Source organism: Ictidomys tridecemlineatus, chromosome 6 (assembly GCF_052094955.1).
Source record: "Ictidomys tridecemlineatus isolate mIctTri1 chromosome 6, mIctTri1.hap1, whole genome shotgun sequence".
NCBI lineage: Eukaryota > Metazoa > Chordata > Mammalia > Rodentia > Sciuridae > Ictidomys > Ictidomys tridecemlineatus.
The window spans coordinates 74909976-75054154 of NC_135482.1; the positions used below are offsets into that span (position 1 = coordinate 74909976).

A 144179-nucleotide genomic window follows, 5' to 3' on the forward strand; every position below is an offset into this window, starting at 1 on the left:
CTGATAAACACTGTTTACAGACCTAGACTAACAAAAGAAACCCCAGCCTCTACAAATACAAGGTGACCAGCTAATAATTTAACTGGTCTCTATTATGATGAAATTAGAAGAAAAATTATACAGATACCCAGGTTAGTGATTGACACCAATTACAGATATTTAAACATATGCAATTGTATTATTTCATGAAGAATAAAGATTAGGACTGGGTAAGTGGTAAAGAGGGAAAAATGAGTGAGTACTGGGAGTACTGAGTGAAGGAGAAAGGTGCTAACCCTCAGTTTAAGAGAATTAAGTAGACATAGTATATTATAAAACACAAATTTATTTAGAAACAAAATATTTGAACAAAATTTTTGAAAAGAAAAACATCTTTTATTCTTATAAATAGGTTTACTCAAAAGCAGTTTTAAATGACATGAACTCACAATATAATTTTATAAGTCAAGTACACATCTCAAGTTTTAGAATATAGTACTAAAAGGTAAAACAACTAAAAATGTATCTAGAACAGATATTTTCTTTTTGAGAGAGAGAGAGAGAGAGAGAGAGAGAGAGAGAGAGAGAGAGAGAGAGAGAGGGGGAGAGAGAAGAGAGAGAGAGAGAGAGAGAGAGAGAGAGAGAGAATTTTTTAATTTATTTATTTTTTTAGTTTTCAGCAGACACAACATCTTTGTTTGTATGTGGTGCTGAGGATCGAACCCGGCCGCACGCATGCCAGGCAAGCTCACTACCGCTTGAGCCACATCCCCAGCCCCCAAAACAGATATTCACATATTGTTTAAGCTAAAAGATGAAGTTCTTCCAGAAAGAATTTTTAAAAACCCAAAGCTTGTCATGTTTAACTAAGAACTTGCTTCCAAATTAAGAGTTTTCTGAGAAACTAAATACTAATTGTTAAATAACTGTGCTCCTCCTTGATTTGTAAGAAAGGTTTTATTTCAATGTAAATTCATGACTGAATACTTCAGCCCTTATTTTTTTCCTTTTTGCCCTTAAATTCATATGTATACACTCATACTAATTTGAGGCATTATGACAAAAACAAAAATGGAAGATACCATGGTAGATGGAAGACTGTCAGCCTCTGGAAAACCTCCAAATTAGTGTTAGCCTCATTTTCTGGTATAGAAAAGTAGGTTCTCCATGAAAACTTGAAAGATGCCACAATTTAAAGGTAAATGCCTTTGTGCCCTTCTCTCCCAAATTGAGTAGTTATTAACATTGATTCTGGTCAGGCTGTCTGGTCATGAATCCTGGCTTAGTCAATTATTCTATACTGTTGGGCAAACAACCTTTCTATGCTGTTTCCTCATGTATTAACAACCATTCTATCCCACAGGATTATTATGAATATTAAATGAGATAAAATCGGTTTTGAAGCACTAAAACCAATGGCCAATACAATATTATATATATCAGTTTTCAAATTTGTCGTATCACCACTTGTTTATGGGGAAAGGTCCTTAGATGAAAATGCTTTATGAAGTAAACAATGTCATATGGAAAGTCAGATTATGTAAAAGAATCTAATATATGAGTAAAAAATCAAAAAGTGCAACATTTTTATTTATTTTTTTTTACATTTACCTTGGCTTCATACAACTCAGGAAACACTTTCAATAACAGTATAATAAATAGGCATGGATAATATGTATCTTTGTGGTTCAAAACAATACAAAACTATAAAAAGCTTAACTCAGAATAACAAAAGTTTAATTACAAGAACACTTGAATATACAGCACAATATCACCACCTAGTGAACACTGAACTAAACATTTTTATTATACATAGCACTTGCCCTATTTTTCACTAGGGGGATACACCTTTTTAAGTAGAAATACACTATTTCCATTGATACAAGAGGAATTAAAACATATGTAAAATAAATACTACAAGCTCACCGAAATATTCTAACTATAATATCTTTTAGAAGATTGGGCATCTAAAATTTGTTTCTAAAACAGGGTTAACAGTTAAAAGTAGTTTTGTTCAGAAATTTAAAATACCAAAGACAGCATGCAAATCACCAGAAATATCTGACTATGACTTACCAATTAATGCAAAAATATTAGTTGAAATAGACTTATGAATTTAAAAGTACAAGGTTGTAAGACATCTTTAAATATATATTTTACTCTACCTACATGCTATCTGATTTTCCTAAATCTGATAAATAGAAATTTTACCACCAGTCAATGGGAAACATTTTTTGGGGGGGCGTCCAGTCCCTTGCAGAGACTAAGCAATTAGAAAATTTGTTTTTCATTAACTGAAATGTAACTGTTGGCCCTACATTTACACTTTACATAACAGAATAATTTCAATTCACTCAAATAATTATTCTTCAAATATTGTAAGAGCTTAAGTTACAGAATCTGTTATTCCAAGTTAATCATCCCATTCTTTCATTTATCTTACAACAAAACTATTAATCCTCATTATTTGTTCATACTTCTTTAAAACAGTTTCTAATATTTTTAAGAATGATTACAATCCAACACAAAAAAATAATGTGCCATGAATGGCCTGGCTTGTGCACAGTAAAGATTATCTCCACTCTCCATATCCTACTTCTCTTTTATATATGTATATATTTGGTTGTTGATGGACTTTTATTTTATTCATTTGTTTATGTGTAGTGCTGAGAATCGAACACAGCGACATACACATGCAAGGCAAGCACTCAGCCTACTTAATGAAAAACATTCACAAAATAGCAGTTAAAACCTCAGTTTGTGAATCAGATCAATCTATGTTCATTTAGAGACAGAGTGGTCTTGTGGCAAGTCACCAGATATACTTGACCTTTAGCTTCTTCAACAATCCAGCAAAATTCAGTATCTACTGCATAGACATATGAGTAGGATCAAATGGGACAATATTGGTAAATCAGCCAATATGACACCTGAAATATTACAGGTACTCAATACATGGCAATTTCTTTCCCTTTTTCCTCATCTTTTATGTGCCATATGCACACATACATTGCTCAATGAACTGATCACACTCCAGTATGCAGAAACAGTATAATGTTTTTAATATTGTTCTTGTTGGAGAAAGACATTTCTTTTGGCTTGCTGGTGATGAATTGTGCTATGAATGAAATGAAACTCTGAATGAAATTATTAAATTCATCAAAAGCTCATCTTTGAAAAAGCATAATATGAAGACATTATTGGATTACTTCACTGTGACAAAATTTCTTACCCTAGAAATAATAATCAAATCTTAAAAGAATTTTGTGTTGAATTTATAAATGTGTTGAAAAACTTATTCACAATCTATTCATTTTATTATAATTTTTCAACTTGTTTTACTATATTGGAAATGTGTCACCAACATTTAAATATATAAAGCACTCTAAATAAAAGATAAGTTATTCCTAGAAAAGTAAAGTAGAACCTGAAAAACATAAAATATTTTAACTGGTTGAAATTTCTTTTCCCTTTAAAGTCTTATAAACCACCAAAATTATAATAGTTTAATGACTGAATTGCTTGTGTTTTAAACAGCAATAACCTTGATATTATATCCTGATATAAAGACAACATATAACATATTTACAAGTAGATACATGTTTAAGCACTAAACAACACAGCAAACAAAACTTAGCACTAGATCAAAAAAATTAGGTAGATAATGGGTCTGGAATGCTCTTGTCATGAAATGCAATTTATTTCCTCAAATTAATTGTGATTATACATTATAGTTTTTCTGTTATTTGCTTCATTCTATACTACAATGTTCAGTGTACATTAACTAATATTTATCATATGACATTTATGATTTTTATGAATGGCAGGGGATAAATCCTTTTCGAAATTAGGCCCATACCAGACACAACTTAGTTAGGACAATTATCCTCATTTGAAATGAGGGCCAACCATCTTGCCTTATTGATTACAGAGTCATAAGCAAATACTAATTCCCCAAACTCCTATGTTAAATGTTCTTCCTATAAGTCCATGGCTCCTAATTTATATTTAAATTTCCATTTAAAAAGTTTTTTTCATCTTTACATTACAGTCTGATTTTACTATTTAATGTGATTCTAATTGTTTCAAGATAATAAATGCTGTCTACCTAATATATAGTAATTTCTTTCTTTTTCTTTGTTTTTGGTACTGGGATTAAACCCAGACACACTTTACCACTGAGCAACAGCCCCAGCCAATTCTTATTTTTTATTTTGAGATGGTCTCACTAAGTGGCTGAGGCTGGCTTTGAACTTGAGATACTCCTGTCTCAGTCTCTCCAGTTATTGGATTATGAGCATGAACCACCATGAATTTTTTGATCTGAATACATAATTTATTGAAAACTGGTTATAACTGTCCACTATTTAAGAGTATAAATAAAAAATTTGAATCCCTTTTCTCTTTAATTATGAAGAAAATAATGTCAAACTGCGCAGCAATTTAGTTCAAACTGGAAATAATATATTATTTAATTATTAGAAATAAATTACATTAAATTATTTACATTGTGGAATTTTATGACAGACTAAGCATATTCCAGAAATGAATCTAAGGAAACATGGCCCAGAGAGCAAAAATAATTTCTCTTGCTAGGAAGATATGCTATTTTAAAGTAAGGAACACTGTATTTCCAAATAATTTAAACACACAGATACAATTATAAAAAATTTCTGGGTATCCATTAAGAGAAAACACATGTGGTAGTAAACACACGGTACACAGAAACCTAACTAATACTATCTAAAGATAATATTCCATACTAGAATTTCACATAAGGTAGAACTTGATCAAAATTATTCTGAAGTTGAAAACTATGGACTAGAACTTTTCATGATACTCTTTAAAATAATCCTACTCACAGACTAGTAAGAATGATTGTAAGGTTATCTAGTAAGGAAGTATGTTTTTTTCATAATCACTTTTTAATTACGAAATTCAAAAAAATTCTAATTTTTTAAATCCATTACAAAAGTAATATTTGATAATCCTTTAAAAAGTTCAAAACACAAACATAATTTAGAATGTTTGTAAAAGCAAGGAACATTTTAGGAATGACTGGACTTCTCAATCTTTTCAAGTGGAAAGATTTCACAGGGATGAGTTTGGTGTAGTATTGAACAACTAAAGGCAAAATGATCTGTTAAATTGAGCTTGTGTATCTTTCACCTATTTATTTAATCTATTTCACTCTGTGGAAAATTCAACAGTAAATAACCATCTTCTAAGGGTCTAAGAAAATTTAAACCCAAACATTTGTCTTTAACTAAAAAATACTGATAGACATCCTGTTTTAAAATAATTAGAAAAAAATAAGCAGCTCCTTTTAATTCACAGTATTCTTTTCTAAAATACCAAGTACTGTATTTTATGTTATAGAAAATGAGGAAGATTAATGTGTTTCCTTCTTAATGTATAATATCTCCAAATTTAACACAGAAGTGACTCAACACTTAAAAATTAATTGGAATGGTGATCTCTCTAAACAGTCTTCTTCAATTAAATGGGGTGAAATGGTCTCCAGACCAGATCTGAGTGGAAAGTTTGTCCTCTCAGAAATGTTCCTAAACAAAAGCCTTGCATTATGAGACAACAAAGCTGTATTTCCTAAATTACACTCTTTTTTTTCCTCAAGTTTGGTTTCCTGGATTTAGTTCTCTATTATAATAAATTCATGAAAGCATAATTTGTTTGATTATGCTTTCTTATCTGACTGAAAATATTCTGGCTGGGTGTGGTGCATACACCTGTAATCCCAGTTACTTGAAAGGCTGAGAGAGGAGGACTACAAGTTCAAGGGTAGCCTGTGCAAAATTAGCAGGACTCTTAAAATTAAAAGGGCTGGAGACATAGCTCAGAGATATATTGCTTGCCTAGCATCCCTAAACTCAATATTCAGCATACCAAAAAAAAAAAAAAAAATCTGGGTAAAATATATTTTCATACAATCACTGTTATAATTGAGTCATTCTATTTTCTAAGTACTGTATAGAGGTACAATAAAAGAATGCTCTGTATTTTTTCCTCAAGACTTTTGTTGTTATTTTTACCTGTACTCATTTTCATATTTGCAAGTTGAGATGTTTTCTAAATATTCTAATTATTTTAAACAGGAAAAAGCTTTATTCAACACTGAGGAGAAAGTAATTTGTCCACATTTACGGCTATTTTTTAAAAAATTTAGAAATGTAAAATTAGGTTAAGAGATGACGTCTATATACAGTTTTAGCTTTCCATGTCAAAATTAACATGCCCAAATACTTATCTGTAGTAAAATGACAACCCAAGGAATGAATGAAAAATAGTAAATAGAGAATGCAAACATTAACACACACACACAAAATATTACCAGCAGGTGTTCCCTAATTTATAAAATAGTTGCATCAAATGATTTCATAACTTTCTATTTTTTTTGGGGGGGGGGAGATAAGGGAATCAAATACCAATTTGATTTACATTTATATGACCTCAGAAGTCACTTTTTTTTTAACCTCTCAGGAAAAATTTTATTTATAAGATTTGAGCACATATATTATCTCCTAAAAATCTTGTGAGATATTATCTTCTTGTCAGGAGAGAGGCATGGAATGGATATTTCCTCAGACATTTTGATTTCAGATACAGGTCTTTCTAAATGTGGAAAAAAAAAAAGTAAACCACTAAGTTTGGGGTCATTTGTTACAGCAGTCCTAGGAAACTAATACAACAATGTATTTCAGAAAAAAATCTCTTTAAAAGGTATTATAATCAACTTAATTTATCTTTGGCCTTTATACATTTCATATTAGAAATTAGTGAAAAAGCTTCATCATTTCTAGATTTTATATAAAAAATAATACACTGATTCCTAGATTACCATGACCTTCTCTTTTCAATTACTATCCATAAATCTATTTTAATTTATGATTAAAATTATAATTACTGAAATAGTAAACAACTTTTCAATCAGGAATATTGACTGATCATTTGTAAATATTTTTCAAATAATTTCTGAAAAGAATTATAAATTAGTTCCACTGCTGTGAAGCATACCCAGTTTCTTAAGCTTGTATGTACAAAAAGTTTCCAAGCTTTTGAGTGCTGGCAGTATCAAAGAGATAATTGTAAACAATTTTATCTTTCTGTTATTGGCTTCTGAAGCAGATCTTAAGCTTTTCAGTTGTTTATACTTAACTTCCTTGTATTTGTTGCATACAATTAAAGTATGTAATAAAAAAAAAACTGATGTGATCTGAGGATTACCATTATGCCTAAAACAAATTCTATAATTTCCACCTATCAATTATTCATTGTGGAGACAGTCTAAATATTACATCTACTTTTAAAGGTCAAAATATCTCTGATTTTACCACATAAACCTTTGAATGTCCTGACTATTTGGCCACTGAAAAGTCTTACTCAGAAAAATATAAAAAGTTAGGAAATTAACAATTACATAGCAACCCAGTTCACAAACAAGTCTGGATGTGGGTGGTAGAGGTATGTTAAGCCTATAAATAACATACGGTAAAATAAAGTAACGAAATTCTAGCAGTTTTTGAGGAACTGTAGAAGTGAACAAGCATATGAAAAACATTAAATTCCAGAAAACTGATTTTGATTTCAATGAGTCAGCTATACTCCAACCAGCAAATACATAGACTGGAACTAACAAATATTTCATAATTTCATATCTTTGAAAAACTCTTTTCCACACATAGAAAGTATAATGTCTATTGTCTGCTAGCAAGTATTTATGAACATAAGTGAATTTCCAAACTAAAAATATGGAGGCTAAGGTAATCAAACAAAACTGAAATCTACGTTTCCAAACTAAGTAAAGAAAAGCCTTAATTTTAGTAGGAGATAGTAGATGAGGAAAAGAAAAAAAGAGGGTGAAAGAGAAAAAATAGAACAGTTGAGGAAAATGAAAACAGGCTTCATGACTACTCCGATCACCAATAACAATTCCACCATTAACTACCACAAAAGCACAAAATGCAAACCCCAGAAGGATATAGGGCCAAGTTAGAAGGAAAAGCATACTCAAGTTCTTAAAGGACATGGAATACACCAAAAGAAACTGAAGAATTTTCCTGAATTCTGAAAATGGTCCTTTGATAGGGGGAAGCCGCTCTTCCTTCTTCTTTTGTAGCTCAGTTTTCCAGGCTTCAGTTAATTTCTGTGCAATGACATGTCCTGCGCAGAAGACAGCCCAGATGATATTTGTTTGACGAAACATGAAGCCACAAAACCCAAGCAAGGCGGAAGTTTTATGATTTCCATAAAGACACATTAAATAGGCAAAAAGAGTAAAAAACATGGATCCTGCTTCTGTATAATAAAGGAAGTTAAAAAAATACAGTATTGGAAACACTGCTAGTGTTAACGTTGATAAGATTCTCTGGATACTTGAGGCAGCCTTTGGGGGGAAAAACATGAAAAATTATTTTCACAACAAAGCAATTATGCTATTTCTGAATTAACAAAGATATTTATTAAAAAAAAAACAACAATAACAAAGCCCCACGCCAATTTTATTTAGGAGTTAATATTAATCTAATTTTGGGCTTTGCAAAGTTATACTATATAAGTTTATAAGAATACCTGGTACTTTTTAGTTATAATTATTAGCTTGGAAGCCACTAAAACATGTTATGTGCCAAAGCTCCTATGGCTTAAAATTATTTGAATGACTTGAATAATTCAACAAATAGTTGAGGAGTTTTTGGCACAAGACACCAAACTAAACTCTGTGGAGCATAGAGATGAAGAGGACACCATGCAGGTAGCTCTAACCTCCTGAGCTTAATTCTTAGTACCTTCCATAAGCATTCAACTTGCCATCATCACCAATTCCCTTGAAGGACAGCCTTTTAAAACCTTACATGAGACAAATGTAAAAGGGCATATAGCATCTATATTATCTGACCAATGATCTTACTTTTTCATGAAGGATTTTTGTGAAAATAGTAGGCCTAGTCTAAAATTAAACATCTTCTTTGGGCCCTTCTGACAGGACTTCAAAATTTAAGTATTTTTATCTCCTTAAATTGTATCCTTCACTTAATCTAACTCACCAAATCAGACCATGCCATTCCTTTGATTAAATTTAAGGTCTCTCATTCCTCACAAGAATGGGAATAGAACCACCATAAGACCCAGCTAATCCACCACTCAGCATTTATACAAAAGTACTAAAATCAGCATACTATAGTGATACAGGCACATCATTGTTTATAGCAGGGCAATTCACAACCACCAAGTTATGGAACAAACCCAGGTGTTGATGAATTAAAAAAAAAAAAAACATGTTGTACATATACACAGAGGAGTTTTATTCAGCCATAAAGAATGAAATTGTGGTATCTGCAAGTAAATGGATGGAACTGGAGAATATCATGTTAAGTGAAATAAGCCAGATTCAGAAAATCAAGGATCAAATGTTTCTTCTCATGTGCAGAAACTAGAACAAACTAATGGAAAAGGGAGGTGTCTCATGAGGTTAGAGGGAGATCAGTGGAGTAGAATGAGGTAGAAGAGGAGGATGAGGGATAGGAAAGAGGAGGAAATGAGAAATGCATCTGACAACATTATACTATGTACACATATAAATATACTATAGTGAATTCCAACTTTATGTTTATCTATAAAACACCATTAAGAAAAAAACTTAATAAACAGAAGGAAGACCAGTAGAGTATAGGAAAAGGAGCAGGGGAAGGATGGGAAAGAGGAGGCAGTGGGGATTAAAATGGAGCAAATTAAATTCCATGCATATTTTGATTATGTCAAAATGAACCCAACCATTATTCATAACTATAATGCACTAATAAAAGCATTTGAAAAATAGATAAATAAATAAAATTAAGGTCTCTTCATCACCTCCTATATAAAGTTCAAAATCCTCTCCATGGCATATAAGGACTTTCTTGACTTCAGTCCTACCTGCATCTCCAGCTTTATATCCTTATGGTTGATAATTCTATAGTTTCAAACAGTAATTCTCTGCATTTCATTGTTCAATGCCTTTATACCTTTACTTATGCTATGTCTGCCAGAATTATTCCCCTCTTCAGCAGTATCTGTTCATCATGATTTAGCTCTGGTGCTACCTTCTCTGTGCAGCCATATCCAAGGCCACACAGTCCTCCCAGTAAGGCTGTAATAAGCGTTCCTCGGCTCCTTCTCTGTGTCCTCATTCTCATGCCTACCTCCCTCTCATAACTGATACTACTGAAATTATCTCTTTCAATTACTGAATCTTTATATCAGGCACTAGTCGAAGAACCACCTATTTATTAATCCTCTACTCTTCATAACACTTCTCTGGGGTAGATTTATTAGTACTTATTTAACAGTTGAAGGCACAGAGTCATGAAAGGTAATCTTCCCAAAGTAATGCAAGTAGTAGTAGGAGGGATAGAATTCAAACCCAAGAAACCAACTTCTAGGACTTGCAGTCTTAAATTGCCTCATAACTCCTAAAGCAAAGTCTATTTTCCCTATAGAAGATATAAACTCTGCAAGGAAAGACTGCCTTACTTAAATATCTTCTAAAATGGGGGTACAAGATTTCCATTAACTGTCACAAACATACATAAATCCCAGTGTTAAGAACATATTTCTCCAAATTTCATGTGCACTTGACTGCACAGAAACTTGTAATAAATTATGTTAAAACATACCTTGTTTCTGGGTTGCAGCTTTCGGAAAAGCAAATATAGTAAATAGAAGTTGCCAACACTGAAGAGAAGATTAACAAATCTGAGCATTCCAATGGAGCAGACAATATGTTCAGACCATCCAAAAATCCAACTGGCAGGTTTGACCACTCCAACAGACACCAGGTATAAGCCAGGTAATGTAGTAATCATAGGATCCCACTTAAAAATGAAAAGCCAACAATGAAGCAAAATCAAGAACTAATACTGAAAGGACAGCACACATATGTTAAGATCCAGTTTTAATGATCATGACATTTGAGAAGTTATTTTGACATGGTTAAAAAAAATCTTAGTAGATTAGATGTCTACTTTGAGAAAATATTTGTTTTTTGCCTCTGTACCTGTTTGTAATAAATTAAAATTTGTTTCTAATTTCCAAAAACTGCTCTCTAGAACACCTGTATTTTGGTGCCTAAATTGCAAAGGCTGTTATTTCACAGCTTGTAAAATTTAGTTTGAACTCTGATGGGTTTAGAGAGAAAGAAGGGTTTAGAGAGATTGGTCCACAGGCTCTATGATAGCTAACATGTATCAGTTCCAAAAACTGTGCTAAATCCTATTTAATCTTGTTGCATACCCTATATTAGATACTATTATTGATGCATTTTGCAGATGAGTACCCTGAAATCCAGAAAATTTTCTAAGGTTAATAACAGCATCAAGATTGAAAATCAGATTTTTTTTTTCCCAAGATGCTTTAACCAGAACGCATTATGTGTCACCAGAAGAGGAGGAGTATGCTTTGGTATTTATATTTATACATTTGTGTAGTCAAACATACATTTTAAAATGATATAACCCGACTGGGTGCAGTTTATCCAGCTAACAAAAGGTCTCTAAAATGCACAGAAAGAAAATTAATGTAAACTATCCCTTTATTTTTGTGGCTGAAGATCCCCCATCCTTCCTCCGAAATACTGAGTGAGGTGTTTCACTGACGCTAACGTGAAGTTTTCTGACAGGTTCAAGGCACACCCCAACGCCTCTCTAATCTTGGAACTGGGGAAGACACACTGGGATAGTCAGTTGCTAAGAGGAGAAGCACTAGCTAGGCTCCCCATTAGTTACTCTCCCAGACCATTGCTTCTTGAGAGACAGATAAGAAGCTCTGACACAGGAACAAAAGATTACCCAGCTCCTTTTACGTTTGGAGGCTGGGAAGGTGCAAGGGAGAGAGCCAAGGATAAAGGATGGGAAGGAGAAGTCAGCGATGGGAACGCCGGGCCCTCCCTGGCCTGTCCTAGGGTAGAGACAGGTTGCGGACCCCACCTGCGAGAGGGAGAAATGGCCCTCACAGTAGCGCTGCGCCTGCGGCAAGTGGAAGATCTCGTCCATGTAGGGCTCTCGCAGCGCCCGGCTGAAGGCAGAGAAGAGTAGGCATGACACTAAAAAGGTACAGCTCAAGGCAGCTGAGAAATAGTAACCCTCTAGCTGCGCCATTCCTGCCCCCATTGCCAGTGCCCGAGGACCCACTCAGAGCCTGGAAAGCCAAGCTTGAAACTCCGGCTCGAAACGGGCGCGCAAGGCGGGACTGGCCGGACAGGACTGAGCACAGCCGGAAGGCAAAGGATGCTGGGAGAGCGCGGGCCGGAAGGATCCGGTCACTGTTTCCGGAGTGACGAATTTATGTAACGGACCTGACTGTTGCCCTGTCAATCATACTGCCTGAGGCGCCAGGAGTGGTGAGAGCCTCCGGGGAGGGCGGTTCTAAAGATCCGTTGCACTGGAATTGGCGCTGTTTGATGGTTTGAAAAGAAATCAGATCCTTAACCTGCTGGGTTTTTTGTTGTTGTTGTTGGTTCCCATTTCTCACCAGAAGGTGGCGTCATTTCCCCACGTTTCCAATTTCCAAACTTAAAAATTTGCATTTCCTTTTCCAGTTATTTCTGTTCTCTTTTCAGGGATCATTATTACTAAACCCTTCAATTCTAAGACATTTCTCTTGCATCAACTTTTGAGACCGCAAGGGGGGCGTTTATTGTGGGTTCAAAGACTGATTTTTTTTTTAAAGAAAGAGTGAGAAAGAGAGAGAATTTTTTTTTCATATATATTTATTTTTTAGTTTTCGGGGGACACAACATCTTTGTTGGTATGTGGTGCTGAGGATCAACCCGGGACACAGCATGCCAGGCCAGCGCGCTACCGCTTGAGCCACATCCCCAGGCCAAGACTGATATTTTATAACTGGTAGGACATGAAATCCCTGACTGCCAATAAATTCACCAGTTAGAGGATATTTTAGGTTAAAAGAGAACACTTTCAAAAGGTAGACTTTCCGAGGATTTACTTAAATTTATATTAAGGCTGAATTCTGATGGCCGGATTTCAGTATGCTGTGAAAGTTGGGAGGAATTAATTATTTTAGAATTTGGGATGTTTTAGATAAGGAAGGATTGTCTATGCATGTAAATTTGGTTGTTATGTATTAGATTTTCCTACTAAATCATAATCATGAGCATTTAACAGGTGGTACTATGCACCACTGATTTTGTAGTCTCAAAATTTTATTCACATATTAGTTACATAAAGTTACACACTTTTGTATGTTATGTAGACTACACAATTCCTGTAGTCTGGGGTTGGGTATTGAGGGCAGGAGAAAGAGAAGTTATAAAGAACACTAAAGATAAATTATGTTCTGCAAGTTTGCCATGAGCATTGTTGGCTATGTTTTGCAGGAAAAAAAAAATGATCTTTTCATTAACGTCAGTCAAGCTGCCTTTGGCAAAAATACAGCAGAAAATAGTCATGATTCGTTAGGATTGTAAACCGCAGGGTTCTCAATTCAGTTCTTTCTCTGAGTCTCTCTCAACTTAAAGGAAGTTTCTCAAATGAAACTCATGGGCTCCCTCTGCATTCGCTACTATTTCTCAATAATAAGAGGAAATCATTGGAATAAAATCATGTTAGGTAGATTTCTTCACCTCATCCTAATTTGAGATGATGCTTAGCTGTTTTCCCATTATCTCTCATTTTATTATTGAATCCATACTGTACTTATCTATTTGAGATCATTTCCAGATTATCTTAAGACTTCGAGAAGTTAATATCTACAAGCAATTGGCCACTGACTCAGTAAACTGATCAATCTTAATAGTACATCCTCTGCAGCTTACTAACCCTCTCTAGAAGTAGTTGACATTTTTTGAGAGGGTAGAATAAGACTAGACACTTATGTTATATATTTATCTTCATAATAATGACTACCAGAACTTATGTTGAACATATAACTTGTTTACAAACTCTACATGCCCCTTTAAGTTAATTGGGAAGTTTCAAGGAAATATGATATGTTTGAATTGCTAAAGATCCGTATTTAAAATCTATTTAACTTAATCTTACAGAAGCAGCTAAAGATAAAAATTTGAAATTATGTAGAAAACTAATGTCAGCATGGGGTAGAATTTAAAACATCACACCAAGAATAACTCTATAGTCTGTTATCACTTTTACACTTTGGAATTACTGCATATTTGATAAGCTTTAAATGCTTTCCAAGCTTCCCCCAAATCAAGGTCTCCCCCTAATATAGCTATTTCTGGGGACTTTTTTCTTTCTTTGTAAAGGTGATTGAACCCAGGGCACTTAACCTCTGAGCCACATCCCTAGCCCTTTCTTTTATTGATTTTTTAAAAAATAAATGACAGCGGAATGCTTTACAATTGTATATAAAGTATGTCAACACCAATTCATGTCTTCATACATGTACTTTGGAAAATAATGTCTATCACATTCCACCATCCTTGCTAACCCCTGCCTCCTTCTTTTCCCTCCCACCCCTCTGTACTATCTAGGGTTCATCTATTTCTCCCATGCTCCCCCTCCCTACCCCACAATGAATCAGCCTCCTTATATCACAGGAAACATTCGGCATTTGATTTTTTTGGGATTGGCTAACTTCACTTAGCATTATCTTCTCCAACGCCATCTATCTACCTGCAAATACTATGATTTTATTCTCTTTTATTGCTGAGTAAAATTCCATTGTGTATATATGCCACATTATTTTAATTCATTCATCCATTGAAGGGCATCTAGGTTGGCTCCACAGTTTAGCTATTGTGAATTGTGCTGCTGTAAACAATAAAGTGCTAATCCAAGTAACATCCTGCCTCCAATTAAACCTTTTTCCTCTTGCTATGGAATCAAAATGTTGGCCACTTCATAGTCACAGTGATGGTTTACTCAATTCTATGTGACAATTAGTTCTAGATACAGCAGGGTACTGCTGTCTCCTGGTTCAAAATCCTAAAAAATAACCTTCAAAATGCAATTCTAGACTTGCATTCAATCTTAACATCATAACATACATACTAGGGGGGGAAAACCATAAAATTTTAAATTAATTAAAATGGAAGTAACACGAAATTTTGGTTCAAAAATATTTGAACAAGAGTAATGGCTTAGCAAGTACTTTACTGAAAATATCTTTAAGATATGATTTAATGGGCTGAGGATATAGCTCAATTGGTAGAGTGCTTGCCTCACATACACAAAGCCCTGGTTCAATCCCCAGCACCACATGCACACACACAAAAAGAAATTATTTAAGGGGCAAATCTTCCTGGTGTTCCAGACACTCCAGTTTTAGCCCTGAAAGTCTCAGCTCATGGAAATCCTTTAGTCTCAGAGAAACAGGGATGGTTAGTCACTTAGAAAGTTATACCACATAACCCAAAGCAAAACTTTGTAAAAACCCTTTGTAACAGTAACTCTTATAGTGTGGTCCCTGCATCAGCAGAATTAGTATTATCTGGGTACCTGTTAGAATTGTAAATTATTAAGCCAGTGCCTTAGAACTAATGATACAGAAACTCTGGAGTTAGAGCCACAGAATCTGTGTTGTAGCATTCATTTAAACATCAGTTATGATTCTCTTAGATTTCCAGGTGAACTTGATGCATGCTAAAGTTTGAGAACACACAGACCTTCAAATTGTCCTTACTTTTCTGAAAACCTGTGCTGATTTGTCCCCCTCTTTAGTATCCTTTCTGAGTTCTTTTTCATCTTTTTTTCCCCCTCACATGGAGGAATTTGGCTTCTCCAATTCTTCCTCTCTAGCCTTTACTAAGAAACACAAACTGCATTGCCAAGCCACAAATAGACCATTTTATCCTTAGCAGGTACAGAGGAGTAATTTAAGTACTGTTTAATATTTTTCTACCATATATATTCAGACAGATCTATTAAAAAAATCTCTATATAAAGAGTAACTGTTTTATAAAGACAAGTAGCTGAACCACAGGAGTCTCACAGCAATTCTGCCACTTATGAGAAAAGCATCCCAGGGATAATCTTCATGCCATCATTTGCCCTTAAAGTATGTAAAATTTAAGAATATCTTAAATGAGTTATTGAATGAATTGAGCTATTGTAATGATGAAATTGCAGTACCATTAAATCAACTAAAGTAAAAAGTGAGAAGGGAAGACACTGATTTAATTTATAAATAATTTCAGATTTTAATAGACATAGTAATATTATTTTACTAATTTTAAAATTTCAGAGTTATATTGAAATCTATGATACAATTGTTATTACTGAAAATCAATACTTATCCAACCAAATCTATGTGAAATACCAAGAAGGATTATTCTCCTTCTGATTTCAAGGCAGAGTAAAACATGTGGATATCCTTAGGTTAAAAATTTGATCCCCTACACCAGTTAAGTTTGACATACATTCAAAATATTACTCATTAAATATTTGTACGATATAAATTTAGTGAGAAGTGGGTCACATTAGATTGGGTAGAGGGAAGTGATGGGAGGGGAAGGGAGGGTTAGGGGGAATGGAAGGACAGCAGAATAAAATAGACATTATTATTGCTGTGGGTATATACGTGACTGCATGACCAATGTGATTCTGCAACCTGTACACTCAGAAAAATGAGAAATTATATCCCATCTGATTCAAATGTGTGATATGTCAAGATCATTGTTCTGTCATGTGTAACTAATTAAAACAAATAAAAATAAATAAATTTAGTGAGAACAGAGATCATCTGACTTTTCACTAATAAGATTTAAATTGAGCAACCCACATGTAGATTTCATTTCCACAAGGCAAAGCTGAGACATTGTAGGGGGATTATCTGATCTGTTGTTCCAGTTCTTTCTGACAACTTTCCCTTCTGCTCTCATTTTATTTTGGATTGCTTTTCCAAGTGAGAGAACAAATTAAAGATCATACATTTATTTAACATAATGAAATGAGATACTACACTGTTTATTACTATCTAAAATGTTAGTTTTTGTACCTGCCAAGTTTCAATGACTGATAATACATCTATGAAAAATATTTGAAAAAAGTCTATGCTATTATAGTGTATTTCCACTAGAGGGTACTGACAACTTCAGCAGAATTGTTACCAATTTATTATGTTTCCTGTACTAATTCCAGTTTTGTTTTAACCATGTTTATTGATCACTTCTCAAATATCTAATAACACTGCCTCTCAAGATGCTGTGTTATTGATTTTTAAAGTTCATTATTATCGATACCAAAAATTCATTACTATTATTTTTTTTGTCTGCTGAAGAGATTACAACAGTCACATCCTCATGGAAGAAATACTGGGAGCAGATGTGACACTGGAGAGTCTGACAGAGATTCAAGTGTGCAGGTAGTGATCCATTGGTGCTAGGGAACAAGCCAAACACATTGCATATTTCCCTGGGGCTCTTCAATCACAGGAAGTGAAAGCCTTAGTGTGGAGGGTGGGAAGATGTTCCACCCCAGATTCAGGCAAAGATCCTGAGGGGGGAAGAGAAATATAAGCCTTGTGTCCTTGAGGAAGTGACAGAAATACCTTGAGGCCCAGGATCCTACACTAATCCAAAACAAAGTTCTGGTTACTAGGGGGCAGGTGGGGGATACTGCTGGCTCTTGAGCTGCCACAGCTGGAAGGCAGGAGAAACTTGAACAGCATGAAAACTACTGCCTATGGCCCACAGGGCCTGCTGACCACTGGAAGTGGACCGGCAGCACTAAATCCACCCCTCCCATTTCCCATCATGAGCCCAGCACTGAGTGACAAGCAATCCACCGCTACTAAGGGGAAAAGTGTGGGAGAGTCCCCTGTGAGGCACAGACCTGGAAAGACTGCTGACAGTTGAGGATGGAGTCGAGACACTGAGAGAAAAAACTTTGGCATTGATGGCCCAATACATAGCACAAAGTAGAAGCAGACGTATGTAGAATTTGAGGCTGAACATGCACCTTCGTGTGTGTGTGTGTGTGTGTGTGTGTGTGTGTGTGTTTTGATTCTATAACACAAGTATAGACTCTGTGGAGTAAATATCCAGGAGCATAATGGCTGTCTCATAAATATGTGCATATTCTGTTGCAAATACTGACGCCAGGTTTTCCAAAGTGGTTGCCTAAATTTACACTTTGTCAAGTAATTATGAAAGTTTTTCTTTTGCATATCTATTTATTCTTGTAAACACTAGGCATCATTATTTATTTTAACCAATCTGATGCACATGTAATGGCAGCTCATTGTAATTTTGATACGCAGTTCACTGATGGCTGAGGAAAATCAAGATGTTTGCATGTTTAGTGGTCATTTGAATACATATTTTCTTTTAGGATACCTTTACTCAGGTCATTTGCCCAATTTTTAAATCAAGTTAGTGTACAAAAAGATGCTTTTTTCACTATAGGTTTTTAAAAATAATTATGAAAAGCACTAAAACTTATGTATTCAGATTTATCAGTCCTTTCCTTTTTGGTAAGTTCCACTGGTGAAATTTCCATATACTCTAAGGTCAGTAAAATGTTTTAATTTTTTCCGTATTTTTAAAATTGGTGCAGTATAGTTGCACATAATGGTGAGATTTTTGTTTCATATGCATACATGCACACTTTATAACAACATGATTTGACCAATATCATTCCTCAGCACTCCCCCACTTTCACTTTTCTATAGTATTATATAGATTTGCTATGCTTGTCTTTCCTTTTTAGATTTTAAATTCACCTGCAAAGGGGTCTATTGTATTACATAAGTTATAGGCCTAGTTAAAAAACTTTTTTATAAGAATTATAATTGTTTTAGCAACATTTATTAAAGATAATTTCATTGCAATTGCTCCACAGTATCATTTATTTCAAAACAAGAAAGCAGAGGTCAATATTTGAGTAGGTCTGTTTGTATCCCCTCTGTTATATTCCATTGTTGTATTTGTATGTCATTGCTACAATGCACTTTTTTTACTATGTTAAAAATAAATCTTAAAATGCCTAGAGCATATATTTTCATTATGTTCGTCTTTAAAGTATCTTATTCTATTGTATATTCATTTTTATTTTATTAGTTCTCGTTAAAATGCCAGTTTCTAAATTAGTCTTGTATTGAATATACAGAACTATTTGGGAAAATAATTGAATTGTTACCAGATAAAGTATTAAATTTCCATTTTTATTTCTGCCACCAGTTATTTATCATTTCTTTATCCTTAGTTCAGTATATCAGTCAAAATCTTACATTTAAATGATTAATATAAGTGTTTAAAATTCTGATAGACCTTCCCTGGGAGGCTATGGGAAGAATATGGTATCTGCATGAGTGGGGCATGTAACTGCCCTAAGAACTCATACCCCAAGGCATGAAGTCATTTGAAATTAACATTAAAAGAAATCAAGAAATAGCAATGTAGGCATGTTATTTCAATTTGAAGAGGTAAATGTCAGAAGAAAATGCTTACAGAATTGAAGGTGGTTAAATTTGAGAAAATGGAATGAAAAATTGGTAAGGACTGTGCTGTTTAATTACAAATATGACAAGCTTATTGAACTTATTTTTGGAAAAATACAAGTATTTAATCAAATTGTGTTTTGTGAACTGGTACCTGTCCAGAATACTGTATTATTTATTTATGACCAGATAGTACTAAAATTAAGAATAAGCTTTTAACATTTTTATAGTAGAATAACAGAGCAATTTTATTTATGTGGAATATGATACTAAAAAAGATGAATTTTTATTTTACATGCCTGTTTCTTGTTTGATTTCTAATAATGCATTTTACTGTGGCAATTTGGAATTAAAACATTTATTATTTACCGTACGTAGCCTGAGAAACACATAATAACCTTGTGATAATTAAATTTTAACTCAATATAATTTTTAAAAATCAACTTTGTCCTATGTCCAGAAGATGCTACAGTACATTTTTAACCTGGTAATGTAAGCATAATGTTTCATCTGATCAACATCATTTAATGTAACTGTCAACAAACTCTATGCCTGAACTTTGCCCTTTTAAAGTATTTGAAAATTCAGTGCTCTGTGAGTGTCCAAAAGCTTATTTATCAAACTAGCCTAAACTAAAACAGCTTTTTGGTGAGTGCCAACATTTTTTATGTTCCTCATGAATATGGATACTCTGCATTGGCAGGGAGAGGCTGGTGAGCATTCTATCTTCCCACCTCTGTAAACTCATTATCACATGGCTCTTTGCGGTGAAAGCAAATCCTGATTAAATTTCTTAAATAATGGACATTATTAGCTCTGCTGAGGCAGAAACAGTAAAAAATCTGTTTGTAGGGTGGAATTCCTTCTCTCTGCCCTCTGACAGATGGCCAAGAACCGTGTAGGTCTTATTGCTAAGTAGCCATAATGATTTTCTTACAGTATAATCAGCAAACTTGGCAGTCAACTCTTGAGGCAGTATTTTGATTTGGAAGTAGAGAGAAACTGAGTCAATCCTTTTGGACCTTTAATGTCATGGGTTCTGTTACTTCACTCCTATCTACTCAATTTAGACAGCAGTAATACTAGCAATCAAAAAACTATCTCATAAAACTTATACTAATTATCATAACTTAAAATGTCTGTGTAGGTAAGGGTTCTTTTTAAAATAATTTTGAGGTAAATTGAGGCAAATATTTTTTTTTCATTTTCAATGTGTACAATTATATGCATGATCCTTTATGGACAGGAGTAAAAGTCTCCCAAACAGAATTTCTCCATGTACTCAGTAGCCAAATTCAAATTGATGAATTAAATTAAGAAACTTAATGTTCCAATTGGTTGATTAAAATATTTTATTCAACTTACATATTCACAATCCTCTTACTTCTTAGTCTCATATAAAATTGAATGGCTATATTTAAAATATTACATTTTCCTTAAAGTAGTTATTATTTCAAATGCATTTGAATCAATTGCTTTCTTGTTTTTTCCTTCCTTCTCAAAGTTTCTTTTCTTTATTAAATTATTTATTCTACTTTGTTATATACATGATGGTAAAATGCTATTCATTCCATATTACACATATAGAGCACAATGTTTCAAGTCATTTGTTGTACACCAAGTATTTTCACACCATTTGTGTCTTCATACATGTACTTAGGGTAATGTTTTTTAATGAACTTACATTCAATGCCATTGGCTTAGGCAAGAAACTCTGGGAATGTGACAATTTTTATGGGAAGATGTTAGTTTTCCATTTGAGTTGTTCATAATGTCTTTAATGCATTATATTCTATTTTTAAGAGAAACTTACTACTGTCAACACTGAGAATCATCTGTGTGTCACATCAGGAATGTTAAAAAGCTGCACAATTAGTTCAGGTTCTTTTTTTCTCTGCTATTCGAATGTCAATTCTTGAGTCTATATCTATTGTTAACCTGGGTTCTGGGATGGGAATTCACAGATAAAGCCGACCTTACCTGAAGTTGTTACTCTGTAAGGACACCTAATATAACCCATTTATTTGTCATGTTCTGTGGTTTGAATATTGTTTGTTCCCACCAAAATTCATGTTGGGGCTTGGTTCCCAATCCAACTATTAACAGGTTCTTTAAGAGGGATTAATGCTTTTCCTGAGGAAGTAATTTCTTGCTCTTATGGGGCTGGATTGGTCACTGTAAGAATGAATTCTCATAAATCAAGCCTGACATCTCCTATTTTCTCTTGCACATGCATGTTCTTCCACTTATGCCTACTTCCTCTTCCCACTTTAGAAGTCATGAATTATATCATCACAAAACTTTTATCAGAAACTGAGCACATGATGATGCCATGCTCTTGGACCTGTGGAATTGTGAGTTAAATAAATCTCTTACCTTTATAATGTACCAGTCTCAGGTATTTTGCTATAACAACAGAAACAGACTGAAGCATCATATAAACACTTAAGAACAGATAACATGTTCTATTCCTAACATATCATCAAGCAAATAGTAACTCTCCATAATTATGGAATGAATGTATAAATGTATAAATGAATAAATAAAAGAGAACTGAGAGGTGTCATGGGATTTAATAGCACTTCAGAAAGGAGAAAAGACTCATTAGGGGATATTTGAAGCAATGGGAATAGATTCTGTACTATGAAACTAGGAATATCTTTAAGCCATTAGTTAAACTTGGTACAATGCCTTTTGCTCAGAATATTTAACTAATTTAGTCTAGAAAACAGTTTGTTGAAGTTGAGTAATGAAATTTCTGTTTGACATGCTGCCAATAAATAATTGATAAATCTCTGTTGATATTAACATCATTTTAAATAATATTTCATTAAAAATCCCATATTATTAAAATAAGGAAATAGAGTATAACTTAGGGATACCCTATCAAAGACTGCATTTCTTTGATTAGCAAATGAGTAATTAAAAGACTCTATGTTATTAAACCATAATCACAGCACCACAATTTACTTGGTGTATTCATTTTGAAGAATAAATTTTAGCTTTAATTATTTATGACAATTTTAAGTATTCTCATGAATTTATTGCCTTGTTTGGAATGTATAATTAAATCTTTGATTTAGAATATCTCAATATTATTAATGTGTAGGAATAAATCAGAATTCGAGTTTGTGCAAGTGGGAGTATTAATGGCATAGTTCAAATAGCTGTTTCCTATTTTAGCAACTTAGAGCACCATGCATATATGAATGAAGCATTTGCATGCAGGAGATAATTTTAAAATAATTTAAAAATAATTTTTACTTATTTTATTTGTGTCTTAGAAAAATTTCCTGAATTTTATACTTGTTTTAAGACTGACTAACTAATTACTGTAACCATTAAAAGACCTTATAACTGTGTTTAAGTTATTTCTAAAAATATTTTTCTCTTATTGACTACCCTGCTCAAACGGAAAAGTCTAAACCATCACAATATTGGCTTACTAAATCAATGACTTACGCAAATAAAACAGTACAGACTTTAACCGTTTACATTAATGCTACAGAGAGTCAATTTCTGGCATTTGTTAAAAATGAGAAGCTTCTGGTAAATATTTGAGAATCCCTAGTATGTAATTACTTACTAACATAGATGATGGATATAGTAACTGTAGACAATAAAACCATTTTCTTAGCCAGGCCCAGTGGCACATACCTATAACCCCAGAGATGCCAGCTGAGGCAGGAGGATCACAAGTTCAAGGCAGCAGTCAGTCTAGGTCCTAAGCAACTTAGGAAGACCCTGTTTTAAAATAAAATATTTTTTAAAAGTGTTGGAGGTGTAGCTCAGTGGTAGAGGCACCCCTGGGTTCAATCCCTAGTACTTGGTAAAAAAAAAAAAATTGTCTTACAAATCTTTGAGAAAACTGATGTACCTGAAGAAAAAACTAGTAAACCAGTTTTATTTATTTTCCATGTTCAACAAAGCTTCACAGAGATGGTCAGGCTTTAAAAAGAAAAAGAATAATATAAGTTAGTTTGATATAAAAAAGGGGAATGAGTAAGAGAGGGGTGAGAACTTCATTAAGAGAGTCAGCACATGAAAAAGTAAGCAGGTATGAAATTATGAAAGGTTCAAAGAAGTTCATTTAAATTATATCTTCAGAAGAAGGTGATAAAGAAGAGAAACAGACTTTGTGAAGTCATAGGCTGTTTAAATCCCCAAAGCTGTCAGTCATCTGTTTAAAGAGATCACTGCTCAAGGACATTAGTATTACTCCAGGCTCTAAGATAAGTGAAATGCATGCCAGCTCTTTATGAGTCATGGTTCTCGAAAATATTTATATATTCCCTGTTTTATTGGCTATAGTCATGCTCCCTTCACAACGCTTTCAAGGTACTTGAAAGAGTGGGCTGGCCAGAAATGATGTGGTTAGATGACACAGAGCTATTTCTTATCTAATGTTTAGAAATACTTGCACTCCAAATAAGGAAAACTGGATATTTCAATAGGTGAGGACCAAGGTTACTTCTAAATCAACGCTTTACTCTGTTTTTGAAAGTAAATCTGTGCTAATGGAAAGCATCGTTTTCTAGCATGAATTAAATTATTGTAGTCTATATTTCCTGCTGGAGAGAGTAGGTTCCTGGCAAAATGATGTTACATTTGCATTTTGATAGCATACAGTTTTCGACTGTTCCCTTCTGATTCAGAGAAGTACAAATATATTATATTAGGGTATTCTCGAGAGTAATATAAGTATTGCATTGTATTTCACCAGGCACATTTATTGGACTTCCAATAAAAGCTGTAACTTCTGTAAATCAAACAGACAACTAATGAAAACCATTATTTTCCATAAAGTAGGATACATGCATCTATTTCATCATCGATAAGCTTATTTCATTTCTCCAGCATGGACATCAATAATCTCTCAGAGTTTCATCTATTAAAGAAAGATTTTAAAATGCCAACATGTGAAGCTTATATGATAAGATAAAGGTGAAATGTTTAGACTATTATCAATATAGGAATACACAATTTTTAACCATAAGTTTACAATACAAACATCAAAAAGATAATTTTTCAAATTGCATAACAAGTTCCCTGTGTAAAAACAAGTATCACAACAAAAAGAATTCAGTTTCCTGTACATAGTAAATGCTCTATTTTAATGAAAGGGATTTGATATTTAAAATTTTGATTTATATATAGCCTTGTAGAAATAAATTTATTCTGGATAGTGAATTTAGTAAATATATAAAGACATTAGTCTCAGTAATAAGCAGGTGTTTGCACCTACATTCCAAAATATTTGTTGTTGTGACAGTGTCTGTTCAGTAAGAATAATAAAATAATCTTAACCTAATAATTGCTAGTCACTATTCATAGCATACCAATAATTAAAATTTGATTTGTTTCCAAATTTATTTTGTTGTCTCTTTTAGCAATATTATGATGCATAAGGTCACAAGTTAGAAGAGCAGAGATTGGAGAGGTTAACTCAGTTACTCAAGAGGGCAGAACATTCATTTCAAGTTTACTATTATTTGTTACAAGCACAGTGCAGGAGTAACAGGCTATTTGAAAAGGATTTGTTTTAATACATTAATTTACGTTTAGTAATTTTATATTATATGTTTTATTTCTGATTCCTAGCATGTTTATTCCATCACAGAAATTTTTAGTTTTAAAACACACACACACACACACACACACACACACACACACACACACTAGAGTGTTCAGTGTTCTTTTTAAATTGACAGTTTGTTTTTTCAACAAGTGTTTATTCAGCACTAAACATCAGGAAAAACGAAATTCAAACATAGACATAACTCCTTTCTTTATTTCCCTCCTCTCTTTCATCACTGGATATGGGATGCACAGGATTGAGTGCACCTAGGCAAGTGCTCTACCATTGAGTGACACGTACCTCCATCCCACAATATTTCTTAGATAGCAGTTCTTCAAATCCTGAGGATTCCCAGATGTCTTCTAAGAATTCAAAATTATCTAAGACACTTCAAAATTTTTGTGTTTTAACTATGATAATGAACTAAATATAAGTATATTCTAAACCAATGTCTTTCAATAGAACTTTCCGCAATAATGAAATTGTCCTATCTTACACCATCCAGTAATGTAGATACAGCCACATGTGGATATTAAGTTTTTAAATGGGACTAATATAATTCTCATTTTATTTTATTTTCTGTTGATATTTTAACTTAAATATGCCTATGTAACTAGGGGCTACTCTACTGGGAAGCACTGTGGTGTATATTCTCAGAGTTGCATACTGCCAAGCATTTGTGTTTGACTTTGTTTTTATGACAAGGCTTCCAATGTGTGAAACCTAAATGATTGCTCTCCATCTCACTTTTGAAGGTTTCCTGGAAGTTTGAATACTGAAAAGGTAAAGGGAGATTTGGGGCGTAACACACTGCAGTAAATAAGGTCTAACTGGGAAGCATCATTGGCACAGTAGCAACTATGCATTCAGTTTGTAAGCAGTGATTATTTCCATTAATTTGCTATTTAAATTTGCTTTGTATATTTGTATAAGAGCTACAAGCAAAGGGAATTTAACCAGTTTTACATTGTTCCTATTTTTTAAATAATACAATTTAAGCATTTTATTAATGCTTAAGAGACATTATGTTTATCTCAAAAGGCATCATTGGTCATTCAAATTTGAGAAATATTAATTTAGCAAATAATATGCCACCTTTACATTAGGTATTATCCAACTAGCTTTGCTGCTTATTTGATTCTACAGCTATCCAACAAGGTAGATATAATTATGATCCCCATTTTATAGATTTGGAGGTAGGTTTTTGCTGTGACAACTTGTCTAATATCCTCCAGTTAGTACATTAGGTAGATTCGGGGTATAATCCAGGTTTTTTTCACTCCAGAATGGCATAGTGAGCATAACAGGACCAATAAGGGTGTCCACCTCTGAATCTCTGGGATCTGTAAATTTGTTGCCACGCATGGCAAAAGGTATTAGCAGATGTGATTAGGTTAAGGCTCTTGAGATGAGATCATTAACCTGAATTATTTAGTAGGTCCAACATCATCACACGGGTCTGTATACAATAAAGCGGAGGTGGTTCAGAATGAGAGAAAGAAGTCTGATGACAGAAGCAAAGGTCAGAGTGATTTGAGAAAGGGGCCACAAGCCAAGGAATGCAGGAGGCCGCTGGAGACTGGCAAGGTCAGAGAAATAGCTTCCAGACAGAAGATAATCCTGCTGATATTTGATAGCATCCCTGAACGTAGTGTAGGGTGTACTTTCATGCTCCTTTCCAGGGAGAAGACATTAGAAAAGGCATAGGGAGAGATATTCTACTTTACCTCAAACCCCTTCCTTTCAATTTAAGTTGCAATAAAGGGGCATTCAATTCAACAGCCCCTGACAATCTCAGAGAGAATTTCTAATAAATACATTCCTCTCCCTCTTCTTAAGTTTCCACTGACGTTTATTGGCTAATTAATTATAGATTGGATATACCTTTTAAAGTATTTATCTTATGCATAATCTGGCTTAATATCTACTTAGAATTTTATAGGAAAACAAACACACAAAAAGAAGTGAACAATAAAATGAACACAAAGAATATCTGAGAAAAGACCTGGAGAACCTAGGATATCAAAAAGAGAAATGCTTGGGTGGAAAAATGAAAGAAGCTAAAGGAAGGGGTGGATTGCTGTATTTTAAAAATGGCACTTTATACAACAAAATAGCTAGTTCATATTTTCTTGGTTACAGGTGTCGCGGCTTCCTCTTTCTACTTCATAAGCTTAGCTCTACAAATGATGTCATCACCCTGCTCACCGCATCATAGTGCTATTTCCTGTTGTTTTATTATTTCTTTGGATCAGAGAGAAAAAGATTGGCTACCTTCTCACAGCTTCCAAGTTTCAATTTTTTTCTAAGCCATGACATTTTATTATTTTCAATTTATCTGAATATATTTTCAAATATACTAATCAGAGAAATAACATCATTTATATTTACTAACAACTACATTTTGAGTTTTTGGTCTTTATATAAGACTTGTGAGGGCTGGTAAAGCATTTATAGATTACCATTTTATAGTTGAAAACTTGGAGGAGCTTAAAAGATGAGTAAGCCTGCAGTTACGTAGACAGTAATGTGATAAATCTGACTCAACCAAGTTCTTGGCATTTCCTTCACCAGTGCTGCTTTTATGATCCTTGGAGACAGTGTGTTTTCTTGCTTTACTATGAAGAGTTACCCTTTGTAAGTGATAGCTAGTGACTGTGGTGAATGATTTCCTTGGGTAATCAAAAGTGGTGTTAACAAGACCATGTTAAAGCAGAACTTCTAAATTTTCAAGAAAACAATTGACCAAAGTTATAACAGTGCATAAAAGGAAGGTTCTGGGGTGAGCTGGGTGGAATTGACACCAAACGAAAGCCAGTAGACAAGGAAGTCACTGCAAGCAAGATAGTGGGCCCCATGGCTTACCCTGGTTCAAACACTACTGACCTAAGGAAACTAAAAACCAGTTTTTGTTCCCGAGAAAGGTACATGTTACAGCTTGATTCTCTTAATTTGGCATTGATCAGTTGAGAAACAGTATGCCTAAAACCAGTTTCCTGAAATAGAATGTTCCAGATACCTTAGAAGGCATCTTATTTATTTGATTCACTTTGATTCCCAAAAGTAATACACATAGAGTCTTATTTCTTTGTATTACTTAAACATAAAAATCAGTTACATGAAATGAAGCGTATGTTGCTTTGTTCTCTGATGTAAACAGATAATATAAGAAAGCTTTTAGCTTTTAGCATATAGGAAGCTCTCAATAAGTTTTTTTTTAATAAATGAGTCAATAAAAGCTGTACCTGAGCAACCTTTAGCATTCATAGATTTAGCCATGCATTTGTTTAATACCGGAATGTAGCACCTACTTTTAGTACAAATGGAATGGGCTTTAGAAATATTCTAGTCTAACTCCCTTTTTTTAAAAATGGAAATTGAATCTAGAGAAAAGACATTTTTTAACCATGATTACATTAAAGCCAAGAATCCATCTCCCAATTTATGTTTTGACTTTTCCCCCCTTCTTTTTGCACCTATCATATAATTGGGCAACATCTATAATTTGGTCAAGGATTTCTAGGAAAAAGGAAGAAATTGATTCTTGTATAAATGTTTAAAACCCAAGATAATCTCAGGCTGTTCCCTTTTTTCTAAAGCTTTGGCTCAACCAATATTAATGCCCTTTCTGCTTCAATATTTACCATTAGTATCTGATAGATACACACACACACACACACACACACACACACAACACAAACACACACACACACAGATACACCCCACAGGCTTATCTTGCCATCTTTATAATGGAGTAGAACAATATAGATGGTCTTGATTTCTGATATACACTTGGGAATTACAGAATATAAAGTGCACATTTGAAAGCTGCACTTGTTCAGGGCAAGCCCTGTTGCTAGAGATTGAAGTCACTTCTGTCTCAGAGTTAGTCAGGTGACTGGAGCTGTAGGTTGTCATATTTCTATATTTTACTCACTATGCTTGTATGATATAATTTGTTGTTGTTGTTTTGTTATTGTTGTTGTTTGCTTGCTTGCTTGCTTTTTGTTTTTAAACAGGGAATGAATTCAGGAGTTCTTAACTCCTGAGCCACATCCCCAGCCCTTTTTATTTTTTGTTTTGTGACAGGGTCTTGCTAAGTTATTTAGGGCCTTGCTAAGTTGCTGAGGCTGCCTTTGACCTGATTAATTTGTACAAACCTAGTGTACTGAGTAGAAGAAGTTATTACCTCCCCAGAAGAATATTAAGGAGTGTTTTTGTTATGTCTCTCAATATTTATTCAGGCTGATTTCCAAGTTCCATTTAATTATATCCTTTTGGAGGTAGTAAAGCATAATGATTAAAAATGTGGGTTTGGCACATAGACCAACCTAGATGTGACTTATCTCTTCAGTACATCTTTGGCATACATGAGTAAAAGGGGGTAATAATATAAACTACCAGAGGTGATTGGACTGTTAAATGAAATAGTATGTACCCAGAACTTATTGCAAAGCCTATTTATATACTCTCCTATCTTTTGGAATTATTATTGTAAATTTTTCTATTTTGTATGTGAGGAAAATTGAAAATCAGAGAGCCATTTTATGCACATGACTGGAGATTCTAGAACTAAGAAATAGTTTCCTGATTTCCCTACATTATCGACCTGTGGTATCTTTTAATTGTTCCATACATCCTCTGCTTAAAAGTGGTGTAAGCAAGCTTCTTTCCTCTCAGCTTTTCTTCTCTTCTGTATGCCTGCCTTTTTCAGGAAAGGGAAAACCTTGCTTTGGATGGCTCTTTAACACCATAACACCACCCTTGTCTTCATGCTCTGCCAACGCTCAGTCAATAACTATGAGTGGGACATTACTCTAGATACCCACAATTCAGGGATTACTGTATGGGGAAGTTCTTGCCATACTGTGATAAATAGAACTGAAAATTCACACATCATTGAATGAAAGGGGGGAAATATTGTTCATAATTTATATATTCATGGATTTATAAATTTTGCCTCTTTAAGAGGGCACATTCTATACAGTGGGATATATCTTTATGGCACTATTTATTCAAGATAAAACCACAATCAATGTTATGACCTTCTTGTTACATGAGAAAATATTGAACACAAGAGAATTGTGCTCATTGCTTCTTAAGGAAAGATAATATTACAGCTACAAATCCCTGAGAATGTGAGGTGCTTCATAAGATAGGTCTTTCATAAGATAGATCCACAAGTAATCCTGCATTGTTTGTTTGCTCAACAAATACTTGTGGCACATCAGGATGAACTAGAATTGGATTCTAATCCTTACTGTGCCAACTATGAGTTTTAGCAAATCACTAAATTTTTATATTTGTATAATTATATTTGTATAATTAGACTGCTGAATTAAATAACTCCTAGAGATTTTTGCTATTGAAAGGTGCTTGGAATTTGAGGTACAGTTCAGTGGTAGAGCACCTGCCTAGCATGCATGAGACCCTGAGCTCCATCTCCAGCATCTCAAAAACAAACAATACCAAAAAAAAAAAACCATGCTCAGTCAACAGTGAACTAGATGCTACTTAAGTTTCTGCTAGTTCCTTCAATTCAATTAGAATTTCACAAGCATTTCTTGAGTACTACATTAGCTAAAAAATAACAAAAATTAAAAGAAATAAGCTACCCAGGACAAAATATGGATAAATTCAGTCCACACAGAGGGGAACTGGTCACATACCAAGGGAAGAGATACAATATTACCTGAAACACTCAGGGAACAACAGATGGTTCCCTGTTGTTGGAGCATAATAAGAAGGTTGAGCATGTATGGTAGGATCTGAGGACTGACAGATAAGCCAAATCCAGAGAGATTTAGTTCTCACAGAGCCTAAGACCTTACTAAATATCTGTTGAATGGCCGAAGGGACAGGAGATGAATCTAGAAGACACTCTGAACCAAGGTTAGTTTATTGCTTTTCCCCAGGGCTCTGTAACTGCAGGTGGTCTTTGATTTTTTTCCAGGAAACATTCTGGAAACTCTTAAGAAAGATATTGGGCATGTCTGCATATGCTTTTCAAACAAACAGCAGGAACTAGAATGCACTCATCTCTACAGTGATCTTTGTTATACTGGGGCACAAACATTGCAGCTAATCTGTTTTCACTAAAAATGAAGAGTGCAGTGTGCCATATGAAGAGGGGACTCAGCCTCAGGCCAGTCTGAGTTCAAATAAAATGCCATCCAAGTACAATGTGTTTCATTGGGATCAGAGTGTCTTAGCCCTGGGGCAAAAATAGCCAAACCATCTGCTGTAAGAGGCAGGAACCAGCAAGTCGGGCAAGTGGCAGCATCTGATGCTGAGACTCTGGTCAGTAGATAAAAGGCATTTCTGAAGCAAAACAAGATCTTACGCTTGTGATTTAGCCTCAGTAGATAAAGGAGAGTTGTGTTTAGTTTTATATATACAATATCCTAAATAGATATTATGCTCCAGACAGAAGCAGAAAAGTAAAATGATTCATATATGTTTTAGTCAAAGTCTATCTTAGGTTATATTGTGAAATAAGACAACATGGTTATTTTTTAAAATTTTAGGTACATTATGAAATACAGGCAAAGCGCATACCTGGGCACATAGTAAATGTTCACAAAGTGATAATTATGATGACTATCAAGATGTTACCCAGGGGATTTTCAAAGAGACAATAATTATGGGAATTTCAAACACATTGCTCCATCTGCAGTACAAGTAGAAGAGACTAGAACCTTGCTGCTCAAATTGTACCAGTCAGAAGCTTGAGAGAAATACAGAATCTCAGCCTCACTCCAGATCAACACAAGGTTTATCCTATGCATATAAAAATTTGTGAAGTATTTCTTCAGAGTTTAGGCATTAAGAGTACTTGACTCAAAGTAGGCCAGGTGCTTATTTTCTATCCTGAAAGGTTTTTAGGTCCTTGGATGCTATAGAAACCTATTACTAGTTCCATGGCTGAGGACACAGCTGCAAATACCTTTCTAGTTAGGAATAAAGGAAAAAAAAAAGAGAGAGAGAGACAGGAACTAGCACTCAGGCAGCCTCTATTCTGAGTAATGATTGCAGTTTGTAACAATCTGGAGACTTAATGTTTTATCAAAGAATCCTTCAAGAGATCCTGATGCTGTATTTGATTAGTATCCATTTATCCCAGAGGGCAACAGACCATTTACCTAGGACCTATGAACTGCAGCTCCTTCGGGCAGGGTGGCCAAGGCACAAAAGTGTGAAATAGCATGTTGTGTTGATGACTGTCACGTAACTCAATAAGATTGGTGAAGAGCAGAGAATCAAGGCTGAAAAAAATAGGAGGAACTGGACCATAAAAGGGCGAATAAGCTGTGTAGGGTGCTTGGAATTTGTGGGGATGACCCTGGGGTCAGAGGATCATGTGATTTAAAAAAATATTTTTATGTCCCATGGAGGATTGTAGGAAGGTGAGAGAAAATGGATCAGTTAGCAAAATAGTCTAAAATTCAAGGTGAAAGTGGTTAATTACTCCCAAATTCTGGTGAAGATACTAAGATGGATAGTAAAATGTGTTTTGAGATGCAACAGAGAGTAGAGTTGAAAAGGTCAGTGACAAATGTGAATGTGGTAGTATGAGAAAAAGAAGAGTCACGGTGACTCCTGGGTTCTAGTACTGTTGAAAAGGAAGTTGCCATTTACTAAAATAAGGCCTAGGAAGGAAGGAACAAGTTTGGAAGAAACATAATTTCAGCTCTTATGTATTTGCACAGGATGCTTGGCATACAATCTTATGGGACAATCTAGAGCACAATTGAACATCTGGACCCAGGTGCAATATAAAGATGGAACCCCTGGTGGGTATGACCTATAAAGAGATGAACCAAATAAATCTTAAGTCTTTTCTCCAAGTTATTGGAGTGCTTTTCTACTCAGGCATCATTTCATTACTCCCACCTCTTTCTGTTTGCCAAGAAGAATGTTCGTAGTGCTATCTCTTGATCTTTAGAAATTATGAATGTAATGCATTCCACTATTGTCATGTATGAAATAAACAGATAAATAAATAATAGAAATATAGTAAACAAAAAAGAAATTATTTTAGAAGTTATTTATTTTAATAACTCAATTGTTTCTTAGGTATTTGTCTTTGGAAAAATGATTTCAATTTTTGAGGTCCCAGGGTCTTTGTCAACATAGGATATTATGAGGACCAAACACAGATATGTGGGAGATGGTATGTAGCATAGGTAAAATAACAGGTGCTCCATAAAAGCCTGTTTTCTCTTCCTGTATTTTTGGGCTTTACTATTAATGAAGGTGAGTTAAATACCCTGGCAAGAAATAATTCCTGATCTGCTGCTTGAGTGATTTCAGAAAAATATTGAGTTAATTTCCTGCCCCAAACACAGTATAACCTACATCTCAAAGATCTACTTCAAGGAGGAAGTATTTGGGTAGAATCATCACATACTAGAGAACAACATTTCATTTTTACATCATCAGGGTCAGTGGCTTTTGTGGATTTCAGTTGTGTCACTAACCAACTATGTGATCTCCAGCAATCTCCCTGGCTCCAGTTATTATTCTAAAATAACTACAAATCCAAATATAATAGCTTTCAACTTCAGTGTCCTTTAGAATTAACTGAAGGGCTTCTTAAAATGCAGATTCCAGGACTCCACACTCAGCATTTCTGATTCAGTAGTTCTAAGTTGGGTCCTGAGAATTTTTATTGCTTAAAAATTTCCCTAGTAATGCTAAAACTGCTGAACTAGGAGCTAGATTTTGAGATCTACCAATCTTTTGTATAGGATTTGGAACAGGTAATAGAAAATGCAAAAGAATTCATCAGGAAATGACTCTGATCACCATTCAAGACTCAAACCAATTAAGTTCCACTGGAAAAGCATCCTGAACTAATAAGCTCTTTCAGATATCCTATACACTAATTAGCTGTAGTGATTGCAAACATTCCATGGATATGGTGAAGCACAATAGCTTCTTGAACTCAGTCTGTAAAACTTTTCATCAGATGAATATTTTTTGAAGTCAATCATTTTACTGTTAAACAGCAGGAACTGAATATGCTTTTATTGTATTATTATTTCTGTATCATTTCCAAGGTTATTTTTCCTGCTTGCCTACTTTACTTGTATTGTATCTTTATACCAATCCAGGTACTATTTATTTTCTTCAGAAATATCCTTTTTTTAATGGAGGACATGAGACAAATGAAAAAAATGGAAAATGAACAATATCACTGTCTATCAGCTATTTGTATTTTCTTTTACAATATCCCCCATAATACCAACTCACAATCCAATCTATTAAAGGTTGCTTGAACAACATTGCAGAAATACCCACGCAGACAAGTCAGTTTTGCTTGTACTATCACAACATGTACATTACCTTATTGCTACATTGCAAGTCAGTGAGGCTCTTTATTCCTACCAAGTCTCCTTCTTGCTCTCAGTCCTTTATGATGTCTATAGTAGGTACAAACACAATCCTTGCAGTTGCAAATAGCAACCAACTCCAATTTCCAGATCCTCCCTTCCAAACAGAAACAACCAAGTGGAACAGAACTCCATGAAGGCACCTTGATTTTTTGGATCAACTGTTCTTCTAACCCTCAAAATATATTTTTCATGTTTCCTTATTCCAATATACAAACATATTCTTTCTTCTTCAGAACTATCTTCATTTACCAGCTATATGAGGTGATCAGTGAATTAACTGGTGATTTTGAACTCTAAAGCTAAATTGTCTTCCCTGGAACAATGTCAGAAACCTCAAGAGAAGGAATCATATCTATGGAAAGAATGCAGCTCTGGAATTTAAAAATGTGAGTTCTAGTCTGAGTTGTTACTAACTAGATGACATCTGTAAAAATCATTTAATCCTCTTAGTTCCATATTTAATGTTGTGAAATAGCTTGGTGAACTATTATTCGTCAATATTTTTGATAATGATAGAAACATTTCATTGATACATATGATAAAATTCTGAAAGTGCCATTCATGAATTATTTAATTTAATACTCTTAAACTAATAAAGTAATAACTCTTACCATATTTTAAAACTCAGAGACTATTTAGTTTTTTAAATGAAATGTAGTTAACACATATCAGAGCTGGGTTTCTAATCAAACTGAATCACTCTAAGGCTTTTGTATCTCACTCCTCTTCTATTCTTAACATGACTAAGAGCCACCTCCTTTGGCCACCCATCGTTGTATAATAGTGCTCAATAAAATGTCACCTGAAAATAAAATGATGTGTATAGTGAAATGTTAATTATGTGAGCAATAGGCAGAGGTATTCAGGAAATTCATCAGTTTTTCTTCCCCAGCCCCTGTGAGTCATTGCTATTTATGTTTGATAAGATGCCCCCAGGGAGAAATCTAACTTTGTTATAAAAATACCACCAACTATGAGAAACTATGAAAATAAGGTCTTTCCTGTCAAATAGAGTGTCTGCATGAGAGCACAGGACCTGAGCATTGTTAGTAGTGAGAAGCCCACCTGCCTCGCTTTTTTCCTTAAACATGTAACTATGCATACCCACTGTTACTCACTGAAAACCAATTATATTTGTAACATAAGAGTTTTATTAGGGAACAAATCTCTAACTCAATAACTGATCAAAAGAACTCAATGTCATTCATAAATTTCAATTAAGGATATTATTTTTCCTTGTACATATCTTAAGCTTCATAGTACAAGGACCTCTAAGAAATTAGAAATTGGAACATTCTCACCAATGACATCCGTGCTTCTTTAGGCAGTAGTTTAAGGGAAAAAAAACCAGTTGTATCTTTGTACATAACTTTTCTGGCAAAAGATTTGCACCCATGGATAAGGAGAATGGAGAATTCAAAAAAGAAAGAAGTCCCATGCAAAGTAGAGATAGAAAGTGAGTAAGAGTAGAATAAGACACCCCAGAGTGGATGGTGGTGATTCATTTCCAAAAATAGCAGCAGAAAGATGAATAATGGCTGACTGGCCTATAGTATAAAATCTTCAAGATCATAATTTGGACCTAAAACTAAAAATTTTAGAAGATTTTATTACTTGAGATTAATGGCTCAGTTAGTAGTAAAATATACAATAATGCCCTTTGATTAAAAAAAAAAAGCCAAACTAATTCACTAGTGCCAGAAGATAGTTTATCCATTGGAAATGGACCAATAAGACTGAGGAACACTCAATATTTTACTTCTAAAGGATGTACCAATTAAAAACCACCAGCTGTTCTTCAAATGATATATCCTGCTAATTTAAATGACCTTTGTTTTTGTTTCCCAAACAAAGTTTAATTCTTCCTTGGTCTTCAATGAGCTCCTTATTGTCTACCCACCCTGAAACAAGCTTAGGGATTGCTGGAGTGGGTATATGACTCTTTTTATCTTGGATTATTGAAGTTTGCCAAATTTTATCCCCAGGAAAAAAATGGTTTATTCCTTATAAGTTGAAAAATTCTATAGGCAAAATTCAATGTAATTGGAAATTTTGAGTTTTTTTTTCTCTTGTTACCTCATGCTTATCAGTATATTACCTTAGTAAAAATTTTCTAGGGGAACCAGCTGTAGGAAGTCAGAATACTCAACCCTTTTTCATTCCATTTTGGAATTGCCATTGTTGGGACTTATGCTTCTTCTTCTTCTTTTTTTTTTTAATAGAAAGTTATTTTCATATGTTTGCCACTAATAGTTACTTCCATGAGTAGCTAATGAACATTAAAGTGGGATGGGGATTATTTCCTGATTTTGTTTTTTTAGGGCTCTTGTCTCTGCTGCCAAAATCGTTAGTGACTGTTAGTAAATCAACAGCTCCTGAGGGTCAAATATCAAACACGAACTTCTTATATATTGCAAAACTTAGATTCAAGAGAAAAAGAAAAAAAAATAAAGATATGCACAGTTGGCCTTCTTCATTCCTTTGGGGAACATTTAGGTGATTTGGGAAGCCTTTATTTCAACCACAGAGACAGTTATTGATTTTTGATGATCATCTTGTAAGGTCAAGAATCTCATGTTAGTCACCCTAAAGATCATTTATTCAATAAACGGTCACTCATTTATGAAATATGTATATGCTGAGTACAACTGTATACCATTTATTATTTTTTTCTGGGGTTATACCATCAATCAAAATAGTCAGGGTCCAAATTATACAGAAATAAAGACAAGTAAGAAAACTATCAAAAAGTTCTAAATGCTGTGCAGAGAATTGTAATTAGATAGTAGAGTGGTTTGGAGGCTACTTGAGATAAGGATGAAAGACTTCCTGGAGAAGGCAGCATTTAAGGTAAAGTTTTTATTATGTGAAGACTCTGAAAAATGAAGATTAGATAGAAATGTTTCTGATTTGAGAGAACAGCTAGTATACCCATTCTTTTGGACTAGAAACTGATACCCTAAGGCACCCTATGGGGAATAGACAAAAGAAAGAACAGTATGTAAGTTTGGAACATACAATGGACAGGAAAATCCTATGAGATTGGCAGAGACTAGATCATTGTTTTTAAATGAGATTGGATATTATTCTAAGATACCAGGGAACTTTAAATTTGGAAGTGATGTAACTCTTTAACAGTGAGCAGAACTACCCTAGTTCCTGGGTCAATAATAGCTTTGATGGGGAGGGAGGATTAGAGTATTTCATGTGATGAAGGATGGTGGCTTAAATAAAATTGATTAAAAAAAAGTACTAAAATGAATTTATTTGGGATACATTTTGGTAAAAGAACTGGGAAAATTGCTGGTAAAATGAATATAAGTGTGTTAAAAATGGGAGAATTTGGAGATATTCCCTGAGATTCTTATATTAATAAAAATTATAGAATAGGTAGATTTGTTTTCTGACTGCCAACAGGGTCAGGTTTCAGAAGAAGGTTAAGTCAGTAGTTTTGCCTTGTCCTGTACTTTTTATAGATGAAATTTGGTTTTGAGAAAATACTCAGTGTGGCTGAGATTTGAATTATTATTATTATTCTATATTTTCTCTTGCTTTCTCTATAAATTGATAAATTCTTTGAGATTGTTCACAGTCCAAGAAGAGAGCTCACAAACATAAATAAAAATATGAACAAGTGGAAGAAATCAAATCCATCAGTGCATCAAAATTATGAAGCAATTCATTTGTTTAATCTTACTATGTATGTATTACTTGTCAGTAAGTACTGTGTACCATGTAAATAATACATAGTACTTACTATATACTATGTATTATTTATGCTGTTAGTATGATTGGAGTGGAACCTAACTGCTGATTAGAAGACTGTGTGTGTGTGTGTGTTTGTGTGTGTGTGTGTTTGGAGATAGGATTGGGTGTCACATTGAGTGGGGTAGTGAGCTGAATAGTGCTCCTCCAAATATATATGTTAAGTCCTAACTCCCCAATTACATCAGAATGTGACAATATTTGAAGACAGGACCTTTTAGGCAGTAAAGTACAATGAAGTTTATATAAGTTAAGTCCTAATTCACTATGACTGATATCCTTATAATAAGAGGAAACTAAACACAGATACATACAGAAAAATGATTATGCAAACTCACAGAGAAGATGGCCATCACCATCTACAAGCCAAGGAAAGAGGCTGTTTGGAGAGGTCAACCAAGGTAACTCCTTTATCTCTAGGATCTAGAATGGTGACAAAATATAGTTCCATTTAAGCCACCCAGTCTTGTGGTACCTTCTTATGGCAACCCTAACAAAGTATTACAAATAGATATAAAATCTCTTCACACATATGAGAAAGGAATAAGGGAAGCTCAACCAGGGAGTAAGTCACTAGTTGGCAGCTTGGGATTCTTCTCTCTCTCTCTCTGGCTCCCAAGAATGTTATCCCTTTTAAGATACCTAACCATGCCAGGCATGACGGCACAAACCTGTAATCACAGCAACTTGGGGTTGGGGGTGGTGTTGCTGAGGCAAGAGGATCACAAGTTCAAGGTCAGCTTCAACAACTTAGCAAAAACCCTGCTCAAAAATAAAAAAGTGAATAGGACTAGAAATATAGTTCAGTGATAGAGTGTCTATTGGTTTAATTCCCAGTACTAAAAAAAAAATAAAATAAACAAAATAAAGTAAAATAAAGGATGCTCAACCATGCCTCACAGTACCTCCTGAATATCTGCCATATTTATGTGGTGCTTTATACTTCTTGCCTTCTACCCATCATGGTGCTTCATGGGGAGTCATACATGAGACCAATTGGTACATTATTCTTATACTCCTCAGACTTCATTCTCAGCCTAACACAATAAAATAAATTTTTGTGTCTTTGTTTTACACAAAAATGTTTAAAATTATCTGAATGGGTTTTCATCAGATTTAGGTGTTAAATTTCAAATTGTCTGAGTTAAATGTAACTAAATAGTGAATGCAACCTGAGGAGTATGCAGACAGACATCTTTCGATACCGTGAGAGAGATAAGTATGAATGTCAGGTGACACACCACATGTATTAAGTATCCAGGCATACATACACACACAAACAGTGATTTAAAACATTAGAAAAAATATGAGGAAAAAAATCATTTGACACACATTCTGAATGATAAACATTGACTTTTCTATCAATCTGCCTTTTATATATGCAAAGGAATCTGCTAAAAGTGAATGAATTTCCTGAGAAATGGATGAGCAGATTGTTATACTGTATCTTGCTTATCAATACTTTATGTAGTATCATAAACATTATATTTTATTTACATTTTTGCAAATATTATAAAAGTCCTCATTTTCTGTATTCTTTAATAACCTGATCTATCTGTGCCATAATTTCTTCCTCAGAAATATGTGACCCTCTATATCTTGGAGGATAAGTGGACAGCATGTTGTTTTATACTGAGATTGTGACCACAGCAAAAGATTATGTACAGGGCTGGGGATGTGGCTCAAGCGGTAGTGCACTCCCCTGGCATGCGTGCGGCCCGGGTTCGATCCTCAGCACCACATACCAACAAAGATGTTGTTGTGTCTGCCGAGAACTAAAAAAAAATAAATAAATATTAAAAAAATTCTCTCTCTCTCTCTCTCTCTCTCTCTCTCTCTCTCTCTCTCTCTCTCTCTCACCCCTCTCTCACTCTCTCTTTAAAAAAAAAAGATTATGTACAAATGGAGAGTTGGACGAATAAGGCATAAAACGCAAAATCAGTGTGGAAACAGCATATTAGGGTTCTAAACAGTATTATATCCATGAATTTTTCTACTTCCAAATTTATAACTTATTTTGATAAGTTATATTTTCATAAGCTATTTAATACCTCTCAGAAGATCTCAAAATACTCTGACATTTTCCATAACTGATAATAAGATGTGAGAAATTTAAAATCTTGTGGTTTCTACATTTTTTCCCTTTTAGATTCTAGTGTTTAGAAAGGGTTAGCCCAAGAAATTGTTAATTAAAATTTGAAGTAGACAAGCCAGTGTAATCAGCTCTCTTGGAAATAGTGGGTTAATTTGAATCTCAGTAGGCTTCAGAAGGTGGTAGAAGTGATTTCCCTGAAATAGAGACTGGGACTAATTATAACTTGGTCAATTTTGAATTTGAAAATAGACATGGCAAACTTTGGTTTCTATTCAATTTAACTTGGCCTTTCCAGATATAAGCAAGAAGCACTACTTTGAAAAAGTATTTTAAAGAAAAAATTCTAATAAAGGCATTTTCTAAAATAAAAAAATGTAAAAATCAATGAAGCTACATTGAAATAGCAATTACAAAATAGCTCTTGAGCCTTTTTGTACTTCAAAATCAAACTGCAATTTTAATCTTTTTCACAAGGACATATCTGTTGCTAGGATCTTATTCTTTTTCTTTTTACAAAAGTTTCATAGGGTATAATTTACATGTAACAAACTAACAAACTATACATACATGAATTGTATAATTTGAAAAATTGTGACATATATCATATGACCCATGAAATTATCACCACAATCAAGATAATGAACATACCCATCAACCTTCAAATATTTCCTGTTGCTCCTTTATAATGATTTTCTCTCTTCTTCCTCACCCTTCCCTTATGTCTCCAGGCAACCATTACTCTGCTCTGTGTCACTATAGACTGTTTTTCATTTCCTTAAATTTCACAAAAATGGACCATGCAATATGTACTATTTTTGTATGGTGTCTTTTACTCAGTGTTATTATTTGGGGATTGATCCATTTTGTTACGTATCAATACTTCCTTTCTTTTTAATTGCTGAGTTGTAGTCTGTTGTCAATGTACCACAGTTTATTTATTGACTTATTTATGAAAATTGTGTTTTATGGATATTTTAATAAAGCTACCATGGACATTTGTGTTTTAAATTTTTGTGTAGGTATGTTTTAATTGTGGAGAAAGAAGTGGTAAACATCTAGGAATAGAATATTTGGATCATATTGTCAATGTATAATTAAGATTTTAAGAACCTGCCAATTGTTTTCTAAAGTAATTTATTTCACATTATGATCATCAGTGTAAGAAATTTTTGTCCCTCCACATTCTCAACATTACTAGGTCTGGATAGATTTTTTTTTTTTTTTTTTTTTTTTTTTTGGTACCAGGGATTGAAAACAGGGGCACTCAATCACTGAGCCATGTCCCCAGCCCTCTTTTGTATTTTATTCAGAGACAGGATCTCACTGAGTTGTTTAGTGTCTTGCTGTTGCTGAGGCTGGCTTTGAACTTGTGATCCTCCTGCCTCCAGAGTCACTAAGATTATAGGTGTATGCCACTGTGCCTGGCTAGGATGGCCTTTTTTAATTTTAGCCATTCTTACAGTATTAATTGGTATATCGTTGTGGTTCCACTGTGAATTTACCTAATGAGCAATGCTGAGTATCTTCTTATTTGCTTATATATCTTTTACATATTCTTTTTGATAAATGTCTTTGCAAATCTTTGCATATTTCTTATGGGTTTATTGATTTCTGATAAATGAGTGTCAGAGTTCTTTATATATTATGGATACAATTCTTTATCAGATATATTCTTTTTAAGCATTTTTCTCCTATGTTAATGTCTTTTGAAAAGTAGATTTTAATTTCGATTAAATTGAATCAATAGGTTATTTATTGGTTGTGCTTTCTCTATCATATTTAAGAAACCATTGCCTAACACAAATGAGTAAATATTTCTCCATGTTTTATTTTAGAAGTTTGTCAATTTTATTTTTTATACTTGGATGCATGACTTACTTTTAGTAAGTTCCTAATGAGATGTAAAATATGAAGTTTGTTTTTTAAGTTATGAACATTTCTTTGCTTCATTTTTTTTTGTTGACAAGACTATCCTTTCCTCAAATAGTGTCCCTTTGTTGAAAGTCATGTATGTGTGTTGGGTTTTGGAAATCTCTAGTCTGTGCCATTATTGTATTTACCTATCTTTATGCCACCCTTTCTTGATTACTGTAAATTGAAGTGTTAAGTAGTGTTAGTACTCCAACTTTGTTCTTTTACAAGAAGAAATTTAAAATCTTGTGGTTTCTACATTTTTTCCCTCTTAGATTCTAGAACCAAAAAATTATATGTTTTTGAGTTTAGCTTCTTTTTTCTTCCTATATTCTCAACTTTGGTGACATCTGACGGGTGTCCCTCCTATGTCATTCCAGGCTCTTATGGTAGTGTACTGGGGCAATCATAGGCTGACCTCATTTGCTTTCCATCTCTCAAGAGTCACTGTCATTTATTGCTAGTATCCAGTGCCTTGATGCAGTTGTTTCATATATTATGTCCATTTTTGTTGTTGTTGTTTTAGCACCTGGATTCATCCAATTCCAGTTATTGCATCTTTTAGACAGAAATAGAAACCCCAAAGAAGTCCCTTGGGCCTCTTTAAGTTGTAGGGCCTCCCTTCAACTCTATTACTTAAAAAAATCTCACCTCTGAGAGATTTTAGTTTCTTTCCTCATTAGTCTTTCTCAGGTCTCTTCTCGAGGCAACAGTAGACCCTAAAGACCCTCTCTGCCTCTAGAATTAGAGAGATCTGAGCTCTAAAGTTTACCTGCCTGCTAGAAGTTGTTACATTTTGAGCTGGGACACAGACTGAGGATTGAAACCAGGAGCTCTCTGCCTCTGAGCTACATCCTCACCCCTTTTTATTTTGTTTTGAGACAGCATCTCACTATGTTGTTGAGGCTGGCCTTGAAATTGTGACCTTTATGTCTTGGCTGTTAATGCAGCTGGGATTGCAAGCATGTGCTGCCATGCCTTGCCTAAAGCTGCTGCTTCACTTACTAGCATTGGTTTAACGTTGTTAAGTTCTAGGTTTATGCATTTTATTTTTTTAAAAAAATATGTTTTAATTGACACATGACTATACAAATTTATGGAATGCAGTGTGAAAATTTTGAAATGTGTATATAATGTATAGTGATCCATTCAGGACCATTAGAATTTCTATCATCTCCTTACACATTTGTCATTTCTTTTTGGTGGGAAACTTTGAACACCTAACTTCTAGTTCTTTATAAAATATATAGTATGTTGTTGTAAACTAGCCACTCACTGTACTGTGCCGAACAACACTAGAACTTATTTCTTCTATTTCACTATATTTTAGTACCCATTATCCAATCTCCTTTTATTCCCCTTTCCATCTCCATTATTTGTCCTTCTGAAATGGCTCCTAATGTCTTTTGACATTTTGGAAGGAACCCACCTATACAACTCTCTTCAGTTACTGCATGGGGCTACTTTTACAGGGGGCTTTGAAGGCTGCTGTAAGCACTGGAGTTCAAGCAAAGCATCCCTCTCCTGAAGGCTTGTACAGTGAGAGCAGGGGATGGCACCAGCTGCTGCTCTTTTCTGGAAGGTCATTTCCACTCCCCATTTCTACCTCTTATGGATGGTGAATTGGCATCAGTAAGCAGGACTACTTAAATCTGAGTGCCTGCAGGCTTTGACAGCAAAGACTGAAATTAACTTGAACTTTTGGAAATATGCTGGAAGGCCCAGTGGGAAGCTACATGGGAGGGTTGTTTGTGATTCTTGCTTCCAGTCTAATATATTTCTCATGTGGGCATTCCCAATAAAACTCTTTTCCAAAGTTTTCATGGGTGTCCTCTGGGATTGTGTTTCTTTTGTTGTATGTGTATTGTCTGTCTCCTGAAAAGTCCCTTGATTTACACCTTGGAGTTACGAAAAACATCCCAGTACTGACATATTATTCCCTTTGAAAAGCTATTTGGAATTCATTCTTGACTTTTGTTAAAGTAATAAATAGTGACCCATCGCAACCTGAAAGGCATGCAGGTTACCTCCAGCTTATAGACCAGAAAAATATGGATGATGTTCTATGGATGATGCAATTTTCCATAGATGTTTTTGCTTAGAAGTCATAGTAAATAAAGTTCATGTGAGTTGTTAATATATTCTGCTGAATCTGGATATATGCTTTGGGTAAGTGGACAATAAACTGTAAAAAGAAGCTAAAATCAGTAGCTTAAGCTAAGAATGTTTTTAATACTGTTTTACTTAGTTTTTTTTTTCTGCTACTGTGACCAAAAGACCTGACAAGAGCAATATAGAGGAAAAAAAAAGTTTATTTGAGGGTTCATATTTTCAGAGGTCTAAGTCCTTAGTTAGCATACCCCATTCCTTGGGGCTCTAGGTGACGTAGAAGGATGTGGTGAGGAAAGTAGCTCAAGACATCAGATTAGGAAACAGAGAGAGAGACTCCACTCATGACACACAAAATATATACCCCAAAGACATGCCTCCTATAACTCATCTCCTCCAGCCACTCCTGCCAGCCACCCAATTAATTCCTGTCAGGGGATTAATTTGCTACTTGTGTTAAGGCTCTCATAACCCAATCATTCATCTCTAAACTTTTTTACATTGTTTCTCACATGAGCTTTTGGGGATACCTTATATTGAAACCCTTTGAATTATCAAGCTAAAAACAGCTAAGGAAGCAAAAGTATACGCTGGGAAATCATAAGTTAGCCTTTGTCCTGTGTCTATTGCTATTTGTGTCTGTGTGAATGTAGGTAAATAATTGAGTATTTCTGATATTTAAGTTCCTTATCTGTTAAGTAAGAACACTGAATTAAAATAATTATAAATCTTATTTTTTTGTTCTAACTTTCTATTGGTGTAACAAGTACCAGAGATACATCAAATTAAAAAGAAGAAAGGTTTGTTTTGACTTACAGGTGTGGAGGTTTCGGTTCACTGTCAGTTAGCTCCAATGCTGTGGGCCTGTGGCTGGGAGCAGGTGGCAGAGCAGAACCCAATTCATGGCAGCTGGGAAGCAAGAAAAGAGAAAGAGGGGTCAAGGTCCTAATATCCCTTTCAAGGTCATGCCCCCAATGACCTAACTTCCTTCTACACCTCTTTCTTAAAGGTTTCACCAGTTCTCACTAGCACCACAGGTTGTTAATCAAGCCATTAGCCTATGGGACTTTGGGAGGACACTTCTCCATGCCACTGAACCTCAAGAAAAAATACTTTGTAAAATTTTTTTCTAATATAGCCAGGGACACAGTGCAATATTATTGCTGAAATTATAACTCTATGATTTGCAGGAGAAGCAGGTATTTTAGAGAAAGATGAATTGCTTATCTTTTCTCTAATTATCCCATGTCAATATCCTACCTCCCTACCTATCTGTGGAATTTGAGTTGCCTGTCAAAATAAATAAAATATTTCTTAAGAATGAGGGATAGAGAACATAATGGAATGGAGAATTTGTTCAAGGTTTGAATTCAAGGCCTCTAAAAATGAGATTTTGCTTTTTTAAAAAATTATCTATTTATTTATTTTTATTCTGAACAACAGAATGAACACAGCAGCAAAGGAGAACGCTATTTCAGGAATATTCTCTGTTTCTCTAAAATCAGTTTAATTTATGTAATAACAAGCATACAGTTAAAGAAGCCTGTACCTCACAACATTTGGTATGAAGTTAAAGGGATTTTAAACATCCTTAGGATTTACTTAATGGTTAACTCTGAAATTATTGTTATCTTGGATATTATGGTTAAGATGAGAGTTACAAATTTAAACTCTATTCCTTTCATGTTCAACTTTTGCATTTTATCAATTTTCTGTTCTTATACAAATGTCAGTATGTATGGTATAGTTGGGAGGAAGTGTCGTAAAGGTAGATCCATTGAGTAATAATGAGGTCCATCTGAATCACTGTATATTGTGACCTTAAATTCAAAATGCAAGAAGCAATTTGATCGCTGTTCTTTAAACACTTTTTGTTAAAAAAAAATTCCAATTTTGATTCAGCATAGATTCAGTAGGTTATTGTGACATTGTTTGTAGTGACATTTAAAAAATGAAATACATGTTCTTAAGGTTGAACTAATGGCTTTAGTTTTGACAGAAAGGAATCAATAGTGCTTGCACTGGGGTTGGCAAAGATTATATTCCTCTACCAAAGACCAGAGAAACCTTTTTAGAAGGCCCAGCTCCTGTAGTTACAGTTCACTGCATTCACTCCAACCATACTTTTGGACTTTTCAGATCAGCAGTTGTAATGAATCCTATGATGTTACTTGTCTCAGGATATTTCACTATTCTTTAATGGGTTCCTATAAATCTTATCACACCTTTATAAATATTTTAATAAAGTCTTCTCAATAATCATTTTGTTCAGGCCTTCCATTTTCCTTCATGACTCTGATCAATTGTATAAATGGTGCTTTCCTTTATTATTGTCTTGTTTTTCCTGATTGAATAGAATTAAAGAAATAAATCAACTTGCTAAAGAATATATCTAACTTTGAACACTGAGGCAACATAAATAAAACTTGGAGTGATGTACAGTCTGTATTTGTTTTTGCCAAATCAATAGATTAATGAAATAATAGTAATAGAGCAGTAATATTCCTGATTTCATAAGCACTCAATCTTACTCGTGGGAATGTGAGTCTGGTGTGGACTCTGTCTAAGAGTTCTTATGTCTATGGCCTGTAAGAAACCAATATTTTGCATTTCAATGAGCCTCTTATGTAGCATTTAATTTTCTGCCATTTGTAAAGAGTGTCTAATAAATTTAGACTAAGAATTTTATTTATTAAAAATGATGATTATTAAAGATAAAAATCTAATAAATATTTTATTTATTTATATATGTATGCTATGTATTTATTTATTTGGGCTAGAGATTGAACCCAGGGAAACTTTACTACTGAGCTATATCCCCAGTCCTTTTTATTTTTTATTTTGAGATAGGGTTTTGCTAAGTGGCCAATACTGGCCTTGAACTTGCGATTCTCCAGTCTTAGTTTCCCTAGTCACTTGGATTATAGGTGTGCATCACCATGGCTAATTAACACAATATTTTAAAATTAATAACATTAATACTGCTTCAGGATTCTTTCGAATATTTTTCTAAAACTTCTAAAATTATAACTCACATTATGTAGTGTGGTGAGCCGTTTCTGCTGCTTATGCAGATTATGGTCGCCATTACAAGATGGCGCTGGCTCCGCTGTGGTTTGTGACAAACAACTCCTTATTTGGGAGAGTTGGCGCGTGGCTTTTCAGCACCCTATGAGAAAGTTCCACGTGGCAGCTTCGCATTGGGCCTTGAGATGCTTTATTAAGGCTGGGAGGGGCATCCGAGGATGAGTAGAAGAAATATCAAGGGCCTGAATAAACTGCTGAAAGAAGATTCCCGAGTTCCGTCTTCCTTGCGGGCAAGGGGTCGCGACAATGTAGTGTAGAAATTCCAGCAGGAATTTGATGACCCTGTTGGAATGTTATGGGTGTTTGTGCTTAACAGGAATTATACAAGTGTTTTTCAATGAAGATTGCTTCTTATGCTAAGATGCTACTTTATTACTGTGTCATCTTCAAAATGCCTTTATGTTGGAGAAAATGTGAAAAGAATTGTTAATCCACTCTGATGGCATTAACTGTATTTTATTATTTCAAACCATGCTGTTTTGTTTAAATATAATTTTTAAATATGCCATGACAATATTTTTCCTCTGATGAGTGAACGAATAAATTGAGCAAGAGGCAAATTTTTGGCAATATAGCCATGTAGTATCCCTATATTTAAAATTTGTTAGATTTTTTCCCAAATAGACATTTTAGAGCAATATTTTAATTGACACCTAAAAATTGTACATATTTATAGTACCATGTGATGTTTTGATATATGAATACATTATGGAAAGTTCAAATGAGGGTAGACACAAGTTTCTTCAAATGTTCATCATTTCTTTGTAGTGAAAACATTAATCATTATGCAGTATGATTAATTTAATAATTGATTGATTTTTTAAAAGATGGGTCTCACTGTGTTGCCCAGGCTGTGGCAGGAGGATCATTTGCCACAGCCTCTCTAGTAGCTGGGGCTACAGGTGTGCACCATTGCACTTAGATGTGGTAAAAACCTTCAAAATTTTTTCTTCTATATTTTTAAAACATGTATTGTTATCTGTAGTCATTTCTCTGTACAATAAAATACCAGAAAGGGGCTGGGGATGTGGCTCAAGTGGTAGCACGCTCACCTAGCATGTGTGGGGCACTGGATTAGATTCTCAGCACCACATAAAAATAAAATGAAGATAAAAAAAGAAAAGAAAAACACCAGAAATTATTACTCCTATCTAACTGTAATTTAGTGCCTATTGACTAACCTTTCCTTTCCTCCCTTGTCCCTCTCTTCGTCCTCTTCTCCCCAATTTTAGCTAATTACTTTTCTATTCTCAACGTCTTCATGGAGGAGAATCAACTTTTTTCAATTCCACAAAAGTGAATTTCACCATATTTGTTTTCTGTGCCTCATTTGTTTTTACTCAATTTAATGTCCTCCACTTTTACCCATGTTGTTGCAAATTACACAATTTTATCCTTTTGATGGTGGAATAATGTTCTATTGTGTATATAAATGATATTTTCTTTATCCATTCATCAGCTGATGAAAGCTTAGGTTGTTTCCATTTGTTGGCAACTGTAAACAGTGCTACAGTGAACATGGGAATGAAGGTGTGTCTTTAATACACTGATTTCATTTCCCTTGAATATATACCCACTAATAGGATGATGAGATCATAAGAAAGTTCTATTTTTAATTTTTTGACTTAGTTCCATAACAGCTGAATTAATTGGAATTCTCCAAAACAGTTTAAAGGTCCCCTTTTCTCTAATCCTCTCAGGCCTTTCTTTTCTGTCTTTTTGATCATAGCAATTCTACCTGGAGTGAGGTGATATCTTATTGTGGTTTTGAGTGTATTTCCCTAATGACATTGAAAATTTCACCTATCTGTTGGCAATTTGTATGTCTTCTTTTGAAAAAATATCCATTGTTTATTTTAAATGGAATTATTTGTTTTTTTCTTATAAATTGTTTTGAATTTTTTAATATATTCTAGATAGCCTTCTGATTTGTTCATTTTGTTTAAGATTGCTTTGGCTATTCAGGGATTTTTGTGGCTACTCAAAAATTTTAGGATTTTAGTCTGTAAAGAATGTCATTGATATAGATATCATTGAATCTGTAAATCACTTTGGGTGGTATATACATTTTAACAATATTGACTCATCCAATCCAAGAATACAGAATGTCTTTTGACTTTTGCATGTGTTATTTTCCATTTCTTTCACCAATGTTTTATAGTTTTTATTATAGAGATCTGTCTCCTCTTTGGTTAAATTTATTCATTGGTATTTATATATAATATATATATATTTGCAGCTGTTGGTTTTTTCATGTTCATTTTGTATCCTGTAACTGTTAAAATTGATTTATTAGTTCTAATTGCTTTTTGGAGGAGACTTTGGATTTCTCTTATATAAAATCATGTCATCTGCAAACAGTGAGAATTTTCATGTCCATTCTTCCTTTTTGTTTCCTGACTAGTGTGACTAGGATTTCCAGTACTTTGGTGAATAAAAGTGGTAAGTGGACATCCTAATCATGTTCCAGATCTTAGAATGCTTTCAGCTTTTCATTCAGTATTATGTTAGCTCGGGGTTGTTATATATGACCTTTATTACCTTTAAGTCCATTTCTTCTACAACTAATTTTCTGAGGGTTTTTTATCATGAAGGTATTGTTGAATTTTATCAAATGCTTTTTCTACATTTAATGAGATGATTTTAGGAGTTTTTAACCTTCACTGTTGAGAAGTTGTATCATATTTATTCATTTGTACATGTTAAACCACCGTTGCATCTCTGAGATGAATTGAACTTGATCATGGTAGATAAACTTTTAATAAGATGTTGTATTTATTTTACTAATGTTTTGTTGAGGCTTTTTGCATCTATGTTCATCAGGGATATTAGCCTGTAGCTTTCTTCTTTGTTGTGTTCTTATCTGGTTTGATATCAGTGTAAAGCTGACAGCACAGAATGACTTTAAAAGGATTTACTACTTTTTATTTTTTAGAATAATTTGAGAAGAATTGCTATTAGATCTTCCTTAAATCTTTGGTATAATTAGGAAAGCCACCTGGTCCTGAGCTTTTCTTTGTTGGGAGGCTTTTTATTATTAGTTTGAGTTTGTTACTCATTATTGGTCTGTTATGTCATGTATTTCTTCATAATTCAATCTCAATAAAGTGTATGTTTCCAGGCATTTGTCCATTTCTTCCAGGTTATCAAATTTGTTGGCGTATAATTGTTCTATATAATAGTCTCTAGTAACCCTTCATATTCCTGTAGCGTCAGTTGTAATGTCTCCTTTCTGTCTCTGATTTTATTTTGTTTAGTATTTTCTGTTTTCTTAGTCTAGCTAAGCATTTGTTTGTTTTGTTTACATTTTAAAAAACCAATTGTTCCATTAGTCTTTTTTCGTAGTCATTTTTGCTTTTCGCCCCCATTTATTTCTCTTTTGATATTTATTATTTCTTTTCTCTTACTAATTTGGGTTTAGTTGTTCTTGTTTTTCTAGTTCCCAAATGTGGGAACTTTTTTGAGATTTTTGTATATTTTTATTTAGGTATTGGCTCCCATTTTAGTACTGCATGTTCTGTTTCCCATAAGCTTTGATATATTTTATTTCCATTGTCATTCATCTCAAAAACAATTTTAAATTTCCTTCTTTGTTTCTTCATTGATACAGATGTTTATGCTTATGTTGTTTAATGTCCACATATCTGTATAGTTTCCAGGTTTTTTTGTTATTGATTTCAAGTTTTATTTTATTATGGTTAAAAAGATACTTGATATGATTTAATTTTTTTTTTCAAATTTGGTGACACTTTTCTTTTGGCTCACTGTATTAATCAGCTTTCTGTTACCATGACAAAATACCTAAGATTCCTTAGAAAGGGTTTATTTTGTGCCTGGTTTGGGATGTTCTCCTTTATGATCAAGTGGCAACATTGCTTTGGGCCTCTGGTGGTGATGGGTGGCAGTGGGAGGGACTGCACTTACATCATCTGCCAGGAAACAAAAAGAGAAATAGAGGAAAGAATCAATGTGCCACTGTCCACTTTAAGGTCATGACCATAATGACTTAAGGACCTCTTAGGAGGCCCTACTTCCCAATAGTGCCACTCTGGGTTCCAAGATTTTAGCATATGGATTTTTAGGGGACATTCTTCTAAACCATAGCACCTACCCTATAATCTGTACTAAAGAATATTCAACATGTTGTTGATAATATTTATTCTGCAGCTATTGGATGAAATATTCTGTAGCTGTTTGTTATGTCCATTTAGTCTAAATGTAGTTCTTTGTTGATTTTCTCTCTGATCTCTTCCTTTCTAAAAGTGGGTGTTAAAGTCCCCTACTATTCTTGTATTGGGGTCCATCTCCCCCTTTTGGTCTAACAATATTTATTTTATAAGTTAAGATGTTTTGGTATTGGATGCATATTTACAGTTGTTATTTTCTCCTTGGGAATTAACTCTTTTCTCATTATATAATGGATTTTATTTTTTCTTTTTATTGTTTTTATTTAAAGTCAATTTTATTTGATGTAAGTGTAACCAATTCTACTTTATTTTGGATTTCATTTGCATGGAATATCTTATTTTGTACATTAATTTTTGGACCATAGGTGTGTTTCTAGGGAAAGTGAGTTTTTATAAGCAGCATACAGTTGTTGTTCTTTAAATCCATTCAGTCACACTCTATCTTTTATTTGAATAATTTCATTCATTGACATATAAGTTCATCATTAGCAGGGAAGTGCCAAATTTTACTTATTTTGTAGTTCTTTCTTCTCTTAGTTTTTCCTTTGTGATTGTTGTGTGTTTTCATTCCTTGCTTATTATTTTTGACATGTCTATTATGAGGTTTTGCTTTATGCCTACCATAAGGTTTACAAAAAGTAGATTTTAATTATGACAAACTATTTTGAAATTATTCTAACTTAATATTATTTATCATAAAAAAATAAAAAGAGAAAAATACCAAGAACAATAAGCCTACACTTGTATTCCATTCCTGCTCACATTTTGAAATTTTGATGTACAATTCTACTGCTTTCTATATTGCCTCTCTCTTAACAAATTAATAGTTATTATTTGTTTGTTTGATTTTTATTGTTCTAAAGATATGAATGGTTTATGTACCATATTTATAATATAAGAATATTATAATTCTGTAGTTATTCTTACCAGTGACTTTTATACCTTCTGATATTTTCTACTTATTCAATAGTATCTGTTTTATTCATTTTGAAAAAAATCCCTTTAGAATATCTTATAAATTTGATGGTGGTGATAAGTTCTCTCTGATTTCATTTTCTGGGACTCTCTCTTTCTCTTTTATTTCTAAAGGATAGCTTTGCTGGGTACAGTACTCTTGGGTGGTTTTTTTTTTTTTTTTTTTTTTTTTTTTTAAACTTCAGCACTGTGACTATCTCATCCCATTCCTTCTTGGCCTATGAGATTTTTGAATGGGAAGTGGGATGTCTAGTGAATTAGAACACTACTGTGTGTTATTAGTTTCTTTTCTCTTAATGTTATCAGAATCCCCAATTTGTCTTTACCTTTGAGAATCTGATTATACTGTGTCTTTGAGGAGACTTGGTTGAATTTAATCTGACTATTGACATTACTTTCCCATGCTTGGATATTTATATTCTGCCTTGGGATTGGGAAATTCACCCTTTTGGGTATTCACAAGTCCTTTTTGAACCTGAATAGCCTGAATATATTTGCTTTTTTAGTGTAAATTAATTGTGACAATTTTGATGTTAATTATACTTGTGTGTTAAGAAGAGAGAATAATCTCGGGGTCAGAAGAATATTTATGGCTAGCAGGAAGATAGTGCCTTAAAAATATTTAGTTGCTAATAATGTAGAAAATGAAGTTGCAATTGTCATTATCATATCACTCATCATCATAACCCTCCATGTCATATAAGAATATAAAATAAAAAATTATGAATTTGGGGGAACTTAAAATCTTTATGCAGAGATATATCTCAGGGATGCCTAGAAAAAATGTGCTTTCATGTGGCTTTGATAATACAACTTGGTTCAGGTTTAAAGATACCCTAACATTCATCAATAATATGTTAGATAAAAGGATTATTTGCTAAGATTATATCTATAAACTGCTGTAAGAGACTTTGGAAAGACCAAAGTGCATTCATGTGCATGTATGTATTTGAGCATGTGCATGAATGTGCAATGCATGTAAGTTTGTGTGTGTGTGTGTGTGTGTGTGGCCTGTCACCCATTTTCCTAGCCTTTCAGAAAGGCCACTCTTGATACAGATTATATACCTCATCAACAATTTAGTAGAATTTTTGATATTTAATGTTTTTGCTTTTTTTACTTTTGATAATAAAAATGAGAGAAAAAAATATAAGGCTGAACAAATCTTCAAACCTGCCAGGTATAGAATACTAAATTGTAATCAACACACGTTAGTAAATAAGTTGATGGGGAGAATGTGTGGAAGAGGCTAGTCAATTGAAATGGGTATGTGGGAGGCAAAGTAAATCCTAGAGTTGAGAAGAAAAGAGGAGTGAAGCATGGCAATTACTTAAAGTGAATACAAATTTTAAGGCAAAGAACCATTAGCCAGTAGATGACCCCTAGGTTGCTGGTTGTGTTCTGTTCTTAAATTAGTACGCGTAAAGACAAAAGGCTTGTTTTAAGCTTAATTTTTTATGTATTTATAAAAAAAACTTTAAAATATATTTGTATCTATTCAATAACCAAATAAAACTTCTGGTTGTTAAATTGAAGGATGGTTATATGCATATTAATTGAATACTGAAGATTTCCTATTTTGGAAGCATTTTGGAGTGCTGATCAATAGGCTACTGTTTGTTAGGCAGCACTATTCACTTAACAGGTGACTCATCTTACTATTTTCAATTTTTGAATAAACCCTGATCATTAGGAAACTAAGGTAACATATGATTAGTTCTATGTGTAGACTCTGGTGTTAGAATGACCAGAATTGGAATTCCATTTCTTTACCTCATTTTCTTAAAAAAAAATTTAGTTGCTAATATTATAGAAAATGAAGTTGCAATTCCTTAAAAATATTTAGTTGCTAATATTGTAGAAAATGAAGCTAAGATCTTCATCTCTCTATTCCAGTGTTCTTATTTATATAGCAAAGATAATAATAGTACCTAGCTCTGAGCTCCTATGAGGATAAAGTAAGATAGTTTATGTGAAAGAACTAGTATGTGGTATGCACATAATAAGTATTAAATATACATTAGTTATAAGTATTGGTGCCTTTATTAGTAGTAGTACTAGTAGTAGTTGTGGTACTACTAGTAGTAAGAGAATAAAGGGAAATAATGTCATCTAATGCCAGAGTGTGACTATCAGGGAGTCTAATCTTCTTAATTGTAGCCCCCCTTATTAACATCTGGGCTGAAATGTTTCCATGTACTTTTGTTCATTGATGTTGGTATAAAATTCATATTTCTTAATAAAGTAGCTTAGGTTTATTTTCAACAAGGCATCAACAATTCCCCCCCTCATCATATGATTTAACTACTTTGGTCTACTTGATTATTCTTAGACATTAACTTTTCATCTAAATATCTTTGGTCATTTTCCCCCTTTGCTGGAGTGTCCTGTCCTGTCCTTTTACATATCTGACAACTTGTCATTTATACTTTAAGACAAAACCATCTTAATCAGAGATTGTTTGGATGCAGAGATCACCTTAAGCTAGATTTTATGAAAACTGTGAATTTGATGAGAGGACATACAAGGTTATCAAACAAAACCTAAGGGCAAGAAGTAGAGTCAGGCCTCAGAAGGGCTTGAGTCAGACTGAAAAATAGCCTGGAATCACAACTGTTTCTCTCTCTCTCTCTCTCTCTCTCTCTCTCTCAAGCAAAATTTCCCTTTCTGGGTTTTGTTTTTCCATGCAAATGGTAAAAAATAGCTACCACAGGCTACATATTCTTTCTGTTTAATTAATGACAGAATAGACTAGAATTTCTATTTCTAAAATATAACTGTTATATTTCCATTTTATGGAAATATAACAGTTATTTTATCAAGCTTATTCCCCTGTAAAATCCACATGGCCAAGAGAAGCAGAGCTCTTTACTCAGGGATGTCTTCAGGGCCACCCCATGAATGGAGGAAAGGATGTTGGGATGGCATGAGGGTATGCAGGGCTGGACATCTATATTTTTCTTCTGTAAAGAATATTTGAATTTCTTCTAGGTAGCACTCATGACTCTTGTGATCCTGTGGAGCTTCTCATATCACAACATTATTAATTATACAGCACACACATAAACACCCTCATTAGAGCGTGAACACCTTGAGGATAACACCTTGAAGGCTAATTTATCTTTATATTTCTAGCATTCAATAGTGATATAGCCCTCAAAGAACTCCTCTAATAGAAGAAGGTCAAGAATAATGAAATATTTTATAAGAGAAACCAGCATTAGAGAAGTTTAAGAGAATTAGAAATCATTTTTATATGAGTAACAGAAGGTTTTATGAAGGAGGTAGCATTTTACTTGCACTTTGAAGGAAATATATGTTTTGCCACATACGAGAGTTGAGACAAAGGCATTTCTAGCTCTGAGAAAAATATGAGTGAAATTGTGAATGTAGGAAAATAGTAAAATGGATGCATGAACTTATAAAATGTAATTTAATAAAAATTTCTGCTTGTATCGAATCCATAGTAAGTATGAATAAAAGGTGAGGTGATGAATACAATTTATATACATTTTAACAGACTCACTTTAAATTTTTAAATTTTAAGAGTTTAGTATTTTGTTTATTGTTATACCTTATTTTCAAAGATGATATTCAAATAAACTACCTATAAACTAAAATCAAATGGTTGCTTGTGGAATAAAAGTGAATGAGAATGAAAGGAAATAATAAATATGTACTTAGCAGGCTAATTTGTATTATTTTCCTAAGACCTGATACATTTTGTAGCAGCCCCTTTATTGGAAATGCTTACTAATAAATGAAATTTAATGAATCATTATATTAAACATTTGCATTTTAAATTTATGAGTGTAGAAATAAATGAAGAACAAATGAGGACAAGCAAAAGATATTGATTCCAAACTTACCATAATAAGAGAGTTAGCCATAACTCTGTGTTTGGCAGGGATTGAAAGCATACAGAGAAGTAGGAATGTTTCATAGGGAATAAAGAGGAAGCTTCAGGTATGGGCAAGATGAAGAAGGGGTAGCTAGAATGAGCACATCTTATGTGATTGGTCTGGGAAACATATCTAGACAACTCTGAGTTGTTCCTATATTCAGAATGACTCTCAAATCAGAGAAAATATCAATTATTATTCATCTTCCACATTTGGATTAATTATTATAAGGTTATTGTTCTGGATAGTGGTTTGATTTTGATCTGATTTCTTATATAATAGGTTGGCTTCCTGGGCTGGTCCCAGCAGATTGTATGTCAGCTATCTGTTTTTATGTATGATTTGGCTATTGTCCATTTGTATATTCATTCCCTCATTTACAAGGATACTAAATGCCTGAAAGAATAAAGGGGACTTTAAATATCTCTACATTTAAGAGACTACACTCAGCTCTTATTTATTATAAACATGGAGCAAATTAAATATACAAATGGTTATACATGAAAAAGAAAATAGAATCTTACATTCTGTCCCAAACTCGAAAAACTTAGTAATAACAAAATGTATTTTGTCTGTCCCTTTAGGACATCCAACTGGAGAATATTGGTAGAAATCTAATTCTGTAATAACAAAACGTATTTGTCTCCTATCTTCATACTCTTGTATAGTATTTGTGGTTATTATCCAGGTGTTTCCAAGTTAGATTAATTATTTAGAGTTTTTTGCTTGGTGTGATTATTTGCTATCCCCTCCCTTCCAAATTAAGGGCAATATTTTTTACTGTCAAGTTTTTCTTGCCTGATTCTTACTTTCCACAGAAAACTCTGTAATTCCTATGTAAATTGATTTATAAAAATCTTAGTTTAGTTGTTCATTTCCAGGCAAGTGTATATTCCATTTTTTCTACAGTGGGATTCATGCTATATACAAATTGAAAAGGTCAGTGTGGAGACATGAATTATTCTGCCTTTGTCCTGAGCCAGTGTATACATTTGATGGCTTTGATGATTCTTTTACTTGAAGTATTTTGAGTTTGATTCTGGAATCCCAAAACCTGTTGGTTGTCTTCTTATGTATCTGTTTCATTTCTACATCATGAACAGATTGCAATTTTTTGTCTTATACTTTGCCATCTGTGGCTTCCAAGTTTTATTTTCAGAAGTCCTTCTTTATAAATTAATACTAAGTGACCTCTTATTCAATCATGTGTCTTCAATGGCTATTTTTGCCAGTTATCAAACATTTATTCTTATAGGTACACACCTCTGCCTTCAACTACTTATTAGATATATTTTTTAAAGTTGGAGTTATCTAGATAATTATCTTTTTTTTGGTTTTTATCTTTAGGGGAAGAAAGCAAGTATAGAAAATAAAATAGTCAATAGCAAGTCAGTGTGAATGAAATGTATTATTCTGTGAGGAGACAGAAATATAAAACTGGTTTTAGATAGATACCTTTGGTAACTTCTAAATTCAAGAAAGGAGCTAATCTCCCATTTCTTTTTTCACTCTCCCACCAATCTTACCCACTGCACATACACACATATACTTCTCACCTTTGGAATAGAATAGAAGATTATGGCATTTTTATTCCATGGAAGATAGTTGCACTCAAAGAGAGGGGAAATAGATGAATTTTCATTTAAATTTTGATTTCATTCAGCCCTACTTTTTGAATTTAACTTAATGGATGTCAAAACTTCTCTAACTGGAAAACTGGTAATTTGTCTTTAACAGACATGGAAGAAGAGGACATTTGAGGAAGGAGAAGTGAGGGGACAGAATAACATTACCCTGATATTTATCCTTTTTTTGGGGAAACATAAAACTACATAATCAGATTTCTACCAATATTCTCCAGTTGGATGTCCTAAAGGGACAGACAAAATACCAGCCTTGCACCATACTGTATAGACTCAGTCTGTGTCTCCTCCTAGGCTCATGACTCAGTGAATGCAATCAGCTTCAAGTTACTTAACTGAGAATGGAGAAAAGACAGACATATGCAATTCTTATTTTCCCTCCATATTTTCTGACAAGTATTAAAATGACATGAATTATTCTGCCTCTGTCCTGGATCAATGTATATCCTTGAAAATAGTATTAAAAATAGAGAATAGTGTATATTCTCTTTGCAACAGTATATCTTTTCTACAAGTAATACTCTATTATTCATGCTGCTAGTAGAACATTGTGCCTCTTATCAATCATTTGAAGATGGTTAGTCAGGGATTTGCATTGTGAAATCTAATATCTATACCTCTTAATCCTATAGTGTTGTTCCTAAATGTCGATTTTTTTAGTATTCTATTTTCCACTTGGCCATTATTAATCTTTTCATATCAAATGGTTTATAATACATAGTATTGCTCAAAAGTGTGTTCAGAACACATACATTTCTTTGAATCTTGTGACTGATGGTATACTGGTCTATATAAGAGAAGATTTGTAAGCTTCAGTTATACTTTAGCAGGTTCTTAGTTGAAGACAGAATATGAAAATAATAATTCTAAAAGTTAATATGACCTCTTTACACATATAAATATCATGTTCTCTAAGAAGTTAAATTCTTGGAATTGAAAAGAACAAAGCAAAATGTTTCACAGAAATGCACTAGAATTTATCACTCATTTTGCTTGTTATCTGGGATGAAAATTCATTCCAAAGTTTAACCATTGTAAGCATATGATCTAAATTTTTTTTAACTCAGGTCACATACAAAGATGGTTTATACTTTTCCATGAAAATAATTTCATTAAAACTCTTCAACTATTAAAAATTAAGAATATAGTAGCTACAATAAGTTCAACCCTTTTATCGGAGAACTACTAATAACTCTCAATTTAAAAATAGTTTAAAAGTACAAATGGGCATGGAATAACTTTTTATGTGCTGAATAATGACTTTTTCTTTTCACTATTTTGTTCTGAATATAAGGAACATGGAGAATCAAATGATCTTTGTGGTGATAATACTTAACATTTTTCATACATTTACTCTGTGTCAGGCATTATTTTTTGTAGTTCATTCATTAATTCACTTAATCCTATGAGTAATATATATATATATATATATATATATATATATATATATATATATATATATATATACAGGACTTCAGTTCTCTTCCTGAAATCTTTGGGGCCAAATATATTCTTAAAATTGGAGATTTTCAGGGTTCTGAAAGATAATAAAGTACATATTTTACACATGCATGGCATTCCCAGAAGAGTCTTGGGCAGAATTTAATAATCATCTAGCAATGCTTGTATAAAAACTTATAAATGTTCACATTAGACAAGAAAAGATGATTATGAATAATTCACATCAGGTCAGAAGAGTTTCTGTCACCAGATGAGTTTGATCCAAACTTAAAAAAGAATTTTTAGTTCTGAAAAACTTTGGATTTATAACTGTTTTCAAGGAATATCATTCTGGGATATCCATCTATAGAAGAACAAAGCTACATCCCTCTCTCTCACCCTACGCAAAAGTCAACTCAAAGAGGATCAAAGACCTAGGAAATAGACCAGAAACTTCAACTGCTAGAAGAAAATACAGGGTCAATACTCTAACATATTGGCACACGCATCACCTTCCTTAACAAGACTCCTAAATCTCAAGGAATAAAACCAAGAATCGATTAAGTGGGATGGCCTCAGATTTAAAAAGCTCTATATATCAAAGGAAAGAAGAGCACGAATACAGGCCTACATAATGGGAGAAAATCTTTGCCAGCTACTCCTCTGATACAGGATTAATATCCAGAATATATAGAGAACTCAAAAGAGTTAACACCCTCTCCCCCCACCAAAAATAAACCAAATAACCCAATCAATAAATGCATAAAATATCAAATATTTCTCAAAGGAATAAATATAAATGGCCAACCAATATATGAAAAAATGTTCAACATCACTAGTAATCAGAGAAATGCAAATTAAAACTATCACTCCAATTAGAATCACAATAATCAAAAATAGAAATAAGAATAAATTCTTGCAAGCATACATTTTTGGTGGGACTGCAAATTAGTACAACCACTTTGGAAAGCAGTCTAGAGAGTCATCAAAACACTAGAAATTGAATCATCATAGGACCCCGCTCTTCCACTTCTTGGCATTTATTCAAAAGAACTACAGTCAGCATACTATATCACTATAGTGATATAGGCACATCAATGTTTACAGCAGGGCAATGTACAATATCCCAGTTATGGAACTAGCCCAGATGCCTCTAAATAGATGAACAGATCAAGAAAATGTGGTCTATATGCACATGAGTTTAACTCAGCCATAAGGAAGAATAAAATCATGGCATTTGCTGTAAGTGGAAGGAACTAGAGAACATCATGCTGAGTGAAATAAGCTAGACTCAGTGAGTCCAGGGTCAAATGTTTTCTTTTAAAAGCAGAAGCTAGAGAAAAATTAGGGTGAAAGGGTGGGGTATTCCCATGAAAATAGAAGGGAGAGCAGTGGAGTGATGGAAGGAGGTGGTGGGGGTTGGAGAAGGAATGGGAAAAGGAAGGAACTGTAGAATGAAATTGATCTAATTATGTTGTGGACATATATGAATATATCACAGTGAATTCCACCTTTATGTATATTAATAGAACAGTAACAAAAAAATAAATAAATAGAAGGAAGACCAATATAGTAGAGAAAGGGGAATAAGGGGAAAGGAGGAGGGAAGGGAAAGAGGAAGTAATGGGGACTAAAATAGAGCAGCTTAAACTCCATGTATGTATGATTTTATTAAAATGAATCCCACTGTTTTGTATAATTACAATGAGCTAATAAAACCATAGAAACACAGGTAAAAGAAAAGCCCAAGATTTAATCACTTCACTGTGATTTCTACCTACCATTAAAAGAATTAATGCCAGTATGTCTTAAATTCTAAAACATTGAGGAAGAGGGAACATTTCCAGCCTCATCTTTTAAAGCCATCAAAGACCAAATCAAGAAGAAAACACCAGAGAAAAGAAAGTTACACAACAATTATCATTGATGAACATAGATGCAAAAATCTTCAACAAAATACTACCAAATAATAAGAAGCACATTAAAAGAAGCATATGTTGTGAACAAGTGGGATTTATCCCTAAGACACAACAAATGGTTCAACATACACAAGTCAAAAAATGTAATAAATCACCCTAATATAGGGAAAGATTATTTCAATAGACACAGAAAAAGAATTTGACAAAATTCAACAACTGTTCTTGACAAAATCTGTCAAAAATTAGTTATAGAAGAAAATGTGCTTCAACATAATAAAGGTCATATATTAGAAGCCTACAGGTAAAATCATACTTGACAGTGAAAATTTGAAATCTTTTCCTCTAAGATCAAGACAAGGACACCCACTCTTTATTCTTTTGTTCAAGATAGTACTTGTAGTCCTATCCAGAGAAAAAAATAAAAGTGTAAAGACTCATCAAAAAACTGTTAGAACTAATAAATAAATTCAGCAAGTTTGCAGGATATAAAATCCACATAAAAATCAATTGCATTTCTATGTACAATTTGAAAAAGAAATAAAGAAAAGAATATCATTTATAATTGCATCAAAGAAATGGATAGAAATACATGGGAAAGTGAGAGATAAACACTAAAAATCATGAAATGTTTATAAAATAAATTAGAGAAATGGAAAAATATCCTGTTCTTTAAGTAGAGAATTAATATTATTAAAATGTCCATAACCAAAGCGATATACAGATTTGATGCAATCCCCACCCAAAGTCAATGGTATCTTTTTAAAGAAATAGAAAAACAATCCTAAGATTCATATGGAAAAACAAAATACCTTGAATAGCAAAAGTAATCTGGAGCAAGAAGAAGAAAGCTGAAGGTATTAGCTAATTTCAAAATCTATAAAACTATAGCAATCAAAATAGCATGTGCTGACAAAAGAACAGATGTATAGACTAATAGGACATAACAGAGAATCCAGCAATAAATCAATGCACTTATAGTAAATTAACCTTAGTAAGATAGCAATAACACAAGATGCAAAAAATGACAAATTCCTTAATAAATGGTGTTCGGAAAACTGGATATCCACATGTGGAAGAATAAAATTGAATCCTTACTACATCGTATAAAAATCAACTCAAATTGATTAAATAATTAAACATTAGACCCCAAATTGTACCACTTTCAATAGGATAATTATTTCTTGAACTAAGTGTTGGAAATGGTGCTTTGAATATGATCCCTAAGGCACAGCCAAGTATTAAAAATGAACAAAAGGATTACATCAAACTAAAAAATCTTTTGCACAGAAAAGGAAAAAAATAGAGTGAATATATAACCAATGGAAATGGAGGAATATTTTAAAACCATACATCTAATGAGGGGTTAATACCCAAAATAAATAAGAAACTCAAATTTGACTCTAGATAAAAACAAATAGTCAATTTAAAAAGTAGGTGAAAGATACACATAGATAGTTCTCAAAAGAACATATAAAAATGGCCAAAAGTATATGAAAAATGTTCAATATCACCAATCATTGAGGAGATGCAAATTAAAACCACAATGAAATACTACCTCATGCCTGTTACGATGGACATTATATGAAAAAGAAGAGAGAAGTATTGGTGACAATGGGAAGAAAAGGAAACCTTGGTATACTGCTGATAAATTGATACAGTCATTATAGAAATCAGTATGAAGTTTCTTCAAAAAATTTTAACAAATAAAACTACCATAGTGCCTAGCAATTCTACTTTTATATTTTCATCCAATGATATGAAATGTGTATGTCAAAGAGATATTCTCCCTCTTGTCACCAGCTGGGTGGGTTCTTGTGTTCTCCATCAGAGGAATCAGATAAAGCAGAATTGGGACAGAAGCAAGGCTCTTTATTCTTATTCTTATGCTAGACCACAAGGGGGTCAGCACATGGAGACAGGAGGACCCAGTCTATTCATCTATTCATGAGACTTATTACCATCTTAAGTCTCCACTAAGGGGTGTGTTTCTGTTGATGATCTCGGTGCTGTGGATTAGACCTTAGACCACCCCCCCCACCCCCCGCACTTCACACACACCAGGTAGGGGCTCTGCCACTGAGCTGTATCCCAGCCCTCAGTGCTCTTTCCTATGGTAATAAAGGTTACGTCAGGGGCTAATCTACTCATGTGTTTGCCCCTTACCACCTGGAATTTTCTCCTTATCATCTGAGAAAGTCTCTAATATTATTTGCAGAATAGGACAATGAATTCCTTGTCCTGTCCCATAGGATTTGAATTTATTGACCTTGTCTTGTCTAACTGGTTTCTTGGTATTTCTGCTGACCACATAGTCTCAGAAGGCTGAGCCCACTTAACTTCCATCTCCTGTTGTGTTATCTTAATTGCATGGCCTTGAAGATTGCTCCATTTGTTAACTCCTAGTTTTCCCATCTGTCTGTTAACCTCATCAGACTGACAGCTAGCATGACTGACTTATCCCTACTCCCTGTCCAGAGAGATTTTACTCCCTTAATCTTAATCCTGTTTTTCACTTTCATGTTCGTTACAGTATTATTCAAAAAATCCAAGATATAGAACCAACCTAAGTGTCCATTAAGGAATAAATGAATAAAGTAAAAAGTTGTATATATACACATTGGAACATGGTTTCACCTGGAAAAAAAAAAAAGAGAATTTTGTTAGTTGAAGTGACCTGGGACATTATACTAAGTAAAATAAGTTGGACACAGAAAGACAACTTTGTATACTGATTATTCTGACATGAAGGCATTGGAGAAACAGCAAATATAGGAAGGGCTTTCTGACTTAACCCTTTTTCTACCTAAACTAGGCCATAAAATTTCCTAGAGAACGATTTCCCTGCTGTGCCAGGAAGAGAACACCCTATGAACTGAGAGTTCATGCTAAAATGCATCTGAAAAATAAACTTACTAAATCAGCCTTTACCTTCTTCTGGTTTTTCCACCCCACCACATGTCTCCTCATGACTTCTCCAGTTCTTGTCCCTAACCCAAATGCCTTTGTCTTATCATTTCTTCACAGTTTTTTTTTTGTTGTTGTTCCATTGTCAAAAGTGTATAAAAGCTTTCTGATTTGTCTATTTCTTTGGATTGGGAAGGTTCCTCATGTACATGTAAAAATAAAATGTGTGTGATTTTCTCTTCTCAATCTGTCTTATGTTAACTTAATTCTTAAACACACTGAAGATACCAAGATGGTAGAGGAGAATTTATTTTCCTCTACTTGAAAATTGAATAGAATAGATCCCAATGTTTTCACCATAAATACACACACACAAATAACTCTGTGGGGGTGACAGATATGTAATTAGCTTGATTGTGGTAATCATTTTATAATGTGTACATATATCCAAATATCATGTTGTACACTACAAATGTATACAACTTTATTCATCAATTATAACTCAACAAAGCTGGAAAAATTAAGATGATAAAGCTAATAGATTTAAAAGGACTAACACTCACATATATTTATCTTGTGAATTGTTAGAAAATATAATTTTTCTCATTAAGCACATCAACTGTAAACCCCGAATCCTGTATTTTATACTTACTACAGTCATATTTAACAGAATTCAACCTGCTAAGGTAATTTAGAAACCAAAATTTTTATCTATTACTTATTCTTGACATTGTGGCATTTATGTCTTGGCTTATTATTGTCTTATTAGCTATTCCATCTTTGATTATGCTTTTATAAACTTGTACCTTCCTCCCAGCACACTCTATCACGTTATTCTATTTACTTTTTCCTCAAAAAAATATCACTTGACATTCTATATGCAGTTTGTTTCCTTGTTTGTTGTCTGCCTGACTCAGATAGTTTGCATGCTTTATGATAATAGAAGCTTTGTTTGGCTGGTTGCTATTCATCCCAATATTAATATACTTATATATACTGAATGAATGTTTTTAATTAAATTTATTGAATGTTAAGGTGCACTTACTATCTTTACCAGGACATGGATAAAACTCTCATACAACAGGATGATCAAAGATAGAAACTCATACCAAGTTACTAAGCATCTCATTAACGTTTGATAATCAACTGCGGTCTTTGGTTTGGTATCATTTTAAGTCACAGATATCTATAAAATTCCCAATTAATTAGTATTTTGATAAAGTGATGATATGTTTCCCTCTGATATTTTCCTAATTTTGAATAAGGTAATACTATAAAGAGTATTTTAATATGCCTTAATTTGAGTAAGCAGTAATACTCCCTGAAGGTGAATTCATTTTTCTTATACTAATAAAACATTTATTTGATAATCGATTGTAGAAATCTACTAAGGATTGGCACTGAGACTGTCATTTGCAGTTCATTGATTTTGAGAAATAGAATATTTGCCAATTGCCAATCGGCAGTGTTCCTAGTTTACTTGATTTCTTTAAATGTAAATGTTCCTGAATGGTATGTCAGTGCTCTTTCCCTCTCCACCATAAAACCAACCAGGACTGGGACACACAAACACATTGAAGCAGCCTGGCCCATCCCACTACCTTCTTTCCTGTAACACACTGCTATGGCTCTTTTCCATTGTTTGCTATGCCCTTTCAGATCCTAGGCATATTCTGTTTGTACATTTCTTCTTCATTTGTTTTTTTATAGGATAATAGCTAAAATTTAAAGAAATTTTACATGTGTCACCTGCTTTGTATGCTGCTTCATATTTAGTCCTCAGAATGGTCCTCAGCAGTTGGTATTCTTGTTATCCTCATCCACAGAATGAGGGAATTTTAATTCATATAGATCATAGTCGGCCAGGGAATTGGCTACCCAAGAAAGCTAATAATAGAATCAGTGGTCAGTTGAATGGCCCTTAATTAGCTGATTTGGGTTCTGATCACTGGACCAGAAAAAAAAAAAGCTTCATTATTTCTCTGTATTCTAGTTTGCAAGCAAATAATTTCACAAGATAAACTGCAACAGGTATATGGAGACAGTGAAAAGAATATACTGTGGTGGGAGAAAGATTCATTTGCTGTTAACTAGCTTAATGTTTACTCAATAAAAATACAACACACCCTCTTTTAGCAGAACTGGAAGACTTTCGGGAAAAAATGAAGCCACATTATTCATTACTGCCTTCTTTTCAAAAATAAACCAAAGCCTTTCCTGTGAGGAAATATGAATTTAAGCTTAAAGGAGTGAGTGTAAAAAAGTCACTACTTAAATGCAAAGTCACATTTGCTGGCATGATGAGGCAAGCTGATTAAATGTGTTTCCATTTCTAAGTCCTTGGAGCAGTTTAGCTTTTTTATCCTCATAGTTTAAAGCTTTTAAGGTATGTGCCATTTTTCTTTTCTAATCTTTCAGCATCTATTGTAGAGACTGAACATTTATGGACAAACATCAAAAGAATTTAGAAACAATTTTTCCCCATTTCCCACAGTGTGTGCTTAGGGGAATTTATAGATTTGCCTATACAAGAAAGTCTGTTAACACGTTTTCTCTAAAGCTAAAACTTGCATCACAAACTGCTGATGCCAGGGGAAATACATCAGATTCCTAATGAAGGCAAAAGACAGACTCAGACAAATTCCTACTAAGAAGTGATATAAGTTCATATTTTGAGGTCAACCAAAAGTTTTCTCCCCATAAGAATCCTACTAATTCTGGTTTATTGGTGCCTGAGTCATTCATTAATAATTCAGTTTCTTATTGTTAAGGATTGTTGTGCCTCAGAACCCAATGCTGTAAGAAAAGGGGTGTTTTAGTCAGCTTTTTTGCTGCTGTGACTAAATGACCCAAACAGCGCAATTATAGAAGAGGAAACGTTTATTTGAGGGATCACAGTTTCAGAGGACTTTGTCCACAGAAGCTTGGTTCCTTTCCTTCAGGCTCAAGTTGAGGATAAACATCATGGCAGAACAGTGTGGTAGAGGGAAGCAGCTCAGATCATGATCATAAAGCAGAGAGAGACTCACTTGCCAGATACAAATATATACCCAAAGTCAAGTCCCATTTCCCACCTCCTCCAGTCACACTCAATCACTTCAGTTACCACTCAATTAATCCTTATTAGGGGATTAAATCACTGATTGCATTAAGACTTTTACAACACAATCATTGCTTCTCTGAACCTTCTTGCATTGTCTCACATGGGAGCCCTTGGGGGACACTGCACATCCAAACCATAACAAGGGAGTAGTAATTATTATAACAATATGGACTGGTTGATCAGTTATTTCAGTTTGTCACAGTAAACTTAGATTAAAAAAAAAAAGAGCATTTTGTCCCAGAATGGTATGTTTGTAGAATTGAAAACACCCTAAACTGCTGCACGGGGTGAAGTTTTTCATAGGAATGGACAAGGATGTTGTGCCAAACTGTGTGTGTTTGGGTGATGGGGGCTCCACACTCATGAATGGGTTCATGCAGATTATAATGGGGCTGAAGGCTGAGTTTTATAACTTGTCTTCTCTTGTCTTCTCACCTTAATTGCTATGAGATGATGTGGCAAGAGGGCTCTTGCCTTTGTATTAGACTTCCCAGCCTTCAGAACTGTGGGAAATAATTTTTTTCTTTATAAATTAGCCAGTATGCAGTATTCTAGCAAACCAAAAACATAAAAAGGGTGGTTCCATTTTTCTAGATTTTTTTCTTCAATTGTCAGGGAATTTTCTTAATGAAGTGACTTCATATTCTCTTGCACACATTATCAGTACTCAGCACCTGGTAATTTCTTTGCAAGAGCCTTCCCTGACACTTGCTTACTACTGACTTTTAACAAAGACAGTGGAAAGTAGAGGTTGTGGATTTGGGCAAAACCTTCCTGATACTTTAGGTTCCCTCTGGTTGATAATCTACTGAAAGATCCTCCTCCTGGTAACTCAGTAGTTGCTTTTTTTTTATTAGGCTCCAAACCCATCCTGGGTTAAAAGGAACTTAATAGGATAGCATTCTTTAAGGAAAACTGTTTACTTTGTTTTTCTTTTCTAGACTACAAAATCTTGACTACCAGGTTGATCAGAGTTTATTTGATTTGGTTATCTAGCTGAAACTAAACAAGAAATGAATTTATAATTACAGACTTTACGAAGACAGCAAACGAAGAATTGAATGGTGACTAAATCTGCATTATCACACAGTTAACTTGGAACATAATTATATACAACAAACTTCATTATTATTGTGTGAGACCTGATATTAGTGGCTGATTTCTCATCAGAATTTGATGAAACATCTTAGTCAAGTAATAACTACAGGAAAGCATTTCTACTCTGATCTGCCTTTAGTTTAGTTTTTTTTTTTCCAAAATTCAAGTTGTCTTTTCATTTTTACTTGATTTACCTTAATCACTCCACTGATAATAATATTAGGGATGGTTGCTTCTTTAATATTATCAATTAAAAAGTTATTAATATCTACTCTGAAATTGCTCAAGACTTAAAAGAGCATTTTAAATACAGAATTTCATAAACTTATTTAAGATGTAAAATAACAGTTTTCTTTCAGTCTAAAAGTAGCATGAGCATGCATTAAGTACAAAAATTTAGCTAAACAAATGTAAGACTATACTACATGCATTCTTCCAGGTTTTTTAAGGCATTTTTTTCCTATAAAAATCTAAATTCCTTGTATATTTCATTTTACACTCCTTTTCACTTAATCTATCATGAGTCTCTTTTCTTTTCAATAAACATTCTTCTATGGCACGATGAATAGACTATTAAAAATTATTTAAATAACCACTACTTTTGAAATTTGATCTTATTTTTTTCTCTACGTGTATTTAAAAATACTTAAATTTTTTAATCTGAATTTTATGTCTCATGTCATGACAGATTTGGAGTTTTGACTCCTCAGACACCCCAGTCTCTAATGTTCTTTAAGTAATGCTTTTGTTCCAATTCTCTCAGCAATTCTTTTGACTTATTTGTCTGCAACCCAGTATGACACCCAGCCTCATCCATCACTACAATTCCATTCTACTTCCTCCTTCCCCTGTGGTTCATATTTACTGCAATTCCCCTATCACCTCACCTGTGCTCTCCACTTCCTCTCGATTACCACTTTGACCTACTCTTTCTCCCACCTCATAGAGATAGATTGCTTCCTGTGGCCCTGCAGGGATTTATAAGAAAGCAATATTGTTGAGTTTGCTACCTGAAGTCTCTTTAGGCTGAAACTCCTTCCCTCTTTCCCAAAGGTCAATTGTCCTAGGCTAGGAGATGCATAAACAACATGGAGCACTCCACTCATAGCTCTATAGCTTTTTAAAATAGATTCTTTTAGTTATATGTAACATTAAGATTCATTCTGACATAAATATAAAAGCATGGAATATAAATTTTTGTAATTCAGTCCCCAATACTTCTCCTCTTTCTCCCCTTCCCTCTTCTCTATTGATCTTTCTGCTATTTACTTATAGTTGTTTTTTAAAATTAATATCTTGTGGATATACATGATAGTGAGATTCACTGTGGTATATTCATATATGTACAAAGAGAAATTAGGCTCATATATCTTTGACTTTGGTATTTCCAAAACATGTTGGCAGTTCTTAAGTTATCGGGACTGAAATTCTACCTCATTCCTCTGTACTACACTAATAAGATTTTTTCCTACTATCTCGTATCTTCCTTCTAGTCTTCAAATGGCTTTACTTTACATCTCTGATCCCCTGATCCCACCACTAGTCCTCTCTGCTAACACTAGTCATCTACCTAGAGTGACTTCTGCTGAGTACCTACCACCTTGACTCCTGGTCCTTTCACTATTTGATTGGACAGCTTGTTTCCCTCCTGGTTCAGATCTCCTGTATTACTATTCCCTTTGCTCCAGATTTCCTTTGATGCATTCCTAGGATAGTGTAATGGTTTAGGTATGAGGTGTTCTCCAAAAGCTCACGTGTGAGATAGTGCAAGAAGATTCAGAGAAGAAATGATGGCAATGTGAGAGTCTTAACCTGATCAGTGAAATAATCCCCTCATAGGGATTAACTGAGTGGTAACTGAAGGTGGGTAGGGTGTAGCTGGAGGAAGTGGTTCATTGGGGGTGTGGCTATGGGATATATATTTTTTTATCTGAAGAGTGGAGTCTCTCTCTCTGCTTCTTGATTGTCATGTGAGCTGCTTCCCTCTGCCTCTTCCACCATGATGTTCTGCCTTACCTCCAGCCCTGAGGAATAGAGCTGGAGACTAAGACTTCTGAAACCTCCAGCCCTCAAATAAACTCTTCCTCTTTTACAATTGTTCTGTTGGTTCCTTAAGTCACAGTGGTGAAAAAGTTGACTAAAACAGATGGCTAAACCCTATCCTTGTGCACAAGTATGAAATACCCCTCTTTTAATCTCTGGTGCATCTCATTGGTACTCAATTCTTGGTGCAGAAATCTACTATATTGTTGTGTTTACTCTTCAAATTTCTTCAGTGTTCTTTATTTAAACACCAGCAATAAAACTCCATTCTTCTGATCACAAAAAGACTATGAAAAAATCATTTTGTATGCTTTTGAGTAGTGAATCATGAACCTTTATACTTACTACCTAATCTAGCAAGACAATTCACTTCATTACTGCCACCAATTCTAACTGATTCTTCAGGGTAATGGTGCTTTTAGACTTAAATGAATAAATGTTTTTCACTTCAAAAGCTTTAGAAACATTTGTTTACTGTTGCTTAAAATATTGATTGTCACCTGGGGTCATAAACATGTTTTTGCTTCACATATCTTGTCTTTAGTGTAGTTTATTTATTTTTAGTTTTATTTTTTTAAAATTTTTATTTATATATGATAGCGGAATGCATTACAATTCTTACTACATATAGAGCACAATTTTTCATGTCTCTGGTTGTACACACAGTATATTCACACTAATTCGTGTCTTCATACTTGTACTTTGGATACTAATGATCATCACATTCCACTGTCATTAATAACCCCATGCCCCCTCCCTTTCCCTCCCACCCCTCTGCCCTATCTAGAGTTCATCTATTCCTCCCATTCTCCCGATCCCTATTCCATTATGAATCAGCCTTCTTATACCAAAGAAAACATTTGGAATTTGTTTTTTTGAATTGGCTAACTTCACTTTAGCATTATCTTATCTAACTCCATCTGTTTACCTGTAAATGCCATGCTTTTAAGAGTATTCTTGTGATTTTGGTTAAAGTAAAAGTAGTATTGTGAATTTTAAACATATATAGAGAGATATATATAAAGTCTGAGATGATGGTTCTCAATTTTACCAAATACAACAAATTTTGAAGGCCGTAACATAATTTTAGTCTATTTACATTTATATGAAAATAATTATTGAACAATTATCTATGTTTTTGCATAACTGCTCTCATTGCCAGCCAACAAATAAATTGCATAAGATAGAAGATCTGATTTATTTATCTAGTTATCTAAATACAATTGGCCTTTAGTAGTAATATTATAAAAAATCTTCAGAAGGCATTTTATTTAGGTCTGAATGTGTATTACAGAAATCCAAAATCATAGGGACTTAAACATGTTAGAAATTTCTTTCTACCTAAAACCTGAACTTAGAAAATTCAAGGAAGTCTTGGTGATCTCCATATTTCCTTGGTAGGTTAGGTTTTACCCTAAAGTTTCAAAGTAGAGCTCTAGAAATTCCTGTTCCAAGGAGTAGGATAAAGAAAATTGGTTCACCAGGGGCATACCCTTTCCTTTTAAAGACATAGTCTACACGATTTATACACCATTTCCATTTCCATTTCTTAGTTACAAGTTTGTTACATGACTACATTTACAAGGAAGGATATTTTTATTCATTGTAGCCATGTTCCAGGAACAGCCATCATTCTATGTTGTAATTTCAATGTTCCTATTAGTATGTTTTATATATGAATTTAAATTTTATTGTAATGAAGTTCTCTAAGACAGTGGTGCCTAAACTTTTCTTACAATGAAATGTGAAACCCAATATATGAACTGGAGAAAGTTGAGCTATTTGATTACAATGGTGGGTGTAGAAATGTAACCTGTGTCACTCATATGCCCCTCCTCCCACCATAGACCCATTCTTAACAAAAGAGCTGGAGCGATCTAGGGATTTGTAATTCAGTATGAAAAATACTCTATAGTTTCAATATAAAATAAAGAGAATATTTTGACAATTGCTTTTAAAAATGAACAGATATTGTCAAGAAGAATAACAATATTTTGCTGTGAATAAAACAGATTCAGATACAATTGCTTCAACGTTTGGTTAAATAATTATACAAGTAGTATCCATGTTGTGATGCTTAGAAGAATCAAGCAATATATGATTATGGGCAAATATTTACAATGCCTTCTTTAAATCATGAAGCAATTATTAATTCATATTCATCAAATTTCTATCGACGCTTCATTATATTTTTGTTTAAAATAAAAAAATTGCAATTAAAGAAATGACCAGATATTTTTTAAAGCTTAATTAGTGGCTTTTCTATGCCAATTACAATCTCTAACTTTGGAAAGTGTTTTCACATTTCATCCTTAAAACATATCTGCAAACATTCCAGTTGTTTTAGTTAGCATTTTCATTGCTATAAACACCTAACAAGAATAACACAGAAGAGGAAAAGTTTATTTTAGTGCATAGTTATAGAGGTCTTGATCCATAGATGTCTGACTCCACAGCTCTGGGCCTAAGTTAAGGCAGAACATCATGGCAAAAGGGCATGTCAATAGGAAGGAGAGAGGGAGAGAGGGACATAGGAAAAGAAGGAGATAGCGTGAGAGGGAGAGGGAGAAGGTGAGTGTTTTGCTCATCAGCGACAAAATATAAACCAAGGCATGCTCCTCTGGCCACAACTTACCTGCCTACATTTACAAACCAGTTAATCCATCAGTGTATGAATGCACTGACTAGGTAAAGATTTTAATAATCCAATCATTTCACTTTTTAATTGTCTCATAAGTGAGTATTTGGGGGATACCTTATATCTAAACTATAACAGCAACTAATTAAGATATTTTGAGCATAACTTTAAATCTTTTTTTAAAAAATATTTTTTAGTTGTAGATGGACACAATACCTTTATTTATTTATCTTTCTGTGGTGCTGAGGATTGAAGCCAGGGCCTCACACATGCTAGGTGAGTGCTCTACCACTGAGCCACAACCCCAGCCCTTATAACTTTAAATCTTCAAATACAATAAAGATAGCCCTGCTTTATGGTTTTCACAAGAAATTTTATTATAAGAAAGCAATCTAATTCTGTGCTTTGAGCTATATCAATGGAGAACCATATGGTTTTATAAACACATGTTGAAAAGTAATTTTTAAGGGTCAAGTACAATGATGACCAATTAAATGTACTCTAATACTAAAGGATCCAAGCCATTGATGAACTTCTACAGGGGTGGGCTTGAATTAAAGAACATATACATTATCACCTCGATGTAATCTTGCTTTTTTTCTGTTTCTATATTATCTTTTTGGAAGACCAAAGTTATTATTATTTCTTTAAAAATAGATATAGTACCCGGGTGGGGTGGCACAGCCCTGTAATCCCTGTGGCTCCAGAGGCTGAGAAAGGAGGATAGTAAGTTCAAAGCCAACCTCAGCAAAAGTGAGGTACTAAGCAACTCAATGAGGCCCTGTCTCTAAATAAAATACAAAATTGGGCTGGGGATGTGGCTCAGTGGCTGAATGCCCTAAGTTCAGTCCTCATTACCCTCACCCCCAGAATAAAGAAATAAATAAAATAGAGTATAGGAATAACTTGAAGACAGAAAATGTTAAATTACTGAGCCTAATTATACTTGCTTATTTTTTTAAGGTGACAAATAATTGTCTCATAATCTTATGGCCTCTGAGGAAATTACTTGGGAATAAATTTAATAGTGACTTTATGTAGTTACACGGAAGGCAGTACTTGGATTTCTACAGATATCTAGAGATACACCCAGATGATTTGGGAGCAAATATTGCAAAATTATTCTGAATATCATAGTTGTAGGGCTCCTTTTTATTAAATACATTAGAAAGTTTTCCAGCAAATAGGCTATCTGATTAGAATGGTTGGAGTTAAGTTCTAACCTAGGTAATCTAGGGAAAATAAAGTTTGCATTATGTTCTTATTACTACTCTAAAATTTGCCAAAGTTTGATGTTTTAAAACAATACATATTTATTTTCTTACGATTCTGGAAGTCATATCTTCTAATCAGTTCGCCAAGCTAAAGTTAAGGTACCAGCAGGAACATGCTTCCTGTGGAGGCTACAAAAGAGACTTCATTTCCAGAAACTTCCTCATTCCTTGATTTATTTCCCCTCTCTTCCATCTTTAAAATCAGAAGCATCAGGTCAAGTGCTTAAAACATCACAATACTTTAACTTCCTTTTCTGTCCCTTCTTCATATGTGAGAACTTTTGTATATAGATATCTACTGGATAATTCAGGATAATCTCCCTAGTTTAATGTTACTTGATTAATGAACTTAATTCCTTCTATAACTGCAATTCCTACTATAATTTGCCATTTAACTTTACATGCACACAGATTCTGGGGACCAGGAAATATGAACCTTTAAAGGACCATCATCCTGTCTACCACAGGATTTTAGTCAATATTTTCAAAATCTTGCAAAAAACATTTTACCAAGTTATTAACCATATTGTACATGGAGCTGAAATCTTTAGGAAGGAGTATTGTATTTTCTGATCAGATTTAATTAAATAACAAGGAAGAAAAGGCACTAAGCTATATTTTTAATCTCTCAATTCAGTTAACATAAAACATAACTTCTACTTACCTATCTTTTTACTTAATTAAAGTAAAATCAGCTGGGTGTGATTTCACATGCTTATAATACCATCAGCTCAGGAGGCTGACACAGGAGAATTGCAAGTTGAAGACCAGCCTTGACACACTTAAGGCCTGGTGGGCAACTTAGTGAGACTCTGTATCAAAATAAAAAATTTAAAACAAAATGACTGGAGGTGTAGTTCAGTGGTAAAGTTCCCGGGGTTCAATACCCATAACCACCCCACCCTCACAAAAAAGGATAGTCCACAACATGGAGCCATGAAGTCAAACTAAAATCTCACCATGCTAGAGTTTTTATGATGAATTAGGAATTAAAATCTAGGAGGCAGATTTACTTGTTAAAATTACTAGAACTAGTAAAAAATGTTGTCAGCATCACTGAAGGCTGCAAGTCGGTTCAGAAATGTTATTGCTCTTATTAGTGATGTTTTTGTTTCCTTGAAAATGTTTGTGTTTATGCCCTCCCATAATACAATCAGCATCTGTGTTCTATTATTGCACCCCCATGGGTAAGAAAACTGTGTTAAATTCTTTCCCCAGAGGTGGAACTCATCAGTCACTTTCAGCAGAAGGCCTTCACAATGCACAGTCATACAATATGTTTTATGGGCTTGAAAACATTATATAAAAGCAACACATGTTTCTGGTTCTAGAAAATCAGTCAAAGCTATAACACAATTTAGAAAAACTGAAGGGAACATATGATCCTCCAAATCATCACTATACAATGACCCCATGTCTGTAAAGGAAAAGAAAAGGGACTATATGAAATGTGGCAAAAAACAAATTATGATAAAAATTGAAATGAGCATTTTGTTTGCAAGAGTAAATGCTACAGCATTTTCATTAAGATAGAAATTTTAGATATGAATTGAGTCCAAATTCATTGACATAGTTACTCTACCTGTAGCCAATTATGCCTCCTCCATGATGGCTGAAGAAGTAGCAGATTCTGCTGGTTAAGCCTTCAGTTGGGGTTTTTACTAATGTATGGACATCCAACATGCAACCTATCTGAGAGTTTTTAAGTGAAACAAAAGTATTTTCTAATTAGTGGGTCCAAATGAACATTAGTCCTACAATGTTCAAGTCAGATCTTCAAGAAAAGTTGTGCCTGCCACTAACTGTCAAAGGTTGAATCACCAGGTCAAGAACAATTACTGGTTTTAAAGGGAGGTGAAAGTAAATGATTATGAATTAGAATTGCTCAAGTTTAATGTCACTAATATCCTGAAGTGGCACACCATGGGTGAAATTCGTCATGGATAAATAAATGCACTGGTTTGGAGTTAGAGTCATGTACAGCATCCACATGACAAGTAAACATCTCTCTTTAGTTTGTTTTTTTGATCTTGACTTGGCATCATAACATGACTACTTTCTTTCTTCCTTTTTTTTTTCCAGAAAAGATTCTTTTTTGATTCTGGCTACTGGCATACTTGTTTGCCACTCTTAGCAGACGTTTAAGAATTACATTTATAATCTCGACAAGAAACTTTTAGAAATTGCCTGAGAGTCTATAATTGGGAGATTTACTTCATTTTTCTTCCTTCTGTTTCCTCTTCATAATAAGATGTTTGTTCCTTGTAAATAACTTCCTTAATGGTATTTTCACTTCAGGGAGACCATGCAGTCAGTGTGACCCAGCAGTCTTGTTAGGGTGGTGAGGCCCTGGTATCAGGCAATAGCCAGACCAGCCAGGTCCCCATTGTCACCTTTTTCATGGCTGCTTGCCACGTTTCACAGCTGGGTATAAATAGCAACAGCAATTACTAGTTCTCCAAAGGTAGGCATTGAGAATTCTTTAAAAAAAAAATAAAGTTGATAACGATACACCTATAGAAAAAGAGAATAGATTTGAAAGGTCAAAAGGAAGCTTATCTTTGAAGAAATGATTTATTCTCTTTCCTCTCTTTCTTCCTCACCCCTCTTTTCCTCATTATTATTTAACAGTTCTTTCTCATGTTTTCTGAAGAACAAATCATATATCATTTTTTTGTATTAACCCCATCCCATCTATAGCTACAAACCCTCTATGAGACGTAAATTAATGTAGGTGGACTCATATCTGCAACACATGATTTTCTGTGGTTATTTGAGATATTACAATAGAGAAAAACAGGCTTTTCATGGATACTCTTCATCTATTTTGTGTTGCCATAACAAAATACCACAGACTGTGTAATTTATAACAAACAAAAATTTGGCTTATAGTTTCACAGGCTGGAAGTCTAAAGTGAGGATCTGACACCCGTTGAGGGTCTTCTTGCTGTGTCATTGCATGGCAGAAGGGAAAATTAAGCATGAAAGAGGGGAAAAGAGAAGGTGAAAGGGAGAGGGGGAAAGGGAGCCAAACTCACCCTTTCATAAAGAACCCACTCTCAGGATAATAAACCCATTCCTGCCATCACCGCATGAATCCAGTCAAGAGGACAGAGCTTTTCTGGCTTAGTCACCTCTTAAAGGTCCCACGTTTTAAAACTGTTTCGATGTCAATTAAATTTCCTCATGAATTTCAGAGCAGATCAACATTCTGACCATAACAGGGTCGGTCCATGACCACAGTCCTGGACGTATCTATGGATGGCGGCTTAGTCTTCTCCTCCCAGAGTGGGCTAGGTAAGAGCTGCTCTGCTGTCAGTCAGTGGAGCCGTGTCAATCTGTCCATCCTGTGGCCACCAAGAGGGGCTTCCTTGCAGGGGCTCAAAGAAGCTTGGTCTCCCTTCCAGTCCCTCAGGTCACTGAGCTGATAGATGGAATAATATATGTCACTGTGTCTCAGTCTGCTTGGGCTGCCATGAAAAACAGACAAAACACCACGACAAAAACACCATAGACTGTGCAGATTGAGCAACAGAATTTTCTTTCTCATTGTTCTGGTAGGTCCAATTCCAGCCCAAGATCTGGCACTGATGGTTTTGATGAGGGCTCTCTTCCTGGTTTGTGGATGGCCACCTTCTTGTGTGCTCACAGGACCTTTCCTCAGGATATGCTGGTGGAGAGGGTGACAGGGAGTGTCCTTATGTCTCTTTTTAGAAGGACACCAATTCATTCATACTAGGGCCTGCCCTTTATAATCTAATTATCTTCAAAAGACTTCCATCTCCAGATACTATCATTTTGGGAGTTAGGGCTTCAACATAGGAATTTTGTGGGGAAACAAATATTCAGTCCCTAATATACTTTTTTTTTTCTGAATTGCCTACTCATAGGAAATACTTGGGAGCTTATAAAATAAACAACCTAAGCAAATCCCAGGAATACAAAACATTTTAAGTGGGTCTGAGTATACATTGCCAATAAAAGTGGCAAAATCTGTTGGTCTAATTATTTTCCAGTGAATGGACAGGTCAGCATATAGTTTACTATCTATAATTATAGTCATCATTCTTTAATTGGGGGTGTAGCTCTGTAGTAGAATGTTTGCCCACCATTCATGAAACCCTGAGTTAGATTCTCAGTAACAAACAAACAAATAAATAAAAACATGTTATTCATGTTGTCTTTTCCCTTAAAATTATTCAGAATCATATTACACTCTGGTAATATCCAAAAACAGATTCTAGGTAATGGTACTTTGTTGAGTGCAAAATTTTGAAAAACCACAAATTAAAAAAATATTGTAGGCTTTAGCCAGCTTTGCATCAAGGAACCCTTATTAGAAATAAATATATTTATACCATGTATTGTGCGTGAACATGCATATTAATTTTAATTGGAGTTTAAGTATTAACACCATCTAAATTTGCATAGGTTTGTTTTGCCTCTGCACCTGTGGCATTTATGATGTGTCAAATTTATTGACATTTTTCAGTGTTTCTCTCTCTCTCTCTCTTTCTCTCTCTCTCTCTCTCTCTCTCTCTCTCTCTCTCCACACACACACACACACACACACACACACACACAAACTAAAACTGTTATCACATGGTATTTAAAATGTTAGTTTATTTAGTTAATTAAAGGTGGAACAAAGTAACTAAACACTGTTACATTTTATCTTTTCAGCTCAGGGGACATCTAACTCTCTGTGGATGAAGTTTGCAGCCAAACTGTAGAAGAATCTTGCTTAAGGACCATACTTATCTTTCTTTAAGTCTTGTAAAGTTATACAACTTTTCTTGGGGTGGGGAGATAGGGAGAAATGGCTCTTTGGTTCTTCTTGAATGCATAGTCAAAGCCATACTTTGGCTGCTTTGCCTAGTTATGATCAGTTCTGTGCCTGATCTGTATGTATTTTGTCAGTGATGACACAAGTAATAGAGTTGAATAAAGCATATTTTATAGACACTACTGAATCAGTCCCTTTATATTTCTCAGATTCTGGTAGAAGATTTTGTTTATTTGTTTTTAAACAGTTCATGAAATACTATTTATAATAAAGGCATATCTTCCTTTATAAATATTGTTAAGTTAGTTGGCAAAATATACAGGTAGGTTTTGGAAATCTGGACTTAAAACCTAAAGAGAGAAACTTTTGAGTTGGAAACAGAAGTAAAATACTGTTTTCAAAACCTATTTAGCTATAAGCATGTAGTAATCATGATTGAAAATTCATTTATTGTTCATGATTTGGGGCCAAATAAATGCATTAAAGTGTGGAAAAAGAGCAGCTTAAAACTTTATTTTCCAATTCAAATATTGGAAACTTCAAAAAAATAATATATTAAGGCTAATACTTTTTTGAGTTTTAGGATTATGATGATATGTAACATTGTTATTCATATGAGCAGCTCTGAAAAGAAACAATTCTCTACTAACAATGTGAGTAGTCTGGAGGCAGTATGATATTGATTTAGGTTTGGAAGCATTAACATATATTTTTGGATTGCATTATAAATTTAAATTCAAGAGTAAAAAGTGAACTGTCTATTGCTTAAAGGTATCATCATTAATGAGATTTGGTGCTCAGAAATAAGGCTGTGCCCAAGAATTTCTGTTTTACTTTTTTATTTTTTGACTTCTTGAGATATTTTTTATTAAAAGTTATTTATCTTATGTTAATAACAGATTTAACACTAAATATTCTCACAAAAAGCAATTAAATAATTTTTTTTCAATCTATGCAGTCATCCATCCATATCTGTAGAGGATTGCTTCCAGAGCTCCTGATAATACTAAAATCTGTGGATGCATAAACTCTTTACATAAAATCTGTACTAGTTTCATAAAATTTATTCATGTCCTCCTGTATATTTGAGATCATATCTAGATTAGTTCTAATACCAACACAAAGTAAATGCTCTATAAATAATTGTTATACTGAATTGTTCAGGGAATAATTACTGCATTGCTTAGAAATAAAAATATGTACCTGTTCAGTCCAGATGTGATTTTTTTCAAATATTTCATGAGTTACAACAAATTCTAACATGTAAAGTCCACAGATACACAGGAGTGACTACATGTGTATGTATGATATTCTCAGAATTGGTTAATACAAAAAGAAATGATATTGCATTATCAAATTAATCTTCTTATTAATGATTAAGCTTTGAGGATATAAAATTTGGTAATTTATAATAATAAACACTTTCATTCTTCCTTCCTTTTTCTGTTGTGGTGCAGAGATTGAACCCAGGACCTTGCATGTGCCAGGGAAACATTCTACCACTAAGCTAAATCCCTGATCCTCATTCTTCTTGAAGAATTAAGTTTTAAACGTGCCATTGGTGTATTGATTAAATAAATGGCTATCTTTTTACATATCATGTTCTTATCATTGTAGAATTGAAAAATCGTAAGCCTTGGTAAGTTGGGAACCATTTTTTAGTATCTGTCAAGTAGATAAAATATCTGGATAACTCAACTTATACAGGCTCATTCAAATGTTCAACATTGAATTTTAAAAAATCTTAACATTTCAGTATAATGGTATCAATGATTGCAGTACTGATAAAAAGCATATTTATTAAAATATTAAGAAAAGGAAGGACGATAATAAGTAATTAACTTCATAGCTGATAAATATGGCAAAAATATGGAGGAATTATGTAATTTAATTTGTAGAAGTACTACTTTACATTAGAGAACAAATTTTAAATGGTTTTATTACTACATTATATCTTATATAACAGTTGGATACATTATATCTTATATAACAGTCTACTCTTTTCCTATCCTCTTCTCTTCCCTATCCCCTGTTCTCTATTCTGCTGGTCTTCTATTTATTATTTATTTGGGGTTTTTTTTGTTTGTTTGTTTGCTTTAATTAGTTACACATGATATTTATTTGTTTATTTATTTATTTTCATTGTTGCTGTATAGAAATACAGAAAGGTACAATTCACTGGAGATTTTTTATATATATAGTAATTTTGTCAAATTCATTTCACATTTCTTTCCCTTTCCTGTCCCTCCTTCTTCCCCCTCAATCTCCTTTTTCTACTCCACTGATCTTATATTTAGCCCTAATGCAGGTCCCTGTTGAAGCAGCACAATTATCAGGATGGGGATATTTCGCTGTACCGCTGTATCGTGAAGACTATGAAAATCTCTCTGCCTTTCAAGAGTGAGCAGACATTGAGGAAAGTGACATGATACCATTTGTACAACAATTCCCTATTTCTCCTTCCTCCCAGATCTTTGCAAACACCATTCTACTGTTTTTATGAGTTTGGCTATTTAGATACCTCATATTGTAGATTTTGAAAATATTTAAGCATGACTCAAGTGGGAACATTTAGGTTGTTTACTAGGTTTTTGTTATTATAAATAAATTGATAAATAATTGATAAATACTTTAGAAATCTTCAGAAATATTTCAGGTTTTTGTTGTTGTTGTTGTTGTTGTTTTTTGGTACCTAGGATTGAACCAGGGATGCCTAACCACTGAGCCACAACAGAAGGCATGCCCCCACATCCCCTTTTTGTATTTTATTTAGAGACAGAGTCTCACTGAATTGCTTAGAGCCTAGCTAAATTGCTCAGGCTGGCTTTGAACTTGCAATCCTCCCGTCTCTTCCTCCTGAGCAGCTGGGATTACAGGTCTGTGCCACCATGACAGAGTATTTTTTAAATGAACTTAAAAATGTATAAGTGAGTCAAGAAACAAGGAAATTTAAAAAGTTTTTAAGAGATACATACCATTTCATTTAGCTTTCAATATGGATGACATATGTACAACCATGACTTTCTCATTTTTCATTTCATGGTAGACATGACACAATTTTGGTAGTAAAATACTTATTTTAAATTCTTGTCAAGAGTTGTTCTGTCCTAAATCTAAAGTAAATTTTGCATTTTTTTTGTTTGTTTGGTTTGGTTAAAACCAAGAGCTATGTTAGAGCAACACAGTGACTGGATTCACGTGGCCCTGGGCAACACTTGTCTCAGCTGATTAGCTTTCAAAATATGTTTCAGATTTGCTTTTAAAAACATGTTTCTAAAAAAATCATGGTAGCCCAGGGATAATAAGAGGGAAGCTGAAATCAATAAAGTAAGCCTGAAGTATTTAAGGAGAGGGGAGAGAGATTGTGACCCTGAAGAAAATGGCTGAAGTTCAGGAAAGCAAAATTTGGGGAAAGGTAAAAAGAAGGGAAATCTGAAATATGAAGGGAAGACTAATATGATTTCAGAACAGGAGGGAAATTTGTATGCAGGTTGGGATGGGTTAAATGACTGACTAGTCTAGAAATAACTTTAGAAATGACAGTAACAAGCTCATTCTATCTTCAGGCAAATCCTTAGTTCCCCTGAAGCCTGCAAGAAATTCAGGATGAGCTGAGGCATGAGAGACTAACACAGCTCTTGTCTACCCTAGAACCAGATGGGCTGATCCTGGCAGCTATACTCTGTGGCTGTGGACCTGGCCTCCTGCTGTGAAGATGTTTCTTCAGGAGACAACTTTGGAAGATTGTCAAGGACTGGAAGCCAAGTTCATATATCTTTTTAATCACTTACACACAGAGCAAATATTTGTTGAATGATTATTTGGGTCAGACAGTACAGTAGCTTCTAGATGTACCTGCAAACCAATACAATTTTTGCTTAATATAGATTAGTTCTAAGAGCGGGAGGGAGGAAGGAGTGGAGGAAAAGATAGAAAGAGAGACTGTTCAAATAATCACATACTAAATGGATACTTGCAAATTGGAATAATGCATAAAGGCTTTCAGGTCATATAACAATAGGGAGACTGTGTGGTCTTAGGAGCCATGAGGAAGTAATTCTAGAGGAATGACTGAAGGAAGAAAAAAAAATAGAAGACAACTAGTAAGACATTCAGAGTTAAAGGGTATCATAGAATTGGTAAGACTGGTGGATAAAAATTATTATGGCCAAAGGCCCTGAGATAGAATAAAACCTACACATTCCAGGAAGTGAAGGAGAGCCAATGTGGCTAGAGTACATAAAGTGAGTCCAGAAAATACGACTGGCTAAAAGGATCTATTACCCCTAGGTATAAGTAAATCATTAAACTTAAAGGCATTATCATCTCTAGAGATCTTATATTGTACCAGAGTAGGACCACTGAAAAAAAGGAGTTTATATTAAATTGTAAAACTTCAAATATTGCCAAATTGTTTAAAGTTCCACTGGTGAGTAAAAAAGCTTTCATGACACTCTTGAAATATATCAATTAACTATTTGTAATGACACTTCTATTTAAAGGTACTGAATTTATTGATTTCATAATTAGGTCATCATCATATAAAAATTTGATGGCTCAGTGGTAGAGCGTGCACCTAGCACATTGGAGAACCTGGGTTCGATCCTCATCACCACATAAAAATAAATAAAATAAAGGTACTGTGTCCAACTACAACTAAAAAAATAAATATTTTTTAAAAATAAAAAATAATAAATTTGACATATAGAAGAAAGTGAGAAATAGCTACAGAAATAAATGTTGATTTGCCAATAACAGCAAAAAAAAACCTCCCTTAAACCAACAATCAGATATCAGAGAAACAAAGCATATTCTTAGATCTTTTTAGCTCTAACGATGAGGAGAGTTCTTTATAAGTGAACATTATTACCCATTTTTCTTACAGTTCACTTGCTATTTATTTTCTCTATTGGAAAGTTCTTTAAACTTACTGTTATTAATTATTTGTTGCTTAGCTGTAGGTCATGAATTTCATGATGACCTTTGCCTCAGTGAAGAGCAACTGTATGTGAATAAACATTTCTAAAGTAATACAGAATGAGGTGGTTGCATAACACATGTAGTTGTTATTAGTATCATTTATAATGCATTTATAATTGGTATGAAAGAATGTGTAAAATATTTTTTTCACTACTAGCTGGAATGTAATCTGTTTGACTTACTCTTGATCATTTTAGTGTCAGTTATAACTATTTTAACAGAATACAATGCAGCTTGAGTTTCATATATCTGTTAGTGGTACATTGTAGTCTTAGGGGAAGATTCCTCCTTCTCTCTACTTTGGAGGAAACTCTGGCTCTGTGCCAGCCCATAGGAAGATGCACTTCCTCCCGTGTTTTCCTTGGATATGCTATGACTTCACTCTTCTTGCCTTCCATGAAATAGAACATAGAGATAAGAGCACAGTTGATATTGGGAGAAAGGCTCCCAGGACAGTGTTTCACATGCCTTTTATGTATTAATGTTCCTGATGATATATATTACATAGCATGGTGGTACAGAACAATTTGATTGCCAATAGAAACTAGTAACAAGGTGTGACTTCATCTGGAATGTTTTATTTTTATATCAAAGCTTAACATACATGTTATGAAGGACTAATAATCAGTTTATAATTATTTCTCTATAAGTGTTTGTTTCTACAGATACTCTTTCCCATGTCTTCTTTTTAACTTAGACAAAACATACAACAACTTATTTTATCTTTGAAAATATGCAAGTTCTTTTTTTTTCCCCTCATAGTAAATTGTAGGGTCCTTGAGAGAAGGGGCCACATTTCCTTAGTTTTCCCCACAGTACTTAGTATCTTATTCTTGATACTTATTAGACCAGGGTTTAACATTTGGTGGATTAATGAAAGATAACCAATCCACTGGAATGTCCTGCTCCATTTGTCTTATTGTCCTCTGGTACCCAGAGCTTCATCCTCTCTGTGTCACCATAGAACTGAGTGAGGAGTTCCAGGAAGTTGCCTAGAGCCCTGAAAATGTTCTGTCAACCTACAAAGGCACGCAGGGACTGATGTGTGAAACTCATCAAGAAACCTTGAGACAGAAAGCACGCTTTTCTTCATAGAGGGAAACCTTGGCAATTTTTGGTGGTTCTAAATATAAAAGCATGACTATAGTAGTATTTAAAATGAAGAGATGACTCACAGAAGAAAGAAACATCATTAAATGCCTGGAGATAAGGTCTGTGAGGGAAGGTTTAAGGATTCAACTGGAAAACAAAAGAAGTCCTTTAAGAAAAATAGACATTTCCCACAAAAGATTTATACTTAGAAATGCCCTTAGGTGCAGTAAAACAGTCTGTTAAACATAAAAAGACTGGACTTTTTCATAAATGTTTGAAAATTTCATTTGATTGGAAATAGACTAATGAGTAGATATTATAAGGAAGTAGATAATTGCCTCAATATAAGATAAATGGTCTGTTTATGTCAGAAACTGAAATGAATCATACTGGGAGAAAAGACAGTCCCGGTTGCTCAGTGCAGATTTTTAGAGAAAATGCGGAGGTCACACGTGAAGGATTTTTCAAGGCTTTTCTGGATATCCTCCAAAGATCTTTGCCAACTCTAATCTGATGAAATGAAAAATTCTCTAGACAAGAGGAAAGATTGTGCATGTAATTGTCTCTTGAACTCTTCTTGTTTCTGGATATTTTCATGTTATGTCTTTGATTCCTTTATGAGTACTGATGAGAAAGCACTTAAGGTAAATGAAGAGCTGAACTATCTAAATAACCTTTGCAAGACTGAAAGGACTGCATAAGCAAAATAAAGGACTGCCCTATGGGGTCCAGTCAGCTTGATCAAACTTGACAGTAGCAAGGTGATACTCTGTTCATCCTCCAAGAATTTTCCTTCCCCACCAGTGGAAATCCCTTTGTTATTTTGTTGATTATATATGTTTTCATTAAATATGCTAAATATAAAAATAATATAAACAGGACTGTATAAAATTATATTCTACAATCAATTTACTGACCTAATAACAAAGTATATTTTGATTTTAATATACTTGTATATAAAAATTTTTAAACATACACATGAATAAATGTTATTGTATTCCATATACTGTTTTTTAATCTGTGATTTTGAAATTGAAATATGTTATGAATATTTTTTATGCCAATACTTGTTGAAATACTTTGCCTTTGAGATGGATCCATAGTAGCCATTACTTGAGTGTGTGTCATTATATAAATGTTTTTAGTATTTCATTTTTTCTTTTTCATTTTGTTTTCTTTTTCTTTCTTTCTGCACTCATGTAATTATTCTTTAAATCAGTACTTCTTCCATTTTATGGTCAGGACTATTTTATTCTCTTCAAAGTTATTACTAAGGAAAAAGAAAGAAAAACAATACTGTCAGTATTTGACTGTGAAAAATATGACTACCAGAAAAGTTTGGTGTTGATGCCTTGATTAATGACTAAGATGTCAGCTACTTTATGCACCCTTGCCTTTGATCATTAGTACAAGTGTCAACCAAGAACAAAAGGCAAACATCTTAGTATTATCACAAAAATAATTTTCATATCACCAAAGTTCTCTGAGACCTTTGGAGACCTCCAGGTTTCAATGGATCACTTTGAGAAAACCTGCTTGAATACATGACCAGAAATAGCATTGCTTTGTTAAATGGTATGTTTCTAGATTGAGGAATAGTGCTTCTGACTGGATTCTTCACTGGGTACCAGTTTATATTGGAATTGATGGATTATAAGTACATTTATTCAAAGACATCTTTTACAACACTCAACTAACTTGGGGAATAAAAATCAGAATCTCCGTAAGATTTTCAGTGGGGAAAAAAATCTGGATTTGTCTTACCACTGTTCCCGGGAGATACATAAAGGGGAAGTTGAACACAGATTCTCATTATTTTTTAAAACATTTTACTATTTTCCTCCTGAACACTTTCCTTTGTGCTCCTAAGTTCATGTTTCTTAGTCTAGAAATCAAGATTATTTACAAACTTTCTGCAACCTACCTTTCGAGGGATATGTATGTTCTTTTTTGCATATTCTTTTGTTCTAGCTAAACAGAAATATTCCCAGCTTTTCTAATGTGACACCCTTTCCTATGTTTTGGTTGCTCTGTGGTCTCAGTCTACCATTCTCTCTTCCCTCTTTGACCTATACAAATCCTCTTTGCACATGAAGACCCAGAACAATTCCACCTTTTCTATGAAACTTCTGTCATCATCTCTATCAAAATGAAGGAATTTAGTGGAGAAAATAAGAATCACAAACAAAAATTGAAAAATAGTACAAGACAATCTTTCTTGCAAGCTCTTCTGCAAAAACAGTTTCTTCCTCTTAGAGAAAGAGAACATGTTAATTTCTTAATTAGATTGTAGGATATTAAAGCACAAGAAGCACATGTTACCCTCATTTCAGTATAGCTAGTCAATTACTTGAGTGAATTAAGAAAAATGGTACTGGGTTTTGGAAAAGATGAAGTCCATAACTATGTTAGAGTTGCTATATATGTGCCTCTTCTTTTTGGTTTCCTGCATTTAATCTGTTCTTCTTTGACTTTCTCCCTTCACTGAATTTCTGTATGATTTTATCTGTTACACAATTTAACATGTGATATAGTATTCTATTATTTTGCATGTATAAGTTTTTTTATTCTATTTCCTTCATCAAAATTGAGAGTGTGAAATATACTGTGCTATAGTTTAGTTGTTGAATGTCCTTCAAAAGTCCATGCATTGAATGCTTGGTTTCCAGGTTGGCACTATTGGGAGATGATATAGGAAGTGGAGCCTAATGAGATGTTCTTAGGTAAGAAGTTCTTAGGTAAAAAGTTTTTAGAAATTAAAGGAAGAGAAAAAACCCATATTCCACAATTCTCTTTGAGAACACACTACAACCTAATAACAAAGTATATTTTGATTTTAATGTACTTGTATTCAAAAGGGAATTGTGAGATATGGTTCTCAAAGGGAATTGTGGGATATGGGTTTCTTCTCTTCCTTTAATTTCTAAATTTATGATTAAGCAGGATTATTCCATCACATATTCCCACCATGATTTACTGCCTTAATACAGGCCCAAAGACAAAGACCATGAACTGAAGCCTCCAGAAGAATCTTTTTCTCTTTATAAGATAGTTATAGCAGGTAGTGTATTATAGTAATAGAAAACTAAGACACACACTACTCCATAATATATGATAAAATAGAAAATGGCATAGTCTCTGCTTGGTTAACATCAAGCCTCTGAGCTCAGATTTCTGTGAGTTGAATAAGGATAACAATATTTGTAAAACCAAATATTGGATGTTTGTTGCTTAACTGAAGAATAATTGAGGTAATGGTGATTCAGCATATCTTGGATCCAGTGTAAAACTCTTGTACCCATGTCTTTTTATAGACCTTGCATGATAGTTGAGATTGTCATGTCACTTGCCTGGATTGAAATTCCAGTCTAACAATTAAAAATTGGGCTGGGCCTGGTGGTGCACCCTGTAATACCAGCCACTTGGGAGGCTGAGACAGGAGAATCACAAGTTCAAAGCCAGGCTCAGCAAAAGAGAGGCACTAAAAGACTCAGTGAGACCCTGTCTCTTAATAAAATACAAAATAGGGCTGGGTATGTGGTTCAGTGGTCTAGTGCACCTGAGTTCAATCCCCAGTACCCAATAAATAATGAAAAAATAAATAAATAAATAAGTGACCTTTAATGTTTATTAATCTCTCCAAGCTTTGGAAACAGAACATAATCATACCTATTTATGGAATTATTATTTAACTTAAGAATTAATATACAAGATGGTTAATACATGAGTAGCAGTAATACCAACAGAAGACTTAATGCTTTGAAATTATCTCTGCATGAGTTTTCTTCATTGTAGAGAAGAGTCACAGTCTGAAACAACATATTCTATCTCATGTCTAGAAAAATGATCAGAGTAAACTGATCTTTATATGTCCATAATGGGGCAGAGAAATTTCTACATTACAGAAATCCATGGGATAATTATTTTTAACTTCTAAGAATTTTGATTGGTTTTAAACCATTTTATAATTCTTATCTTTTTACCAAAATAGAGTAAGTGAAGAAAATTGCCCAGATAATTTATCCAGTGAATTATTAGCCAGTGAATTAATAAATTCACCAGCTGATTCCTTATTAGAGCTCTGAGGAAACAATATTTTTAAATGAGTTAAGCTTAAATTTTAGATCAGACATTGCTATGATTTGAAAATTCTTCCCCAAGTTCCATATGTTGCAAATTTAATCCCATATTTATGTATTAGTGGTATTTGGAGGTAGTTGGAGTTATATGAAGCTATGAGTGTGGGGTCTCAATCATGGCATTGGTGGCATTATAATAAGAGAAAGAGAGACCTGAAGTGACACTTGCTCTGTCTTGCCAAGTGATCCCTCTGCCATGTTTGATGCATCAGGAAGGCCCCCATCAGATGCTGAGCAGATGCTGATGTCACACTCTTAGACTTTTCAGCCTCCAAAACTATAAGCCAAATAATCTTCTCGATAAACTTCCCAGTTTCAGGTCATATTGTTATAGCAACAGAAAGCCAACTCAGACAGACATTAAATTTTATCTTCAAACAGGTATGATAGTGCATACCTGTAATTCCAATGGTTCAGGAGGCTAAGGCTGGAGGGTTGCAGGTGCAAAGGCAGCCTCAGCAACTTAGCAAGACTCTGAGCAACCTAGGAATACCTTGTCTCAAAATGAAAAATAAAAAGGGCTGGGGATGTGACTTAATGGTTAAGCACCCCTGGGTTCAATCCTTGGTACCAAAAAAAATAAAATTAAAAAATATTTTTGCCTTCACCACTTACTATCTAAGAGAAAGTTCATTGCTTTGAATGTCAATTTCTTCAGTTTACAACATATACAATAATTAACACCCACAGAGTTATTGTGATAATAAAAAGTATTAACATATTAAGCACTTAGACTCTGGAAAATATTAGCCATTACTTAAATGTCAGAATAATTCTTTGTTCTTTCAGATCATTTAAATAGATATTTGATTATAGATAATCACAGTGCCTCAAATTACATACATACATACTTACATACACACAAGAGTGCAAGTATATATGTCTTGGACACAAAACATAAAAAGCTGAGTGTTATAAAAATCTTTATAATTATCACTTATGACTTATTATTAGTTTCTGTCTGGCATCTCTCTACCTACCTATTTAGCTATTATCTATCTCAGTATACTATTTGGATAAATAAAGTAAAAGTCACATTTTTCATGAAGGAGTTATGCATAAGTAGTGACTATCAAATGGCACGCAATATATTTAGAAAATTATCACAAAAACTAGTTGAGATGTCAAGGCCACCAAAGACTGGGTGTTCCTTTTCTGACATCTTGCCAAAGGTGACTGTGAAGATCCAAGGATCCATCTCTTTTGTTAAGATCAATATTTCACAGTCCATGATTAGGTGGGAGTAAAATTCTCATCAATGGAGAACACTAGTTTTCCTTTAGCCTGATTCTTGTGATTATAAAAGAGTAAAAGAGAGCACTTCTTCACATACTGTGTGTTTATAGATATGTTCCTTATTTAAATTGACCAAAAATCTGACTCAAGAATAGCATTGTTCTGAAAATTCCAACTGAAAGAATAACAGAGGTTAGGTCAACAGTTCATAAGCCAGTTTCTTAAACCAGTTTAATCTACAAATATTTCAAAACATCTAAATTTATTACTATGGATCTTATAAATAAAGACACAGGAGGCTCTGAACCAAAATGGCTACTATAAAAGAGGTGAGAGGAGAATGAAATGCTGATGGGAAAACAAAACAAAACATTTGTCTCCCTGATTCGCAGGAAAACAGTAAGCACTGTACTAGTCACAAATTTAATCTCATGTTCTTAAGACAGTAGCATAATGGACTCTATACAATGCTCCTCTAAAAAATATTTTCAGAGGAAAACACAAGTCATTAAACTCCTTTGCTCCTTTTTTTATACAAAGGTATAAAAACTTTAATGGTTTGGAAATTTTTGTAGGTAAATTAAAATTTTCTGTCCTTACAGATGATAAGGACTTGCTTTTAACTTTTGTGCTAATATCCTTGGATCCTTCAAAATATTTACTCAATGTTTTTATTAGGGAGAGTGGAAAATGTCACTTCAGCTATAAATGGTAATATAAGTAGGTTTGAGCGGTGTTATAAAGCAGTGTATGTGCATTAGAGAATTCAGAAATGTAAGAGTACTGGAAAGAAATTGCAACTGTCATGGACCTAATTTTAAGCCTTTGTTATCTTTCAGCTCTGACATCAGAAATTAGAATTATGGAACGACTGTACATCCTCAGACCCCAAGAAAACTCATATGAAAATGTTGTTTAAAGTTTTACCATGACCATTGGCAGTGGTTTCACTAGAAGTATCTGAGAGACTCTTATTTTCTGTGCCATCTGTGTCTTCAAGCCTGCAAGGTTTTGACTGAGGTGGCATAATGTGTCTTTTAGTGGATAGGAATTGACTCAGGGTTTAAAATAAATTAAGAATTACTTATTCTGGGGCTCTTTTCACATTCTCATTCTATCCACTAGATTATCCACAATGAATTGTATGCAATTCAATATGATCTAGGCAGCTAATTTATTCCTTTGCCAAGAACTGGATGATTTACCACATGCAGTCACTTAACTAATTTTTGTGAAATGTCCCAATTGTTCTCTAAGTAGGACTAACACAATCTTGTGAAACAAAGACTGTGTTTTATGTTCCATTAACAGTAGCAGTTTTTCCAATGGCTGGTATCACTCAGAGCCAGAGGGATACAAACAAATATTATCCTGACATAAGGAGAGCAAATCCTGCTCACATTAACTGCAAGTAGGCTAACCATAGACTGACTTGAATGTTTTGTAAACTGTCAATTCCATTCAGTCTTCTGGCTCTTAAAGTAATTAATCTCCTTGAAAATAGGTCTAAGACTAAATTGATCCCAAGATAAAAATGAACAAATATTTTAAAGATCAGCCTCCATGATGGCACAAGACTTATTTGAAAAAGGAATATGTATATTAAATCTGAGTGATAAATTTTGTTCTTTTTTAAAATGATGTGTTGTTTCCTGATGCTTTGAATGGTCAGTAAGGAGATCAATGCAGATGGACTATAATGTGAGTGAGCAGTAGATTAGTAAGGGATGAGGAGAGAGAATTAACAGGAAGCAAGATGGCATGGAGCTTTGTAGGCTAATTTAAAGAAACCTGCTTGTATTCTAAGGCTATTAGGGGGTTAGTAGTATTTTGAAATCTAAGTTATTAAGGGATTTTGAATATAAAAGTAGTGTGTTTGATTTAGAGTATTGAGAATACATAGGTGGGGGAGTGGCAAATGCTTAAGCTGAGACAAATTACAGGGTAATCTCAACAGCCTAGGCAAGAGGTTTCGGGGATGGTGAAACATGTTAGCATTTTAGCTAAACTTTTACTAAAGCCAAAGGACTGCCTGATGAATTTTAAGTAAGTCATAGGAGTAAAAGATGTCAAGAATAAATCCAAGGATAAATTCTTGTACAAAATACTTGGAAGGATATACAGTCAATCTTCTGTATACATAGATTCTGCATCCATGGACTGAACCAATCATGAGTCAAAAGTATTTGAAAAATAATTGTGTCTGTAATGAATATTTACAGGCTCTTAAAATTATCTTATTGCCTAAACAATGGAGTACAACAATTACTTACCTATTCATGTAGGTATTATTAGTAATCTAGAGATGATTTAAAGTATAAAAGACAGACTGGAAAAAATGATAAGCAAGTGGCATCCAGTGTGTACTGACTGCTGCCTGAGATTAAATCAATTCAAGCAGCTGCACATTGAGGAAGGGGAGCTGTGGGAAAGTCCAACTCAGAGAGTCAACAACCATGTGGAACCCAGAAATAGAGGGCTTTTTAGAATAGTAAGAGAGTTACAGGAAGCAAGAGATACAAACTACATCAGTGTCAGGTGCCTGCATGCTTGGTGAAGCCCCCCTTCAGGCTCAAAAACAGAATGACAAAGATTTCAGGAAATGCAGACTCCAATGCAAGGTAAATGTGCAGTTTGAGCAGAATGGAGACTTGGGTACTGTGTAGTGAGAAAGTGTGGAAGAGTTGATCTGCATTAGTCTGTGGATTTGGTGAGATCTAGGAAGGAGAATATCAAAGAGAATTTCATAATCTAGGCTGTCTGCACAGATCAGAAATCCCTGCATGCTTTTTACAACTTTTTATTTATTTATTTTTTTCTCTTAGCCAATGGACACCAAAACCAAAAATCAGCTTAGGCTCAGGAGTGATGCTGTGGCAAGAGCCCACTGGGAACACTAAGCTGAGGTAGGTTGATAGCAGGACTACAGGGAGGTGTGCACATCTGCCCCGGTTTGGCATGGTTTAATCTGTCCCAATAGGGGGAACATCAAGCACCAGCATTCATTGCAAAACTTTCAGAGCCACCTTGGCTTCACCCTGGAGAAAGGAAGGGCAAGGTCTATATTGGTAACCTGGAAACACCATAGAAATACAAGAACTTCCCAAGTTCATGCCATAGGTAGGTAGGAGAAAGCTAGTGTGGATAGGAACAAGGACCTGAGTTCATGGAAGCTTTTAAAATAGAAGGCTGAGCAAGATAGGAGAAAATTACGTATACAACTCCCCCAACCCAGTGCAGAGATGGCTGGTGTCATTGCTTCTTTTGTGCCCAGAGACCTTCATCTAGTGGAATCCAAAACTAAAAGCCCAATGAGAATACTTCCATGTCAAATATCTCTGCAAGGAGTAATTTTAGGTTTAGTAATTTAATTTTTTCAGCAAGGAGTAATTTTAATTTTTCTAAAATTTTTAGATTTTTTATTTCTTCAGTATGGTCTTCTGTATTGATTTGATAGGTTCCCTGTCCCACTATTTGACATTGTATACCTTCATGCAATTTTGTGTATTCTTTTTAATATTAAAATGTATTAAGTGGAGTTACTGGCTCTATCATTCTTCTATTTTTTAATACTCTCTTTTTTCTATCTTGTTTTCTTCTTCTATCTCTCTTCTAAATCTGTAAAGAACTAACACCAATGCTTCTCAAATTATTTCATGAAATAGAAAGGAAGTGAAGACTTACAAACTCATTCTAGAAAGCTGGCACCACCTTGATACCAAAACCAGATAAGAATACATTAAGAAAAGAAAATTATAGACAAAATCCTGTGTGAACAGAGATGCAAACATTCTTAATAAAATAATTGCAAATTGAATTCAGCAACACATTAAAATATCATAAATCATGATCAATTGGTTTCATCCTAGGGATGCAGGGATGGTTCAACATTCACAAATCAATAAACATAATACACCACATAAATAGAAAAAAGCACTAAATCACATGATCATCTTAATAGATGCAGGAAAAATTGATAAAATTTAAAATTCCTTAATGATAAAAACTCTAAAGAAACTAGGGACATAAAAACTTACCCCAACACAATAAAGGCTATATAACATTATACTTAGTGGGGAAAAAACTAAAATTATCTTTTCTAAAATCAGGAATGAGACAAGGATATCCAAAATCACCACTCTTATTCAATATAGAACGTCAAATTTGAGTGAGAAAAATTAGGAAACAGAAAGAAAGAAAAGGGATCAAAATAGGAAAAAAAGAAATCAAATGATATCTATTTGCGAATTATATGATCTTTATAGTAAGAAAACCCTAAAGACTCCACCAAAACACTTCTAGACCCAATAAACACATTCAGTAAAGTAGCAGAATACAAAATAAACATACAAGAATCAATAGTTTATTACCTAAGAATAAATCTAACCAAGGTTGTGAAAGACTTCTACAAACAAAATTATAGAATGCTGAAAAAAAAAATAAAGAAGACAATAGAACATGTAAATATCTCCATATTAATAGACAGGCAGAATTAATTTCATTAAAATAGTCGTTTTGAAACTTCTAAGATAGTTTATTGCCGAAGTCTGGCTGAGCAAAATAACCGGGAGGTGACAAGCAACTTGAAGGTTGAAGTGGGAACTGCTTTATTACGAGGGAACTCAGCGGGAACTGAGCGGAAACTCAAGGTAGAGGGCACTCAACTTAGCAGGAGCTGCTTTATTGCAAAGCAGCAGAGGTATATATACCTAACTGATTACACATAGCTTGACTCAATTAGCATCATCCAGTTACAGCAATCAGCCAATGAGGAATCCCTACCATCTTTTTTTTTTAACTTTACAGAAATTTTATTTTATTTTATTTTTTGATTTACTATCTCTCTTTTTTTAAAATTTTTATTGTTGGTTGTTCAAAACATTACATAGTTCTTAACAAATCATATTTCACACTTTGATTCAAGTGGGTTATGAACTCCCATTTTTACCCCGTATACAGATTGCAGCATCACATCGGTTACACATCCACTGTTTTACATATTGCTATACTAGTGTCTGTTGTATTCTGCTGCCTTTCCTATCCTCTACTATCCCCATCCCCTCCCCTCCCATCTTTTCTCTCTACCCCATCTACTGTAATTCATTTCTCCCCCTTGTTTTTTCCCCCCTTTCCCCTCACTTCCTCTTATATGTAATTTTGTATAACCATGAGGGTCTCCTTCCATTTCCATGCAATTTCCCTTCTCTTTCCTTTTCCCTCCAATCCATATGCAACAAAATGAAACTGAATCCCTTTCTCTCGCCATGCACAAAAGTTAACTCAAAATGGATCAAGGAGCTTGATATCAAATCAGAGACACGGCGTCTGATACAAGAAAAAGTTGGCTACGATCTACATACTGTGGGGTCGGGCTCCAAATTCCTCAATAGGACACCCATAGCACAAGAGTTAATAACTAGAATCAACAAATGGGACTTATTCAAACTAAAAAGTTTTTTCTCAGAAAAAGAAACAATAAGAGAGGTAAATAGGGAGCCTACATCCTAGGAACAAATATTTACTCCTCACACTTCAGATAGAGCCCTAATATCCAGATTATACAAAGAACTCAAAAAATTAAACAATAAGAAAACGAATAACCCAATCAACAAATGGGCCAAGGACCTGAACAGACACTTCTCAGAGGAGGACATACAATCAATCAATAAGTACATGAAAAAATGCTCACCATCTCTAGCAGTCAGAGAAATGCAAATTAAAACCACCCTAAGATACCATCTCACTCCAGTAACATTGGCAGCCACTATGAAGTCAAACAACAACAAGTGCTAGCGAGGATGTGGGGAAAAGGGTACACTTGTACATTGCTGGTGGGACTGCAAATTGGTGCGGCCAATTTGGAAAGCAGTATGGAGATTTCTTGGAAAGCTGGGAATGGAACCACCATTTGACCCAACTATTCCCCTTCTCGGTCTATTCCCTAAAGACCTAAAAAGAGCATGCTACAGGGACACTGCTACATCGGTGTTCATAGCAGCACAATTCACAATAGTAAGACTGTGGAACCAACCTAGATGCCCTTCAATAGACGAATGGATAAAAAAAATGTGGCAGTTATACACAATCCCTACCATCTTAATGACTTGGTGGTGTTGCCTCACAAACCACTCCTCCTGGCAAACTGCCAGGCGCCATCTTGACTTTTGATTTGAAGTCCCCAATAGTTTATTATCCATTTTTCAGATAAAAATAAGTGGATCTGGGAATTTATTCTAATTAAAATGTAGGATAAAAGCCTGTTTTATCATAAACACCAATCTTAAATTCAAATAAATCCTATCTACCTATCAATCATTCAGTTTGAAACTAGGGAGGAGAGTGGGACTATGATGAGGATAGAAACTACAGTTCCTGACTCCCAAGTGTGGATCATATAACTTGGCTATTGTGAATTGTGCTGCCTTACACATGGGTTACCTATATCTCTAAAGCACGCTGTCATTAATTTTTTGAGATAACTCCATACTGATTTCCATAGTAAGTGTACTAAATTCACTTCCCACCCATGGTGTATAACAAGTCCTTTCCCACTGCACCCTCACCTGCATTTGTTTTTATTTATTTGTTTATTTATTTATTTTGATGATTGCCAGTCTGAATAGAACAGATGGAATCTCAGAGTAGTTTTGATTTTCATTTCCCTAATTCTTAATGGTGTTGATTTTTTTTGGTATAATTGTTGGCAATTTGTTCTTTTAGAAAGCATCAATTAAGTTTATTTGCCCATTTATTTAATGGGATACTTATTTAATGGATTACTTATATTATTTAATTTATATTGTTTATTTATAATAGTAAATGGATTTTGTTAGTGTTGAGGGTTATTTTTTTAGTTCTTTTTATATCTTGCCCATTAATCCTCTGTCAGTAGTTGGAAAAGACTGGTGTTATTCTCTGAATTTTAGAAGTCCTACTTAGAAAATCTTTGCCTGTGTCTCTGCTGGAGTGCTGACCTTATAAAAACATAGGGTCCTATTTAACTCTCATTTGAATCTATGTCCTCTGAAACATATATGCCAATACTCTAACATAGCAGAAGCAATGACTTCCTCAATAGGACTCCTAAAGCTCAGAAAATAATAGCATAAATTAATAAATTGAATGACATCAAATTAAAAAGCTTCTGAACAGCACAAGAAATAGGAGCATGATGAGAGAACCTAGAGAAAGGAATGAAATCTTTACCAGCTACTTTTATGACAGAAGATTAATATCCAGGACTCAAAGAATTCCAAAAACTTATAACCCAAACAAACAAATTAAAAAAGTAACCCAGTCAATAAATGGGCCAATCAACTAAATATTTTTCAAAAGAAGAAATATAAATGCCCCCAAAAAATATGAAAAAAAAATGTTCAACATCACTAGAAATTAGAATGGCAATCATCAAGAACACAAAAAATAATAAATGTTGGAAAGATTGCGGAGAAAAAGGAACACTTATACAATCTTGGTTGGTTTGTAAATTATGTAACTAATATGAAAATCAGTATGGAGGATCTTAAAAGACTAAGAACAGAACCATCTATGACCCAGTTATACAAGCCCTTGGTATACAAGCCCAGCATACTACAGGGGCATGCATACCTATGTTTTATAGTAGCACAACTCATAATAGACAAATTATGGAACCAGCTAAGGTGTCCATTAGTAGGAGAATGGATAAAGAATGTGGTATATATACACAATAGAATTTTATTCAGCCATAAAAATGAAATTATGTAATTGTTTGGAAAATGTATAGAACTTGAGACTATTATATTAAGTGAAGTAGCTAGACAGAAGACATCAAGGGTTACATGTTTTCTCTCATAGTGGAAACTAGAGAGAAGAAAAGGTAAAAAATGGAAGCGAGAGTTCCTTATAAAAATTGATTGAAGGAAGACCAATAGGATAGAGGAAGGAGGAGGGGAAGAGAGAAGGAAAGGGAAATGTGAGATATTAGGGAATAAAATCGACCAAATTACATTATGTGCAAGTAAAAATATGTAAAAACCAAATCCTACTATTACATATCATTATAATTCAACAATTTAAAAAAGATAAACAGAGGAAATGAAACTTTGAGTTGACTTTTGTTCAGGGTGAGAGATAGCTATTCTGTAAAGAAAACAAAAGGAGACAGAAGCAAGGTGCAGAGGCAAAGTGGCAGAATTGCAGAATGGCAGAATGTGTCCTTGTCCAAGCTGCCAGCTTTATTTATATCAATAGGTTACACCATGTGGCTGGCTTTAGTAGTACATTATTGTTCATTTTGTCATTCGGCACATTACAGAGTTAGTAAATTATGCAGCTTATTCCTCAGTTACATACTATAGTTGCAATGTGCAGTTAGGAGCTTTGTGTAGCTCTCAAGAAAGTCCATTGTTTAAAGGTACTATTATGTGGACAGGTTCAGGCACAGCTGAGCTTGGTGAAACATTGTAGTTGTCTAACAAGAGAGATTCTTTATTCCCAGGAGCTGAGTGCCTCTGATTAAGGTGTAGGCTGAGAAGAGTCTAGCACAGAGCTTCCTCTGCAGGACATTGATACAGCAGCTAGGCATCCTATGTCTTTATACAGAAAATTTCCTAGCAACTAAGCATTTCATACCTTTGCACAGAAACTTTCCCAGGAGCTAAGCATACCACAGCCATGAAGTCACCAGAGACCCCAGTCCCAAACACAGAACCCTTACAGTGATCTTGTTTCATTCTTCTACATAAGCATATCTGATTTTTCTAGCACTATTTGTTAAAAAGGCTATTTTTTCTGCAGTGTACATTTTTGTCAAGGATCATATGACTGTATTTGTGTGAGTTTGTCTCTATTCAATCCCATTGGTCTATATTCTATTTTATGCCAGTATGATGAATTTTTGTTAGGATAGCATGGTGGTATAATTTCAATTCTGGTATTGTAATGCCATCAGCATTGTTCTTTTTACTTAGCATTGCTTTGGCTATTTTGGGTCTTTTGTTCATCCAAATTAATTTTAAAATTTTTCCCCTAGTTCTGTGAAGAATGTCATTGTTAAGTTTTTCTTTTGTTTTCCTGTCTTTTTGGAATCTTATAAAAAATATTGTCATCTGCTCCAATGTCTTAAAGCATTTCTTCTGTGTTTTTCTTCAGTAGTATCAGAGTTCTGGGTGTGTTGTTGTTGTTGTTCCTTTTGGTTGTTATTCTTTTTAGTTATACATGACAGAAGAATCCATTTTTACATCATTGTAAAAGCATGTAATATATCTTGTTCTAATTCACCCCCTAGTACCTTTCCTTCTACCACTTCTCTTCCCTTACCCCCTGCCCTCTTCCCTCCTTTGATCTTTCTGCTACTTAGCCATAGTTTATTTTTAAACTAATTTCTGTGGGTATACATGATGGTAAGATTCGCTGTGGTGTATTCTTAAATGTACATGAAAAAGTTATGTCAGATTCATTCCACTGTATTTTCTTTCCCATTCCCCCTTCCCTTCATTTTCCTTGTCTACTCCACTGAACTGCTATTCTTTCCCCCTCCCATCTTACTGGAGTTAGCTTCCACATTCAGAGAAAACATTCTACCTTTGTGTTTGTTTTTGTTTGTTTGTTTTTGTGATTGGTTTATTTCTCTTGGAGCCCAGGGTTTTACATTTAGGTCTTTGGTCCATCTTGAATTGGTTTTCGTACTGGGTGATAGAGAAGGTTAAGTTTCCGGTCTTCTATATGTGGATATCCAGCTTTCCCAGTACCATTTAATAAAGAGCCTGTTCCTTTTCCAATATGTTTTTAGCACCTGTGTCAAGGTGCTAACTTCAGGTGCCTTTAAATGAATGGATTTATTTTTAGCATCTGTATTCTGTACAATTGATTTGTGTGTCTGTTTTTATGCCAATAGTAAAAGGAGACCTGGTTATACCTCAATTATAAAGTAGTCCAACCTCAATCGTAGGTGTATGAATACAGAAAATGATGGCCTCCTGCCTTCTTCTCTGTGCTCATATTAAGCTAGTGCCATTGAACTCCAATCAAGTCAAATCTTCCCTTTTCCTCCCTGCCCCCTCACCCTTCCAAACCAATAGCAGATTATACATTCTTCTCAAGATACATGGACCATTCCCTAAAAGTAGTCACATTCTGTGCTATAAAACATATATTAACAAATTTTAAAAATCAGAAATAATGCAATATCTTCTCTGATCACAATGGAATTAAACTAGCAATAAGATAGAGAGAACTGAAAAATCCCAAAGCCCTGGTGATTAAAAGATATATTTCTAAATAACACATGGGTCAAAGAAGAAATCTCAAGAAATTTAAAAAGTAAACTAAATGAAAATAAAAATATAACATCAAAATTTGTAAAAGCAGTGCTTAGAAGCAAATTTATAGTGGTATCCCGAATAATAGAAAAGTACTGAGTGTATATTACAAAACATATTAAAAATCAATAATTTAAGCTGCTATCCTAGGAAAGTAGTAAAAGAAGAGTACAATAAATTCAAAGTACAAGAAAGGAAACTTTTAAAACTTTGAACATAAATCAAACAAATGGGAAACAGAAAAATCAATGGAAAAAATCAATAAGACCAAAAGCGGACTTATTGAAAAAATCAATAAAATCAATAAACCTCTACCCATACTAAGAAAAAGGAGAGAAGAGACAAATTTATAGTATCAGAAATAAAGAATGGAATTGCTATAGACCTGTGGGCATTAAAAGAATAAAGAAGGAATATTGTGAACAAACACTCTACACCTATACATTTGATAACCTAAATGAAATGTGCTTACATTGCAGCCATATTTTACTCTAGTATTGGTGCTTGCTCATTCTCTTCATCCTGTGATTTATTTATTTTTCTCTATACTACATTTTTTTGACCTTATGATGGCTTTGTGAAAAGGTAGACATAATTATCGAATAAAGGGATTGTAATAAATAGGCATTCTATTATTCTGGGAATAGGTCTTGGCCTTCTGTGAGTTTCTGCCTGAGGTATGAATGTGCTGTGATGCTTCTCAATACTCCCATTAGGTAGGACAAGATGGATCCCACTAGAACTTGGCATTTCCATTCTGCCAGATAATTTAAGCTGTAATTTAACTCCATCTATACAGTTTGCCACGAGGGAAAGTCTTTTAAAGTCCATCAGAATGCCCCAGTGTACACTTATGAGGATATATACTGGAAAACATGTAATGGGCAATTTCATCATTGTGTGAACCTCTTAGAGTGTGCTTACCCAAACGTAGATGGTATAGGTCAACCATGTGTCCTACCCCTTGATGCAACCAAGAGACAAGATAAACATGAGATGTCTGAGGAGGCTGCTGCCAACATAACACAACATACTGTTTTACTTTGTCTTTTGAAATAAATAGAGGGCATACACATGAGAAAATAATTATGAAAAACAGTACAATATGGTGAATACATAAACAAGTACCATAGTCACTTATCATTATCAAGTTGTATGTGCTGTACACACCTGTTTGTTCTGTACTTTCACGTGACTGGCGGTGCAGCAGCACCACCACCAGCACGTGAGCCAGGTGCTCCACTGCCACATTACACAGCTGCAAGGCCATTAGGTGTTGGGAACTTTTCAGCTTCTTTGGAGAATATCAACCAAAACGTGACTGTGGTTAAAAACAGGTTTCTTCTCTCCTCCCTCTACTAGAAGCAGGAGGGAATGAAGATCTGGTAGGAATCCAGAAAGGAAAATTCAGGAAGGTGTGGACACCTCTATTTCTGAGTCCCTTTGGCATTTTTAATTCTCAGACTTGTACAACACTAAGCCAATTACAGTTCAGATTTTCCTCCCCCAGTACTGAACTCCATGGAGGTTTCTGCTCATGTGTTTTTGATTGAGTTAAGTTGTGCTTCTCTGTATCTGCCCATGTTTTTCTCCAATTTGGGGACAGCAGTGTGCTCTGTGACCTGACATCTATAATGGGTGTGTAAAAAAAAGTTGATTTTTCAGCTGGTTCAGCTTCTTAGTTGTTAAGACAGTGTAGTGAGTTCTAAGTTTTTTACATGCCAGATCAGAAACTAGAAATATATTGGTCCTTAAATCCAATGGATCTTGTGTAGTAGTATAACAATATGTCACTCCCTTCCCTGCCTAACTTGTTTCCATTGAAATGATTTGAATCAATTGCTGACATTCTTCTTTCTTCTTGTTCTGGACTATTTTGTCTAGAATCAGTTTCATTATTCGGTTAACCCAGTGGACATGTTTCTGAAAGGGACTTTTGAGTGAGTAGAATGTTTCATTATAAGAAAGGAAGTTTGAATATTAATTCTGCATTCCAAAACTTAGCAAGGCTCATGTAGTCCACTTATATGATTTATGCCCCTTTAACTCTGCTAAAATCATCTCAGACTTATTCAAGACGACATTATATGTAGCTAGATTTCAGCAAATTCCATATTTTACCTTTGTAACTGTCAATCACTTGATTCTCTCTCTGCTGAAATTACCTACCATACTATCATGCAGTGAGGAATATCTACAATGTGTGAATTGCATTTCTTTCACTTAAACTTTTAGAGCTCAGTACAAAGGGCAGGTTCTGAATTCCCCAGTAGTAGTCCCGTCTGCACCAGTGCTCCTTTGCTATTCCTATTTCATCTCTTCTTCAATGCTAAGGCTTATGCTGAGGCTATCCATGTTTGAATATAATTCTCTAATCATTTCTTTTTCTTTGGTCTTAAAGTCTAAATGGCTCCAGAAAAAAAAAATGAGACTAAGTTTTCCAGCAACCAATAAACAAAATATCAACTCTTATAGAATTTCAGAAATATAATGTTAATAATTTTCTATACTGGCAGGAAGAATAATGCCTGGACTTAGTTCAGAGTCCCTGATTAGTACTCCAGGTCCCAAAGGAAGATTTATTCTAACAAATCCTATGTTTGTTTTGGAATCCAATGGGGAAGAAAAATAGAGCTGGAATTGAAGGAGAAACTAGAATACGAAATTAAAAAGGCATTAGAACTATGTATTTAATCAATGCTTATCTTTTCAAGTCTGTGTCATCTCTTTTCCTGTAGGCTGCTTTTCTCTGTTTTCCCAGCTACCCTGCTGAGGGCCTGGCAGTTGTTGCTGTTCGAGGGTGATAATTAATCATACCCTTTCCCCCCATTGGGAACCAATTTTAGAGTTACAGGAATCAGACAGATAAAGATAAAAATATCGGCTTTCTTCTTGGCAAGATTAGGTTGGAGAATGTGGGTTGGATTTAAGGCAGAATTAAATTTCCACTACTTTCTCTTTTGAATTAAACCCTCCCAGAGATACAGGCCTTACACCTGCAGAGACAGTCTCCCCAGGAAGCTGACATTATGAAGGAAGAGACAAGAAGAGCAGATCCTGGGGAGAGGAGCTACCTATGTGCAAGGTTTTAATTCTGCTCAATAGAAAACCAAGGCACAACAAAAGTGAGAGTTTCACTAACCTGTCAGATAAACGATCATGTAATGCACAGACAGAGACTGAAACTATCGCTCTGGGAAAAGCTACCAGTGAGATGAAAAAGACTTGTATTTCTTTTGAAAGCAGTCATTTAGTCCTATTTTTTAAAAGGCTTGATTTTGGGTGAGGTATCTTCAGTTTAAAGTAGGGGTAACCAGGAGTGGAACACTGCTCAAGACAAATTTGACTGCCAAAAATTCTCCCTGTTGGATTGTGGGCAAGACCCCAGAGAAAAGCAAAAGCTATAAACTTGGCACACACCTAGAAATGTTTAATACAGGCTTCTGGCAGTCACAGAAGACCCCAGTATTTCTTTGATAACTTTTTTTTTTTAATTCTCATATAATTTCTTGTGTACAAAAAGCTGTACAGTATAAGGAAGTCCAGATTCATCCATGGTTGATACATTGTCCCAAGTGCCTTATCACTCTCTATGTATCTATAGTACTGAAAATTAGTTCTTTCTGGAACGTAATAGTAATTTGGAGATACCATGTATCTTTATCTCTTTGTAATTCACTGTATTTTTCCTAAGAAAAATGACATTCTCTAACATAACCATGAGATAATTATTATAAAGAGGAAATTTAACATCAACATGACACTATTATTTAATCAACTTTGTTTTAGTTGTTCCAATATCGTTCTTACTAACAATCTTTTGCCCAGAACAGAATTTCTTTCAAGGTCGTATATTGCATTTAGTTGTCAAACATCTTATCTTCTTTAATGTGGAACAGTTCCTTAGCCTTTGTCTTCTTGAACTTGACATTTTTGTGGTGTACTGTTATTTGGCAGAATTTCCTAGAATACTAACTGAAGTTTCCTTAGATTTAGACTATTCATTTTCATTCAGAAATATCACTGAAGTGAGGCTATGTTCGTTGCCCTTTCCACATTTATATTAAATGTCACTTTAAACAAAAATTTAATTGAGCTCAATATTTATTATCAATGTTTTATAATAATATTTACATACAGCTAAAGATACCAATTTTTTTTTCTTTTTTGTTTTTGGATACTGGGGATTGAACTGAGGGGCATTCAACCACTTAGCCACATTCCCAGCCCTATTTTATATCTTATTTAGAGAAAGGGCTTTACTGAGTTGCTTAGGAGCCTAGCTCTTGCTAAGGCTATCTTTGAACTCATGATCCTCCTGGCTTAGCCTTCAGAGCTCCTGGGATTACAGGAGTGTGCCACCACACCCAGCAAGATACCAATCTTACATACCCATTTTCATAGTTTTTGATATACCTATTAGTGATCATACCTATGTAACCTAGTGATCACACCTATGTAATCTCTACCAAGACATGGAATATTTTCTTTACCCTAAAATGTTCCCTTATGGCTTTTACTGATATATTTTTTTAACCACATATTAACTTTAGCTATTCTAGAACTTCATATAGATGAAATTACAGTTTGTATTCTCTGGGTCTGACTTCTTTTTACTAAACATGTCTAAAAATTCATCCATATGTTTGGGGTATAACAGTGAAGTAATTACTTATAGCTACTAATATTTCATTGCATGACCATGCCATATTTTAAAAAATTCATTTAATGACATTTGCATAGTTTTAAATAAAGCTAACTTAAGCCATAATACTTTCATTTTCCTTGGGTACATAATTAGAAATAGAGTCACTGAGTTTATGCTTAATTTTATTAGAAACTGCAAATTTTACAACATTATTTTAATGTTTTACGTTTTTATTAGCAGGGTATGAGAGTTCCAGTTGCTCTGTGATTTCAACCATGCTTGAGATAGTGAGCATTTTCTATTGTAACCATTCTAATGAATGTTATGACATTTCATTATGGTTTTAATTGTATTTTTCAGTAATTGATTATGTGGAGCATTTTCATATACTATCAATCATCTATCTTCTTTTGTAAACTAGGTATTTAATTATTTAGCTCTTTTAAAAAACTGTTTCCTGTCATTTATGTATTCTAAATATAAGTCCCTCATCAGATATCAGTATGTAAATATTCCCTCTCAATTCATGGCTTGCCTATTCACTTTCTTTTTTTGTGGGGTGGGTACCAAGGACTGAACTCAGAGACCACTGAGCCACATCCCCAGCCCATATTTTGTATTTTTTTAGAGATAGGGTTTATTGAGTTGCTTAGCACCTCACTTTTGCTGAGGCTAGCTTTGAACTTGCAATCCTCTTGCCTTAGCCTCCTGAGCTGCTGAGATTACTGGCATGTGCACCATATCTGGCTCATTTTCTTACGGTGTTTTTGGATAGGAAAATGTTTGTGCTTTTTGACAGTTTCTGACTTCCTGATTTTATTTTACGGTTATCACTTTCCGTGTGCTATAAAAAAAAAAAAAAAAAAAAAAACCCAAACCAAAAGTCCTTTACCTGACTGAAAGACATGAAAATAATATCTCATATTTTCTTATATTTTATTCATTTTTAGTTGCTACATTTAGACCCTTGGGTAGTCTAGAATCAATATTTGTGTATACTGTGAGGTAATAATTGAGGGTCTTTTTATTCCGCCTGAATATGGAGTTGTTAGTGCCACTTGTTGAAAATTTTAATTTCTCCCCTTGTGCTTATATTGGTGTCTCTGTCAGAAGTTAATAATGCATGTGCAGATCAAATTCTGGGCTCTAATCTTTTATTATCTTATTGTAATATCATACTGTCTTGATTAGTGAAGTTTTATGGTAATTCTTGAAAATTGCTATAAAAATGTAAATCCCTCAATATATTCCCCCCAATTTGCAGTCCCATCAACAATGTATGAGTGTAACTTTCTCCCCTTGCCAACATTTATTTTTAGTTTTGATAATTGCCATTCTTACTGGAATGAGATGAAATCTCTGTAGTTTTGATTTGCATTTCACTAATTACTAGAGGTGTTGAACTTTTTTTCATATATTTGTTGACCATTCATATTTCTTCATCTGTGAAGTGCTTGTTCAGTTTCTTTGCCCATGTATTGATTAGTTTTGAGGGTTTTTTTTGGTATTAAGTTGTATATGCTGGAGATTAGTGCTCCATCTGAGGTGTAAGTGATAAAGATTTTCTCCCATTTGGTAGGCTCTCTCTTCACGTTATTGATTGTTTGCTTTGCTGTGAAGAAGCTTTTTAGTTTCATACCATCCCATTTGTTGATATGTTTTTCAATTAATTAGTTAATTAATTAATTCTAGTTTGTTATACATGACAGCAGAATGCATTTCAGTTCATAGTACATAAATGGAGCACAATTTTTCATTTCTCTGGTTGCACACACAGTAGAGTCACACCATTTGTGTCTTCATACATGTACCTAGGGTAATGATGTACATCTCATTCCACAATTTTTCCTACCCTTATGCCACTCCCTTCCCTTTCCTCCCCTTTGTCCTATCCAAAGTTCCTCTATTCCTCTCATGCTTTCCCCCAATCCCCATAATGAATCAGCATCCACTTTTCATAGAAAACATTCAGCCTTTGATTTTTTGGGACTGGCTTACTTCACTTAGCATGATATATTCCAATTCCATCCATTTACCTGCAAATACCATTATTTTATTCTTTTAATGCTGAGTAATATTCCATTGTGTATATATACCACAGTTTGTTTATCCATTTATCTATTGAAGGATATCTAGGTTGGTTCCACAATTTAGCTATTGTGAATTGAGCTACTACAAACATTGATGTGGCTGCATTTCCATAGTATGTTGATTTTAAGTCCTTTGGATATAGACCCAGGAGTGGGATAGCTGGGTCAAATAAATGGTGGTTCCATTATAAGTTTCCTAAGGAATCTTGATAGTGCTTTCCAGATTGGTTGCACCAATTTGCAGTCCTACCAGCAATGTAAGAGCCTGCCTTTTCCCCCACATTCTCACCAACACATATTGTTGCTTATATTATAACTGCCATTCTGACTGGAGTGAGATGAAATCTTAGAGTAGTTTGGATTCACATTTCTCTAATTGCTAGAGGTGTTGAACATCTTTTCATATATTTGTTGATTGATCATATTTTTTCTTCTGAGAAGTGTCTATTCAGTTCCTTAGCCCATTTATTGATTGAGTTGTTTGTTTTTGGTGTTAAGTTTTTTTTTTAATTCTTTGTATATATAATCTAAGCACTAATCTAATTTAAGCACTAATCTCTTTATATAGAGATTAGTGCTCTGAGATGCATGTGATAAAAATTTGCTCCCATTCTGTAGGCTCTCTCTTCACCCAATCAATTGTTTCTTTTGATGAGAAGAAGCTTTTCGGTTTGAAACCATCCCATTTATTGATTCTTGATTTTATTTTGTGCACTTTAGGAGTCTTGTTAAGGAAGTAGGGGCCTAATCCAACATGATGAAGATTTGAGCCTACTTTTTCTTTTATTAGATGCAGGGTCTCTGGTCTAATTACTAGGTCCTTGATCCATTTTGAGTTGAGCTTTGTGCATGGTGAGAGATGGGGGCTTAATTTCATTTTGCTGCATATGAGTTTCCAGTTTTCCCAGCACCATTTGTTGAAGAGGCTATCTTTTCTCTAATATATGTTTTTGGCACCTTTGTATAGTATTAGGTAACTGTATTTATGTGGGTTAGTCTCTGTGTTCTCTATTCTGTACCTTTGGTCTATAAGTCTATTTTGGTGCCCATACTCCATGCCATTTTTGTTACTATTGCTATGTAGTATAGTTTAAGGTTTGGTATAATGATGCCACCTGCTTCACTCTTCTTGCTAAGGAGTGCTTTGGCTATTCTGTGTCTCTTATTTTCCAAATAAATTTCATAATTCCTTTTATATGAGGAATGTCATTGGAATTTTGATTGGAATTGCATTAAATCTGTATAGTGCTTTTGGTAGTATGGTCATTTTGACAATATTACTTCTATCCAAGAACAAGGGAGATTTTCCATTTTCTAAGGTCTTCTTTAATTTCTTTCCTTAGTGTTCTGTAATTTTCATTGTACAGGTCTTTCACCTCTCTCATTAAGTTGATTTCTAAGTATTTTATTTTATTTCATTGTTTTGAGGCTATTGTAAATGGGGTAGTTTCCCTGGTTTCTCTTTCAGAGGATTCATTACTGATGTTCAGAAATGCATTTCATTTACAGGTATTGATATTATATCCTGCTACTTTGCTGAATTCATTAATTAATTCTAGAAGTTTTCTGGTGGAGTTTCTTGGATCCTCTCAGATAAAATCATGTTGTTGGTAAATAATTTGTTTTGTCTAATTCTTTTGGCTAGAGTTTCAAGGACTATGTTGAAGAGAAGTGGTGAAGGAGGGCATCCCTGTCTTGTTCCAGTTTTTTAGAGGAAATGCTTCCAATTTTTCACTATTTAGAATGATGTTGGCCTTGGATTTATTATAGATAGCTTTTACAATGTTGAGGTACATTCCTACTATTCCTAGTTTTTGTAGTGTTTTGAACATGAAGGGTGCCATGTTTTGTCGAATGCTTTTTCTGCCTTTATTGAGATGATCATATGATTCTTATCTTTAAGTCTATTGATGTGATAAATTACATTTATTGATTTCCATATGTTGAACCAACCTTGCATCCCTGGAATGAACTCCATTTGATCACGGTGTACTATCTTCTTAATATGTTTTTGTATTTGACTTACCAGAATTTTAGTGAGAATTTTTGCATATATGTTCATTAGAGATATTGGTCTGAAGTTTCTTTCTTTGATGTATCTTTGTCTGGTTTTGGAATCAGGGTGATATTGGCCACATAGAATGAGTTTGGAAGTGTTCCCTCTTTTTATATTTTATGGAATAATTTTAGGAATATTGGTATTAGTTCTTCTTTGAAGATCTTGTAGAATTCAGCTGTGAATCCATCCGGTTCTGGACTTTTCTTGGTTGGTAGGCTTTCGATGGCACCTTCTATCTCATTGCTTGAAATTGATCTGTTTAACGTGTGTATATCATTCTGATTCAGTTTATGTAAGTCATATGACTCTAGAAATTTATCAATGTTTTAATATTTTCTATTTTACTGAAGTACAAATTTTGAAAATAATTTCTAATTATCTTCTATATTTCTAAAGTGTCTATTGCGATATTTCCTTTTCCATCAAGAATTTTAGTAATTTGAATTTCTCTTTCCTTTTCTTCATTAGCATGGCTAAGGGTTTATCAATTTTATTTATTTTTTCAAAGAACCAACTTTTCTTTTTCTCAATTATTGATTTTACTTTTTCCCCTTTATGAATCATATTGAGGAATTTGCTTCCTAAGCTGACATGATGATGAGTTGGGACTACTTGTTCTTCTAGTAACTGCCAGGTCTCTGCTCTGATGTCTAGGTCCTTGAATTCTTTGTGTTGAGTTTTGTGTAGTGTGAGATATAGGGGTCAAATTAATTCTACTATATATGGATTTCCAGTTTTACCAGCACCATTTTTTGAAGAGGCTATCTTTCCTCCAATGTATGCTTAAGGTGCTTTGGTCTGATATGAGATAACTGTATTTATGGGGGTTTGTCTCTGTGTCTTCTATTCTGCTCCATTGGTCTTCATGTCTTTTTTGTGCCAATACTATGCCATTATTAGGACGGAACCACATATGATTCAGTTATCCCACTCCTCAGTATATACCCAAAGGACTTAAAATCAGCATATTAGAGTGATGCAGCCACATCAATATTTATAGCAGCTCAATTCACAGTAGCCAAGCTATGGAATCAACCTAGGTATCCTTTATCAGATGAATGGATAAAGGAACTGTGGTACATATACACAATGGAAAATTACTCAGCCTTACACAAGAATGAAATTATGGAATTTGCTGATAAATGGATGAAACTACAGAATATCATGCTAAAGAAAATAAGCCAATTCCCAAAACAAAAGGCCAAATATTCTCTCTGATATGTGGATGTTAACCCACAACAAGGGAGGGTGGTGAGGGAAAGAATAGAAGTCCATTGGATTAGAGAAAGAGGAATGAAGGGAAGGGAGGAGAGAGGGGACTAGGAAAGACAGTGGACCTATTTTCCTGTCCTTGTATTTGAATACACAACCAGTGTGACTCCACATCATCTATAACCACAAAAATAGGATTCTAATTAGAATAAGTTATTCTCCATGTATGTATAATATGCCAAAAGACATTCTACTGTCACATATATCTAAAAAGATAAAATAAAAATAAAAAATAAAAAGGTTATATAGTGTTTTGTTTTTAATTTTCAATGCAGATGTTTTTCACTTGGTTTTTAAATTAATTGCTATGTATTTTATGTTTAGTTATATCATCTATAGAAAATTTTAAACTTCATTTTCCATTTTTTCATGCTATTATACTGAAACACATAAATATAATTCAATTCTTGCATCTTGTTATTTTGATAAATTTACATAGACTATATAAATATTTGTATTGTAGATTCCTTACAGAGGTTGACCATTATCATGATTTGGGTCTGGAATGTCCCCCAAAGGCTCATGTGTTGAAGTATTTGTCCTCTATATGGCAATGTTCAGAAGTGTGGATTTGAGGAAGTGATTGGATCATAAGAGATGTGACCTTGTCAATGCATTAATCCACTGAAGTTTTCATAATTTGATGGCATTATCAAAATGTGGTAGAAACTGTAGGAAATAGGGCCTAGTCAAAGGGAGTGGTTTACTGGGAATGGGATCAGGAAAGTTACATCTTGTTCTGGCTCCTTCCTTTCTCTCTTTCTCTACTTCCCAGCTGCTTTACTGTGAGCAGCTCTGTTCCCATGCCCTTTGGCCATAATGTTTTGTCCCACTTCAGATCCAAAGCAATGGAGATGGCCTGGTGTGGACTGTAACCTCTGAAATGAGTCAAAATAGAGCTTCTGTCCTTTTATTATTTATGTCAGAGTAAGTCAAGTTATTTTGATCAGAGTGAACAAAAGATGACTAACACAAAATATACGGCACATATAACTAGTGAAGCCCACTGCTGAAATTTTTTAAAATATATTTTTTAGTTGTGGATGGACACAATATATTTATTTATTTTTATGTGGTGCTGAGGATTGATCCTAGTACCTCATATGTGCAAAGCAGATGTTCTACCACTGAGCTACAGCACAATGACAAAGATTTCTCAACATATTTAATTGCACCTTCAGTGAATAAAGCTTTACCTCTTTCATTTTTTCATGCCCTATATCTGACAGTTTATTTTTACTGTGTGAATATGAGTAGCAAAAATGACAATACTTGCTTTGACCTGTTCTGAATAAAACATAAGTATTTTATTATTAAATATGATATTGCTGTGTTTTTTCTACTATAGCAAATAATTCGGAAGGTAGAAGTTGGATTATGTTTAAAAAAGTAATTTTTGTAAATAAGAAGCTAATAAAATTCTGGCGAATCAGATACAAGGGCATATCAAAAAAATTGTGCACCATGATCAAGTAGGATTCATCCCTGGGATGCAAGAATGGTTCAATATACGGAAATCAATAAATGTTATTCACCACATCAATAGATGTGGTGAGCCGTTCCTGTGGACTGTGGTCGCCATTATATGATGGCGCTGGCTCCGCTGTGGTCTGTGAAGGACAACTCCTTATCAGAGAGAGTTGACGTATTGTCAACTCCTTATCAGAGAAAGTTGGCGTGTCGTTCTCTAGCACCCTGTGAGAAGGGTCCACGTGGCAGCTTCGCATTGGGGTTCGCGGTGCTTTATTAAGGCTGGGAGGGGCATCCGATTATTATTATTCCGGGGATTAGAAGAATTATTAGAAGAATGTCAAGGGCCTGAATAAACTGCTGAAAGAAGATTCCTGAGTCGCGTCTTCCTTGTGGGCAAGGGGGTCGTGACAAGTGGTGCTGAGACCCGGGAGAAAAAAGAAAAAAAAAAAAAAAGAAAAACCCAGGAACCAGAACTTTCAGCAGTCAGGGAGGCGCGCCGGTAAGTCCCAGGTAAGGTGGGACCCGCTGTTAAAAAGCGGAGGCTCCTCTATAAATAAAGAGGGAGCGTTAAAAGGTACCTGCTCCTCTGTAAATAAAGAGAGGGCGTTACATCTCATAGCAATTGCACTCTGTATTTTCGTTTTGTTTTCTGTGTATTTTCGTTTTGTTTTTGTGTACTTTCACTTTCGATTTCTGTGTTTTCTTGTGTTGCGTCATGGGTGCCGTGACTTCAAGTCCACTTCTTCTGGCCCTAGATGGCCTTTTACGTTCCAAGGGACTGGAGGTGAAACGCAGTACCTTAGAGAAATTTTTACAGAGGGTAGATACTGCTGCACCGTGGTTCGCATTTTCATGCAGCCTCACTACACCCAGCTGGGATAAATTAGGCAAAGACCTTGATTTTGCTGGTGAGCAGGGCATGTTAGAGGGCGGGGTGATACCCCTCTGGAAGATGGTCCGTAGTTGCCTTACAGATGGCAGATGCCAAGAAGCGCTTGTTAAAGGGCAGGAAGTTTTAGAACAATTGCATAAAGAAAAGTCAGAAACAACAGAGAGTGAAGTGTCTCAGGAAGAGGGGAGTGTGCGGGGCGTGGAGAACGGGAGGAGACTGTATCCAGATCTCAGTGTGCTGCGCACGCCCCCATGCGAAAGTGGGTCAGAGGTAGAAGATAATGAAGAGGAGGAGCTGGAGACGCTGTCTCGGCAGCTAGGGAGTTTAGCTAAAGGAAACAGAGATAAGCAAGGGCTCAAGAAAGGACAGCCTCCCGATCCGCCTCCGTATGGCGGGGGTGTTTCGGGACGAAGTTTCCACGCCCAAACATGGAGGGCTGTTAACATTGAGATGGGTCTTGCTTATCCAGTTTTTCAGGATGATAATAGGGGAAGATTTCATGAGCTTTTGGATTTCAAAATTGTAAAGACCCTGGCGGAGTCTGTGCGCACTTATGGGGTTGATGCCGCTTTTACACTAACTCAGGTAGAGAATCTGTCCAGATACTGCATGACTCCCTCTGATTGGGCTAGCCTCGTTCGGGCTTGCGTCTCCCCAGGCAAATATTTGGACTGGAGAGCATTTGTGCTAGAGGGCGCAGCAGAGCAGGCCGCCCAAAATCATGCAGCAGGACACCCCCATTGGGACAAAGACATGCTTTTGGGACAAGGGAGATTTGCTAATCAACAGACAGGATTTCCTCTTGAAGCATATGACCAGATTAATAATATTTGCATTTGGGCATGGAAATCACTTCCAAATAGAGGAGAGGTGTCTGGTAACTTGACTAAAATTATACAAGGCCCTACAGAACCCTTTTCAGATTTTGTAGCAAGGATGGTGGATGCCGCTGGAAAGATTTTTGGAGATCCTGATAGAGCCATGCCCCTTATCAAACAATTGGTTGCCTCAGTGGCCCCTTCCCTTGGCTAAATTGGCAGCAGCCCATGACCTAGTTAAAGAACAACTTGACTTGGGCCACATTCAACATTCTACTTCTCCATGGAATACTCCCATATTTGTCATTAAGAAAAAATCAGGGAAGTGGCGCCTACTGCATGATTTACGAGCAGTTAATGCTCAAATGCAACTTATGGGGCCCATTCAAAGAGGGCTGCCGCTGCTTTCCTCTGTTCCTCAGGGCTGGCATATCATTGCTATTGACATTAAAGACTGTTTCTTTTCTATTCCTTTGCATCCTAAAGACTCACAGCGTTTTGCCTTCACCCTTCCCTCGTGTAATCACGAGGAACCAGATCAAAGGTTTGAGTGGGTTGTTTTACCACAGGGAATGTCTAACAGTCCTACGATTTGTCAGATGTATGTAGGGAAGGCACTCGCACCTCTCAGACAAAAATATCCTTCCATCAAGATTATTCATTATATGGATGATGTATTATTGGCAGCCAAATTAGAACAGTCAGTTAATGAGGCCTATAAAGACTTGGTGAAGTTGTTAGCTCAGTATGGATTACATATTGCACCTGAAAAGGTTCAAACAGGGGATTCTATTCAGTATTTGGGAGCGACGATTGGATATGACATGTTAAAACCACAAAAAGTTACTATACGAACTCAAGATCTCCAAACTCTAAATGATTTTCAAAAACTGTTGGGAGATATTAATTGGATAAGAGGTTATTTACATATTCCTAATATCGTGCTCCAGCCTTTGTATGCTATTCTTAAGGGTGATCCAGATCTTACTTCCCCTTGTACCCTCACTAAAGAGGCCAGAGCGGCCCTTATAAAAGTAGAAGAAGCTATACAACATGCTACTCTATGCAGGCTCCAGAGTGATAAACCTTTCCAGTTATGTGTGCTTGCCACTATGCGGCAGCCTACTGGAGTACTGTGGCAAGATGGGCCTTTACTATGGATCCACCCACATGTATCCCCAGGAAAATCTTTAGAATACTATCCTGATGCTGTTGCAGCGTTAGCACTTAGAGGGATTCAACAGAGCATTCAATTTTTTGGACAAGCACCTTCTTCTCTTATCATACCCTATTCTAAAGTTCAGATTAATGTTTTGTGTGCTACTCTAGACAACTGGGCCATTCTATGTTGCTCGTTTCAAGGGGATATTGATAATCATTACCCTTCTCATCCATTACTCCATTTTGTTAAAGAACATCCCATCATTTTCCCTAAAGTGACTTCACCCACTCCAATTCCGGGGGCTGTTAACATTTTTACTGATGGCTCCAAGTCTGGAATGGGAGCTTATGTGATTAATGACTCTCCCCCTGTCCAGCATCAATTTGCTCCTGGAAATCCACAATGGGTAGAACTACAAATTGTCATTGAAGTTTTTAAACAGTGTTCTTTTCCTTTCAATCTCATTTCGGACTCCATCTATGTGGTGCAGGCGCTCAAAATTCTGGAGGCTGTAGGAGCTATTAGTGACACCCATAATGTATCTGCTTATTTTAATCAGCTTCAACAGCTTATCCGTAGCCGTACTGCCCCTTTCTATCCAATGCACATTCGGGCTCACACCTCTCTTCCTGGCCCGTTATCACAGGGTAATGCCTGTGCTGACTCGGCAACTAGAATCCAGTTGGTATGCTTGGCCTCCTCCTTAGAAGAAGCTAAATTGTTTCATCACAACTTTCATGTCAATGCTATGACACTGCGCAGACGTTTTTCCATCTCAAGAGTGGATGCTCGTCAGATAGTATTACAATGTCCCCATTGTGTCACATTTCTTCATCCTCCTACTTATGGTGTAAACCCATGAGGATTGAAGCCATTGGTTGTCTGGCAGATGGACGTGACTCACGTGCCTGACTTTGGTAACCTCAAATATGTCCATGTTTCTATTGACACGTACTCTGGAATTATTCATGCTTCTGCTTTATCGGGAGAAAAGGCACGTAATGTCATTACTCATTGCTTAGAGGCATGGACAACATGGGGTGCACCTGCATCCCTTAAGGCTGATGATGGACCTGCTTATACGGGCAGACAGTTTACATCTTTTTGTTCTACTATGGGAGTACAACTTGCTCATGGGTTGCCTTACAATCCTCAAGGGCAAGGCATTGTTGAACGTGCCCACCGCACCTTAAAAGAAACCTTGGAAAAACAAAAAAGGGGAATAGGAGTTGACCACACTCCTAAAGAACGCCTGTCCTTAGCTCTTTTTACCATTAATTTTTTGAATTTGGATATTCATGGCCGCTCTGCGGCCGATAGACATGTGTCCCCTCAGCCCTCTGTGACTGGCTATGTTAAGTAGAAGGATGTTCTTACGGGCCAATGGAACGGCCCTGACCCCGTGCTGACATGGGCATGAGGATCTGTATGTGTTTTTCCCCAGGATCGCACGGAGCCGCTGTGGATCCCTGAACGCCTGACAAGAAGAGTCTCGAGATCTACTAACCAGCAGCAGGAGGTGCCACAACAGTCCCATGATGAGGAGCTTCATTCTGATGAGTGCTCTGGCTCTGATGCTGGTGCCAACGGTACAGATGACACCAATGCAGTGGTGGGCAGTGGCACGGGCATGGCCAATGCCAATGCCAGTTCATAGTAATTCTAGTGTCCTCCCCACTCTTTTTTCTACCTCATGTGAGATGTCTGCTCCTTGTGCCTCTCCTAGAGGGGACATGGAAAATATTTTTAATCAGTCTCAAGTTAATCTCACAGGAGTTTTTTGTTTCAGCCTTGGGAACACTAATTGTATTAGCCTTAAGACCAGAAATTTGACTAACTGGGAGGACCCATTGCGGTCCAGTTGAGTCTCAGGGAGTATTCTCAGTGCTGTATTGAGCCAAGTAGTTTCAGGGAAGCAATCAGGTTCAGGGACCCCCGCAAATAGCTCTGTTTTAAACATAACTACTTTAGCTATTATCTCCGAGGTACTAATCCCAATGCCTCCTTCTTCTAATAGTACTTGCAATGCCACTCATTTCAAGGCCTCTCCTTACTGTACCCCTAATTTTGGTTTTCCCCCAACATTTACGCCTTGTCAGGATCATTCTTGGGAGAAACATCAAGTTGCTAAAGGTTTCTCCTTTTCCCCTCCTCTGAAGAGATATGTTTATAACTTTAACAACAATGCCAACTCCTCTACAAGAACAGGTTGGTCCTGGTTTCAATGGCTCATTTCCAATGAGAAGGGGGCTTCAGCTGATATTTCTGCATTGGCTCAATTACTAGGAGCCAAAAGCTGGCTGGCTAATGTTTCTGGCACTACTAAGGAGAGTGAACGAGGTAATAGGCTTACATCTGTTTCGTTCAACTCTCTGTTACATTATGCCACATTGCCTCCTGCAATGGTCTGTATCCAATCCCCGTTCTTGTTCCTTTTAGCTAATGACACCTCATCGGGGATGCTGGATTGTTCTATTATTACCTGTTTCTTATCTGAGTGTTGGAATGGTTCTTGGACTGTAGCAGTGATTATGAAAATTCCAACTTTTGTCCCAATCCCAGTCACTGCGGATCCAGATAACTTTCCTATTGTAGAGCTACTTAGAGTCCGCAGAGATTTTGGAATCACAGCAGCTATAGTGACAGCCGTGGCGGCATCTGCTGCTGCAGCAGTTACAGCCGGAGTAGCCATGGCCAGTCAAGTACAAACTGCTGCCACCATTAATCAAGTTGTTCAACAAACGTCCACTATACTTGAATCGCAAAATGCGATTAATCAACATATTTTGTCAGGGATTTTAGCTACCAACCAAAGAATAGATTTTCTTCAAGCTCAGGTAGAGGAATTGGCTGACCTAGTACTTTTAGGCTGCATTGACCAACGTGCACATTTATGTATAACCTCTGTCAGATTTAATGATTCCAGGAATGCTTCCCACATCATTGGTGGATATCTGGCCGGGAATTGGTCCATGGAAGCGGAAGACATGATCCAGTCTCAACTAACCCAGATAGCTGTCTTGAATAGTACTCGTGTCGATCCCGTGACTCTGGGTCAATTCACCAATTGGATATCTTCTGCTTTTTCCTTTTTTAAGGAGTGGGTGGGAGTAGGCATTTTTGGTGCACTGTGTTGTTTTGGTATGTTCCTCTGTTTGTGGTTTCTCTGTCGCCTTAAAGCTCGTAGTGCTCAAGATAAGGCTATGATCATACAAGCTCTTGCAGCTTTAGAACATGGCAACTCACCTCAAGTCTGGCTTGCGCATCTTAAACAGTAAATCTTTGACATGGTCATTGCACCCCAAGTTATTATAACATTGCACTGGGATTGACATGTCTTTCCTGGTTATTCTCTTAGTGTCAGAAAGCCCTTGCACTCTGCCGGTCTTGCTACCATTGCACGCAGATGGGTTTCTACACTAGTGCCTTTGACATGGTCGTTGCACCCCAAGTTATTATAACATTGCACTGGGTTCGACATGTCCTTCTTTTGTCTTTCTTTTAGTGCTGGAAAGCCCTTGCACTCTGCAGGTTTTGTTGCCATTGCACGCAGAAGGGTTTCCACACTGGTCTTTATCTGTCACTTTAAAGTCCGTGCCTTTCTTTCAGGGTGCTGCCAACTTGTTTGTAGTTGTACTTCTAGACAGCCACAGTTCAACCTCAGCTATTCCCTCTTCCTCACCATCGTCACGATACAGGATGCGAGGCAAGGCACTGCACTTGACTGATCCATTGAGAAGAGGGACCTCAAGGGGAGCATGTCCTATTGCATGTGGGTTTGACGTGTCTCCGCCCCGCCCCACGAAAAAAGGCGTTGGCTGATATGCTGTCAGATCTGGGGAAGGCGCCCCCTAGGGCTGGGCCATACTATGCAGCCACTTCTGCACAGTGGGATAGGACCTCTACTCTCGCCTGTATTGTCTTAGTGAAACAAAAAGGGGGAGCTGTGGTGAGCCGTTCCTGTGGACTGTGGTCGCCATTACATGATGGCACTGGCTCCGCTGTGGTCTGTGAAGGACAACTCCTTATCAGAGAGAGTTGGCATATTGTCAACTCCTTATCAGAGAAAGTTGGCGTGTCGTTCTCTAGCACCCTGTGAGAAGGGTACACGTGGCAGCTTCGCATTGGGGTTCACGGTGCTTTATTAAGGCTGGGAGGGGCATCCGATTATTATTATTCCGGGGATTAGAAGAATTATTAGAAGAATGTCAAGGGCCTGAATAAATTGCTGAATGAAGATTCCTGAGTCGCGTCTTCCTTGCGGGCAAGGGGGTCATGACAAATAGACTTAAAGTTAAGAACCATATGATCATCTTGATAGATGCAGAAAAAGCATTCCACAAAGTACAGCATCCCTTTATGTTCAAAACATTAGAAAAACTAGGGATAACAGGAACTTACCTCAACATTGTAAAAGCTATCTATGCTAAGCCTCAGGCTAGCATCATTCTCAATGGAGAAAAATTGAAGGCATTCCCTCTAAAATCTGGAACAAGACAAGGATGCCCTCTATCACCACTTCTATTCAATATAGTTCTCGAAACACTGGCCAGAGCAATTAGACAGACGAAAGAAATTAAAGGCATAAAAATAGGAAAAGAAGAACTTAAATTATCACTATTTGCGGGTGACATAATTCTATACCTAGAAGACCCAAAAGGGTCTACAAAGAAACTACTAGAACTAATAAATGAATTCAGCAAAGTGGCAGGATATAAAATCAACACGCATAAATCAAAGGCATTTCTGTATATCAGCGACAAAACTTCTGAAATGGAAATGAGGAAAAACACTCCATTCACGATATCCTCAAAAAAAAAAAAAAAAACTTGGGAATCAACCTAACAAAAGAGTTGAAAGGTTTATACAAATGAAAACTACAGAAGCCTAAAAAGAGAAGTAGAAGAAGATCTTAGAAGATGGAAAAATATACCCTGTTCATGGATAGGCAGAACTAACATCATCAAAATGGCGATATTACCAAAAGTTCTCTATAGGTTTAATGCAATGCCAATCAAAATCCCAATGGCATTTCTTGTAGAAATAGATAAAGCAATCATGAAATTCATATGGAAAAATAAAAGACCCAGAATAGCAAAAGCAATTCTAAGCATGAAGTGTAAATCAGGCGGTATAGCGATACCAGATTTCAAACTATATTACAGAGCAATAGTAACAAAAACAGCATGGTACTGGTACCAAAACAGGCGGGTGGACTAATGGTACAGAATAGAGGACACAGAGACTAATCCACAAAGCTACAACTATCTTATATTTGATAAAGGAGCTAAAAGCAAGCAATGGAGGAAGGATAGCATCTTCAACAAATGGTGTTGGGAAAACTGGAAATCCATATGCAACAAAATGAAACTGAATCCCCTCCTCTCGCCATGCACAAAAGTTAACTCAAAGTGGATCAAGGAGTTAGATATCAAATCAGAGACTCTGTGTCTGTTGGTAAACTTTGAAACAGATGTTTTATTAAGTTGTAAAGCCAAAAAACAAAGAATATAATTTTCAAATTTAAAAAAAATTTAACCAATACCTAACATTAAAATCATAGACATTTATGGGGTGTCATGTGATGTTTCAATATATCTATACATTTTGTAATATTTAAATCAGGTTAAACATATCTACTTCCTTAAACATTTATCATTTCTTTATACTGAAAACATTAAAAATCTTCTTGTATTTTGAAATATGTTTCCATTATCTATAGTCATTCTCGTAATCAATAGAACTTTTTATTACTAAGTAGATGATTACACAAAGATTAAACCCCTCCTATAACTCCTTTTGTCCTAATATTCCTAATGAAGCTTAGCACTTTCACTTTCATCCATAATTTGCCAAGAATTATTATAAGAAATAAATTTTTACTGGAAATCCAAATGTAGCAAAATGAAATTAAACCCTCTCAACCTTCACAAAAAGTATCTCAAAGTGGATCAAGGATATAGGCACTAGAACAAAAAATCTAGACCTAATAGAAGAAAAAGTAGGCCCAAATCTCCACCATGTTGGCTTAGAAAATGATTTTCTTAACAAGACTCCTAAGTGTTAAGAATTAAAATCAAGAATCAATAAATGGGATGGAATCAAACTAAAATCTTCGTAACAAAGGAAACAATCAATAACATGAAAAGAAAGCCTACAGATAGGAGAAAATCTTTACCATACATACCTCAGATAGAGCATTAATATCCAGGATTTATAAAGAATACAAAAAACTTAAAACCAGAAATAGATATAACCTAATTAATAAATGGGCTAAGAAACTGAACAGATACTTCACAAAAGAAATACAATCAACAAATATATACAAAAATGTTCAACATCTCTAGCAATTAGCAAAATGAAAATTAAAACTACACTGATATTCTATCTCACTCCAGTCACAATGGCAATTATCAAGAATACAAGCAACAATAAATATTGGTGAGGATGAGGTACACTATATATTGCCAGTGGGTCAGCAAATTGGGGAAACCACTGTGGAAAGCAGTATGCAGATTCCTCAAAAAACTTGGAATGAAACCACCATTTGACCCAGTTATCCTACTCCTAGGTTTATACCCAAAGGACTTAAAATTAGCATACTACAGTGACACAGCCACATCAATGTTATAGCAGCTCTAGTCACAATAGCTAAATTATGGAATCAACTTAGATGGCCTTCAACAGATTAATAGATAAAGAAAATGTGGTATACAGATAGAATGGAATATAAATCAGCCTTAAAGAAGAGTGAAATTATGGCATTTTCTGGTAAATGGATGGAACTAGAGAATATTATGCTAAGTGAAATAAGCCAGTCACAAAGAACCAAAGGCTTAATGTTTACTCTGATATGTGGATGCTGATTCACAATAAGGGGAGGGGTCTAGGGGAGAATAGAGGTACTTTGGATTAGACAAAGGGAAATGAAGGGATGGGAGTGGGTATGGGGGTAGAAATGATAGTAGAATGAATAGGAAATTATTACCACATGGGTATATATAATTACACAACTTGTGTAACTCTACATCATGTACAACCAGAGAATGGGAAGTTGTTCTCCATTTATAAATGATGTGTCAAAATGCAATCTACTAATGTATAATTAATTAGCACAAATAAAAAAATAAATGGGTTTTTATTAATCAAACATTTTTTCATCTATTGAGAACGTATTTATTTTATCTATTCTTCTGCTAGTACATTAAACTTCCTTAACTGAAATTTTATTATTTTTTTTCTTCGTCTACCTTCTATTTTTTAAGTCTTTTGAGTTCATTATAAGTTATACAAAATAGCACGATTTTTTTGACATCTCCATATGTGTAAGCAACATAATTTACACCATTTTCAATCCCCTATACTTACACTTTCCCTCCCTTTCTCTCTCCTCTTTTTTTCCCACTAGTCTATTTAGATATTTGTTTATGAATATATTTATATTTATTTATATGCATATATATGTAAATAATGTAATATATATATATATATATATATATATATTTAATGTGGTGCTGAGAATCAAGCCCCTCATATGTGCTAAGCAAGTGTTAACTGAAATTTTAGACCTGAAACAGTTTTGAGTTTATAAGTAGAAAAATTTTAATAATAGTGTATTATATATTTTATACAGCACTGCATTATCTGCAAATATTTTAATGATGATTTTTATATTTATACAAATGGCATATTTTAAAATATTATTTGCTTAGAATACCTTCATTAGGTTTTATTATTGTGTTATGCCTGTCTAATCAAATAAGGTAGTGACTTAGGTAGCCCATGCTTTTAGGTTATTGTTGTTTTTTTTGAAACCAAATTGATAATCTATGCCTTATAATTAGAGTTTAAAATTTATTTATATTTAATGTAATTATTAACATATTTTGGATTTAGAAAGACCATCTTATTCTTCCATCTGTTCATTCAATAAGTTATGTGTTTATCTCTCTGCCCCACCCCTTTATTTTTTTTCATGGTCTATTATTTTCTTTTTGCCATCAAATTAATCAAATGTTTATTATTATTCTATTTTAATTTCTCTTTGGGGTTTTTAGCTCCATATTTTTGTTTTGTATTTTATTGATTTCTCTATGGAATACAACACTAATCCTCAATTTTCACAGTGTATTTGGAGTTAATATTGTTCCATTTCACAAGATATGTAAGAATCTGTCAATTACATACTTTAATCCCATATATTGGTGCTTTTGTCAACTATATTACTTCTCATGTATTATAATCCTACAATTATCATTTAATTTTAATTTTGTTTAAGAGAGTTATTAGGTCTTTAATGAAGTTAAGAGGAAATACATAGTCTCATATTTTCACTATTTCTGGTGCTCTTTTTTTTCCTATCATGTACTTCTAGGTTTTCATAAGGTATGAATGCCTTTCAGTTAAAGCGACATTTACTGTTTCTTTTATTGCATATCCCTTACCAAAAAATAAAAATTAAAAAAAGAAATTTATTTTTATAATTTGAAAGCTATATTAATTTGCCCTCACAGTTTAAGGATATTTGTACTGTATATACAACTCTACTTAATAACTACTCCCATCCCCAGCACTTTTATACTGATGGTTCATTATCTTCTGACCTACATTATTTCTCATAAGAATATGCTATCCTTTAAGTGCCTTTTCTACTGTTTACAATAATCTTTTCTCATTGGATATTTTTATTTTTAATTTCCCTTTATTATTGTTTTTTTCCCAGTTTAACTACATTGTACCTAGGGGTACTTAAATTTGAATGATTTTTTAACAGTATTAATTTTAAAATACATTTTCTGCCCCAACTATTTTCTTCTCCCTCCTCTTAGATTCCAATATCTCATATGATATACTCCATAATAGTCTCCCTACATATTACTAATGATTTATTTTCAGTACTATTTTTTCTTTCATTTAGAGTAGATAAGGGTTTTTGGTCAATCTGGAAGTTTAGTAACTTTCTTTTTCTTTATTCAATCTCACCTCAAGACTATTGTTTTAGTCAGTTTTTCCTTTGCTGTGACCAAAATACCCAACAAGAACAACTTAGAGGAGAAAAAGTTTCTTTAATTCTCATGGCTTCAGAGGAATCAGTCCATAGAAAGCCAATTCTATTTCTCTCCACCCAAAGTGAGGCAGCCCATCATGGAGTAAAGGCCCAGTGGAGGAAAGCTGCTGAGCTCATGGTGGTGTCAGGAAGCAGGGGTTGTGGGGGGCTCAATATGAATATTCCTTCAAGAACACCCCCCAGTGACCTATATCTTCCAGCCATGATCCATCTGCCTACAGTCACCACCCAATTAGTCCATTTATAATAATATGTACTGATCAGGTTACAACTCTCATAAACCATTTTACACCTGAATATTCCTGCATTAATAGGAACTTTTGGAGGGAAACCTCATGTCCAAATCACAACATTCTGTCCCTGGCCCCTAAAAGCTCATCCCCATCTCACAATGCACAATGCATTTAGTTCATCACAAAGAGTTCCATGGTCTTAACAGTTCCAGCATTGTCCAAAAATATAACCCAAGCCCAAAGTCTCATTCAAAACTCAAGATAAACTCTCAGCTGAGAGTCCCTGTAAAAATCAAAAGTAAGCTATGTATATCCAATACGCAATGGCACAGAGTAACCACATCCATTCCAAAAGGGAGGAATAGGGACATAGAGAGAAGGCATGGGACTAAAGCTGTTGTGGCACCCCCTCCTCCACAGAAAATCTTAATTAAGCTTCTCCAGAAATCTTAGGACTGTCAGCAAAAGAATCTCTATGAAAGAGTTCAATGTAGTTAAGCTTCCTATGTCCTGATGCTCTATCTTATGATAGTTAAATTTGGCCACTGGCCTGAAAGAGATCAGCACTCCAGGTGCTGAACACCTCTTTACTAGTTTTTTTCACAAACATTTATGAACTATTGTGTGTGTGTGTGTGTGTGTGTCACATTTTGTAAAGGTTTTCAGGGGAAGTGTGTCTGCAAATGCAGAGTGTGGTAAGAAAAACAGATTCTTTTAACTTGTCCTCTGGCCTTGTGCCTGAGCTTCACAGAAATGTTTACATTTCAAAAATAAGAGAAGAGGTTACTAATTTGGCTCCATGGTAACAGCAGGCAGGGAAAGGGAAAAAAAGGGAGAAGAAGCTCTCCCCTTCTCAGGAACTGTCCTTGAAGGGTTAACTTGCCCAGAACATTGAAAGAAAAAGCTGCTTTTGTGTGAACTTCGGACTGTGAACTTCTGAGCCCCTCCCCTTACACGCTGGTTGTAAAGTTCTGAAACTCCCTGAACTGGGGGTTCAAGGGAATCAATTGATTACAGTGAAAGCTATCCCCTCTGAATCTAGCTGCAGCCAAATAAAACTATCTTCCTGTCCTGCTTCTCTACCCTACAACTGAGCAAGATCGAAACCCAGCTGGGAAAATTGTTCCTGTAACTTCACCTGCACACCATGTGCACTATCTAGGACATATGGTGGTTAGATATTATTTTCAGAGGGCTTGCAAGTGAGGTCTCTTTTAGTCTGCCTTTTTCCACAGTCAGCAGCTTTTCTTAGCAGACAGTCCACAATATGACTATCTCTTAATTCCTACGGTCTCTCTTTTCCAGATTTGACTTCACTTCCACAGCTTCATGCATTTTCTCAAGGGAAGCTTGCAAGGTCTCTGACCCTGCTATACTTTGCTGGGTCTCCCAGGCCTTCCTTTGAAATCTTGGTGGAAGCCTCCATTTCTCCTTAACTCAAGCATCCTGCATTATTGCAGAACCAACTCATGTGGATGATGCTAATTCCTGAGTTGCCCTGAAGTCATCTTTTCTATTGACTGTGCAAAGTACTTAGCATATCTTTAGGAGCTGAGATTTCTTCAACAGGCACAACTTTCTTGGTCTCAGCTTTATATGCACTTTCCTAGTCACACTGAAGCTGTTTAAAATCTGTTAGCTCTGCTTTCTGCTTCTATTTCTCACAGTAAACCTTTCTAAAAGCTGACAACATTATCCATGCCACTGTTTAAATGCTGTGTTGCCTTGAAATTTCCTCTGCTAGATTACTATTAGGCCATCATTATTAAAGTCAGCCTCACACAAAATCTCAGGATATGGATAAAATGTAGTCAAGTTCCTTGACACAATATAACATGAGTGGCTTCTAGTCCAGTTTCCAACAGAGTTCTCATTCCTTTTGAAACCTCATGACCACAGTCTAGATTCCTATCAGCATTCTCATCTTCTGCATTCCCACCTGTTTCCACCTGAATCACCCACCAAGCTTTGCTTAGAACATTCTAAAGCTTTTTCAGCTTGTGTCTCTAAACTTATCAAAATTCTTCCCACAACCAACTCGAAAGTATTCTGAATGACTTGGTCACATTATTCACAGCTACAACTGTCACGACCCCCTTGCCCGCAAGGAAGACGCGACTCAGGAATCTTCTTTCAGCAGTTTATTCAGGCCCTTGATATTCTTCTAATAATTCTTCTAATCTCCTCGGATGCCCCTCCCAGCCTTAATAAAGCACCGCGAACCCCAATGTGAAGCTGCCACGTGGACCTTTCTCACAGGGTGCTAGAAAACGACACACCAACTCTCTCTGATAAGGAGTTGACAATACACTAACTCTCTCTGATATGGAGTTGTCCTTCACAGACCACAGCGGAGCCAGTGCCATCATGTAATGGCGACCACAGTCCGCAGGAACGGCCCACCACATACAACTAATTTCTGTTTTAGTCAGTTTTTGCATCACTGTGACCAAAATACATGACAAGAACAACTCAGGGAATGGAAAATTTTGGTCTCATGATGTTAGAAGTCTCAATTCATAGATGGCTGGCTCCATTGCTCTGAGCCCAAATGAGGCAGCACATCATTCGGAAGAAAAAGTTCTGCAGAGAAAAGCCACTCAGCTCATGGGTCAGAAAGTGGGGGTGGGCGGTGGGACAAGTAAAAACAATCCTTCAATTTTTCTCAGAGAGAGAGAGAGAGAGAGAGAGAGAGAGAGAGAGAGAGAGAGAGAAACAAGTAAAATCAATCCTTCAAGGGTATGCTTCTAGTAACCCACCTGCTTTTGTCACTCCCCACCTGTCACAGTTACCTGTCAGTCCATTCAAACTAGGATGTATCAATTAGGTTAGAGCTCTCATAAACCAATAATTTTACTTCTGAATATTCTTACATTAACAAGAGCTTTTGGGGAACATCTCATAGCCAAATTATAATAGCTATCCAGATTTCTCAGTTCACACATTATGTTTCTGGCTTCTAAAATTTCCAAATTTATTCTTCTGTAGGCTCTATTTCTATGCTAATATTTCTCCATAAACTTGAATATTGATTAACTGTGAATATATTTTTTCATAAATCATCTAATATATATTGTGGTTTTTGATTTACATTCTTGTCTGCCAATTTGAACATTTGTGTTATCTTTCAGGGTCCCTCCCCATTAACTTCCCTCTTCCTTCACATTTATATGTCATGTTTTCTTGCTTCATTTCAGGCCCAACTTTTTACAAAGCATCTGTCATATACTGGGGTACTAGACAACTAAAAGTGGATTTAGGTGTCTTTCTTTGAGAGAGTAAAGTTGGGTTTTTGGTTTGATTTGGTTTGTTCATTTGGTGTTCTCTTAATCAGTTTCTTGGTCAATTTACCTTATCCTTTTAAATTTTGTTTTTAATTGTTGTTAACATTACTCTAAAGTAACCATTACAATATTGGTAAAAATGTCTTTCTCTAGGACTCTCTTCGTGTCAACTGAAATAACTATTGTTCAGCAAGGTATGGCTTCTCTAGCTATTCAGAAAATCCTGTACATTCCGACATTATGAGAACTTCAGAATCTTTAGCTTGCAGAATTCCAGAAACTTTTGTTTTGCCAGAACACATAGTTCTCCACTACCTGTTCAACATTCTAAAAACAGTTGCCTAATATATGTAAACATATATATATATTTTTATATATAAAATATATATATATTTTTTATATATAAAAATGTATATAGAATACATACATAATGTGTGTGCAAAATTTATGTGTGTGTGACTTGGACAAGTGAAATTATATTAAAAACTGTTGACTAGTTTTTCTTGTATTATACAAATATTTTATATTCATTATAGATGAATTATAAAATAAAGAAAAATTTTAAATTAGGACAATCACCTATAATACTAGCAAGTACAGGTAATTAGTATGCATGTATGTGTATGTGTGTGTGTGTGTGTGTGTGTGTAGATATAATATATATACTCTCCAAAGTTATATACTCACAAAATATAATATATATTATATATGAATACTATTCAAATGCAAAATATTTTTCCAGTAGGAACCTATTTATTTACCTAGTTTTCCTTTCAATTTACCATTAACCTCCTCTCTTTTTCATTCTTTTTATCTTATTTTCTCCAACCAAATAAATTCTTATTCATTCAACATTTGGTGTTTTATAATATTTTAGTGTGCACTATTTAATTTGTCTTGCACAAACATTATGGTGTATGAGAAACAAATTTTAAATCATTTTTTAACGAATAGTACAAGTCACAAAACAATTTAATGCAGTAAATTAAAGTCACATGGTTAGGAAAACAATAGAGGAAGAACTGAAATAATGTTCTTTCATTATTTCATATCTCCCATAATTTCTCTGGTATTCATAATACTTTTTGTATCCATTTTCTCTTTTTATCCCCACTCCAACTTTAAAGGTAAATTATTTTCTGATTGTACTATAGTCTTATACAACAGCATATCTACTATTTTATTCAATCAACAAACATTGCATGCCCATTAATATCATGTACTAGATTCATTATTATTAATATGAATAAACATATTTTGTAATAGAGTTTTTCAGAAAAAAATAGGAAATTATGTGTGTGTATAAAATGAAATACAAATGAAAATATATTTAAATTGGAAGTGGCTTATACAATTATGGAACCTAGAAGTCCCATAGCAATGTGTGTCTGCTAGCTGCAGAACAAGGAAGCTGGTGTGTAAGTCAGTCTGAGTTCAAATGCTGAGAGCCAGTGAAGCCAATGCTGTAACTCAGTCTGAGGTCAATGGCCTGAGAACCTGGGAAGCCACTGTTGTAAGCTTCAGAGTCTAAAGGCTTGCAGAACACACGAGCTCCAATGTACAAGGCAGGAGAAGGTGGATGTCCTATCTCAAGGAGAGGTAAATTTACCCTTACTTTACTTTTATTTTCCATGTGGGTAGGCTCTCAACAGATTGTCTTGGTGTCCCTTAACCTAGTTAAGTTGATATGGAAAAATCAAAATTAACCATCATACCATCCCTATGTTATTTTCCGATTATATTAAAGACATATAATATTATATTCTCAAAATATACATCATATAACCCTCAAAGTATACATCAATGATTAAAATGATTAAAATATAATAGGTGCTAGGTAATTACAGTCATGTCCTGCTCAACAGTGGTTTAGTCAAAGACCACTTATGTGACAGTGATCCTATACGGTAATGATGGAGTAGAAAAATTCCTTTGCCTAGTGAATGCAGATGAAGAGGCATAAATATGAAACTGCTAAAGGAAAGAAGAAAAATCCCCAAGAAAATTCACAGTGAAGGATTTATCAAAAGTTTTGGAAGACCTCAAAAAGCTCTTTAAAAAGTGAAAGCACGGATGGACCCCAATACTGAAAAATTTTCATCAGTAGACAGGAATGGTCATGGTGCATGATCTGCTTACAAGCAAATCTATGAGGAAAAAAAAATTAAAAATCAAAGCGTACCACTATAGACATATTTCTGAAAAGAGTGATGCCTCCTCAGGAAGTCTCAGGTAGGTGGTGCAGGAGGGAATCCAGAGGAAAGCATTGTGACACATGGCTTTATTTGAAAATCAATTTGCTATGAATATTCTTTAAGGAGTAAAAATCCTGAAACATTTTAAGATAATATTTGGCATGCAGGTGTAGTATGGGACTAGATGAAAGATCTGAACCCATATAGGCAATTTCAGTGAAGGGGCCAATTTTCCTCATTTCAGTTTTTCCCCATTTTAATAATGTAAAACAAGACCAATTGTTTTCCAGTGTTATAGAAGGCAGAGGAATAAATGCACTCCTTAACATTGTAAGGATATCGGCGGAGCAGGTGAGTGGGAAAACTGGAGGAATTCTGACTAGTATGTGTGCTGGATTCTGGGTATTGTGTCCTACAATTACTCTAAAATGTTCTGAACTTCAGGGGCTTACACAATGCCAAGGTTGCTAATCTGACTCCTGGCACAGAAGTTCCCAGTAGGTTAGTCTAGCAGAGAGCATGAGGTGGCATGAAAACAGCTATTCAAGGATTTCTTGATCTCTGTATGGGGAATGTTGGTACCTTTTCCTACTTTCTAAAGGAAAGCAATTGAATACCTTCTCTTTCTCTCTCATGTCTCTTTTAAGCCACATTATCACTAATATTTGGCAATGCTACAAGAGACTATTTTCTTTTGTAATGAAATAAGGGTTGAATCTAAAAACTAATTTCTTTTCAAGAATTACATAAAATTATTTCTAGGATCCTTCAATTTACCTAGTTTGACTTAAAAAATGATTAGTTTTATAACCCAAATGAGTCACTAAAACCCTTCTTTGAGCTGGGTGTGGTGGCACATGCCTGTAATCCCAGTGACTCTGGAGACTAAGGCAGGAGGAATACAAGTTCCAGGCCAGTCTCAGCAACCTATCAAGGCCATAAGCAACTTAGGCCCTGTCTCAAAAATTAAAAAGGGTTGGGGATGTAGCTTGGTGGTAAAGCACTCCTGAATTCAACCCTTAGTACAAAAACAAACAAAAAATATAGAATCCTCTTCGTAAGGTTTTTTTGTGACACTTACATTTGTCCTGATTTAACAGACCTTCTCATCATGTTTTATATGAAAAAACAACAGATGAGCCTTCACAAAGCCATTGGTATTGTTATGAACATGATTGTTTTATCTCTCTCCTGAGCCTCACCACATATTAGAGAACCAATTTGGCTTGTTAATTTAGCTTTTCCTTAAAAAAATCCCTTGACATGAATGTGTTTCTAGTATTTTCAATATAAATTTCTGACATTACACATTTTTAATACATGGCCTGCTAACTCTGGAAGTCATATAAAGTTGAGCCTAATGTGCAGGGATTAGTATGTTCCCACCTATAAGTAAAAAACAAACAACAAAACAAAGAATTTTGTCATCTAGTATCTACAGGGAACTATGATGAAAGAATTAATACTTCTTGCTAGAGAATCAGCCCTTCAGTCAAATATTTACTCCACAAGTACGAAGCTAGTGTTGAAAAACATTTATATTTTATGTAAATATACATAAATGGGTACACAGACATGAATAGATAATATAAACCCACAGTATATAAGATATACTATCATCAGATTATCTTTAAATACCTTCCCACTGATTTTTTTCAGAAAATTCAAATTTCCTATGTTGGCGCTTATGTTGGGCTAGGTTTCACTTGTGAGTTAATTTGACATGTAGATTGCACAGATTAGATAAAAGGGTGATTGAATATTAGGTTATCAGTCCCTACTTCCCTTATTCTGGAAGATGGGCAGTAAACTTATTTTCACCATTGCTCACTTTAAAAAAATATATATTTTAGATGTTGATGGACCTTTATTTTATTAATTTATTTATATGTGGTGCTGAGAATTGCACCCAGTGCCTCACACATGCTAGGCAAGTGCTCTACCACTGCCATTGCTCACTTTTAATGATAAAGTAATGACTAAAGCAAATAAAGTGCCATATAAGTGGAAAATAAATAGACAAAATAATTAAAAGTTAAAAATAGGGGTTTTTTTGGTAAAGAGAAGATACTGCTGGTGGACATAAATAAAACAATAAGAGTTAAAAATAAATAGCTATGATCAACTTAATAACATTTAAGAATGTATGAATTTGTGAAAAAGAGTCTAGAAAATCCTACCTGGGAAAATTATATCAAAAGTATATCACTTGGATAATTTAATCTAAAAGATAAAATGCTTAGAAAAAAAATAATTAAAGAAAACAGTCTGGCAACAAATAATGCTTAGAAAATGAGATGAAAAGAAAGATGAGAAAATGAGATTAAATATAAGCTAAGAATAAATAACAGATGTAAATATCACCATCTAGAAGATTTTAAAAAACAAATTAAAATAGTATTTAATAAACATAAAATAGCAAAATAATAATAATAGATTCAGCTTAGTGACATTTTAAAACTTTAAAATTAATAGTTAAAAATTTTCAAGGAAAATGATTAAAAGATAAACAGTTTATTAGAATAAGTAAAAAAAAAGCTTAAGTTTAGAAAAAATTATAAAGCCAGAAATAATTGCAAGCAATGATATCTGTTCAAAGTGCAGGTGCAACATTTTCTGGTGAAATAAATGGTGTCACTTAGTCTAGGGCAGTTGAAGCAAATGTGGACTGGTTTAGAGTTGTGTTTTGTAGGTTAAAACTCAGCAAAAAGTTCATGTTGTTGAAGCTTGTTGTCACTGATACTTGGTATAGCAATTTGGGGACAGAGCCATCTTCCTCCCCAAATCTCATCCCACAAAGACCATACAATAGGTAGATGATAATCTTTATTTTCTAGTACGTTCCAAACTACAAACTTCATCAACAAATAATGTAGCTGAGATCATTTAAAAGCTGCATATTTAATCTTTTGGGTAATATCTTTTGGGTGATTCCTTTGGGATAAACAGAATACAAGTCAAAGGTAATGATATATTATAATTGAAGCAATGAATGTTTTCAAATTTTTGAGTCAGTAATATCACCCTAATTACTGTATAGCTTAGACCATTCTGTACAATTTAATGTGCCATGGAAAAATGGTGCCGAATCTCAGGAAGGCATCTAAGGAATCCTGACCTCCTATCTCTTTGAAGTTAGGGATGAAGAAGTGGAGTTTTCCATTGCTGTTCAGGGCATGACTTTCTATTGGCAGAATAAGTTATGTCTGTGCTTGAAGAATGTAGAGGTAGTATCCCAACAATGGAGAAAAAACCTGTATAAATCCTGATTTCACCAAGAGACTGAGTCTTCCCCAAGCTTCATGATGCTGAACTTGAAATGTAGCCCATGTTGACTTACCCCTCAACCCATGGAGGCACTTCAACCTATTTTTCCCTCAAAATAGTTAAGTTATACATATTAATTAGTTGATTCATCTGTCAGCGGTCTGTATAGCAGATGTTTATTCCTTACAGTTCAAATCTCCCTTTTAAGAGAGGTAAATAAGGGCAACTTCCTTAAATTTTTGCTTTAGTTTCTGTGTTTGTAAAGTATGAGATAATAATAATGTTTAAGGGAAACATTTGTTAAATACTCATACAGATAATTATTCAGAGTTTGAGATTATATATTTGAACTTTCAAAAATAATATTAAATCACTATATTCTTATCACAATTTATAGATGAATATATTAAAGCTAGAGAGATAAATAACCTTCCCAGAATAATTCCAGGATTACTAATAGAACTCAAGCTATGCCTATCTACCTAATAGCTTGGCAATGAAATGAGACAAATTATGCAAAATTCTGCCATACTGCCAGGAACATGGTACTTGTCAATAAATATTGATTCTTGATATTATTCTATGAATCCCCACTTACTGCACTTAGAAGTCCTGTCTTGTTAGTTGAAGTGTAACTGTATTTTAAATATCAAGGTATTTTCTGGAAGATTCATTCATGGGAAAAGTAGAAAATAGACTGTTAGGTCTATTTTAAGTAAATAAACTGATATCCCCATGGTTTTTAATTGAATTTATTTCAGGGATATAGAATCAACTTAGGAAAGAAACTTAATTTTATAGAAAATAATATTTTTATGGTTTCAAATATCTTCTTCACAGAAAAAAATTCAGAATGTGTATTTTCAACTTTAAGTGTTCAGGGTTTATTTTTCCTTTCAACCAATTCTCTTCAGCTTAAACTGACATAAGGAATGGAAAATGTCAGGAGTTGAGGGTATAGCTCATATGCATATCAAAGTAAAAACAATGCTAATTTGGTCAGTTACAATTATATGCAGTATTTAGAAACACACTCATCATTGTATAGAATCCTTCAAACCTGAAAAATTATTATATAATGGTTTTACAATATTTAATATCCCATAGATTGTTAAGAAAATAAACCAAAATTTGTCTGTTGAAAGTTTATTATTGTGTCCAATCTGTTTTTCAAACCATCTTTTGTTTGAGATGAAATGAATCAAATGTCCAAGAGAAATGTGGTCACCTTTTCTTCCTTCCCATTCTTGACCAACAATTCATATTCTGTAGTGTGTAGACACTTCGGTCTCCTCCAACTCCCTTATTCCCAGCCTTATTTAAACATACCATTATTAGAGGAAAGGGGCAATGCTTTTCAGCAGGACACACCAAAATGTTGTATACTATATTTTAGAAGATATTCTTTTGCCAATTTAGTAATTCATTCAGTACATATATTTATTGTCTATGATGTGTGACATGCAGGCAAAACAAATTAAAATCGTACATGTTGTTCTTTATGTTATCTTACATATCTTTACATCTGCATGTTATATGTGTTACATATGTATATATTTTATGTATGCTATTACATGTATTTGGCTATCTCTTTCTCTGTATATCTGTACACACACACATATCATGATATGTGCATATACATGATACTTAGGATATTACTGATAAATCTTTGCTTTTTTCATGATAGTTTCTTGTTCAAACTATCATCTTGTTCTTCTCCTCCATTTAAAAGTTAAATAAAATTCCAGAGACTAGACCTCAAAACTCTCCAAACTCTAATTCCAAATTATCAGTTCAGTCTTATTCTTTTACTTTTGGCCAACGATCTTTTCAGTCCACTTTTGTGTTTTATTTCTTGCCTCCTATAATCCTTGGGAGTCAGCCTCTATTTTTGGTCAAAAAAGGAATCACATTAGCTCTACTACATTTAACAGAAGAAAACTAAAAGTAGTATAAGAGATATTGATTGTCCAACATTTTACAATCAGGCAGTGTATAACAATCATCATGGAGGAGAAGAAAAATTCCCATAATTATTTCTGTTTTCTTTCTTTTGAAATTTTTTCCCTTGTGGATATTTCTAGTCATAAGTAGAATCCAAGGAAAGTGTGGAAGTTTCCTAATTTGATGAGGTAAAACTGGATGTATGGGGGTGTCCAGCTGGCTAGACTTTGCAGGACAGAATGCCATGGAAGCATAGTCACATTGAAAGAGATGAGAACTGCAGGGTGCCTTTCGAATCTTCCCTTGAATACTGATCAGCACATGTCTGTGAGGAATTATCCAATGTGGGGCAAAGAACCTTCTAACAAGGGAAGGCACACAACCCCTGGAGTTTACATAGAAATGGAATAGTTTGTTTTCCATTACTTAGAGTAGAAAACTCTCAGGATACATGAAGTCTCAGGTAAAGTATAAGGAAGATTATTGCCTCAGTAGAGAAATATAATTAGCCATTAGCTAGAATCTGGGGTTTGTCTGTATAATAGCCCCGGAAATCAAGTGCTGAAGTTGTTTCCAAATAACTTCATTACAACTCTGCACAAAGATTAAGAATATTTCTAAAACGCAAGAATATTCAGAACTGAAAAAAGTTAAAATCCACAACATCTGGTATCCAATAAAACACTGCCAGGTATACAGAGAAGCATTGAGAGCTGCCATTTTCAAGAAGTAAGACATAGCCAAAAAAGTTGGGCAAAATTTCTGAATATGAATTTCTCTCCATTATTCATAAAATTAGGCACATTTAAGGTTAGTTGATTTTGATGCAGGAGATGATCTATGAATATAGAAATAAATACTGTGTTCACATGAATTTATTTTAAGAAATAGAGTAAATGAATGATGACTAATTTTCACAGAGGACATTGGTTCCTGTTTTCTATCTAGTGAGAAGTAGCCATGTTCAGCTTGAATAGATATCCCAGTTATTCACTGTGACAACCCCAACATCAGCATACCATTGCAACCTCACCCCAATATCAGCATATCATTGCAACCCTCATCCTACTTCTGTTTTTCTATGAGAACCTCTGTTAGTTAAAATGTCTTTACCACCTCTAACTGATGTAGCCCTCTTGTGCCTTTTCTGAGATACCTATTATCTATCCCTTCCCCTACTTTAGGACTTATCTTAATCTCTAATGAAAATAGTACTAATATGTTCTTTTATGGATTTAATATCTGTTTGTAATCACAATATAAGCAGTATAAAGAAAGAAACTACTTAGGTTTACCTCTGAGTCTTTTTAGTCCATTAATGATTTATTAGGTGAATGAATGATTCTTACTGTCATTTCTTTGTTGATATAATCTATTTGCAATGTTCTATAAGTAGCAGTCAAAATTTTTCACACTACTTTTTCAAAACAAGATGCTAAGTGAATCCACTAAATTCCTAAATTAGAAAATGAATTCAGTGAAAAATAGATAATGAAGAGTTTAATTAATCCACTCTTACTATCCTTCATATATATGTGTACTACAAGTAGGGGTGTATAGAAAAAGCATTAGTTTTATCAAATTAAATTACATCAAGTTAATCAAATATTAACTCAGTGTCTTTTAAAGCAACAGTTCATAAGATATTTTCATGCTTCCTGCCCTCACAGTTTACAATCTCAATTTCTGGTAAATAAGTATTGCATTAATGAAATTACACAAGATTAGAATAACAACTATGAAGTTCTAACACAAACGATTTTGAATCTATGTGACAGAGAGTCTGGTTACTTTTATAATGAATAGCAAAAAATGTTGTGTAGGAAATGAAGAATATTACTGGTAAAACAGCTTATTGTACATTGGTGTTGAATTAAAGATAAGTGTATGTCTGCTTCATGAAGTAATTGGCAAAGCTAACATAAGTATTCAGAAAATTAATGGTAAGATTTGTTTACTTGGGCTGGGGGACATAGGCCATTGCTAGAGTGATCGCCTATCATGTTTGATCATCAGTACTAAAAATAAATTTAAAAAGGAAAGAAAAAAGAAAAAAAGAAACAAGATCTATTGAGATACTTACATATTGTGAAGATCTAAGATAACAAATATTAAATAGGGTACTATCTATACCCTTGCAAGAGTATACTTTTGGATTAAGAAACTTCAAGCTTTTTAAAGTAATATAATTTAAACTTGTGATTTGGAAGTAAAAATATCTTACATCAGTGTAATGAAACCACTTCAGAAAGAAGACTTGGTTTCATTCTCATTTCTATCACTTATAAACTGTGTAACTAGAAGCAAATTCCTGGATTTTTCAGAGTTTCAGTGTCCTTTGTTAAATTATAATATTTGTCTTCCTTCAAAACCCATTGGGATTATGTTTTGGAGAATGCTTTGAAAACACTGTAGCTATATCATAGAGGTTTGAAAATATTGAATGAATTATATTTATAAATTGCTCAGCATATATTTTTGAGCACTTAGTAGATAATTTTGATAAAGTAGATAATTTTGAGTAGATAATCAATATATCCAGCTATCATTATATTAGAGATGAAAAATAGAAAGAAAAAATTTTATATGGAAGAAAATGACAGCAAATATTTCCAAGGAAAAAATTTTGAAAATGGAAACTAGAGAGATTTTTTTTCTTCCTGAATATTGATGTGGATATAATTAGAAGGTAATATCAGCAGTTCACATACCAATGTGTGAAGCTAATGTTCCCCTCATGTTTCTACTTCAATTCTTTCTGCAGTGATGTTTGGTGAATCAGTGAAAGGTGAAGGGAGACCACAAACACTACTCACTAAATTGAATGTGATGTTGAAATGTCTTTCATCATATTACTTTTATTAATATTGGTTTTTTGAAACCCATTTGGGGCCATGCAAAAGTTACTTAAGACTGCCTTTATAAATATTAAAGGCAGGATGAAGAACTTAGATGTGAATTTAATTTTGCAGGTAAAAAATATTTCTTTTTGCAAACTTTGGAGTCAGAAAATAACATGAAAGTGAATATTAAATAAATATGGGATGCTTGCCAGAAGTTATTTTGTAGAAAAAAAATGTGAAACTTTGAGCAAGTTATGCACTTTGAGGATACCTTCTTTTGCTACTCAGTAGAAGCAGAAAACTCACTCGAATTTAGCAATCACAATGTTCATTGTTTGTTGAAATGGCATTTCCCTTAAGAATTGCTTTCATTCCTTTAGATAATGGAGTCATCTGGTACAATACCATTCCATCATTATTATTAGCATGAAAGTTATCTTGGTTCTTATTATACAACCAAGTCACTTTTACTCTCATCATTAAAAAAAAAAGAACTAATTTTGCTAGTGTTACAACATGGACTAAGAAATGTGACAATATACATTTTGTTCAAGATAAAATGTATTCTGGAAGACACTATTTACTAGACTTGAAAATGGATAAAGTCCCTTGCAGTTGTAAAGTCAGGTGATTCTACTCTCTGGAAGGTAGGAATAGCGGCTAAAAGCATAGACACGGAGTTAATTCTCTGAATTTAAATCTGGATTTTTTTTTTCTGGCTATGTGCTTTACTTCTTGCCACTGTGAAATATCCTGCTCTTATTACTTAAGAACAAAAAGATGGTAGCCTATTAATTGCATCTCTAATGTGTATTATACCTAAGTGCTGAATTATGTTTTAATTCATTGAAAGTGAAAATAAGTGTTTTCCTATTCCATGAAGTAACTAGCAAAGCAAACAGATTTATAGAATGTAAAACTTAATAAGATCTAATTTGCCTTTTTGCTATTTAGAAACTTATCTGTTGCTGTGAAGATCTAGTAAGATAATCAATGTTCAAGAATGTCAAAATTTTAAAGTACTCTATATTGTTTTTGTATTGTCTTTTTCTTCCACCTGTCGTATTTTTCATTTACTCTCAGGAAAATTTACTAATCAAATAAAATCGGAGAGGAGGTAAAAAGTAAAATTTAAGAAATTCATGGTAGCAAACTGAATAAAATTTAAATGTTTCAATTAATAGTCAAAAGATGAGTGAAAAATAGAAAGAAAAAATTATATGGAAAAAAATTTATATGAAAGGAAGTTGTCTCCATTATTTTTTAAAAAGACACAAATTAAACTTTAAATGTATTATCTAGAAATACAGAATTTATTTAAAATTTTAAGGAAATAGAATCAAGGATCATAAGAAATCCCAGGAAGAAAAACTGCAAAGTTTTCTCAAAAAACTCAAATTTTCCTTCCACAAAGTTTTAGATATCTTGTTTGTACTTTCATTATCACCAATATTAATAGCAACTAGCATTTATGTTGCCAAACAATGTTCACTAAGCATCCCTGACATATTTATCTTGTTATGTATATCTCTTAAATAACCTTATTTTCATTTAATAAATGAGGAAAACAGAAAAACAAACATGTGGCTTGACTGAGTTGAAATTTTAAGACAGAGGATCTGATGTTACAATCTGTGCTTTCAAGCACTAGACCACACTGTCTTTCATTGATTTCAAAACCCCCACTTGAACTTCCCACTCTTTGACCACCACTTCCTTTCTTTCCAACCAACTACCCTTACACCCCTTTGTGGCAATCAGTTGTTCTCTGTGAGCCTGAATGGATAATGTGGGTACTTCTCACACAACTCTTCCACCTAACTCACCTGAGAGAGAGAACAAAGCCTCTTAACACACTTTGAGAGGAGATGGGCCCCAGCATTTGATAGTTCCTGGAGGATGATAAAAAAGTAAAACTATTTTTTTTGAAAAAGTATGCATTCTACACATGAGTTAGGCCTAACCATGAATCATCTCCCTAGCTTAGTACAGAATCAGTGGGTGATAACTCTGGTTCCCAACTCCCTGGAGATGAAAGGACAGAAAGACATACCTCTCTACTATTCCAAGATTTCCAGTTATTTCTTGAGGAATTGGTTTCTATTTCCTGTGCTTCAAGGCATTAATGGGACTCTGCACACCCTAATTTCCTTTAATCCACCAAACTGGCAGTTTAGACAAACACAAAAGTTTATGAGAAACCTAGAATCTCAAGCTAAATTGTTGGTAAGGTACATCTCCTACACAGGCCACCATAACAAGGCCGAGAGAGGCAGACATCATATGGAATGCACAAAAACAACACAGAGGATCAAAGAAAACTTAGAAACAAGAAATATGTTCCAAACACAAGAATAAGATAAATGTCCAATTTTTTTTTAGGCTATTGCAAAAGGTGTAGTTTTCCTAATTTCTCTTTCAGACAATTCATCACTGATTTATAGAAATGAATTTGATTTTATATCCTGTTACTTTCCTGAATTCTAGTTTTCTGGTGGAATTTTCTGGATCTTCTAAATATAGAATCATGTCATTGGCAAATAATGATAGATTTGAAGTTTTTTTTGTTTTTGTTTTTTTCCTATTTGTATCCCTTTAATTTCTTTGGTCTAATTGCTATGGCTAGAGTTTCCAGGACTATGTTGAACAGAAGTGGTGAAAGAGGGCATCCCTGTCTTGTTCCAGTGGACTCTAATAATATTGTAGACCAAATGGACCTAACAGATCTTTTTATCCATCAGAAAAATACATAGTTTTTTTTCAGGCACAAACAGAATATTCTCCAGGAAAGTCTGCATGTTAGATCACAAAGAAAAAAAAAAGTCTTAATAAATTTAGGAACATTGAAATTATACCAAGTATAATAATCATGGTGGCATCCACTGGGTCAAGGAAGAAATCAAAAGCGAATTTAAAAAATACTTAGAGAAAAATGCATGTGAAATTACATCTTATCAAATTTACAAGATGAAGCAAAACAGCATTGAAAAGGAAATTTTGAGCCAAGTGCCGTGGTGCATACCTGTAATCCTGGCAGCTCTGGAGGCTGAAGCAGAAGGATTGAAAGTTCAAAGCCAGCCTCAGTAACTTAGCAAGGCCCTGAGAAACTTTAGCAAGACCCTGTCTCTAAATAAAAAGGAAAATAGCTGGGATGTGGCTGAGTGATTAAGTACATTTGGGTTCAATCTCTGGTACCACTCCCCTAAATTTTTTTTTTGAGTGATAAATGCCCACATGAGAGAAGAAATCTCAAATAAATAATTCTATACCTCACAGAACCAGTTAAACAAACAAACAAACAATAAATAAATAAATAAATAAATAAATAAAGTTAGCATAAATAAGCAATATATAAAGATCAAAATAGAACAGAAATAAATAAAATACAGAATAGAAAATTATTTAAATTCAATGAAACTTAGTTTTTTGACAAAAATAAGCAAAATTAACAAATCCTTAGCTAGAATAAAACATGTAGAAAAGACTAAAATAAATAAATCAGAAATTAAGAGGAACAATAGATGTTTCAGAAATAAAAAGAATTATTAAAGACTGTTATGAGCAATTATATGTTAATAAATTAGATAAACTATAGGAAAGAAATAAGTTCCTAGAAAAATACTATCTACAGGGAAAAATAAAGAAGAAATAGAATGCCTTAAATATAAACATAACAAAAAAGGAAATTGAAGTAGTAATTTAAAATTTCTCAAAAAAGAAAAGCCCAAGACCAGATAGCTTCATGGCTAAATCCTACCAAACTTTCAAACAGGAACTAATACTAATTCTTAAGTCTTTCCAAAAAATAGAATAGATAATACTTCTAAATTCATTTTATAAGTCCTAAGCCACCCTGATAACAAAGTCTGACAACGATCTCACAATAAGATAATTAAGGCCAATATTGCTAATGAACATAAATGTAAGAATGCTCAATAAAGTATTAGCAAACCAACTTCAATATTGCACCAAAAATATATATGACACAATTAAGAGGGATTTATCCCTGAGATGTGATGTTGGTTTTGCATAAGCAAGTCAAACACTGTGGTATACCAGTTTAACAGGACAGAAGATAAAACCCTCATGATTGTATCAACACATGCAGAAAATACACTTGATAAACTTCAACATTTATCATGATCAAAGCTCTCAACAAAATCAATATAAAAGAAAATATCCTTAGCATAATGAAGGCCATTTATGAAAAGCCCACAGTTTACATCACAATTAATGAGGAAAACCTGAAAATTTTTCCTGTAACACAAAATACAAGGCAAGGATGCTTATTTACTATTTACTTTCAAAATAATATTAAAAATCCTCACCAGAGTAATCAGACAAGTAAAAAAAAAAAAAAAATTCAAGGCACCAAGGCACCAAAACAAAGAGGGAATAGGGAGTGGGGAGGGAGGGAGGGAGAGAAGGGAAAAGAAAAAGAAGTTGTCATTGTTTACAGATGACACAATTTTACAGGTAGAAAATCTTGATTCCACTGAAGTACTATTTGGAGCTAAAATATAAATTCAGTAAGGTTCTGGTTATAAAATCAATACATAAAAAGAAGTTACATTTCTACGCACCAGCAATGACCTATCAAAAAGAGAAATCAAGGGAAAAGTCCACTTAAAATTACTTAAGGAACAACAAAAATACTTTGGAATAAAATTAACCAAGGAGATTACTATACACTGAAACTTGTGTAGTGTGAACATCCATATTTAAAGACATTTCCTCAGTTTTTGATAAGCCCTTCAATGTTAGAGATCATCAATGAGTGCCACTAATTTGTCTCTAGGTTGATTGCCTATTGTTCATGTGTAGGCATTCATTATTTCCATAGCCTATTAAGAAATTTTAGATCACTGTATTTTAAAAATTGAAAATCATTCAGAAACATCTGTAATCACATTTCTTATTTTATTTAATAGGAAGCTGCATTTCTTGCCCCTGTCAGCTTATGCAATGGAAAGTAAAGGTTTTACTGTGACATTTTTCTTGGGAGAAGAGGTGAAGCAGGTGAAAGCTCTAGCACAGAAAGCTAATATACTCTTCTTATATCAATGAAATGAAGGAGAGAACCTGTCTGCAAACAATGAGAAACTCAAAATGAGTACCCACACACCTACAGTCAGAGAGCTATCTTAAGAGCAGCAGAAGTGTGCATGTGTGGCCATGTGCCAACCTTTCCAGCAAGACTCCTATGATTGAAACTGTCATTTTGGAATGTATAGAATGAGACACCCACTGAATTAATTACTCAGAGGAAGCAGGGAGAGAGAAAAAGAGGGAAAGCATAACTTATTGTCATGCATATTAATAAAAAAGTTGTATCAGAAAAAGAATATACTGAGGGAATAGGAAGGTAATTTGTTTTAAATTTTTTATCTGTATATCACAATGGACTAGCAGGGTCATATAGGACCTTATAGGGAAGGACAGATGAAAAGTATCACTCAGTAAATGTCTTCTGTATCAGCTAATGATATTCTAATTATGTTAATATTCCCAATACTAATGGAAGCCTTGGATGTATTTATTCCTTTTCTGATATGGAGAACCAAAACTCAGAAGCATTAAATAACAGGTCCAAAATACATGGCTTATAAATAAAAGAGCTGAACTGTGAACGGACAAATGATTTAGTCAATGCTTGAGCACCTTCATCTTAAAAATATAAAATCCCTACTTACTTGGGATATGAAAAAAAAACTTGTTTTATGTTATGCTTGCAATAAAAAGAGTAGAAACTTAGGATGGATATTTAAGTTTCTTTCTAATTGCTTCTTTATAACAAAATTATATTCTCTCTTAATTTTTAGAAGGATATGAGAATGCAAAAGACAAACTTGACCTTAAACTTGCCTTTTCAGATCACAAGTAGCGGTCAAATTTTCTCAAATTTACATATCTGTGTTACAGACTGTCAGCCATTCACCAAAA

At 34.4% G+C, this 144179-nt stretch overlaps 2 protein-coding genes across 19 annotated transcripts; one reads left to right on the top strand and one right to left on the bottom strand.

The window, feature by feature from the left end:
• Window positions 1-607: 607 nt before the first annotated feature.
• Window positions 608-12265, bottom strand: LOC101975713 (ALG10 alpha-1,2-glucosyltransferase). Its single transcript, XM_005334031.3, has 3 exons — window positions 11955-12265; window positions 10647-10844; window positions 608-8380 (listed from the first exon to the last, which is right to left on the bottom strand). The coding sequence occupies exons 1-3, from the start codon at window positions 12135-12137 to the stop codon at window positions 7325-7327; spliced, it is 1437 nt and encodes a 478-aa protein (XP_005334088.2). The 5' UTR covers window positions 12138-12265; the 3' UTR covers window positions 608-7324.
• Window positions 12266-30770: 18505 nt separating this feature from the next.
• LOC144364872 (uncharacterized) lies at window positions 30771-94226 on the top strand. 18 transcript variants are annotated; one of them, XR_013422980.1, is made up of 8 exons: window positions 30772-30856; window positions 32674-32757; window positions 34596-34748; window positions 49734-49771; window positions 79139-79894; window positions 80699-80880; window positions 81539-83878; window positions 91528-94226. XR_013422980.1 is itself a non-coding variant. In XM_078014904.1 (7 exons), exons 3-7 carry the CDS (start codon window positions 34684-34686, stop codon window positions 86012-86014), a joined length of 402 nt encoding a protein of 133 aa, XP_077871030.1. In that variant the 5' UTR covers window positions 30772-30856; window positions 32674-32757; window positions 34596-34683; the 3' UTR covers window positions 86015-86465. The 18 variants fall into 18 exon arrangements, 4 of the variants coding, with proteins under 4 accessions (XP_077871032.1, XP_077871030.1, XP_077871033.1 ...); XR_013422978.1 differs by lacking the exon at window positions 91528-94226 and adding an exon at window positions 85186-86465; XR_013422973.1 differs by lacking the exon at window positions 91528-94226 and having other exon boundaries at window positions 81539-86465.
• Window positions 94227-144179: the final 49953 nt, after the last annotated feature.

Excerpts from the sequence above, each read along its gene's own strand:
- LOC101975713 (XM_005334031.3), bottom strand. The coding sequence starts at position 12,137 with ATGGGGGCAGGAATGGCGCAGCTAGAGGGTTACTATTTCTCAGCTGCC. Across the intron at positions 10,845-11,954 it reads GCCATTTCTCCCTCTCGCAG|TGGGATCCTATGATTACTAC; the intron begins GTGGGGTCCGCA and ends TTCATTTTTAAG. Across the intron at positions 8,381-10,646 it reads AGCTGCAACCCAGAAACAAG|GCTGCCTCAAGTATCCAGAG; the intron begins GTATGTTTTAAC and ends TTCCCCCCAAAG.
- LOC144364872 (XM_078014906.1), top strand. The coding sequence starts at position 34,684 with ATGTCAGAAACCTCAAGAGAAGGAATCATATCTATGGAAAGAATGCAG. Across the intron at positions 49,772-81,538 it reads TACTTTGGTGAATAAAAGTG|CCCTAATGCAGGTCCCTGTT; the intron begins GTAAGTGGACAT and ends TCTTATATTTAG. Across the intron at positions 83,013-85,938 it reads GGACTGGAAGCCAAGTTCAT|TGATGAGAAAGCACTTAAGG; the intron begins ATATCTTTTTAA and ends CTTTATGAGTAC.